The sequence below is a fragment of the Salvelinus alpinus genome, chromosome 31 (genome assembly GCF_045679555.1).
Source record: "Salvelinus alpinus chromosome 31, SLU_Salpinus.1, whole genome shotgun sequence".
Taxonomy (NCBI): Eukaryota; Metazoa; Chordata; class Actinopteri; order Salmoniformes; family Salmonidae; genus Salvelinus; species Salvelinus alpinus.
The window spans coordinates 11,595,812-11,739,990 of NC_092116.1; the positions used below are offsets into that span (position 1 = coordinate 11,595,812).

At 42.5% G+C, this 144,179-nt stretch overlaps 1 protein-coding gene across 3 annotated transcripts; it reads left to right on the top strand.

The window, feature by feature from the left end:
- The first annotated feature begins 18,882 nt into the window (after positions 1-18,882).
- Positions 18,883-83,292, top strand: LOC139561080 (inactive ubiquitin carboxyl-terminal hydrolase 53-like). 3 transcript variants are annotated; one of them, XM_071377921.1, is made up of 17 exons: positions 18,883-19,445; positions 37,415-38,100; positions 39,192-39,284; positions 39,673-39,807; positions 43,459-43,569; positions 44,800-44,882; positions 45,026-45,110; positions 45,388-45,534; positions 54,479-54,628; positions 58,317-58,485; positions 60,382-60,546; positions 61,611-61,757; positions 69,038-69,845; positions 71,002-71,069; positions 78,342-78,408; positions 78,601-79,382; positions 79,624-83,292. In XM_071377921.1, the coding sequence occupies exons 2-17, from the start codon at positions 37,957-37,959 to the stop codon at positions 79,698-79,700; spliced, it is 3,231 nt and encodes a 1,076-aa protein (XP_071234022.1). In that variant the 5' UTR covers positions 18,883-19,445; positions 37,415-37,956; the 3' UTR covers positions 79,701-83,292. The 3 variants fall into 3 exon arrangements, with proteins under 3 accessions (XP_071234022.1, XP_071234025.1, XP_071234023.1); XM_071377924.1 differs by lacking the exon at positions 18,883-19,445 and adding an exon at positions 36,578-36,780; XM_071377922.1 differs by lacking the exon at positions 18,883-19,445 and having other exon boundaries at positions 36,813-38,100.
- The last annotated feature ends 60,887 nt before the right edge of the window (positions 83,293-144,179 follow it).

Sequence of the window (144,179 nt, forward strand, 5' to 3'; positions counted from 1 at the left end):
TTAGAATATGTGGACAACTACAAATACCTAGATGTCTGGTTAGACTGTAAACTCTCCTTCCAGACTCACATTAAGCATCTCGAATCCAAAATTAAATCTAGAATCAGCTTCCTATTTCGCAACAAAGCATCCTTCACTCATGCTGCCAAACATACCTCGTAAAACTGACTATCCTGCCGATCCTTGACTTCGGCGATGTCATTTACAAAATAGCCTCCAACACTACTCAGCAAATTGGATGCAGTCTATCACAGAGCCATCCATTTTGTCACCAAAGCCCCATATACTACCCACCACTGCGACCTGTATGCTCTCGTTGGCTGGCACTCGCTTCATATTTGTCGCCAAACCCACTGGCTCCAGGTCATCTATAAGTCTTTGCTAGGTAAAGCCCCGCCTTATCTCAGCTCACTGGTCACCATAGCAGCAGCCACCCGTAGCACGCGCTCCAGGAGGTATATTTCACTGGTCACCCCCCAAAGCCAATTCTTCCTTTGGCCGCCTTTTCTTCCAGTTCTCTGCTGCCAATGACTGGAACGAATTGCAAAAATCACTGAAGCTGGAGACTCATAACTCCCTCACTAACTTTAAGCACCAGCTGTCAGAGCAGCTCACAGATCACTGCACCTGTACATAGCCCATCCAACTACCTCATCCCCATACTGTTATTTTTTTTTGCTCCTTTGCACCCCAGTATCTCTACTTGCACATTCATCTTCTGCACATCTATCACACCAGTGTTTAATTGCTAAATTGTAATTATTTCGCCACTATGGCCTATTTATTGCCTTGCCTCCCTTATCTTACCTCATTTGCACACACTGTATATAGACTTTTTCTATTGTGTTATTGACTGTATGTTTGTTTATTCCATGGTTAACTCTGTGTTGTTGTTTGTGTCGCACTGCTTTAATTTATCTTGGCCAGGTCGCAGTTGTAAATGAGAACTTGTTCTCAACTAGCCTACCTGGTTAAATAAAGGTGAAAAAATATGTTGCCACCACGCTCTCCAGGGACATTGATGATGGCGCGGTGTCCTATGAGGTTTCTTCCCCTGCGACTTGTTTTGGCTAGTTTAAAGCCGACCTCATCAACATAGAGAAAATCATGATGCTCTGCAGCAGCATCTAGTTCCATAACTCTCTGAAACAGACAAGACAAAACATTATTGTATATCAGTATGAATAGACATAGAGCAGTCAATATGTAGTACAATACACTGGAATACAGTACCAATGACAGGATAGTATAGCTTACTTGTACATATTCATAGCGCAGTTGTTTCACTCTGTCAGAATTTTGCTCAAATAGTACTCCGTAGAGCTGCTTCATACGAATCTGATGGCGTTTCAGGAGACGGCCAAGTGCGGATAAACTCACCCTATTTATGTTACTGAATGTTGTGTTGTCAGTGATGATGTGGTGTTGCAGTTGTCGTGAACATATGCTGTTGTTTGAAATGACCGTATTCACTATGTGTTGTTCCTGCTCTTCCTCCATTGAAGGGTCGTCGTCTAGCAATTCTGCAAAAACATGATGTGAATGGTTAGGGTGCAAGATTTCTTTCAGTATGAAATGACATGTTACTGTAGTGCTGTAAGTACTCTGAGTACAGTAGCATGGTATAGAGGGTAGGTTAACTTACCTGTTCTCATTTCAAAATGTCCGGATGACACTTGCTGCAGTGTAGCGGCTCATGTTAGGCCTCCCTGAAACTCAAACCATGATTGACCAAAGTGGCCCAGATCTCATCTGTGATTGTTCTCCTTCCTTCTCTTTATTGTCCCACTCCTCATCCTCATCCTCTTCCCCGTCCTCCTCCTCTTCCTCCTCCTCGTCCCCCTCTTACTTTCACTCCTCTTCCTCTAACTCTCTCTCTAAAATTGGCCTCCATTGTTGTCCAAACCAAGAAAGCCAACTTATAGTGCTCAAGCTCTGATTTCTAAGTGAAGAAATTAGCTATAAGTGTTTTCACACGTGAGCACTGGGTGTATGTAATCGGTAAATGAGTGTGGCATTTTGAATGGGAGTGTTTTCCAAACGAAACACAAGACCTGTTAGTTTTGAATGATGTGTTGAATGTAGAGAACTGTGTTTAGTGTTTAGCAAAAAGTGTTTTACAATTACAAACTGAGTGTAAAGCAGATAATGTGCTTGCAGTTTTGCAGAATTGGTCTGAATAGGCACATGAGTTAATGGTTTCACTGAGTGTGCCTCAAGTACTGTAATACCAACATTTTTAAGCAGACCACCATAGTGCCTGTGCCCAAGAACACTAAGGTAACCTGCCTAAATGACTACCGACCCGTAGCACTGACGTCTGTAGCCATGAAGTGCTTTGAAAGGATGGTCATGGCTCACATCAGCGCCATTATCCCAGAAACCCCAGACCCACTCCAATTTGCATACCGCCCCAACAGATCCACAGATGATGCAATCTCTATTGCACTCCACCCTGCCCTTTCCCACCTGGACAAAAGGAACACCTATGTGAGAATGCTATTCATTGACTACAGCTCAGCGTTCAACACCGTAGTGCCCTCAAAGATCATCAATAAGCTAAGGACCCTGGGACTAAACACCTCCCTCTGCAACTGGATCCTGGACTTCCTGACGGGCCACCCCAGGTGGTAAGGGTAGGTAACAACACATCCGCCACACTGATCCTCAACACAGCCCCTCAAGAGTGCGTGCTCAGTCCCCTCCTGTACTCCTTGTTCACTCATGACTGCACGGCCAGGCACGACTCCAACACCATCATTGAGTTTGCCGATGACACAACAGTGGTAGGCCCGATCACTGACAACGATGAGACAGACAGCCTATAGAGAGGAGGTCAGAAACCTGGCCGTGTGGTGCCAGGACAACAACCTCTCCCTCAACGTGATCAAGACAAAGGAGATGATTGTGGACTACAGGAAAAAGAGGACCGAGCACGCCCCCATTCTCATCGACGGGGCTGCAGTGGAGCAGGTTGAGAGTTTCAAGTTCCTTGGTGTCCACATCACCAACAAACTAACATGGTCCAAGCACACCAAGACAGTCGGGAAGAGGGTACGACAAAACCTATTCCCCCCAGGAGACTGAAAAGATTTGGCATGGGTCCCCAGATCCTCAAAAGGTTCTACAACTGCACCATCGAGGCAGTTAACCCACTGTTCCTAGGCCGTCATTTAAAATAAGAATTTGTTTTTAACTGACTTGCCTAGTTAAATAAAGTTAAAATAAAATTTAAAAATCATTTAAAAAATCCTGACTGGTTGCATAACTGCGTGGTTTGGCAACTGCTCGGCCTCCGACTGCAAGGCACTACAGAGGGTAGTGCGAACGGCCCAGTACATCACTGGGGCCAAGCTTCCTGCCATCCAGGACCTCTGTACCTGGTCAGAGGAAGGCCCTAAAAATTGTCAAAGACTCCAGCCACCCTAGTCATAGACTGTTCTTTCTGCTACCGCACGGCAAGCGGTAACGGGGTGCCAAGTCTAGGTCAAAGAGGCTTCTAAACAGCTTCTACCCCCAAGCCATAAGACTCCTGAACACCTAATCAAATGGCACGCCAGAATATTTGCATTGCCCCCCCTCTTTTACACCGCTGCTACTCTCTGTTGTTATCGTCTATGCATATTCACTTTAATAACTCTACCTACATGTACATATTATCTCAACTAACTGGTGTTCCCGCACATTGACTCTGTACCGATACCCACCAGTATATAGTTTCGCTATTGTAAATTTACTGCTGCTTTTAATTACTTGTTGCTTTTATTTCTTATTCTAATCCATATTTTTTGGTTAGGCGCTCATAAGTAAGTATGACACTGTTAGGTCTACACCTGTTGTATTTGGCACATGTGACTAATAAAATTTGAAGTACAACTTTTAGTTCGTAAGTGATTGTAAAAAACTAACTGTGCATACTATGCTTCAACTGCAGTTCTTACTTTCACCACTAGGGTAGTTGATTTCTTGGGGGTCTGTACTCCCAAAGTTACTGACGTGCTTGCAAGTTATCTAGCAGTTCCCAGCTGTTAGCAGTTTATACTGGCGATTTAAAGTCCTTACTGAATGATTTAATGAAACAAATCAAACATTAAAACACAGTTATAGAAGGTAAAGATATTGCATCTGTCTTTACTGGAGTTAGTACAGCTTGAGTTATAGATTAGGCAATGCAAGCCATTCAAAGGATAATGTGCACCCTCTATTGGGCATAAGAAATAGCAACACGCGCAAGGCATCTTCAGAGGGATTTCTGTTTTTGGTAATGCAAACGTAATGTAACAAGTTACTTTCCACAGTAACAACTAACATTCAATGGAAGTAACATTGCAACGAGTTACTTTTAAAAGTAACTTTCCCCAACACTGGAAGTGACTTACAAGTGTGGTGAGTCTTCCCGCCACTTATGTTGGAAAGTGTGTTGAGCACTTGGGAAAGTATACTCCATAAATACAAAATATTACATAGTTGCGTTTTTTCACTTAAGTTGTTTCTAGTACATATAGCTATCACTGGATGTATACCAACACCGATTCAAGCTCAGTGATAAAAATGACACATTCACTGTGACATATTTTTCAGGTACTTAAAAAAAATCCTTCTTATCTACAAAATGTCACATACAACTTAATTCAAATGTAAAATGAGATTCTTTCATAGTTTCATGAATAATAATTACCATGTGGAGTCATTATTTTTCACTTTTTTCTCCATTGCCCATCAAGCATGGCTTCAAGCACTTGTTTTAGCTGCCCATCATCACAAGAGCAGTGTGTGGTAGGTCAGAGACCATGTGGTGTAAATTTACTGTCTTGTCACTGGTGGATATGAAAAATGGGGCCTCAGCAAGCGCCAGCTTTCGGAGACTGTTTTTGGTCCTTGTTCTCTCCTTACATGTGGCTATAAAATCTACTGAACAGCTGAGAATATAGTCCGAAAATAAATACTGGATGAACACCTGGATGAATAACAGATGAATTATTTCAGCCTTACTTCATTTCTCAAGATGAAAGGAACAATGTACATCAGCTACCACAAAGAGAGAACTTTGGAATGTGTTGTGTTTTATGAGCCACATGCCAAAGACAAAAGGTCCATCATGTAAATCGGATGGACAATAAAGCTTTATGAATTTGAATACTAGACAGACGCTGCAAACCCACTCCCTATTGCTCCATAACGACTTGGGCCCAGTGGCTGCATGCATTCCTAGCCTCTGTTTTGCACTCTTTGGAATGCACTGGAACACATGAACCCCGCCTTTAGCTGTCCTATTGATTTTCTCTCCATCAGTCTCCTCCGCGCTCGGTGTACACCCAGCATGTCAGCATTGCCAAGACTGTTACGCTATATCCAGCCTGTTTATCAAGAACGGCCTGGACTCTCTTTGAACTTCGATTGTGCACAGTATCAAAACTCGGAAAGGAAATATTATTGGCTGGTGGTGGGGTTGGGGGGGGGTCATTCAGTCTTTAATCTCCCCCAGTTTCCCCCAGGGGTGTATTATTTGGCACGGGATAGCACAGTGGGAGATGGGCTGAGCAAATCGAGGGGCTTTGGTTGGCAGACCAAGACGTCCAGGAACGTATTGGTCTGCTGCACCAGCAGCACCAGAAGGTCCAAGACCAGGCCTTCCCAATCACTGTACACACTGTGCTCTGGGAGTACTGTAGCTGAGATGATATTCAGCAACTCTTGGCAGGGCAATGGAAGTTCAAAAATACCTATTTCGTTGTCAAAACCGCCACGTTTCTGGATGTACTGTAAAATCTAACAAAAACCTGACCGATAGACATCTAGGGACTATTACACATGTTCTCTGGGGCATTGCAGATAAGACGAGAGCACTTTTGCCTTTCAATCATGTGATTGCCTGTGATTGTAGAATGCAGGACAAGCATACACAACAATCACAATTGTTGTTGGTTTTTGTAACTTCATAACTACTACATAAACATGACAATGGTGTTTTTCTTGGTGTTGCAGTACTTCAAAAGTGTTTCATATCATGTTACCCTGGCATCTGAATATATATATATATATATATATATATATATATAGCACTCTCAATGTCTTTGCGAAGCTACTAACATTTGGTGCTGTTGCTACTGCACCCAGTCCATCAGTCCCCAGAGAATTCTTCTGCACACACAGCAACAAAAGCCAATGTTTGATGCAGAGTCTGACACACAGACAGACCCAAAAAGGGTGAGACTTATCTCCAAAAGGGTTTCCTCAAGCATTTCAATGTCTCATGGAAAGAGCTAGCTTGAAACACAGCAATATCAGTGTGGATTCCAGGCTACTAGTAGGATATTGTATAGGCTAAACTGCAAGGTATCACAAGCACAGCTAGAGGGAGGTGTTTTGAAAGCGAACGCTTTACATTTGCTCTCATAGGCACCTGTTTCTGTCTGAGAATTTGCTTCATCAGAGGACCAAGGGACATATTTGGAGGGTTTGACTGGAAATATTTTATACCCCTTTCCTAACTATACAGACAATGATCTCTAACATATAACGTTGGATTTGGGACATTGGATAAATAGTCATTGATATTTGACCTCCACACATGTTCTTAAATAATTGATATCCAACCATTGGGATTGTGTGGTGACCATGTGTTTTCATACTCTATGGGTTGGTTTTCCAGACCCAGAGAAAGCATAAGTTGTACTTTAACAAAAAGAGAATCTCCATTAAGTGATTTTTGGTCCAGGAGCAGGCCTAATCTGTCTGGGAAACAGTTCCTTTCTTCAGTATATAGTCTACATTATTATTGTTATTATGATTATTATTAACAATACTGTAGATATGTAAATAATATAGTGTACTGTAAATTTACTGTACTGTAGACTTTGGCCCGGTGCTAGTAAATGGACACAGCAGGTGGTCTATCTCGCAGCGGGTGACCTCGGGAAAATATCCCGAGGTCAATGGGTTGGTATAGGGTTACTAATGAGGTGGGGTGAAAGGGTGAGAGGGAATAGGCTTCACGGGTGGTGTGACTCAAAATGTCATAAAGGGCGGACCTGTATTTGACTGTCAATACGTTTTCGACCAATCATTGTAGTCATTTTTTGGGAGAGATGTCATGGGGTCAAACAGTGATTGACAGGATGACACGTATAAAAGCTTCAGTCCCCCATCATTAATGATTAGCTTACTACAAACAAAATAAACACAAAGATAGATGGGGGAAATTGACACGCCCTGACCTTAGTATTCTTTGTTTTCTTTATTATTGTTGGTTATGTCAGGGTGTGACAAGGGTGATATATGTTTTTTGTCCTGTCTAGGGTTTATGGGGTTGTTACTAGTCTAGGTGTTTTGTATGTCTATGGTTGCCTAGATTGGTTCTCAATTAGAGGCAGCTGTTTATCGTTGTCTCTGATTGGGAACCATATTTAGGCAGCCATATTCCTTGAGTATTTCGTGGGTGATTGTCTATGGTTAGTTGCCTGTGTCAACACTATTATATTATAGCTTCACGTTTGTTTTGTTGTTTTTGTATAGTTCGTTCTGTATTCTTTCTTCATTAAAGAAGATGTATTCAAATCACGCTGTGCTTTGGTCTCATCGCTATAACGAACGTGACAGAAATGAGGGAGGGAGGGGGAATAAAAGAGAGAACAAATCCAAAACTGGTAGGAGCGGAAGTAGGAAGATGAGGAAGCTTGGTCGGTAAGGAAAAACAAAACATATGGATAAAAAAAATGGCTTTGGCAAGACCTTAACCCCAAGCACACATCACAATCCACAAAGAAATGGTTAATTGACCCCAAAAATCTTAGTCTCCATTGAAAATGTGTGGTTTGAATTGAAGAGGGCAGTCCATAAGCACAGACGAAGGAAATCAAGGTTCCGGAAGGTTTCTGTATGGAGGAATGGTCAAGATCCCTCCCAATGTGTTCTCCAAATATTTTTGAAACAGGCTGAGATTTGTTTTTATTACTTGTTAACAAAATCTCTTTCTCTGAGCAATTGTATTAGTATAACATAATATAACGTACACATTTTTTTGAGCATACATTATAGCTCAATATTTGAATTATTTATTTTATACAGTCATTTTTGCTCATCTTTATCAAGGGTGTCAATCATTTCAGACCCCACTGTATATTAACCTCTCATTGGTTAATGGCCTGGAAATAGTGATGGACCTACTAGCGACTGACATGCTTTCTAGGCAAACAAACGTATGGCTTGGAATTAAGACAACAGCTTCCCCTTGGACAATCGAATGCCCTTTCCTGGTTCAAGAGCAGAAATTTGAGGATAAAAAAATCCTGTGGAATTCCAGGAGCTTTTGTCCATACAAAGCAACATGAATGGGAATGAGGAACCGCCCCTGATTTCTGAAGACGTCTCAGTGGAAAGAATAATAAATGTCGTTACTCATAAATGGCCTCCGCCAACCATGATGGCGGAGGCCATTTATTTCCTTAACAGACCGTACTGAGGAGACGGCATCACTTCCACGACTAGTGCCGGAGCCCGGGCTGCCACGGATACAGCAAACACAGCAGCAAAATATATCACAGTCACCCCTTGGCTGCGAGCCAAAGTTAACATTTTTTTTGCTTACGTCACCCCCTTTACTCCCCTCCCTGCAGCAGTTAACAGCTAACGGCAGCGGTGCAAGTCTACTCAACGGTGAGAGAGCAGGCGAATAATGTGAATCTGTGCTTTTTCTAAAAAGGCAGATAAAGATGTTGGAGATGAATGATTAAAGTAAATGAATATAGCTACTGTATGTCTACACTGTTCGCAGTCGTCCCTGTTGACTTAACACTTGTTATCAAGATACTTCACCTGCACCAGCGGTTTCTTTGTACTAATTTCTTTGATTTCATACTGCTGTCATGCTACATGCAAATTCATGGTGATGCATGTTGAACTGATATACATTCCACTATGTTAAGCAATATCTATGCCTACCTTGTTCTTGCTTATTAAAGATGCACTACGGGATCTTAAGCACAACAAATTCATATATCACACGAAATGGATGACATGGTACACAATTGGATAACATAGTACACAAACAACGGGACTCGTTTCGGCTCGTGAGCCCGCCCTTTCAAAACTACTGGCTGAAATTAGACAAAAGTTTGAGTGCCTCTTCAAGATCCTCAACACACTTGGACTACTTGTCCTGTGCATGATATGATACATTCATACTAGAGGTCGACCGATTACGATTTTTCAACGCCGATACCGATTATTGGAGGACCAAAATTTTTTACAAATGTATTTATTTGTAATAATGACATTTACAACAATAATGAATTAACACTTTTATTTTAACTTAATATAATACATCAATAAAATCTATTTAGCCTCAAATAAATAATGAAACATGTTCAATTTGGTTTAAATAATGCAAAAACAAAGTGCTGGAGAAGAAAGTAAAAGTGCAATATGTGCCATGTAAAAAAGCTAATGTTTAAGTTCCTTGCTCAGAACATGAGAACATATAAAAGCTGGTGGTTCCTTTTAACATAAGTCTTCAATATTCCCAGGTAAGAAGTTTTAGGTTGTAGTTATTATAGGAATTATAGGACTATTTCTCTCTATACCATTTGTATTTCATATACCTTTGACTATTGTATGTTCTTATAGGCACTTTAGTATTGCCAGTGCAACAGTATAGCTTCCGTCCCTCTCCTCGCCCCAGGAACACATCGACAACAGTCACCCTCGAAGCATCGTTACCCATCGCTCCACAAAAGCCGCGGCCCTTGCAGAGCAAGGGGAACAACTACTTCAAGGTCTCAGAGCGAGTGACGGCACCGATTGAAACGCTATTAGCGCGCACCCCGCTAACTAGCTAGCCATTCCACATCGGTTACACCAGCCTAATCTCTGGAGTTGATAGGCTTGAAGACATAAACAGTGCAATGCTTGAAGCACAGCGAAGAGCTGCTGGCAAACGCACGAAAGTGGTGTTTGAATGAATGCTTACGAGCATGCTGCTGCCTACCACCGCTCAGTCAGACTGCTCTATCAAATCATAGACTTAATTATAACATAATAACACAAAGAAATACAAGCCTTAGGTCATTAATATGGTCATATCCAGAAACTATAATTTCGAAAACAAAACGTTTATTCTTTCAGTGAAATACGGAACTGTTCCGTATTTTATCTAACGGGTGGCATCCATAAGTCTAAATATTCCTGTTACATTGCACAACCTTCAATGTTATGTCATAATTACGTAAAATTCTGGCAAATTAGTTCGCAACGAGCCAGGCGGCCCAAACTGTTGCATATACCCTGACTCTGCGTGCAATGAATGCAAGAGAAGTGACACAATTTCCCTAGTTTAATATTGCCTGCTAACCTGGATTTCTTTTAACGAAATATGCAGGTTTAAAAAAATATACTTCTGTGTATTGATTTTAAGAAAGGCATTGATGTTTATGGTTAGGGACATTCGTGCAACGATTGCACCTTACCTTGGCTCCTTGCTGCACTCGCATAACAGGTAGTCAGCCTGCCACGCAGTCTCCTCGTGGAATGCAATGTAATCAGCCATGATCAGTGTCCAAAAATGGCAATTACCGATTGTTATGAAAACTTGAAATCGTCCCTAATTAATCGGCCATTCCGATTAATCGGTCGACCTCTAATTCATACTTCCAAATTATGTTATTTGATGGATCAATGTGTTCCAGGGACAAAACCAGTCAAGAGAACGTACAATCCCCCCCCAAAAATGTATCTATTCTTCTTTTCTATGAGAAAGCTGACGAGAGGTTTTGTTTCAAAACCATCATCATTACCAGATTATAATTCCTGGATAAATATAGGCCTAGCAGTTTCCCAGTCAATAGCCGCATTACCTCCCATGGCCTCGATTGTGGCAATGAACCATCTCTAATCTCTCTCTTATGTAACTAGGGGTATTCACATTGTATGAGCTGCTAGTTAGTGGTAATTCAATAATAGCACTACCCATAGTGTTTTAGAGGAAACAACATGTTCTGATGCTTTGGTTTGGACATTGGTGGGTACATTGTGAATAAGAAGGGCGTTTTGGAGAATACGTTCGGAGTCCTGTCATGAATTAGTTTGGTCGATGTCAATCATGATTACAAACAGCCAATGGTCTCTGGATGGTTCCTTGGTGAATGGGCAGAGCTGGTTAACCGGGTTGATACGGACACACCCTCACACAGATGTACTGTACACACATTAGTACAGTACACACATTAGTACAGTACACACATTAGTACAGTACACACATTAGTACAGTACACACATTAGTACAGTACACACATTAGTACAGTACACACATTAGTACAGTACATGTCTCATTTGCAGCATCTGCATTTTCTGTGAGTACCGGCAATCCCACAAAGGGGCACTTCTGTGTTTGCTAACTAGGCAGAGGTTGTAGAAGGAGTGCACCTCAATGTGATGGCTATTTTCCTAAAACCTGACAGTAACTCATGGACATGTATATTTTATTGTAGCTTTTATACTTTGTACCTATAATCATATGTACAGTAGAAAGGAGAGTCAAGTAATATAATTTGAAAAGCAAAATGCATTCTCCAGTCAATAGGTTCAGTAGGCCACAACATCTGGTTTATATGCCACAACATCAACAGCCTGTATTACGTCTTTTCTTGTACGTTTTAACAGTTCTGAAAGGAGCAAGCCCGACAATGTGGCCCTGTTTTTTAACGCTAGCGGTTGTCCCCGTTTCCAAACAACATCTGCCCATTACCAATAATAGAAACAAGTATGGGTTTGAAAAACCAGACAGTGATGCTGAAAATATCCCAGCTGTCCATCAAATGGCTGCATTTGGGGTGAAACAGCATTTAGCCGCATGGTGACCAGCCCAACTAATCCAAAAATAAACATGAGCTGATTTCTCTCCACCAAGGGGATTGGTCAATATGTTTGTTAGGCACATTGGGTCATGCTAACCTAAATGGCTAGCTGTGAGAGAAACATCAACAGTTCAAACTAAGTGAATGAAAACATAGCATTTGGATCTGAGAGGTGTCAGATGCCATTTTCCTGATAACTCCAAATGATTGAATGCAGCTTATTGATTCTATCTACAGTGTTGGGAATTGTGGGAAAATGGCTTTGGTTGGTGAGGCGCCAGAGGAGATGGGTTTGTCATTTGAGCCTCTGGGCAAGGCACTGTGTTCAGCAAATCACTAGCTGTTCACTGGGGGATTTTCTCAAGGTGAGAAGTCAGGGCAAGCAGAGGCAGAAATTCTCAGCGGGCCATTTACTATATACTGTACAGTCAGTGTCTCCTTGCAGAGCTGGCAAAGTCTAAGTAATTAATTTTCTATTAAAATGCTCCTCACAACCCAGCCAAAGCAGGGTAGTATTGACTATCAGTGGCTTGGTTTGCTGTTAGATTTGCATTCACTAACTGTTTGGTCTCTAATTCAGAAAGCTATACTTTGCATGGGTGGGTTGTGTGTGTGGGTAGAAAAACTCACTCATTCGGAGCTTAACAAAATTGAAAAGTATGTAAAGGCAAATAAAATTGGCTGCTTTCACGGCAGTTTAATGCCTATCCTCATTGTTATGAAATATGGCATAGATCTAATGAAAAAGCTCCTGAAATTATATCAACACATCTACTGTGCTACACATAGAGACCACGCTTGACCATTGTTACTCTCCCTTCCGGGATGGCTACAAGGCCCTCGCTTCAGCAAATCATGCCACGCCTCCATCTGCTCCTCCCCGCCTATAGGCAGAAACGTATGCATGAAGCAACCGTGGTAAGGACTGTTCAATGTTGGTCTGACCAATCGGAATCTATGCTTCAAGACTGTTTTGATCACGTAGACTGGGAAATGTTCCGGGTTACCTCTGAGAATAGTATCGATGTATACACATACTCGGTGACTGGGTTTATCAGGAAGTGCATAGAAGATGTTGTTCCTACCGTGATGATTAGAACTTATGCAAACCAAAAACTGTGGATAGATAGCAGCATTTGCGCAAAAACTGAATTTAACCACAGCAAGGTGACTGGGAATATGGACATGTACAAACAGACCAGCTATGACCTCAGTAAGGCAATCAAAGAGGCAAAACATCAGTACAGGGACAGACACAAGACGCATGTGGCAGGGACTCCACATAATCATGGATTGTAAAGGGAAAGGTAGCCTGATGCCTCGCTCCCGGACAAGCTAAAACACCTGTTCTCCTTCAAGAAAAACAACACGTGGACCCCAGCCGCTCATGACGACTGTGTGCTCCCGATCTCTGTGGCCCACGTGAGTAAAACATTCAAGCATGTTAACCCTCGCAAGCCTGCCCAGACCAGACGGCATTCCAAGTCATGTCCTCAGAGCATGTGCAGACCAGCTGGCTTGAGTGTTACCTGACATATTCAATCTCTACCTATCCCAGTCTGATAGAAGCTAGTTAAGGATCATATCACCTCGACCTTACCTGACACCCTAGACCCACTACAATTTGCATAGTGCCCCAACAGACGACACAATCGCCACGGAGTGAGGGAATAACGTCCACTCCCACGCTGTAAAAAGCCAGTGTCCTTTGCATGGTTTTGAATTGGTGATTATAGATAAGGGCTCAGTGGCGTGGGCTCTTAGCTCATATCGCTTAAAATGATTAACACACTGCTAAACTTGTTCCCTGGTCTGAGAGGAAGCACTATGTGTCTCCCAGGGAAACGTTGGCTGAGGGACAAGACATTGCCTCATCTATGGCTCACAAGTATTTCCTGGGGAAAGCCTGGGCCACTCAGATACGCTATGACCCCCTTTAATCGCACAGTCAAATCAAATCAATTGATCACCACGTCCAATTTCCTTGACCACTCTTTGCCATTGGACAGCATTGTTTGAAAGACATTGTCTATCAAGCACGAGCTTGTGAGACCTTTGGCCCACCTGAAAATAATTAGCCCATATTGGATTGTACAACCAATTGTATCTAGAGTGGGATCTTCACTGCATTAAAGTGGATCGATAGAACCTGAGCCCAAAGCAGCAAAAATTACATTTCATCTCTTTAAACTGTTCCAAATTCAGGTAGCTGATAACACTTATAACACTTCTTCAGAACCTTCAAGATTATCAACAAAATTAATTGCACCCTAAAAAAACTGTTAAGCAGTATATGGAAGCCATTCAAAGAGCTTCCGAATCTGGGAATTAAGAAGAAACAGATGGTGGAAAGCTGTGGTTAGATTAACTTTGCAAGTCTGTGGCCATTTATAAAAAGAGTGCCTAAATGTATTTTTCCTGTCATGAGATAATAAAGCCACAGCCAAATTGTGTTTCTGAGTGACAATCATGTAGTATTCGTGTTTGGTCAACAATTCAAAGAATGACCCGTAAAAGTTGTATTTGATTTTAATTACGAGATCTTTAAATGACCTCACGGTTTGTCTCTGGGATGGATGTGACCTTGTTTAACCCCTCTTTCTCCAAGCGCTATGGGTTAATGAGTTACATTTTCTATTTCCATGAAGGAAATAAGAATGGCATCAACACAGAGGAACTTCTAACAGACGTGCACACATACCCTCTCACACACAAAAGAGACACACAGACAGACAGACACATCTGCATAGTGTGAACAAGCACTGTTAAAGGCTACTAGTAAAATACAGACGTGTGGCAAAGTAGCATATACTAAAGAATATAATACAAGAATTGAATGCACAATATTTGCGCTCAACAAAAACATGCTTTAATTGTATTCCATTGCTTTCTTTATATAACAGGATTGGGCAGATGGTGTTTGGGTAACAGGAGTCCTATATCACATTGTTGTACAACTGATTTCAGTTCTTCATAATCTTCAAGCAGTGTTGTAGGCCTAATAGTCGCCACATTGCTGGCGTCCGTAGGCTGTGTGTAGCTTATAAGCAGTAGGCAACCTGTATAAATAATATAAAAATGCATATGACTCTTTTCCACACCTGAAACCAGTATGGTAACCGACTTGAAACCACATTAGTAAAGGCATATCCCAGTGGGCATACAATGTGATGAAGACATATTTTTTTGGTTAGTATCTGGTCGAGGCGCCTTATAACCAGATCACAAACAGATTAAGACATATTTTTCATGACACCAATTAATAGACACCAACCTACATAAAACACGTGCATAGTGTTTGTGGGCCATGCACCCAGTGGATATAAGACACTATAACCATTATAATGATTCAAATGAGAGTGTTTTTTTCCAGCAGGGTTTGCATGACTCAGTTTAGCACAGTTGGCAAACAACAGCTGGCAGAGCACATCAAAGTGGGTAAGGGTCTCAAGGCATACGGTACCCAATGAACACGGTGTGCTCAGGCCTATTCCGTTTGAGACTCGGCACTACATTTTAGTCATTTAGCAGACACTCTTATCCAGAGTGACTTACAGTTAGTGCATTCATCTTACGATAGCTAGGTGGGACAACACCATATCACAGTCACATTTTTCCTCAATAAAGTAGCTATCAACAAAGTCAGAGCTAGTAAGGGGGAAAAAGTGTGAGTTAATTCACGAAAGGAAAAACATATATACAGTTGAAGTCGGAAGTTTACATACACTTAGGTTGGAGACATTAAAACTCGTTTTTCAACCACTCAATTTCCAAACGCCTTCATCTGTACAAACAATAGTACGCAAGTATAAACACCATGGGACCACACAGCCGACATACCGCTCAGGAAGGAGAAGCGTTCTGTCTCCTAGAGATGAACGTACTTTGGTGCGAAAAGTGCAAATCAATGCCAGAACAACAGCAAAGGACCTTGTGAAGAAGCTGGAGGAAACAGGTACAAAAGTATCTATATCCACAGTAAAACTAGTCCTATATCGACATAACCTGAAAGGCTGCTCAGAAAGGAAGAAGCCACTGCTCCAAAACCTCCATAAAAAAAGCCAGACTACGATTTGCAACTGCACATGTGGACAAAGATCGTACGTGTTGGAGAAATGTCCTCTGGTCTGATGAAACAAAAATAGAACTGTTTGGCCATAATGACCATCGTTATGTTTGGAGGAAAAAGGGTCAGGCTTGCAAGCCGAAGCACACCATCCCAACCGTGAAGCATGGGGGTGGCAGCATCATGTTGTGGGGGTGCTTTGCTGCAGGAGGGTCTGGTGCACTTCACAAAATAGATGGCTTCATGAGGGAGGAAAATAATGTGGATGTATTGAAGCAACATCTCAAGACATCAGTCAGGAAGTTAAAGCTTGGTCGCAAATGGGTCTTCCAAATGGACAATGACCCCAAGCATACTTCCAAAGTTGTGGCAAAATGGCTTAAGGACAACAAAGTCAAGATATTGGAGTGGCCACCACAAAGCCCTGGCCTGAATCCTATCGAAAATTTGTGGGCAGAACTGAAAAAGCGTGTGCGAGCAAGGAGGCCTACAAACCTGACTCAGTTACACCAGCTCTGTCAGGAGGAATGGGCCAAAATTCACCCAACTTATTGTGGGAAGCTTGTGGAAGGCTACCCGAAACGTTTGACCCAAGTTAAACAATTTAAAGGCAATGCTAACAAATACTAATTGAGTGTATGTAAACTTCTGACCCACTGGGAATGTGATGAAAGAAATAAAAGCTGAAATAAATAATTCTCTCTCCTATTATTCTGAGATTTCACATTCATAAAATAAAGTGGTGATACTAACTGACCTCAGACAGGGAATTTGTACTCTGATTAAATGTCAGGAATTGTGAAAAACTGAGTTTAAATGTATTTGGCTAAGGTGTATGTAAACTTCCGACTTCAACTGTATATATATATTTAGCTGTTGTAGCCATTGGTTGTAGCTAGCTAGCTTTTTGATATAGGTTTAGTTAATGACGGTAAATGTGTGTGTGTGTGTGTGTGGGAGGTAGGAAGAAAGAGAGATGATCACAATAACTTTAGAAAACATTGTTATGTCAACATTGTGTGTGTGTGTGAGAGAGAGAGAGATGGTTGATAAATACACATATAGGAAACATTGATTTTGTGTGTGTACCCCAATATGGATGTGAAGATTTTCTTGATTCATCAGGGTCTCTTGTATTTTTGTGTATTTTGTTTTTGACAATAGGATATATTTTAAGATACTATCCCTGTCCCCCAACACTCATTCTAACTTTACACCTCTCAACTGCCTTTTTCCATTCATGATTCTCTTTTGTTGCAGGAATCTTCTATCGTGGATGGAAGGATGGAACAAAGGGAAGAAGTACAGAAGTTATTCAGCCTGCTGACAAAGTAATGTAAATAGACAGTAAAACATAGGCTCTCTTTCTATATGTCTGTCTGTCTGCCAGATTGCTGAGGGGCAACATAGTCAATGTACTTGCTAGACTAGGTGAAGACTTTAGGTAATGGCTACTCATGATCCATCTCCATCTTTACAGTTCCTAAAACATGTCAATGACCTGATGCATGGCCTCTACAGCAGTCATTGGCTACCCTCTCAGTTATTAGTGACCTATTCTATTCCTATTCTAATATACGTTTGTAAAGCAAATAAAATCCAGCAATGATATGAAAGACAACTTGTGAAAAATATAATATTTTATTGTATCTATATTTTCTCTTTAAACATAAAAATGATCATTATCCAACTAGGCTAATTTTGATATCCTCTTTCTTAAAATGTTTCAGATTGATGATCAATTAATTAATGTCCCACTTCAATACAAAGGCACAGAGGACCAAACATGCCGTTGCTACCATTCCTCCATTCCATTGCAGTTGGTAAGTTAATGTGGGGGGCTGCGACCTTACATTTTTTTGTAGAATCTGTTACAAATATTTGACTGTGCGTTACTGTTCTGTCATGTCCTGCATGCCCACATTATGCCAATTGTTTATTTATTTTATTGCTTACTGTAAGTGTCATTGATTGGTTGATGTGTTGCGGGCCTCTGACCGCCATGGTGGAGGAGAATGCAAAGTATGTATATGAGCAAGTTGCTCTTTTTTGAAGACATATCTAAGCTATAACTGCCACAAACTTCTTTAACTGGTACCATGGAAATACTTTTAGCCAGCTAAGTCCAAAGTTTTGTCAAGAATGTCATTTTCTAGTTATTTTACAATCTCAAATTGATGACGTTGTAATGCGCTGATTCGCTTCACTGCAGATCTGACCCATCACACCTCTCTTCAAGAGGGCCACTATGCTCCAGATCGCCTTCTGTGCTCAGAGGTCCTTGATGAGGATCTACTCAATCACACCATTCTAATTAGTATAACAAAACAAAATGGCTTTATATAGTCTCGTTATTGTTATTTTATTGTGTTATTACTAAATATTTTCTTAAAACTGCATTGTTGGTTAAGGGCTTGTAAGTAAGCATTTCACTGTAAGGTCTACACATGTTGTATTCAGCGCATGTGACAGAAACATTTTGATTTTATTTGATTATATATATATATATATATATTCTGTCTCAGTCTCTCTACACATGTAATGTCTGTGGGTGAATTATGAAACAACTACTGTATGCAGATGTGCAAAAAAATGGTGATGTAGATTTGTTTTTGCCATTGCTTGATCTATATCTAAATGTAAGAAGATGTTGCAGATTTAAACTTGAATTGATGCCTATGGTAACACATAGAAATTTAATTATCAATGTTTTCAATATCAAACTTTGTCCTCTGCAATACTTTTTACAGTAGGTAATAAACTGTAGTCAGGTGGTGGTCATTACGTGCATAATATAGCACATAATATAGTGGTAAAAATGATGACCAGCTGGTCATATGGTGGTCAGAAAAAAAGTCACATAACATTATATATTTTTTTCAACTAGTTTGCGACCAGAAAAAGACGTTAAACTAACATATTCTGAACCCCGGTTTTGCCTACTGGGTATTACCTGCTTGATTGACGGTGAAAAGTACCGTGAAACTCCTCCCTTCGCTCGCAGGCAGTTGGAATTGCTTCCTATGCAAACGTGTCTCAGTAGAGTACAGCACAGTACAGACGGTTGCAGTAAATACAGTGCTCCAGAGGCGGGGTTTGACCTCGCAGCTCTGAAAACATCACTAATCCAATATTTCAGGTGCGGAAGCCGACCATTGCTCAAACTGCAACAGAAACACACACGACTCTTAAAACCGGTATACTGCAAGTGAATGGGAGGGCTAGTGACAAAAACTGGAATTCTGATTGAAGAAAGAGTCCGTAACCGTAAAGACGAGTACAGCTAAATTGTTACACGTGCTATTCTTTTAGTTATTTGGTTTAATTTATAACGCGACATCTAAGAATTGTAACCACGCGCAACGACTGCTGGAATTGGGACACTAGGCTACGTCAATTTCCACTCTGGTTTCACTGAAACTCCAGCCGTTCCCAGTTCAAGAATTAACAAAAAATGCATTTGGAAGATCCTGCCGATTAACTACCTTGGATATACCTACTCCTGGAGATATTGGTCATTATTTTAAAAGGTGAGTGTTGGGGTGTTCTTTTGGTTTAGGTTGGGTTGTTCTTCAAACTTTCCCCTGGCCATTTTCCTGCATCAAATGTGTTTTCAAAACAACTGGAAACCCGGAAAAAACGATGTCAAATCATGACGTCAATGGTCTTGAGGTCGGGTTTCCGAGTTCCTAGTTGTTTTGACTGTGGCACAACGCGCATGAGGCGGAAATGTACCTGCATTACAGGTAAACTCTTCTGAAACGTATGATATCGCTGATTAACTTCCGACGTTATTCAAAACAAAAACGTCAACAATATGCATTAGTGCGGTATCGGTAGTGCGTGAAACTGCGCGAAATGAAAGCCTGCATTTTATTTCTATATTGTGAAAGTGCCCGGCTTGACAACAGTATTTCATTATTGCCCTTGGGACATTGTAGCAACATAACATATGAACAAAGACTAGTCTAGCTTGTCACATAGCCGGTTGACACTGACAACAATTCCGCAAATTTACTTAGGTTATTGAAATTGAGCCTCAAACTCAAGTCCCTCATAGGCTATGCGATATTTTGTGAGCCTGGTCAATCGTGTTACGTTTTAAAATCCGCTACAAGTAGGCCAAAATACTGTTGTAATTGAAACAAAATGAAACTAATAAATGTGACAGGTTATTAAAAATAATCATGCAGATCTACGCTTAAGCATTTCCATTAATTTGCACAAGTTGCATCAGACTGTCAGTTCAAGTAGGCCCGCAGTGTTTCCCAACTCCAGTCCGAGTACCCACCAACAGCGCACATTTTTTGTTGTAGCCTAGATAAACTCACCTGATTCAACTGAGGGCTTGATAATTAGTTGAGTCAGGTGTGCTGGTGATGGGTACTCGAGGACTAGAGTTGGGGTAACAGCAACATTGACTCCAGCAACATTGACTAAGTAACCTGTCAAATTCAATAGTTTCATTTTGTTGAAACTATTGCATTTGTTGGGGGCACTCAAGGACTGGATTTGCGAAACACTGTTCTGTATCAACCATTTAATTATAGATTTGTGCCATTATCTGATAGAGAAATGTGCTTGTAATAATCCGGAATGAATTGGAGAAGACTTTCCTACTTCCAAACTGATTTGACTGTACCCAATTAAAGTAACTGTCCAGTGAAAATCTCACTTTTTAAAGTTCATATTATGATAGCTCATACCTAAATAATGTTGTTGACTCGTCCTATACTTGTATGTGACCAAAGCATAAATTGGAGAAAAAAACACTTGCATCTCAAACAGACTTTCAAAAATGGTTGCTATTTCCTCATAGAGTAAGATGTCATACTCCTGAGAAGGAGAAGCGGCCCAAGCAGCGGTCTACTTACATTCATATTTTTAATGACCGGTATACGCCCATACCATTCTGTAGTTTGGTAAACGCTCACACTATTCCAACCCAGAAACCACATAGGTCTTCTTAATGACCATTTTTTTGGAAGGATAACTATTTCACTCATATTATTAATTAATTCTAGGTCATATAGAAATCTGGAAACACAAGACAGTTACTTTAGCATACCTTTTTATATTTGTCATGATGACCAGCACTAGTTTCTCAACACTGCCAATAACAAAGTTGTTTTAACATGATTATATCATGATTCACTTTTACAGAACATTCAGCAAACGTCTGAGTGATAAGCAGACAGTCAATTAGTCATTTTTCCACATAGTGCCGTGCTTTTGAAATACTGTATCTTTTGTATGACCAGTGAGTACAATTTGTACTCAACTCCCGAGTCCCCAGTGAGTTTCAGTGATATGCATTGTTCTACGACACCTTCTTTTCCCCCGAAAGCCTTGCTAGCAAATGAACACCTCATCCTGTCATCAAACATCAGACACCTCAAGAATATTCCCTTGATTGTGTGATTTTTGCCATTATTAGATAGCTATCTTTTTATATTCCTCACAGGCATAAAGCTCATTCAAACCTTGAGTGGTGTGTAAGGTATTACAAACTGAATGAAAATCATCTTATCAGAAACTAATGGTTTAGAATTGAGTATATTAAATTGTACTTAATATACATTGTGGGTTTGTCTGATTGTTTGAATTATTCAGATGTGAGAAAGGGTGGTGTTCACGTTAAGAATTAAACTCAATTGGAAGGTGTTACGATTAGCCTACTTATCTATTGTGGGACAAAAATAAGCCTAGAGGGTGGCAGGGCTGGATTTTCACATTTTACGATGCTCCAATTTCAGTTTAATTGATAGGAAAGATACTTTATTTCAGAACAAGGTAGCAAATGTCTTTCCATCACAATGCATATATTGGAAAGAAGACTTCATTCAGAAATGATGGATTACTCGTTCTCTATTTTACATCACACATACACACTCCTCGATATAACACATCAACATTTGTATTATCCTGCTGTGACATAATTACCTTTATTGCACACCGCTAGATAATGCTGTGCTGTTTTTAGCCCACAATGTATTTTCATCATACCAAACTTTACTGTGGGATATTTTCATTGGAACCAGTAAGGTAGATTAGAAGATAATGGCATGCTGAAAAAACAGCTAATGTTTGTAGCAGCATGGCCCATGTTACATAATGCATTTCCCAGAGTTGTTTCAGAGGACTATGTCAGTTCACTGTTGTTGTCTATGGAAGTTTGGGGGTGTGATATTTGTTATGTTCTTCACTGGGATAGTCAAATCAAGTACCAATCGGACAAGAGAAAGTGCTAACTCTCAATGGAGTGCAGTTCACTAGCTAGTTCCCATAGATAATCAGCACTATTGGAGGTTTGATTGCAGGGTACCTGGCATGGATGATAACTTGTGTCCCATCTGTTGGTCTATGTCAGCAGCTGCATCATCCATTCATTAAAGCCTCACTCTGTAGGATGTAGGACCACCAACTAAACTGAAAATCCATTAACTTTTTCACTGTAGTGCTAAAAAATGCCATTCCATGAGAGCAACATTACTTTTTAAAACATGTTTTGAAGCTATACATATTTTGCTTATAAATGACTGAAATCTTAGACTGTGGCATTTAACAAGGGCTGTTCCAGAGTGCACTTAAACCACCTGACCTCCGCATGCAGCATTTCATTTAGCTGCTGGAACAGAATAAACTCATTAATCTGTTTTAAAAAGGGAAAGAAAGTTTTTGGCCAACGCTGTCGCACTGACATTTATTGGCAAGTCATGGGAAGCAGTGAGACATTTAGGAAGTAGTCTGAACAGTCCAAGGGAGGATGTTATATTTCAATCAGAGCCTTAAAAAAATGCAGGGTCCGGTTTTGGGAACATGTACTTTTGTTCTCTCCCTTTTCCATTGTCGCTGTGACAGAAGGGGGTCGTTCATTGAGTGACTCAGCGAGGTGTGGGTGACCTGTTCAGTTTCACAGGGTTCAAAGTGGCGACCGGGTGCTGGAATGCAGCGAGCTTTTGGCAGGAAGGCCGCTCGAGAGACGTCCGCTTGCATTGTTTCCCTCGTCTCCAGTCCTCAGGGAATTCTGAGTTCTGTTATTTCATGATTTTCAACAGAATATTGTTTTATTTCCCCATAGCTGAGCAAGGTTTCCTAGTAGTCAGCTTTCATTATTACATGGTCTAAAATGTTTGAGGATTTCTTTGTTTCATCAGCAACATCTAGGGATTGTGATATACACAAGCGTTTTCGACCGAAACCAATGGAAGCCAACATTTGTGTATGAAGCAAAATGAGGCAGATGCTGACTGAGTGTGAGGGACAATGTCAATAAATGTCGGTTTTCTCTTCACTTTCTCACCTCGCTGCTTTTTAGCACCACAGTTACGCCTGGTGGCAGCTTTAAATTAATTATTTAGTGAAGTATTGAGTGCACGTTGGAAATGGTCAGCACAGAGAAGGTCAGCTTGACTGACCGGTGTCAAGTTGCTGAGACAAGTCTCTTACTAAGTGCTTTCATGCTAAATGTAGACCTATGTCACTCCATTTGGGAATATCCATCCATCTTTCCATTGATGAAGACAACACAAACAAACCTTGATGACAATGTGCAACTGTCAGCCACACATGGGAGAAATCTCTCTTGTCAACCTTAGAAAAACCGAAGCTATTGTCTGTAGGCTTGGGTGGCTTACCGCATACTGGGGTATTTGGAGAACACCACGCAATGATTTTATTTGAATTTTTTAAATAATATTTTTTTATTTTACTCCCTTTTCTCCCCAATTTCAATCTTGTCTCATCGCTTCAACTCTCCAACGGGCTCAGGAGGCGACGGTTGAGTCACGCGTCCTCCGAAACATGACCCGCCAAAACGCTCTTCTTTACACCCGTCTGCTTAATCTGGAAGCCAGCCACACCAATCAATCAAACAAATTTATTTATAATGCCCTTCTTACATCAGCTGATGTCACAAAGTGCTGTACAGAAATCCAGCCTAAAACCCCAAACAGCAAGCAGTGCAGGTGTAGAAGCAAGGTGGCTAGGCTTTTTCAAGAGCGGCTTTATTACTGCCCATTTTGTGAGTTTGGTACACATCTGGTGGATGCAGAGCTGTTTATTATGTTCAATATAGGAGGGCCAAGCACAGGATGCAGCTCTTTCAGTAGTTTAGTTGGAATAAGGTCCAGTATGCAGCTTGAAGGTTTAGAGGCCATGACTATTTTCATTAATGTGTCTAGAGATATAGTATTAAAAAACTTGAGTGTCTCCCTTGATCCTAGGTCCTGGCAGTGTTGTGCAGACTCAGGACAACTGAGCTTTGGAGGAATACGCAGATTTAAAGAGGAGTCCGTAATTTGCTTTCTAATGATCATGATCTTTTCATCAAAGAATGAATGAATGTATCACTGCTGAAGCGAAAGCCATCCTCTCTTGGGGAATGCTGCTTTTTAGTTAGTTTTGCGACAGTATCAAAAATAAATTTTGGATTGTTCTTATTTTCCTCAACTTGGAAAAGTAGGATGATCGAGCAGCAGTGAGGGCTCTTCGATACGGCACGATACTGTCTTTCCAAGCTAGTCGGAAGACTTCCAGTTTGGTGTAGCGCCATTTCCGTTCCAATTTTCTGGAAGCTTGCTTCAGGGCTCGGGTATTTTCTGTATTCCAGGGAGCTAGTTTCTTATGACAAATGTTTTTAGAAGTGCAACTGCATCTAGGGTATTGCGCAAGGTTAAATTGAGTTCCTCCGTTTGGTGGTTAACTGATTATTGTATTCTGACGTTGTTGGGTAGGTGGAGGGAGTCTGGAAGGGCATCTAGGAATCTTTGGGTTGTCCGAGAATGTATAGCACAGCTTTTGATGATCCTTGGTTGGGGTCTGAGTAGATTATTTGTTGTGATTGCAAACTTATTTAAATGGTGGTCCGATTAGTCCAAGATTATGAGGAAAAACATTTTGATCTACAACATTTATTCCATGGGACAAAACTAGGTCCAGAGTATGACTGTGGCATTGAGTAGGTCCGGAGACATGTTGGACAAAACCCACTGAGTCGATGATGGCTCCGAAAGCCTTTTGGAGTGGGTCTGTGGACTTTTCCATGTGAATATTAAAGTCACCAATAATTTGAATATTATCTGCCATGAATACAAGATCCGATAGGAATTAAAGGAACTCAGTGAGGAACGCTGTATACGGCCCAGGAGGCCTGTAAACAGTAGCTATAAAAAGTGATTGAGTAGGCTGCATAGATTTCATGACTAGAAGCAGTCTTTTTTTTTTGTAAATTGAAATTTGCTATCATAAATGTTAGCAACACCTCCGCATTTGCGGGATGCGTGGGGGATATGGTCACTAGTGTAACCAGGAGGTGAGGCCTCATTTAACACAGTAAATTCATCAGGCTTCAGCTATGTTTCAGTCAGGTCAATCACATCAAGATTATGATCAGTGATTAGTTAATTGACTATAACTGCCTTGGAAGTGAGGGATCTAACATTAAGTAGCCTTTTTTTGAGATGGGAGATATCACAATCTCTTTCAGGAATGGAGGATGTCTTTATTCCAGTGAGATTGCCATGGCGAACACCTCCATGTTTAGTTTTGCCCAACCTAGATCGAGGCACATACACGGTCTCAATGAGGATCGCTGAGCTGACTACACTGACTGTGCTAGTGGCAGACTCCACTAAGATGGCAGGCTGGCTAACCGACTGCTGCCTGGCCTGAACCCTATCTCATTGTGGATCTATGGGAGTTAAGAGGCCTGTCTATGTTTGTAGATAAGATGAGAGCACCCCTCCAGCTAGGATGGAGTCCCTCACTCCTCAGCAGGCCAGGCTTGGTCATGTTTGTGGGTGAGTCCCAGAAAGCGGGCCAATTATCTACAAATTCTATCTTTTGGGAGGGGCAGAAAACAGTTTTCAACCAGCGATTGAGTTGTGACACTGCTGTAGAGCTCATCACTCCCCCTAACTGGGAGGGGGCCAGAGACAATTACTCGATGCCAACACATCTTTCTAGCTGATTTACACGCTGAAGCTATGTTGCGCTTGGTGATCTCTGACTGTTTCAGCCTAACATCGTTGGTACCAACGTGGATAACAATATCCCTATACTCTCTACACTCGCCAGTTTTAGCCTTAGCCAGCACCATCTTCAGATTAGCCTTAACGTCGGTAGCCCTGCCCCCTGGTAAACAGTGTATGATCGCTGGATGATTTGTTTTAAGTCTAATACTGCGGGGTAATGGAGTCACCAATGATTAGGGTTTTCAATTTGTCAGAGCTAATGGTGGGAGCCTTCAGCGTCTCAGACCCCGTAGCGGGAAGATGAGAGACCAGAGAAGGCTCGGCCTCTGACTCCGACCCATTGCTTAATGGGTTTAAAGTTTCTGTCAGCTGAATGAGCGATACCGGTTGAGCATTCCTACAGCATTTCCTTCCAGAAGCCATTAGAAAATTGTCTGGCTGTGGGGACTGTGCGAGGGGATTTATACTACTATCTGTACTTATTGTTGGCACAGACGCTGTTTCATCCTTTCCTACACTTAAATTACCCTTGCCTAACGATTATGTCTGAAGCTGGGCTTGAAGCTGGGCTTGCAGCACGGCAATCCTCGCCATAAGGCGATCGATCTCCTGTATATTATGAGTACAGCGACTACAATTAGAAGGTTTCCTCTGACCAATGTGTTGGAGGAAACACTGTTCACCTGATGACCAAGGTCAGCCTGCAGGCGCCCGGCCCGCCACAAGGAGGCACTAGTGCGATGAGCCAAGGAAAGCCCTCCAGCCAAACACTCCCCTTTACCGGACGACGCGGTGCCAATTGTGCCCCGCTCTTTGGGTTTCCAGATCACGGCCAGTTGTGATACAGCCCGGGATTGAACCAGGGTCTGTAGTGACACCTCTAGCACTGCAATGCCGTGCCTTAGACCGCTGCGCCACTCGGGAGCCCTGTAGCTACTTTGTAAGTAAATACCTGGAGTCAACTTGTGCAATACTTTAGGAGATAAAGAAGATTGCGTTCTGCCTTACACCTGTCACATAATTTGTCATTATGAAGCTTACCAGTAGTTCCCAGTCACGTGGTGTTTGTTTACAAGCACGATGAGAGACCGAAGCCTTGTGAGTCACTCACTGTGGTGCAGCATGCGCACCAGGTGATCTAGTTACAGTATGGAATTCACAACTAAATGTTTGCCGGCTAGATATCGTATAACTATTTAAGTTAACTGTCTAAAATGTGCTAAATGCTCTGCAGTTGTGCATTTGGTTTGCTAATTTAGTAGCTAGTTAGCTATCTCGCTTCATCCAAAATCAAGCTTTGCTTGGTAACAGCAGAGAATCCCCTCCTGGATCAAGAGCCTTGCTGTTTAATATTTGTTTTGCGTGTGCAGCAAACTGTGAGTAGCATTTTTTTAGTTACTTGTATAGTTTAGGTCAGACTGTATAACATTTAGTTAGTATTCTCTGAGATTTTACATGTATTTGTTAGCATTGCTAACCTTCGGATTAGTGGGATTTGAAAACAGCACACCTTGTGTTCAGTGCAGGAATTACCGAATATCCCGTTATGGAAATGTTTTAAATAACCTTTGACAGCTTTCCTTTTTTATTTTTAGTGTTGTTTTTGAATACGTCGTGTTGATCACAAAATCGAAATTGAAAACCGATTGGTCTGACTAGTTTCTTCTCTGCAGCGAGTCTGGTTCTGAGTACCTCCCTGACCATTTCTATAACGCAAACACATTCTAATCGTTCTGATTGGTCCCAGAAACTGATGGGTTGGGCCCGAGGCAGAGCCAGAACATACGTGGGCTGGCCTCTCGAATATGCAAAATGTTTTTTATGCTGTGCGATAAGTACTTTTATTTTGGGTGCACCATGCCACTAAAACATTTGCCAATAAAACACAATGCGTGACAATATTTTTCCACAACACTCTTCTCTTCACTACTCCAACAAGACAGGATGATATATCGTTTACAAATCATAATTTGTTTACAAATCATAATGCTACAAGTCTTTAAATGTAGCTAATTAATCTAGTCACACCCCATGCACGCAACTAACCCCTTTTCGCAAAAACTTTCCCTCAGAACTGTCAGCTAAGTAATGGCATTAGCTAGCAAGCTAACTAGCAAGAACAAAAACTATGAAATGCGGTGGAATTTACGCATTATTTGACAAAAACAAACAAATTATGAAAATTATCAACCACAGCCAGAAGATGATGATGATGATGATGATGCTACCGATCCTCAGACAAAAAGGGGTGGCTTCGCGAATTCAAGTGGCTAAGTAGGGACAAAACTAGCAGCACAATGTTCTGTGAGTACTGTTGAAAGTCTGGAGTAATAGTAGTAGGGAAGGACTTATTTTGCACCTGGGTCGAGCAACCTAAAACACGAGTCTTCACTAACACATAATTTAATCCAAAAGTGCATCGGGGCAGGGGTGGTAGCAACATCACTACGTCTACTAGTTACCAGCCGTAATTGACGGTTTCCACTATAGTTACCATAGCCGTGGCTATATCGTAAAAATGCATGAAGACCAAAATGTGCCTTTTGATCTTAATTTAAGGTTTGGGTTAGGTATAAGGTTAGCAGTGTGGTTACATTTAGGATTAGGTTTAAAATCATATTTTTAAGAAGAGAAATATAAGAAATAGGCAGGGTTTATGACTTTGTGGCTGTGGTCACTGGTGACGATTGTATTTGACAGGCAACAGGTGGCAGCCCAAGCTGGTCAACGGGCAGAGCTAAAGATGAAACGTAACACTGCTTACTGATTTGCCAAAGAGGAGATGGCTTTTACCAAATTCAGATCCATGTTACTCACCATAAAAAAATTGTATGGATTACAGTTTGAAGTGGGAGCTTTAGCAGTAGCTGCCCATACATTCTGCAATAACAACAAATGTAATATCGCTAAAAGACTAAATGAATGCTGGCACTGTTAGTATGATTTTATAGATTTTCATAACAGAGCAATACAGTTGTTGCATTCTATGTCATAAACATACATGACCAGGTGATCATGTTTCTTTGTAATCTGAATTGTATTTATACTTTTAAGCATAATTAAATTAAAATGTCTCTTACAAGCAGTCATCTTTTCTAAATGGAATATTTGTGTATGATTAAACAGGGTAGACCAATAGTTATGTTTCTACAACCACTGAATGAGTTTCACAGGATTTCATAATTGCAAACTATAGCAAAGAAATTAAAGCTTATGTGATATGACAACCAAAGTACACTCTTTAAAACCATTTTGATTTTAAATCATACATGCATACATACATGCATACATACATAACATCATGCATAACTGTTTAGCCACAATGAATTTCAGGTTTGTAATTAAACAAATGGCAAACAGGTGTAGGAGTCGTAAGGACTGTGTAACATAGAGGTACACTGTAATTACTCACTTAGCTACCTACAGTAATCCTATGCATTAGGCAGTCTGACAGCTGTAATACTGAAGCCAATGTACTTTCACAAAGTACAACAAATGTGATCAAAAGTTAAACCGTTCATTGCAGCAATAAAGTATTTATAACGTTTAAAGTATAGATACAGTATATACGACTGTTGTGGTGTAGCCTACTCATATGTTAAGTAATTTCTTTGACACTTTTTTAAGTATTACTTTAGTGCCTTATTGCAAATAAGATGCATGTTTGGGATTTTTTTTAAATTCTGTACAGGCTTCCTTCTTTTCATTCAGGTTAGTATTCTGGAGTAACTACAATGTTGTTGATGCATCCTCAGTTTTCTCCTATCACAGCCGTTAAACTCAAACTTTTTTTAAATCACCATTGGCCTCATGGAGAAATCCCTGAGCGGTTCCCTTCCTCTCTGGCAACTGAGTTCGGAAGGACGCCTGTATCTTTGTAGTGACTGGGTGTATTGATACACCATTCAAAATGTAATGAATAACTTCTCCATGCTCAAAGGAATATTCAATGTCTGTTTTTTTTACCAATAGGTGCCCTTTGCGAGGCATTGGAACACCTCCCCGGTCTTTGTGGTTGAATCTGCGTTTGAAATTCACCGCTCGACTGAGGGACATTACAATTGTCTGTATGTGTGGGGTACAGAGATGAGGTAGTTATTCAAAAATCATGTTAAACACTGTTATTGCACACAGAGTAAGTCCATGCAACTTATTATGTGACTGTTAAGCAGATTTTTACTACTGAACTTATTTGGGCTTGCCATAACAAAGTGGTTGAATACTTATTGACTCAATACATTTCAGCTTTTTATTTTTAAGTAACAAGATTTCTAAAAACATAATTCTAGTTTGACATTATGGGGTATTGTGTATAGATCAGTGACACAAAAAACTAAATGTAATCAAAATGTGGAAAAAGTAAAGGAGTGTGAATACTTTCTGAAGGCACTGTAGCTAGATTCTAGATCAAGGAAATTGATGAGTTATTGTGAGAGAAGATAAACATTTATTTAATTATCCAAGTATCAGTTCATAGTCAGAATGTTGCCTTGTTCCAACATTAATATTATTACATATTTTATATTTTTTATTATTATCTGTTCGTTGAATGCAGTAATGGATAACAGTTTGCAGTTGCATTTTTAAATACAATGGTTATATTTTAATCACGTATATAAATATGTTTGCTGTTGCACTTTTGAATACAATTAATGTTCTGTATTGTATATTACATTTGTTATATTACCTATGTATACTTAAAAAAAGTATATAAACGCAACATGTAAAGTGTTGGTCACATGTTTCATGTGCTGAAATAAAATATCCCAGAAATTCGCACAAATTTGTAAACATTAGTGAGCATTTCTCCTTTGCCAAGATATTCCATCCACCTGACAGGTGTGGCATATTATAAAGCTGATTAAACAGCATGATCATTATACAGGTGCACCTTGTGCTGGTGAAAATAAAAGGCCACTCTAAAATGTGCAGTTTTGTCACACCACGACACAATGCCACAGATGTTTCACGTTTTTAGGGAGCATTGCAATTGGCATGCTGACTGCAGGAATGTCCACCAGAGCTGTTGGCAGATAATTTAATGTTAATTTCTCTAACATAAGCCGCCTTCGACATCGTTTTAAAGAAGTTGGCAGTACGTCCAACCGGTCTCACAACCGCAGACCACGTGTAACCACGCCAGCCCAGGACCTCCACATCTAGCTTCTTCACCTGCGGGATCATATGAGACCAGCCACCCGGACAGCTGATGAAACTGAGGGTTTGCACAACCAAATAATTTCTGCACAAACTGTCAGAAACCATCTCCGAACCTGACTGCAGTTCAGCGTCGTAACCGACTTCAGTGGCCAATTGCTCACCTTCGATGGCCACTGACACGCTGGAGAAGTATGCTTTTCAAGGATGAAATGTGGTTTCAACCATACCGGGCGAGCAGTTTGCTGATGTCAACGTTGTGCCCCATGGTGGGACTATGGTATGGGCTGGCATAAACTAAGGACAACCAATAAAATCACAGTATCGAATCGCAAGACATATCGTGTCGACACCAAGGTCCCTGGCAATTCCCAGCCTTATTCCACACTGAATGTTGTCTCCTTTTGGGAAAGTCATCCATCAAGGTTGAGTCAGAGTCGGCGGGTTGCGGGGAGGGACACACTTTAGCCGTCACACAGGTGTGTAATGTGCCAGCTAGATGGGATGATGTATGGATCTGCATTGAGCAAAGGCACACTGCACCACTGTCCAACATCAAGCGTTCAGTAGAGAAAGTAGGCCAACCAAGGTTTTCAAGCTTTGCCTTTGCGTATCTGTACAATTAGGTAAATGACAACACGTTTTCTTCCGTCGGCCGCTTCTTTAACGGCAGTCTTTTGTTGTGATCATTCGCCTGACACGTTAAATGACGACAGATCGACTATTCGAAGGATCTTGCCATTACCATATAAAAGTTAAACTCCTCTTAATGAGGCCATCCATCAACACATCTCTAAAAGATACAACACCAGATTACTTCAATATCCCACACTGTAGCCCAGGTCACGTTTTGCTGTGTTCAAGTCTAACGGACAGCCTTGTCCTGTCAAAGATGCTGATTTACAAGAGACACTCTAGCTGATTGCTCAAAGGTGCTAGCCTTAGCATTTTCGCTATGTCAAGAAAACATCATGAGTTTGTGCTTGGAATTTGCAAGACACCAGCTAAGCAAGCCTCTCTCTTTACACAGAGAGTCTCATAACTCCTTCCTGTGCTTTGGTCTATTCTCAAAATCCAGACCAGTGAAATGCCTTTGCTTGGCTACTCATCAAAAGTGTAGTTTATCCTTACCAGATTTACAAAACACACCTGGAAAGGGTGGCTTGTCATTTTTGTTTTGTTTTTCTCATTAATAATTCCATACGGTAAAAGTGTCGAGGGCAGCATGGCCACACTTTCAGAAAGGCCTCCTTTTGTTGAGTGTCTGGGATACAAATGACTGAGATGTTGTTGAACAAAGATATGGAAAAGGAACTCAATGAATAGAAATGAAAAGTGATTCATAGGCCCCTTGAAAGGCCTGCCCACTCAGGTGAATGTGCTTTTGAACTGAGATCAGATGATGCCTATGTTTGTGATAAGTTGGTGGATTTCACGTCTGTATATTGACACACTTTCTGTTAGACACAAGGACATGTGTTAATGATGGTGTTAATGAAGGACATGACCATAACGAGTCTCTTTTAAATTAGCAAATTTCTGTTTGTCTGTGCAAGCCTGTGACTTTGCGACATGGAATTCCATCCTCTAGTCTAAACCGATCAAATTCATAATAAACACAGCTTGAGGAAATGTCACCCATGCCTCAGAACTCTAAAGGAAGGGTGTGTCTCTCGGGTTACGCAAGGACCCATGCCATGACATCACTCAGCTCGATTGCAGAAGAGTGGCAAATTGGAGAGCAGGCTTTCTCCAGACAGGACTGAAAGCAGGAAGCCGAGATATTTCAACACAACCGCACTCTACTCACACTCAAATCACCGGGTATTTAAAGCACCAACATCCATTTGTCTGATTAATATAACATTTTACCTTAAAAGCACAGTGGCTATTGACATGTTCTGCGGTTTTACCTTAGCTACCTGTGACCCTGACCCTGTACACTCACTCTGTATTATTCCACCCTCGCATCTCTATCCCAGTTCTCACCTAGCAGGTTCGGTTTGGAATGAAAGACCATGCCTGTCTCCCTGGTGTGAAAGTATTCAGCCAATCCAGGTCACAACAATGTCTGTCACTCATCAAATCAAATGTATTTATATAGCCCTTCGTACATCAGCTGATATCTCAAAGTGCTGTACAGAAACCCAGCCTAAAACCCCAAACAGCAAGCGATGCAGGTGTAGAAGCACGCGTTGCGTTGCATTGTCATGTCCTTAAGGAATGCTGTCACCTGCCCTGATCACATGTGCCATATAGTAATTAACATTGACCGTAGGTCACACAGAAATGTTAATTGGTTTATTTTCGAAACCAATGAGAATGTAATGACTGCCAGACTGTAATGACTAAGAAAATTAGATGACACTGGTAATAACGTGATGATTGTTAATGGTGATAAATCAGTGGCTGCACGTGATAGTGTTGTTTGAAGGCACCGCTGAGCACAGGACTGTTTTCAATGTTGAACGAGGGTAGCATAGAGAGAGACCTTTGTCATTCTGTAAGGTTGTTGAGACACACGTATATTGGTTCCATATTGTGCTCTAGTTGCAGTCTGTCATACCAGTGCCAATTTACATCAGACTTTGAGATACTAGAAGATAAGAGAGGTTGGCGGATTGGCAGATTGAGTACAGTAATGTATTATCTGTGCTGTGATAAGGTAAGCATACATTAGTCATCTTTACTGTTGTTGCCGTGGATGTACTTCTTATGGAAGGGGAGTATGTCTTATGCACTGAACTGAAACCTTAATTAATTAATTTTGTCAGAGTTGGTAGTTGACCTCTAAACATGTGGTCACGATGACATGGACTTATTTTACAAGCACTTGACTGTGTGCCATTTTCTTTATAGGGATTATTTTGTTCATGGTCATTATCTATGGATGCATACTGGCTTGACTTGAAGGGCCAACAATATGGAAGAGATTCAGTTAATTTATATTGAGGTTTATGCTATACGTAAGATTCCAGGGAATCACTTTCTCTAATGGTGGAAATCAAGGATTTATCTTGGTCTTGAGTATTGTTTCAGGGCCGAATGTGTGATTGAATTGTGATGCCGGCCTCCTTGATTTGACCTGGAGGGATGGATACATCAGGGTAATGTTTGTGAGAATGCGGCATTAAAAATGAAGACAATTTATCGTGGCCCCTTACAGCTGACTTGATCAATCATTCCCCGGGCGTATTGGACATGGTGAGTAATAATTTTGTTTTTGCAAGTCACTTCCTTAAATGGATGGGCACATTTGGTCAAATGTGCATTGAGAACATAGGATCCAAATGGATGGATGATGTGATATATCGGTGTCTGCAGGAAGCTTTCGTTCCGGTATAGACAGACATGACAAACATGCATGGTTGAATGGAGTCACTCTAGAAGGTTAAGTAGAGTACAGTTTTCCACTTGCCCCTACAGCGTTGCATCTAATCACAAAGACACGAGCTCTTTAGCAACGCCAGGCTTAAGTGATTCCTTTGGAATGCTGTTGCTATGGAGGGTAGTTGCAAATGAGAGCCACAGGGCCTAAGCCTGTTGTTTTCTGTGGAGAGACTTTTTTAAAGAATTTAGTCAGAAACTATTGTGAATGAATGGTCAAATTCTGGTTCCACCATAAACATACTCTACTGTAGTTGTGTGGTCACATTTCAGGACATGTTGAAAATAGTTTGAATACCAGAGAAGACATATTGCTCGACTGGTTTTGGATGACACTTTGTGCCGTCCCACAGTCTGCTCTGCTACATTCTCAAGAGTTTAAGCTCGAGCTGAAAAAGCTGTGAAAACAACCAAATTATAAACTGAAGGAGATAATATTTTGAAAAACAAAATCTTCAAACCTTCGCTATCTCCTAGTCAAGAAAACAGAATGGTTCCCAACTTCCTAGCTATAACAATTTCAGTTCTGCATACAATCATCATCTTCTCATATAGAGAGGTCTCCAGTCTTACAACTTTACCCCTTTATTATAGATAATGCTATTGGAGCAGATGCACATTCATCATACTGTATGTGGAAAGGTTCACCACCAGAGGGAACCAAGTCTCAGTGTACATTTCACTCTATTGATTATTGACAGTGAATAGACACTGTGTACAATTATGAACAGCTTGAAAAACCCAGCACTTAAATAGTTTGTCTTGCCCATTCACCCTCAGAATGGCACACATACACAATCCATGTTTCAATTTTCTCAAGGCTTAGAAAATCCTTCTGTAACCTGTCTTATCTCCTTCATCTACACTGATTTGGAGTGGATTTAACAGGTGGCATCCAATAAGGGTTCAGAGCTTTCACCTGGTTAAAATATGTCCTGGAAAAAGCAGGTGTTCCTAATGTTTTGTACACTCCCGAACTCTGTACTGCCACCCCTTTCAATTAGGACCTAGACAACCAGGTGAGGGGAGATAAGACCTAGACAACCAGGTGAGGGGAGATAAGACCTAGACAACCAGGTGAGGGGTGATAAGACCTAGACAACCAGGTGAGGGGAGATAAGACCTAGACAACCAGGTGAGGGGAGATAAGACCTAGACACTCGGCCTTCCGTGGAATGAGTTTGACATGTGCTCTAGAGAGATTGTAAAAACAGGATATATTCAATACCTGAGATGTATTGCAATGCATACATCATGCAGAAATTGACTGGGACCAGAAATTGGGCAATCCCCCCCCCCTCAAGGCACCAACTCTAGCCCAAACTTTTTTTCTTTAAGGTCCTCAGTATTGGCCAAATATTTACAATTCTTGCAAAAAAAAATGTACAATTTAGATGGGCTGGTTCTTGCCCGGTGGGCCGATCTGGCATTTGCCAGAACTGCCCTGTAGCCAGTCAGTATCTGACTGCATGACTTGATATGTCAACCAGGCACAGTACATTACTCATGGAGTGGATCTATTTGTTGATTGTCAAGTTATGGGTTGCACTTCAATGTTCTAAATTGGAGCTTTTGAGCTAGGGAATAAAATATTTGCATCATCATGTACTCAGAGGTGCCTAACTTAAAGCAGAAGTCTGAATTGGATGTGAGTTGACAGTGGAAACTGCTGCTCAGTGTCAAATTCTACCATGTATAGCTTCTAGATAAGTGGGATGCTCACAGGAAATTATCTGATAACTTCGCCTAACCACATTCTTTGCAGTATGGTAGCACTAATATGAATAGTAATACAGAAGGGTTCCCCCATTTTATTATGTGCAAAAGACTAGGCATAGAGTCCTTTGTTCCTCAGCCAACATTTTTAGAAGATACAAACAGACTGACATGAACAACAAAGAAACACTTGGTTTATGAAGCTCATAAACTAACTCTTTACCATACGTATGCACATTCAATTCACTAAAACAACCCTACACCAGCATGTCCAAAGGAACACATGACACATTGCAGACAACACTGTCAGCATTCTGGGAAAAATCTCTGTTCTCTCTGTCGTGGATCAATTGTTGCGTCCGAAGTTCACTGTGTCGGTATGACCTGGAGCATTAGGGCTGCGCTGGTTCCAGGAATCTCAAATGTTTAACAACACACTGGTGTCCTGGTTATGTTTTCGAGTGGCTATTGCAAGCAGCAGGTCAGGCCGGGCCGGGTCGGGTCATGCATTGTCTGCCATGTTAGCCTAATGCTAAGTCCGCTCAGGCTAACACTCATCAGTTGATAGGCTATGAGAACTACTACATGACTGAAAGACTGGCCGTTGGACCTGAAGGAAGGCGTGCTGCAAGTAGATCATTCGCACTACATTGTTCACTGGGCTGATGATATTACTGTGTAACTTGGCATAGCTCCCTTTCTTGTTTAGCCTTCAACTCGGTAGCTGGGGCACGACTATTATAAGTGACAAGATGACGAACGGCTTTGACTTTAAATCACGTAATATGCACAGTCGGCTGTAATGTCTTAGTTTGGTGGACTTTCGAATTTGTGACCTGATTTTTCTAAGACCTAAACAATGTGATATTTGGCAATCTGTAAATGATCAATAATTACTTTGTTTCCCATTCTCCATTAAATGTGTTTAGAAAGAGGGGATAGATTAAATGTATATAATCTTTCAAATGTTTTATTTAGAAACATTGGGTACAGAGGACAGTCATAAAAGTTAATGGATAAACTTTGTTGATATATATTGTAAAGAGGGTGGGGTCAACTACTGACCTTGAAATAGGTGAAGCCTGCTGTTTTACTATTGCCCGAAAAAATAATTTACTAAGTGGGAAGATCCAAGCATCAATCCTTGTCCTGACGAAATGTTTTTCCATTTACGATACGTAGAATGTTAATCCTGGATGTTCGTTTGTTTTCAGTGAAATTTATTATGTTGTGGTGTCAAGTCTTTTTCACTCTTTCTTTTACAGATCAGACCCCATTGACATACAATGGCAAGCGCTGCCTGGATAGATCTTCGCTATGGATGAAGCTTGGAAAGGCCGATCAATTCCAATTGACTGCCCTATAACGTCCTGGCAATGTGGAGAGCCCCCAGAGGCACTGAATCCCCAGTGCAGAATGATCCAGGCTGGAGAATGCCTAACACCCCTACTTCAGGAGTTAAACAGTTACGCATAAGAACAATCGGACGAGCGATCTGTGACGAAATAATTTGTCTGGATTCCAGACTTCCTAGCTAGGGACTTTCTAAAACATTTCTCCTGGTTTCTGTGACATTTAAGACCTTTCAAAGTTTTGGACAAGGTAAAATCACCTTCCTCTCAAGCTGCGGAGAGGTGGGAGTAGTCGCCCATGTGTAGCAGGACAGTAACTGCTGCTAGCGGAATAACGTAGCCTCAGACTGTCTGGGGTTCCTCTCGACGGGACGAGGGATCCCACCGCTACCACCAAGCCCCAGTCTGCCTCACCGAGTGACTCCACTCACGTCAAAAGGCAGGCCCTCTATCCAATGGCATGGGTCAAGTTCTTCAGGAAGCCGGGGGGCAATCTCGCCAAGTCCTACCAGCCTGGGAGCATGCTGTCTCTAGCCCCCACCAAAGGCCTGCTGAACGAGCCGGGGCAGAACAGCTGCTTTCTCAACAGTGCGGTGCAGGTGAGTCATATCTAAACAATGAATAGTAAATGATTACTGCATGCTTTCAGATAATTGCAATAAATGCTTTGTTTTTCAATGACTATATATCCAGAACAATAGGATGGAAGTAGAGACACTGTTAATATCTGATAAGGCACATGTGTATTAATGCAAATTGCAACAATGCCCAATCCCTTGATTTGAAATACCTGGTAAACCAATACAAAACATGATCTCATTTCCAGGAGGCTACATTCCTCATGTTAGCTTTGCTTATTCATAATAAAGGACTAGACAGCATCTCCCTCCAGACAAAAAATATTTACCACCACCAACATTACTTTACAACCTCAAAGCCAATAGCTTAGTCACTCTCTAAATGCTTCAGTACTTCCCGGCAAGTTACTGGAAGGTTGTTTTTGCCTCGTGGGAAGGCATTTGGCGGACTCTTCCAGGCCGTGACTCAGAGGGCGAGACATGGCTGAGCTGGATGAAGACGTCCGCCACCCAGGGCTTTGTTTCCAAGGAACAGAACCCCCCCTCTTTCTTTCCTCTCCCTTTCTCCTCTGTTTAAAAAAAATCCCTTTTATTTAACTAGGCAAGTCAGTTAAGAACAAATTCTTATTTTCAATGATGGCCTAGAAACAGTGGGTTAACTGCCTTGTTCAGGAGCAGAACGACAGATTTTTACCTTGTCAGCTCATGGATTCGATCTTGAAACCTTTCGGTTACTAGTCCAACGCTCTAACCACTAGGCTACCTGCCGCCCCAGGCCATGTTGTCCTCATGGCCTGACACAACCACCCAGCCCCTCTAAGCACCATCTACCAAGGAAGGACATCACTGGCCTTAAATCCACAGTCGACAATGTTTGAGGTCAGGTCGCAACGTGAAGTTATTATTGTTCAAATTATTAACCAGCCCTCAAATCTCCCCTTTATAACTGAAAGTGTTTTCTAAAATAAATCATATTAAAACCTGTCTTTCATCAAAGGAAAGATTAGCTGGGAAAGTTGGGGTCATAATGTAAGTTCGGTGTGGAATATGAGGATCTTCATGAACATGACAATACTTTCACAATAATATGTTTTCTTCAATCCCCTGTTCAGGTACTGTGGCATCTGGACATCTTCAGACGCAGTCTGAGGCAGCTTCCTGGACACTTCTGTCTCGGAGACTCATGTATCTTCTGTGCGTTGAAGGTATGCGCCCTTCATCAAGTCTTAGTTGTTGCAAGCAATCCCAAATGTAAAAAAAAAGAAGATATTTGTAGGGCTTTATCGGTGCTGATACATTACCGCTAGTTTGATAGCATTACCAATAATTTGATTTGGCATTTTGTTGATAACACACATTCAGACTGGGGATATTGAGCTTTGAGGGAGTAGTTAGTTGTCCCTTGAGAACTGCTATAAATAATTATTTGTAAATGTTTTCATTTGCAGAATTTAATGAATGAACTTCTTTCGATTAAGGCAGCCCCCCGCACCTCTCTGATTCAGAGGGGTTGGGTTAAATGTGGAAGACACATTTCAGCTGAAGACATTCAGTTGTACAACTGACTAGGTATCCCCCTTTCCTGTTCCGCAGGGCATCTTCTCCCAGTTCCAGCATAGTCGGGAGCGCGCCCTGCCCTCAGACAACCTGCGTCACGCCCTGGCCGAGACTTTTAAGGATGAGCACCGCTTTCAGCTGGGCTTCATGGACGATGCTGCCGAGTGCTTCGTAAGTTCCTTTGGTGACTGACCAGACTTTCTGGCAGATCCCTGGTATCCAGGGGGCCTTTGAGCAGAGGCGAATAGAGTGGGATGTGTGTGTATGTTTGTTTGTGTGAGTGTTGGGGACACTTGAGGGAGGGGGGGTTGCGTTGTAACAAACATTTAAGCGAGGTCATCGTCTGAAAGAGGTATGTCCCTTCTCCCATCAATCCCCTTGACACAGCCTCTAATATATCATGGTGGTGGGTTACGTAAGCCGAAACACGATCTTTGGGCCTTAACTGTTTCCTCACTGTATTATGCAACACCACTGAGTGGTTTAAAGTGGTCTTTGAGCTCTCTGACTGAGTCATTTTGACCATAGCTATTCAGTACACTTGTGTTTAGTTTGCTAACTTCCAAACATTTATCCTACTGTAATAACAGTGGTGGACAAATTACCCAATTGTCATACTTGAGTAAAAGTAAAGATACCTTAATAGAAAATGACTCAAGTAAATGTAAAAGTCACCCAGTAAAATACTACTTGAGTAAAAGTATAAAATTATTTTTACAATTATTTTAAATATACTTAAGTATCAAAAGTAAATGTAATTGCTAAAATATACTTAAATATCAAAAGTATAAATCTTTTCAAATTCCTTTATATATTTAGCAAACCAGACGGCATCATTATTTTATTTATAATTTTTTTAGGATACCTGGGGCATACAACAAAACTCAGACCTCATTTACAAATGAAGCCCCCGTGTTTAGTGAGTCAGGCAGATCAGAGGCAGTAGGGAGGACCAGGGATGTTCTCTAGATAAGTGTGTGAATCGAACCATTTTCCTGTCCTGCTAAGCATTCAAAATGGAGTACTTTTGGGTGTCAGGGAAAATGTATGGAGTAAAAAGTACATCATTTTCTTCAGGATTGTAGTGAAGTAAAAGTTGTCAAAAATATAAATAGTAAAGTACAGATACCCAAAAAACAACTTAAGTAGTACTTAAAATACTTTAAACTTAAGGACTTTACACCACTATGTAATAGTACTGCTTTGTTACCCTGTTCTTTTTAACACTTATTCTAGACCCAACAGAGAAAAGGGCATTACCATCTGAGAGCACGATGTTCAGATGCTTCAACACCAACTAAGAAAGATCCAGGAATTTTACTGTACATTACATCTAGTTTTAGACTTCATCGAAAGCTAATGAATTAGTTCCTCTTTAGCCCTTTAGCTATAGGGCTTAGGTGAGGCTACACTACAGTACATTATGTTCTCTGTCTGCCTGCGTCAGGTTTGTCACTGTAGCGTAATTGCTCTAAACCGAGTCAGCACAGACATATAATCATTTCCTGTTTAGCGCAGCAGGTCTTGAGTGGGGAGGACATTAACTCAGGAGAGCTCATTATACAGTGGAGGATAAACAGCAGAGAAAATGAAGTCTCTTTCTCTCAAGAACAGGAGGTGATGAGAAAACGAGCGGCCAGCCAAACCGATAAACCAATATGCCCACTCTCCGAGCTTCCCGGCAACACAGGGAACCAGTCACACGAGCCGTTTAGTCAAATTTACCTCAGATTCCCTACCCAAGTCTGTTATGAATAAGCAATGATTTTCAAAGAACCACGATCCAATGAAATCCAAAGTGGTGGTTGAAAGTTCAGGTGCCAAACAAAACAAAAAACTCGATGTTTGAATTCTTGTTCTGTAAACAATGCCCCTTTTTCAGTGGCAACAGTGCTGTTTCAATTACATAGCTAGAATAAAAATGTTCGAACACCTGAGGTGACGTGATATCAGGTAGAATGGTTAAAGGAGCTTCTGCATACTGTGTACAACATCTTTTTTAATTTTTTTAATTTTTATGTGCAGTTTGTTCAGATAGTCCTTTGTCAGGCATGCCATCTTAACCATTCTAACAGTGTAACAACTGACTTCATTCTGTGTTTATTTCTCCGTGGGCGTGAAGTTGCATGATCGTTTTGCTGTGTGTATGTTAAGACTTGGCAAGGTTCTACGGGGACTCTCTCTTTATGGAGATTTTCCCATGGGAATCTTGGGTTTACATGCGTAAAGTAAAGACCGAGTCAAGGCTCTGTAATGAATGCTTTAGCAGTACGACTTGGATTTATTTATTAGCAGAATTAGCCAGTGTCCGAATAAATGGCTGTGTGGTTATGGAGGTCTTAAAGCAGCCTGAATGTTTCATAAACCTAGGGGGATTCCATAGCAACAGGAGCGAGTTTCAAGTGCTTGCATACAGTTCCTTAACTACAGTAGTGAGGCACAGCATAACTCCCTAGCTGTTAAATGTCACTAAACAATACAGGCTCATACCGATGTATCAGGGGGGAAAGTATTTCTTCTCTGTACTGGTACATTGGGGAGAGAAGCTGATAGCTGAGGGTAAGTTGAGGGTAATACATGCTGGGGATAAAGAATAAGCTGGTGATTCGTAATATTGTAATCGAGGGGGATGATTACTAGTTTCAATTTGGAAATTAGAATGTTCCCATGGATAAGATCGAGCAAACTTTGCTAATGGAATATATTGTGATTTGTTGACAACTATTGTCTCAATCTCTCGTGGAAAGATCTATGTAAACCTAACTGGTACTGTCACCATCCTATGGCAGTGGTTCTCCCATTTTTGTTTTTGCCTTAGCACTACGCAGCTGATTCAAATGATCAACTCATCATCAAGCTTTGATTATTTGAATCGGGTGTGTAGTGCTCAGGCAAAAAGCCAAAATTAGCACCCCCTTGGGCCCACTGGGCCAGAATTGAGAACCACTGTCCTATGGGATACGTAAGATAACAAGCAGCATTTGTTCCGGATCTTGGGTTTTTGTTTTTATTTAGATGTATAAGGATTGGGCGAGGGCGGTGCTAAAACTGGTGTGCCCACACGAATGATAAACACAAGTGAAAGTATCGTAAGGGGTAGCTTCAGCTAAGAGTTTCCTTTTTCGAGGGTGGGGGACTTCGCAAACCAGAAATGTTCATTTCTAACACGCTTAGCCCCATAACCTAATCAAGCATCTGACCAAATTACGCAATATTTTAGTTCTGAGTTAACCGAGATTACTATTCCCTATACACGGAGTATACAGAACATTAAGAACATAGACTGACCAGGTTGAAGCTATGATCCCTTATTAATGTCACTTGTTATATCCACTTCAATCAGTGTAGATGAAGAGCAGGAGACAGGTTAAAGGAGACAGGTTAAAGAAGGATTTTTAAGCCTTGAGACAATTGAGACATGGATTGTGTATGTGTGCCATTCAGAGGATGATTAGGCAAGATAAATAATTTAAGTGCCTTTGAACAAGGTATGGTTCTAGGTACCAGGCGTACCAGTTTGTTTCAATAACTACAACGCTGCTGGGTTATTCGCGCTCAACTATTTCCACCACCAAAAGGACATTCAGCCAACTTGACACAACTGTGGGACACAACTGTGGGACACAACTGTGGGCATTGGAGTCAACATGGACCAGCATCCCTGTTGAATGCTTTCAACTTAGAATCCATGCCCTGACTAATTGAGGCTGTTCTGAGTGCAGAAGGGAGGAGGTGCAACTCAGTACTAGGTAGGTGTTCCTAATGTTTGTTATACTCAGTGTGTGTATTCTCATTTCTTATCGGCATACTATATTCCCACAGGAGAATATTCTGGAGAGGATCCACCTGCATATTGTGCCTGAGGAGACAGATGCCTGCACCTCCAAGTCCTGCATCACACACCAGAAGTTTGCCATGACACTCTATGAACAGGTTAGAGAAAACCACTAGCATCTGGCAGCACCCCCCACACACGCAGGTCCATATCCAGCTGCAGGCACGTGGATTACGCACACACTCCATCTATTTGTGGGTGGCAGTTAGCCTAGTGGTTAGAGTAACCGAGTAACCGAAAGGTTGCGGGATCGAATCCCCGAGCTGACAAGGTAAAAATCTGTCGTTCTGCCCCTGAACAAGGCAGTTAACCCGTTGTTCCCTGGTAGGATGTCATTGTAAATAAGAATTTGTTCTTAAGTGACTTGCCTAGTTAAATAAAGATAAAATAAAAAAAACCATCAGGGGTGCAGCAGCAGGCACATGGATCATTGTCTGAGATGGGAGCTACCCAATCCGTCACACTCCAGAGTGGGGCTACTCCTCTGGAATGCAGAGGGTGGTTTTCCTCAGATCTCTGTGAGCGGTAGCAGTACAAGACCAATAATGTCACATAGGATCTCCATGTATTTCCCCCCACACACACACCCTCCCAACCCTGCCGGTATGATGTTCATCTCTGCTGCCATGTCCCTAAACCCCAGAGCTGTCCTGTCATCATTGTTTCAGACAGCTCTGATGGTGATACAGTGGTGGCCAACTCTCCTCCCTGAGAGCAAGTAGGTTTGCAGACATTTTTTCCTGCCCTGCTTTAACTCACCTGACTCCGTTAATCAGCTGCTCAACAGGACCTTGATTAGTGAAATCAGGTGTTTTACAGTAGGGTTGGAACAAACGCCTTTACAGCCAGTAGCTCTCTAGCTGGAAGGTTGCTTTGATGGGTAAAAAACAACATGGTCTGCAATACATGATAGATCAGAGGAACTCATATCTGACCCTTGAGGTCACGTGTACTGCAGGTTTTGTTTTCTTCTTGGTAGTTTATTAATTGATTCATAACTAGTGGAAACTTCACCCCGAAGCTGAAAACCAGCAATGCTTTGGACCTCAAGGCCCGAAGTTAAGGGGGCAATAGATTAAGTCTGAAGACCGGACACAAGCCACAACCCACCCGACACTTTTCCTCTCAACTCTGACAAACACTCCACTCTCTCCCATCACAGTTTTCACAAACAGCCCACAGTAGTAATTTCCCCATAACCATCCCCAAACTACTACCCCTCGCGAAATGACACGCTGACTTGATAATTAGTGCTTGGCAGTGGCTAAGCGGCGCCTAGCTAACGGCCATGTGTCTGTATTGTGTTCCTGTTCCCCTCTCCTCTACAGTCTGTCTGCCGTAGCTGTGGGGCATCCTCCGACCCCCTGCCCTTCACTGAGCTAGTGCATTATGTCTCCACCACTGCCCTCTGGTAAGACATGCTTATTGTTTTCAAACTGACGTCACACAGAACACATTTCTCTGTTCCTCATAGGATTACTGAGGGACTTTTGTACTTTCTAGCTTTGTCTCTCTCTACCTTTCTTTCCTTGTCTCACACTCTTTCATTCTCAGTCAACAGGTGTATCAGAGGCGGGATGAGTCATTTGGAGAGCTGCTGCAAGCGGCCAGTACCATCGGGGATTCCCGTAACTGTCCGGTAAGTGGCTGCCCCATCAAGCATTAAGAAAGTCATGCATGTCAATGGAAAACTCAAGTCAGGATGCGCCTCCATCTCCATCACACTAAACAACTACTAAGAAGGGGAAATTCGGACAATCACTAGCAAGACAACAGAACTAAGATCAACTGTGAAATTGTATTCATGGTTCTTGTCACTTAGTTAGTTGGCTAGGTACTTTGCTTAGTTTAGTTAGTTAAGCTGGTTAGTTAGCTCTGCTCCCCTAGTTAAGTCTCTTCCCTCTCTCTGTCATCAGAGTAACTGTGGCCAGAGGATCAAGATCCGCCGCGTCCTCATGAACTCTCCAGAGATAGTCACCATCGGTTTCGTGTGGGACTCGGACCAGTCGGACCTCACAGAGGACGTCATTCGCTCGCTGGGGCCACACCTCAACCTTTCCGGGGTAAGGACAGCAAGCCAGCAGGGACATAAAGCAAATTACTATGAAGCTCAGTTCAGTAGGGTAGCGCTATGTCAGTCGGTCTACTCTTGTGTTTCGTTCAATGAAAGTACAGCTACTACCATACCCCGTTCAAAGGCACTTCAATTGTCTCAAGGCTTAAACATCCTTCTTTAACCTGTCTCCCCTTCATCTACACTGATTGAAGTGGATTTAACCGGTGGCATCAATAAATGATCATAGCTTTCACCTGGATTCACCTTGTCAGTCTAGGTCATGGAAAGAGCCGGTGTTCTTAATGTTTTGCACTCTCAGTGTATGTGAAGTTGGGTGGCGCTTTATAATAACTCCATGTAACAAAGCATTTATAATGGATTAGTAAATCGTTTATTCATGTATTATTCATTACCCCATTAATTGCTCCATTTAACACTCAGAGTACTGGAATTACATAACTACTAGAATGGCCATGATTGTCTTTCTGACGATGATATTTCCATTGTATAAATAATACATAATAACTTGCCGATTGCATTTATTATGTTCAAATATAATCAGTCAGAAAATGTATTGATTGATCCAGAAGCAATAGTCTTGCCTACCAAGCTGGCCCTTCCACTCTACATCAAACTACATTTAAAATAATTTCACACACAAAATAATACATTTTGCCTAAAGACAAGATTAAATTGACAATAGTCTGGTGGGTGACAATATTATCAATTGTCAAATCGAGAATGAAGAGACTGATGACCTGCACTTCTTCCATATCATCCTATAGAGTCCATGCAGGCCAGACATTATGATTGCAATACCCTATCAGAAAGAGCAGATTCCAAGGTTTCTAATGAACCTATTCATGCCAAACAACTCTACAAATTCCGCCGATGGTCTCCAAGAATAACCGTGGCTCCGTGCATTCCTCATGTGAGTAGGTTACTGGTGACAATCAGCAATAGCCATTTGGAAAACAATCCTTTATTTTCTTCTGTTATATTCCATTGTTATATATATTCCATATTTTTACTGTAAAATATGTTTGTTGACTATGGTAGTGCAGGGCCTGGGATGTCTGCTAAATTAACAAGTTGATTTCATTGGCATGGCACAGCTATAGACTGGCATGGCACAGCCATAGCCTTGGCTTCTAAGCAGAGATAATACAACTCAAAGCATGTTATTCTGTTATTTTTAAATAAATTGCTTTGTATCATGTTTTTCATGACCTTCCTAAACGGAATATGAATGGATTTCTTTGTGATTGTGTACACTGAGTATACAAAACATTAACAACACCTGCTCTTTCCATGACAGACTGACCAGGTGAATCCAGGTGAAAGCTATGATCCCTTATTGATGTCACTTGTTAAATCCACTTCAATCAGGGTAGATGAAGGGGAGGAGACAGGTTAAAGAAGGAATTTTAAGCCTTGAGACAATTGAGACATGGATTGCGGATGTGTGCCATTCCGATGGTGAAAGTACCTTTGAACAGGGCATGGTAGTAGGTGCCAAGAACTGCAACACAGCTGGGTTTTTCACGCTCAACAGTATCAAGAATGGTCCACCACCCAAAGGACATCCAGCCAACTTGACACAACTGTGGAAAGCATTGGAGTCAACATGGGCCAGCATTCCTGTGGAATGCTTTTGACACCTTGTAGAGTCCATGCCCCGACGAGTTGAGGCTGTTCTGAGGGAAAAGGGGGGCGGTGCAACTCAATATTAGGAAGGTGTTCCTAATGTTTGATATACTCAGTGTACATTAAAACTAGCAAGGCAGAGAGCATCAGAATGACTCAAAATAAATGTAAATGTTTAAATACTCTGCCATTTTTAAAGTCATGTCCCCCTCGTCCTTGCCTTTTCTAAATAAGTATATATAACACTGTATTTGGATTTATTATTGATCCCTATTAAAAAATGCAGCATTGGTCCAGAAAAATTAAGGCAGTTATATACAATTAAAAACATTTACATTACATTTCATAACAGATTTCACAACACATGAAGTGTGTGCCCTTATTCCACTACTCTAATACCACATATCTACAACACAGTCCATGTGTGTATACTGCGTATGTTATTGTGTGTATACGTGCCTGTGTGTGTGTGTGTGTGTGTGTGTCTTCACAGTCCCTGCTATTCCATAAGGTGTAGTTTTATCTGGAGTTATAACCAGTTTTAGGAAGGAATGTAATTTTTGGAATGGTTTTCCATCGGCCGGTTCCCGCTCCTTCTCCGATAGTTGAATGTGCCGTGCTCAGTTGATAATCATCCCGATAATTGCCTCGAAACTGAACCTAACCTATACCGAAACTAATTTCACACATATAACATCAGATTAAATAATAGTAAGTATAGTATGATTGGGGAAAATGGGTGAGTTGATGAACGAGGTGAAACAACTATGCATAATTGTGTAGACCTAATGAAGAACAAGGCGGTCTATTGTATTGATGTATTGTAATTATAAACTGAAAACGGTGTACCCTATATCAGTCCACTGGAATCCAAGCGGTTTCATCAGTTTACTCTACTTCTACTTGGAGTAGGCTACACAGTGAGAGTGTGCCTCATTTACAATGGTAGGACCAAGATAGGACCAAGGATGCACATGCTGCGTTAGCGTTGCTACAAGATCTGAATGAAAACGACTCTGATGGCAGTGAAGAAATGGTTCATGACATTCTGATGATTATTATTCTGATTCATGCTGAATAGCTTTCCATATCTGAGAAAGGATCCATATCGGGCAGCAGGTGAGCGAGTTACGGATAATGTTTCGGATAAGATTGCACAGCTGTGCTAGGTGAAAGGAGGAACTCGCCGCTGGCCTGTTGCGGTGTTCTACAACATGCTTGACTTAGCTGCTATCATCACACGTGTTGTTCAAGCTGTGCATGAACACCATGAGCAGGAAAGACTTCATCATCAGTCTGGCACACGGGCTACGTGAGTGACATTTCGGGCCAAGGTAGCAGCAAAGATTCAACGGGAGCCATTGCCCAAGCCAAATTTCGCACAGCTCCCGGGGAGGAGAAATTGCAAGGTGGGCAGATGCACTCGGAACAGAACCCACAACACCTGTTTCAACTGCAGCTCCTGCAAGCGACTTATTTGTGGGAAGTGTTGCAATCAAGTGAAAGTGATGAAGATTTGTGCTGACTGTTACAATGGCTTGTGAAAGTATTCACCCCCTTGGCATTTTTCCTATTTTGTTGCCTTACAACCTGGAATGAAAATAGATTTTTGGGGCGGTTTGTATCATTTTGATTTGCACAACATTCCTACCACTTTGAAGATGTAAAATATTTTTTTGAGTGAAACAAACAAGAAATAAGACAAAAAAACAGAACTTGAGTGTGCATAACTATTCACCCACCCAAAGTCAATACTTTGTAGAGCCACCTTTTGCAGAAATTACAGCTGAAAGTCTCTTGGGGTATGTCTCTATAAACTTGGCACATCTAGCCACTGGGATTTTTGCCCATTCTTCAAGGCAAAACTGCTCCAGCGCCTTCAAGTTGGATGGGTTCCGCTGGTGTACATCAATCTTTAAGTCGTACCACAGATTCTCAATTGGATTGAGGTCTGGGCTTTGACTAGGCCATTACAAGATATTTAAATGTTTCCCCTTAAACCACTCAGGTGTTGCTTTAGCAGTATGCTTGTGGTCATTGTCCTGCTGGAAGGTGAACCTCAGTCCCAGTCTCAAATCTCTGGAAGGCTGAAACCGGTTCCCCTTAAGATTTTCCCTGTATTTAGTGCCATCCATCATTCCTTCAATTCTGATCAGTTTCCCAGTCCCTGCCGATGGAACAACATCCCCACAGCATGATGCTGACACCACCATGCTTTACTGTGGGGATAGTGTTCTTTGGGTGATGAGAGGTGTTGGGTTTGTGGCAGAATTGGTGTTTTCCTTGATGGCTTTGCAGCTCCTTCAGGGTTATCTTTGGTCTCTTTGTTGCCTCTCTGATTAATGCCCTCCTTGCCTGGTCTGTTAGTTTTGGTGGGCGGCCCTCTCTTAGCAGGTTTGTTGTGGTGCCATATTCTTTCAAATTTTTAATAATGGGTTTAATGGTACACTGTGGGATGTTCAAAGTTTCAGATATATATTTATGACCCAGCCCTGAACTGTACTTCTACACAACATTGTCCCTGGCCTGTTTGGAGAGCTCCTTGGTCTTCATGGTGCCGCTTGCTTGGTGGTGCCTCTTGCTTAGTGGTGTTGCAGACTCTGGTGCCTTTCAGAACAGGTGTGTGTGTATATATATACTGAGATCATGTGACTTTAGTTAACTAATTATGTGACTTCTGAAGGTAATTGTTTGCACCAGATCTTATTTAGGGAATTCATAGCAAAGGGCGTGAATACAAAAGCTTTTCCACTTTTTATTTTTTAGAATGTTTTGAAACAATTTATTTTTTTGATTTCACTTCAGCAATTTTTACTATTTTGTGTATGTCCATTACATGAAATCCAAATAAAAATCTATTTAAATTACAGGTTGTAATGCAACAAAATAGGAAAAATGTTAAATGGGGATGAATACTTTTGCAAGGCACTGTAGGACAAGGGATAACAGCTAAATGAGATCCAATGGTTGCGTGAAGACCATACTGTAAGCACGAGTGAGGCCACATAATTTGTCCAATAACTGACAATAGACTATTTCTGACGCCTGTCATATCAACACTTACAGTTGAAGTCAGAAGTTTACATACACCTTAGCCAAATACATTTAAACTCAGTTTTTCACAATTCCTAACATTTAATCCTAGTAGAAATTCCCTGTCTTAGGTCAGTTAGGATCACCACTTTATTTTATGAATGTGAATTGTCAGAATAATAGTAGAGAGAATGATTTATTTTAGCTTTTATTTCTTTCATCACATTCCCAGTGGTTCAGAAGTTTACATACACTGAATTAGTATTTGTTACTATTGCCTTTAAATTGTTTAACTAAGGTCAAATGTTTTGGGTAGCCTTCCACAGGCTTCCCACAATAAGTTGGGTGAATTTTGGCCCATTCCTCCTGACAGAGCTGGTGTAACTGAGTCAGGTTTGTAGGCCTCCTTGCTCCCACACGCTTTTTCAGTTCTGCCCACAAATTTTATAGGATTGAGGTCAGGGCTTTGTGATGGCCACTCCAATACCTTGACTTTGTTGTCCTTAAGCCATTTTGCCACAACGTTGGAAGTATGCTTGGGGTCATTGTCCATTTGGAAGACCCATTTGCGACCAAGCTTTAACTTCCTGACTGATGTCTTGAGATGTTGCTTCAGTATATCCACATCAGTTTCCTGCCTCATGATGCCATCTATTTTGTGAAGTGCACCAGTCCCTCCTGCAGCAAAGCACCGCCACAACATGATGCTGCCACCCCTGTGCTTCATGGTTGGGATGGTGTTCTTCGGCTTCCAAGCCTCCCCCTTTTTCCTCCAAACATAACGATGGTCATTATGGCAAACAGTTCTATTTTTGTTTCATCAGACCAGAGAAACATTTCTCCAAAAAGTATAATCTTTGTCCCCATATGCTGTTGTAAACCACAGTCTGGCTTTTTATGGCAGTTTTGGAGCAGTGGCTTCTTCCTTGCTGAGTGGCCTTTCAGGTTATGTCGACATAAGACTCGTTTTACTGTGCGTACAGATACTTTTGTACCTGTTTCCTTCAGCATCTTCTCAAGGTCCTTTGCTGTTGTTCTGGGATTGATTTTCACTTTTCGCACCAAAGTACGTTCATCTCTAGGAGACAGAATGCGTCTCCTTCCTGAGCGGTATGATGGCTGCGTGGTCCCATGGTGTTTATACTTGCGTACTATTGTTTGTACAGATGAACGTGGTACCTTCAGGCGTTTGGAAATTGCTCCCAAGGATGAACCTGACAGTCTACAATTTTTCTTCTGGGGTCTTGGCTGATTTCTTTTGATTGTCCCATGATGTCAAGCAAAGGGGCATTGAGTTTGAAGGTAGGCCTTGAAATACATCCACAGGTACACCTCCAATTGACTCAAATGATGTCAATTAGCCTATCAGAAGCTTCTAAAGCAAGGACATAATTTTCTGTAATTTTCCAAGCTGTTTAAAGGCACAGTCAACTTAGTGTATGTAAACTTCTGACCCACTGGAATTGTGATACAGTGAATTATATGTGAAATAATCTGTCTGTAAACAATTGTTGGAAAAATGACTTGTGTCATGCACAAAGTAGATGTCTTAACCGACTTGCCTAAACTATAGTTTGTTATCAAGAAATGTATGGAGTGGTTAAGTGAATGTAAATGTAACCTAAGTGAATGTAAACTTCCGACTTCAACTGTATATTCATTATAATTCAATTATTTGTGCTGATTTTCTCTATTCACAAACACGCTTGGCGCTTATACCGATGTTTAGGCTACTGATATTTTCTTCATTGACTGAGTGATTTATTAGACTGGTGGCTATTGGTACTCCTCGAGGTCCGGCTATTGTACTGTTAAATATGCATATGGTCATTTTGACCGCTTTGAGGATGAAATGTTCAAAAGTTTTAGTCTTCTTCTATGATATCTTTCTGAAACAGGTTGGTTCCAGGTTTTTATTGAAATTAAGTTATTGAAATTACAAAATGTAAAACGGTCATATTGACCGTGTTGGTGGTTCTAGTGTTAATATAGGTCATTATAAACCATTTACTAATCATTAGTTCTGTCTTTTTATATGGCCTCATCTAAAGTGTGGGCTATTTATACAGTACTTTATAAATACTTTTATAAATGTTTTTGTCACGTTCCTGACCTTATTTCCTTTGTTTAGTCTTTGTTTAGTTGGTCAGGACGTGAGCTGGGTGGGCATTCTATGTTTTGTGTTTCTATGTTGGGTTTGTTGTTTGGCCTAATATGGTTCTCAATCAGAGGCAGGTGTTTGTCATTGTCTCTGATTGGGAACCATATTAAGGTAGCCTGTTTTCACTGTTTGTTTGTGGGTGATTGTTCCTGTTCGTGCGTTCATGTTTTCCATGTTCTCTAGTTCAGGACTGTAGCTTCGTTGGTTTTCGTCTGTTTATTGTTTTGTTCGTCTTGAAGAAGTATTCTAATAAATATGGATACATACCACGCTGCGTTTTGGTCCTCCTCTCCTTCTACCGACGGAAGCCGTTACAGAATCACCCACCAAACTCGGACCAAGCAGCGTGGTAACGGGCAGCAGCGGCAGCAGCAGCAGCAGAAGCGATGTCCGGAGGAATGGACTTGGGAAGACGTGTTGGACGGAAAGGGTTGCTACACATGGGAGGAGATCCTGGCTGGAAGGGATCGTCTTCCATGGGAACAGGTGGAGGCAGCTAGGAGAGCGGAGGCAGCTGCGAAAGGGAACCGGTGTTACGATTAAAAAACGTCTTATTCCAAGAATCACAATAATCTTCGACTGTCAGCCCGTACTAAAACAGATTAGTCAAGTAGTCTGATTAAATTGGCCAAGGCACTGATTGTATCAAAACAAAATGTCTGCCTCCGCTCCAAAATTACGTGAACACTGGAATAGGAAAAACAACAAAAACAATACACTGTTGTGACTTTGTTTGGAATCACTGCATTTTGGTTTTACTCAATTTGCTTTCTGTCTTGTGTTTTTGTGTGTATGTTTGTATGTTGGAGCCTCCACAGCTGCCATTCCTTGCCCTGATTTTGTTGTTCTGTTAATTTTGGTGCCGTGGAGCATATGTGGGAAATAAAGTGGGTCTTTATCCCTCTGTAAGTCGGAGCGTTGCGTAAGCAGTGCGCGATACGATGCCCAGTTGGCCCACGTCGCAGATCAAAAAGCCTCTGCTGCACAGGCCAGCTCGTGTCCACGCTTCCTCCGTGCCACGATGGAAAGGCACTGTGTGTGTGTGTGTGTGTGAGAGAGCGAGTCAGAGAAAGGTTGTGTGTGTAGTATGTGTAAGAGAACAGAGCGTGTGTGGAAGATGTGGCGTGTGTTTTCTGTACATGTGTGAGTTGGGACTGTGTTGGAGTACAGAGTGTCCTTGGTGTGGGCATGCAGGAGGTTTAATTTGTAACACTCTACTCTGGCTGACACTTCCTGTTCCTTCAAGATGTTTATTTTTTTCAGAAACGAAATGAGTTTCGGTTAAACCTACTACAGACTTAGAACAAACTCTTATAGGCCTGGCCCAACATATTGCGCAACTCCATCTCCCTTGAAGACTATAGGCACAGAATGAGCTTCTGTGAAACCTGTGTCAAACCTAAGACAAACTCTCACAGTACAGGCCCAACATATTACACAACAGCCCCCTTAAAGACCACAGGCACAGATTCCTCTTTGCCCCTCTCGTTGTTTTGAGTGCATTCCAGAACTGGATTAGTCTAGCAGAAGCCCCACCAAGTACCACAAAGGTCTTGATTCATACTCGTACTGTTCATGTGACTGTGCTGGGTGTCGGAGAAAACCTCCCCCCTTCCTAGGAATCCATTGTCTCCCATAGCCAAAGAGAACTGGCCATTCAGGAAATACGGGTGGGGAAAAACAAAAACATTTCACAAACTCTTCATCCAGCGGTCTATTCAAACTGGTGGGAGGCTGTGGTTACGCTGATAATTGCCTGAACTAGCTTGATGGAAACAGCTCGATTTGTGGAAATGTACAATGCAAACGAGACCCTCAACAGTCCAAGTTGAAGGGCAATTAAACTGTCCAAATGCTAACGTGTGGATGGCAAACATGATAGTTTTGGCCAAAGGGCTGTATACGTGACTAAGAATGTTCGAACCCGGGTCTGCTGCATAATGCAAGACTGTTAGTTCATTAAGCTAAAGCCTAGGCATTAGTTTGGGCAGCTAACGTAAGTCATCAGGCAAGGTTACTCGTGGGCAGCATGGGATTGTTTTTGTGTATTTTGGTCATTTCTATCATTTGATCCAAATAAAGTAATTGAAATGTGTGTATGTGTCCGCAGCTCTTCTACCGGGTGACAGACGAGCACGCCAAAAAGGGAGAGTTGCTCTTGGTTGGGATGATCTGTTACTCCAGCCGCCACTACTGTGCCTTCGCCTTCCACACCAAATCCGCCAAATGGGTCTTCTTCGACGACGCCACCGTCAAAGAGGTGAGAGTACGCTGATGCGTCTTGAACACCAAAATACACGCTCACCAAGCAAGTAAGCAAACACACACCTCACCCAATGCCCTCACAGCCTAAGTCTAAGTCTTTTGCTGTGGTGAGATATGAAGCTCGGACCACTAACACACATGCACTAGCGCGCACATATGTTTTATAACAAGACTAACTAAAATAATGTTAGGTTGGTACCTGGCTTGAATAGTTCTTTGACTATTTAAATTAAACTATAATCACAATCTGATATCAATGGAACGGTTTCCATAAAATTATTTAGATACTATCGGCTACCTGCAGTCCACAGGGAGCTTAACTGTCCCCAGGCAGCAACTCAAAGCGCAGTGCATAAATGTACTTGTCTGAACCGATTAAAGCAGGCAGTTTTAAGAGAGAGCAAGGAGCGCCCCGCTCCATCTTTTATCTCCATCGCCACAGTCTTTATTGTCTAAGGGCCCCATCGACCGCCCTTTACCACCCCCGGGGTTGAAAAGTCTGCTATAATCACCACCACCACCACCCACACAGACACGTACACAAGCAAGCACGCGCACATACACGCATGAATGCAAGGAGGCTCGCTCGCTGACACACACACCCACTGGGCAAAAACTGGTTGAATCAACCCCCCAAAAAATCAAGGCGATGACGTTGAATCAACATGGGAAACGAATTGGTGTTGCAAAAAGTATTCAACGTAAGGGTATTTTGTCTTTTTTTCCCACCAAACTCAACCAAATGTATACTGAACAAAAATATAAACCCAACATGCACCAATTTAATTGATTTTACTGAGTTACAGTTCATATGAGGAAATCAGTCAATTGAAATACATTTAACTAGGCCCTAATCTATGGATTTCAAATGACTGGGAATACAGATTTTTTTTAAATGTATTTATTAGGATCCCATTAGCCGACGCCAATATGCATCTGTTGGTCACAGATACCTTAAAAAAAAGGTTATGCTTATGCCTGCCCATACCATTTAACATTTTTTTTGTTTACCTTTATTTAACTAGGCAAGTCAGTTAAGAACAAATTCTTATTTTCATTGACAGCCTAGGAACAGTGGGTTAACTGCCTTGTTCAGGGGCAGAACGACAGATTTTCACCTTGTCAGCTCGGGGATTCAATCTTGCAACCTTTTGGTTACTAGTGCAGCGCTCTAACCACTAGGCTACCTGCCGCCCCATAACCCTGGCGACACCATGGAGCACTCTGTTCACAATGTTGATTTCAGCAAACTGCTCACCCACACAACGCCATACACGTTGTCTGCGTTTGTGAGGCCGGTTGGACATACTGCCAAATGCTCAAAAACAACGTTGGAAGAGGCTTATGGTAGAGAAATTAACATTAAATGATCTGGCAACAGCTCTGGTCGACATTCCTGCTGTCAGAATGCCAATTGCACGCTCCCTTAACTTGAGACATCTGTGGCATTGTGTTGTGTCACAAAACTAAAGTGGCCTTTAATTGTCCCCAGCACAAGGTGCATCTGTGTAATGATCATGCTGTTTATGCCACACCTGTCAGGTGCCACACCTGCCACGTGAATGGATTATCTTGGCAAAGGAGAAATGCTCACAATCAGGGATGTAAACAAATTTGTGCACAACATTTTTGAAAAATAATATTTTTGTGCGTATGGAATATTTCTGGGTTATTTTTATTTCAGTTCATGAAACATGGGACCAACACTTTATATGTTGTGTTTATATTTTTGTTCAGTGTAAATCAAAACTAGACGTTGAAATGACGTCTGTGCCCAGTGGGACACCTTTTCCCCCCTTCATTTTAGTCGTTTAGCAGACACTTACAAATAGTGCATTGATCTTAAGATAGCTAGGTGAGACAACCACACATCACAGTCGTAGTTAGTACATTGTTCCTCAAAGTAGCTATAAACAAAGTCAGAGCTCGTAAGAAAGGACAAGTATTAGTTCAAGAAAGGCAAGGGTGTTAGTTTTAATAATTATGTTTGTGCGGGGGAGAGACACACACGTTCACAAATACACACGCATTCACAAGTACACACACACACTCACAAGTGTACACACACACTCAAGTGTACGCGTGCACACAGCAGCAGCACTTGTACAGTAGTAGTGTACTAGGGTTTCCTAATGGAAACTATTAAAGCAGTTAATTGCATCCTCAGTCATCCACAGTTGAGATACACTGTTTAGTGGACTTTTTGGATATATTGAAATGACTCGTGGTTGGAATTGGTCTTTTGCGTGCGCATGACTGTGTGTGTGCGCGTGCATAAGTGAGTGTGCTAATGAACTGCAAGGTGTGTGTCCGGTGCATTTGACTGGACTGCGGTGCAGGAGCTGGCTGGCTCCGAGTCAATCCATCAGCAGCTTATGCAGTGTGTGCACTTCAGCCCTACTGGGACGGAGGGCTACAGTACAGCACTCTTAGCCAGCTAAATAACACTCCATATACCTGCTGTATTGCTCCTCATTCTCTCACTGCCTCACACCAAGTAACGAGCAGACTATATTTATATTTTACAAGTTGTGTTTTGTTGACTATCATTCTTGTCATTCATTCTTTTTTTTAATGTATTGTTGCAGTAGTGGTTCAGTTTCTCCTATATATATATATATATATATATATATATATATATATATAATTTTTTATATATATATATATACTTTTTTTTTTTTTTTTTTTTGAGTTTTGTCCCAGGCAAGGATAAGTGTTCACCATCAAAATGTCAACTCAAAGCAACCTCTTCCAACCTTTGTTTCTCCTTCCTTTTTTCTTTTCCCTCATTTTGCTTTCCTTTCTTGTTCTCTCTCTTCCTCTTTCACTCTCTTACCTTCTGCTCCTGTCTCCTCCTTCGTTCATTTGGTTAATTAGGGAGCACACTAGCATCTGTTAGCCTCCAGTCTGCCTCTGGCATTTTCTAGCGAGGCACACACCTAGCCCAGCTCAGCTAATGTGATTGTGAGACTCCGTTTCAGTGCATATTTTTCACTTAAGATCCAGGACAAAGGGAAAATGTGCATTCGCAGTGTACAACAATGCCTCCTTGGCTAATCAGAGTTTTGTGTGGAATTAGAAAAGTAAAATTAATCCATGAACAGTTGGTGAACAGCTTGGATCCAATTGCGCTTCTTCTGGTCTATGGTCACTACATGTTTTGGGGGTAGCGGTACAAAGAACGTCACAGAAAGCATTGTGTCAAAATCATCCCTCCAAGGTTTTTGTTTGTGTACTATCCATGCGTCTCATTTTTAACAATGCATTTGACATTACTTGCAGCAGAGTATTCCTTAGAGCCCAACCGCTTGAATTGTGTCAACCATTTTGAACGAGTCAGTGTTTTCTGAAAGGTGTACACAGATCAGAGCTAGGGTTTGGGGACCTTCAGTTTTAAATGTTTTTGGCAACTGGTGCTCATCAAATACTGTAAATACAGGAGCTTCAAAAGTAGTAATGTATATTGTCACTAAAGAACACATCTTCTGAAAAGAACTCTCAGGGTAATGAGATGAGGAAACTGGTTGCTGCCAGTAAGACAAAGGCAACTTCTTGTCACATTGGGAAAATACCAGTTTGTGCGTGGTACGCAGACAAACAGCCTTCCAGACGTGCACACAAACACACATACACACACACACACACACACTATTGACCTCTATATCTCATCTCCTCTATCCTAGATTGGGACCCGGTGGAAAGACGTGGCCACCAAATGCATCAAAGGCCACTTCCAGCCCCTCCTCCTATTCTACTCCAACCCAGACGGCAGCGCCATCTCCGTAGACGACGCCTCGCGCCAGAACTGCGATCACTCCCGCTACAAGGCCCCCGTCAACGGAGACGTCCAAGGTATACAAGACATCGGACAAAGGGACATTCTCTTTTCGTTCCTTTTATGGGAAGAACTACACAACTAACCCTAGAGTCATGGGAACTTTCCAGCACGTTGAGGGGAATAACTTCTTTCAATTTACAAATCAAAATCATGCAGAAAATGTTTTTTTCCAGAATGCCAAGTCAAAATCATTTTTTATGTTGTCATCAAACCAAGATGTGTTTTTGCGATGCAGTCTATCTAATGATCTTTGACTTGAGACAACTTGAGACCAAAATGTGGTCTAGGTCTTTTGGAGACCAGATTGAAACTGTCCTCCTTTCCAAACTGGTTAAACCACCGTTCCTCAGCTTCACCTGTGCCAATTCCAAGGAACCACATACCACATTTATAAGTCATAGTTTCTTTTAATTCATGCTTAACAAGGGGGTGATATATTTAAGTCATGCAGTAAATTCGCAGCCAATACGTTCTTCCAAGAGTAGAGTTCTGCAGCACCAGCCATTTGGAAGTAATGTCAGCAAGTGTTGCCAATGGTGTGACTGTGGTTAACTTTTTTTTTGACGGCGTGTGCTGAAATGCACACTTAACCAAATGACTGCCACTGCCACAGAGCAGTGGTTCTTCAAGTTTTGACCAGAACTTTCTTTAAATATTTTGGTCAAACCGTGAGCCCCCTGCCAGACACACTGGAATAGCTTTTTATTAATTGTCAGCCCCACCACATTCAGTCTGAGCGAGAATCGTTTAAAAAAAAGTCGAGCTACAATACACGTTGCAGTGTGGACAAAAAAGTGATGGGGTCAATTGGGTCTATTCGGGATGCAATTTTGGTGTCTTTTGAAGTCTCACCATTCATTTGACATTTATGTCAAGTGTCTAGACTGTGGATGACCAGAAAAGACGTGCTATTAAGCGAAGTGTCTAACTCTACAAATACGTGCTGCCCTTTAAAACAAGTTTGTGTGCCATCACTTCAGTTGGATTTAGGGTTGCAAAATGTTCTGCTTATTGCCTCCTGATTACAGGAATATTCCACTGGCATTTCTGGAAAAGTTGTGAATTTTGGGATAGCTGTCGGAATTGAGCAATTCTTGTTGGATTAATGTTTAAGTGTATTAGCTAACGGTGTTCCAACCGATCAATACTTGATTTGAAACCGAATGACGAAAGTTCATGAGCCGAAGGCCTTTTTTTATTTAGTAAAAAAATGGTTAACCTTTATTTAACTAGGCAAGTCAGTTAAGAACAAATTCTTATTTACAATGACCAAACCCGGGCCAATTGTGCGCCGCCCTATGGGACTCCCAATCACGGCCGGTTGTGATACAGCCTGGATTCGAACCAGGGTGTCTGTAGTGAAGCCTCTAGCACTGAGATGCAGTGCCTTAGACCGCTGCGCCACTCGGGAGCCCCCTTCTTTTTTCGTATGATTTATTTATTTCTGACGTCAACCTCAACCATAATACTCACTGCTGTTGGCAATGGCAGGAAGTTGTTGATGACAACAGCTGAACATTTCTTTGTGGGGATTAAAAACCTTTGGATATGTTTGGGGTGGGGTTTATCCCCCTTAATGATCCTCCCTCTAACTCGATGAGCTGGCCTCGCCCCAGGTCGTCATGTTGCCATGTTGCATTTAGAGGCAGCGCAGTGTTACAGACGAGCTTAAGAAGAAAGTGCGACCATTTTATTTATTTTTTTGTCATCCATTTCAGTTATCACACATTTTGTTAACTGGGTAGCGCTCCACTTTTTGTATTTATTTTTAATTATTGTGGATATTTTGGGAATTTACTGAAAAGCTAATGACATTGAACTACAAAATACCTAAGAATTGCTTTATGGGATTGATAAAATTGATCCCAACCCTGATTTTTCTCATCCTCTTCTCCTTTCCGACCACCCAGCGCCTGAGTCTACAGTTCCAGGCCCCAAGAAGCTGGACCTGACCAGGGAGAACCTGAATGCCCTGCTGGGCCTTGGCGGCTTGAAACAGAAGAGCCAGAACCCCTCTATCCATAGTTCCACCTTTACCAGGGGCAGCGGCCAGACTAGCGGGGGCCGAGGACCAGGTACGACACTTGGGGTTGTGGGGTGGGAGAGAGAGAGGGAGGGATGGGTATTTTTACAGACAGGCTCTGGTCAAAAGTAGAGCACAATATAGGAAATAGGGTGCCATTTGCGATTCAGCCTTAGTCATTATTGCACATTCCTTTGTTATTGTGGAGCATGGCGTAATGTCTGCCCTTGTTTTGGTTCCCCTTTGTTGTTACTCCCTGCTTAAAGCCAGCAGCTCAACTGTACAATGTGTTTTGACTGTTTTCTATCCCCCAGCAATGGAAAATGTTACCAGTAGCTCAGGGCTTTTGAGAACAGCAAATCCACTCTGAATGACTAACAACAATAGCAGTCAAGTACCTTGTGGGAAAAGCGATGAATTGTCCTCACAACACTTAATTCAGGCAATGGAGTGACTGCAATGTGCATGCCGTAAAACCAAATTCTCTTATCATGATTTCAATTGGAGGCCTATATCTCGGAGAGCTGGGAGTGATCATAGCTCATATTCACAGAGAATCTGTTCTAGCACATTCTTTGTGCTACAGAGGGTGGGTCTGACATGACCGCAGTGGATAGTTCTAATCCGTCGTCTCTGACTTTCTCCTACATGGCGAGAGATTTCACTCAGAAGGAGAGGGAAAGGGTTTCCGCAGCTCCACGGGTTCCACCTCGGTGCATTTCCCCTCACCCAGCAGACAAGCCCGCCGTATACATTAGCACATTGGTCGGCCCTAAAGTTCCCCCCACTCTCTCTCCTTTACACACTCCGCACTGTTCAATGCGTCCAGGGGTCTCGTCGGGATAGAGGGGAGTTGGGTAGAGGAGGGATGGAGGGTGTGGAAGATGGAGAGGGAGTTGGTGTGGCCTAGGTTACTGTAGTTTTGTCTCTCTTCTTGTATTGGGCTGTAGAAGGTGAAAGAAAGTTCCCACTTGCGTGTTTGACTTGCTACACATTCTTTTTGCTCTGTTTCTGCCCCTTGTATTGTCTATTGGAATTTAAGTCCCTCTGTATCAGTTTCTCAAAATGACTGAAATGGAATGTCTTACATAATGTTTCTTTCTCCCCATCTTGCAGTGACACTGGGCACCAGTGATCCTAAGAGCCGTCTGAAGGACATCTCCAGAGAAGTGGCCCAGAAGGCAGGGGAAATCCAGGGGATGCACCCCTCCAGGAGATACCAGGACAAGATAGAGAGGAGGAGACAGGATGCCCACTACAGAGGTGTGGAACTACACACAGGCACACGCTCTCACACACACACACACACACACACAGACCAATGAAAAGACAAGATAACCCTTGACACAAAGGTGTACAAAATGCACACGCAACCCACCATTATCAACATACATAACATCAAATCACCTGACCAACACAAACGACTAGCATTTCACTGTACTGGCCCTTACATAATCAACCAGGCAGGGTGGTTTGGGAGCATTGTGTCAGGATAAGGATTAGAACTCTGACATCTGTTGAAGCCTGCCCTCATCACCCCCCCCCCCCCCCCCCCCCAATTTTAAACTCTAACCCTCTGTCATATTTCTCTCACCTATCCTGTCATTTAATTTCTCTGAACACCAAAGGGGTAGAAACTAGGGGCAAGGTGCTAGGAACTGAAAATGAACTAGCCCCCAAATCCACCATGCAACCACAAGCGGCCCTGTTAGCACCAGGCTCACGTCCCTTTATGATTGAATGCACCAGGCTAACAGAGGCTAGCGTCATGCCCGTGATGAATGGCGAGACTGGAAGTGACACTATAGTTGATGTAAGTGGAATAAATCCATCTCTAGTGCTGCTCGTGCCCAGGCTAGCGCTCCACTAAAAAGCTGACCTCAAAGCTACTGGACATACTTGGAAAAAGAGAAGCATAAGAAAGTTAGCACTCGGGTCAGATAGGAAGTGTTGATGTCAATTACAGACATTGGCTTCATCATAAATGGCACCCTATTCTCGATATAGTGTACTATTTATGAACACAGGTTTTTGTTCAAATGTAGTGCCCTATGTAGGAAATATAGGAGTTAGGGTTACCAGAACACATTACCCAGTTTTCATCTAGCATAGTGTAACTGTGTTGACTTTTAGCTTCCAACCCTAAAAGACAAACGTGCTGTGTTGTCATCACAGGCATAGTTAAACCATCTCTGTCGCCACACACACACAAGTCTCACACACACGCCATGTGAACAGTTATGTTCGAGGTGATTTAACTCTCGCACGCCCCGTCAGCAGAATCCATCTCTGTAGCGACTCTATCTCTCAGGAGAGGTTACATCTAAGGCGTTGTGGAATATAACCTCCCATAACTTTCTCTGTACATCTGAGACTCAGTGCAGGCCTCAATCCTAGATCACACACCCTGTCATGTTATTAATGAATATTAATATGGTGATTTAGGAGACACTTTTATCCAAAGGGATTTCCAGTTATAAACATACACCTAGACCAGTACGTGTGTGTGTGTGTGTGTGTGTGTGTGTGGGGGGGGGATCAAACCCACCCACTGATGTTGAAAGAACAATGCTCTATCCAACAGAGCCATTGGAATCATGAGAAGGCCAGTTGCTAGTCAAAATCATCCAAATGTTATATACTGGTCCCTTAGTGCATCTCCTATTACTCTTTGTTCAAGCGCTCCATCAGTTAATAGAGTTGGACGGTAATTAGAAGAGCATATTTTTCATAAGTAAAGCTTTAACAGTGGCCCTTTTTCTCATTTGACATATGTGGCCCAAAATGTGTTACATGGACCCAGCTGGTCCACGATTACACCAATTATACCACGGGCTATTGCATACTGCACACCTTGTTTTGTGGTACAAACACTTTTTGTCCCCTGTAATGGTTTTAGGGCTTAAAAATGTTTCATCCTCTTCCATTAAAAAGTGCTAGTCAATTGTTTCTATTTAGATTTTATTTTTATATTCCCAAGCGAAAGAAAGTTTGATAGAGGTAGTACTGTATGTATAGTAGCTTCAGGTTCTATTAGTTGTGGATACAGCGAGGGTACAAGTGTCATCCAGTATAGAAATAAGCGGGCTTGTGTGTGCCCCCCCGGTCATATCTTTCGAAAGTGGCGGGCATGACTCAGTGTCCTTGAAAGACAACCACACACGCATACAAACATTTTGTCCTCTCAATCATGCACATCTCCAGGCCACAGACTCATCAGTTCAAGGAGTCATGGACAGCCAGCAGGGAATACACACACACACACACCATTCATCAATAATATCTTCACAGACGTCACAACGTCAGGTCACTTCCCCTACTGCTACACCACAGAGACACATACGGCCTCCCGACATCCATTATTTACGCCTTCCTCTTGTCTACAGACGTACAGTACCAGTCAAAAGTTTGGACAGACCTACTCATTCAAGGGTTTTTCTTTATTTTCACTATTTTATACATTGTAGAATAATAGTAAAGACATCAAAACTATAAAATAACACATGGAATCATGTAGTAACCCAAAAAGTTTTAAACAAATCAAAATATATTTTATATTTGAGAATCTTCAAAGTAGCCACCCTTTGCCTTGATGACAGCTTTGCACACACTTGGCATTCTCTCAACCAGCTTCACCTGGAATGGTTTTCCAACAGTCTGGACGGAGGTTCCAAATATGCTGAGCACTTGGTGGCTGCTTTTCCTTCACTCTGCGGTCCAACTCATCACAAACCATCTTAATTGGGTTGAGGTCAGGTGATTGTGTAGGCCAGGGCATCTGATGCAGCACTCCATCAAATCAAACTTTATTTGTCACATGCGCCGAATATTTCAAGTGTAGACCTTACCGTGAAATGCTTACTTACAAGCCCTTAACCAACAGTGCAGTTCAAGAAGAGTTAAGAAAATATTTCCCAAATAAACTAAAGTAAAAAATAATAAAAAGTAACACAATAACATAACAATAACGAGGCTATATACAGGGGGTACAGGTACCGAGGTAGGTACAGGTTAGATGGTACAGGTACAGGTTAGATGTACAAATTACATGTAGGTAGGGGTGAAGTGACTATGCAGAGATAATAAACCGCAAGTAGCAGCAGTGTACAAAACAAATGGAGGGGGGTCAATGTAATAGTCCGGTGGCCATTTGATTAGTTGTTCATCAGTCTTATGGCTTGGGGGTAGAAGCTGTTAAGGAGCTTTTTGGTCCTAGTCTTGGCGCTCCGGTACCGCTTGCCGTGCGGTAGCAGAGAACATTCTGTGACTTGGGTGAGTCTCTGATAATTTTATTGGCCTTCCTCTGACACTGCCTATTATATAGGTCCTGGATTGCAGGAAGCTTGGCCCCAGTGATGTACTGGGCCTTACGCACTACCCTCTGTAGTGCATTATGGTCAGATGCCGAGCACTTGCCATACCAGGCGGTGATGCAACTGATCAGGATGCTCTCGATGGTGTAGCTATATAACTTGTTGAGGATCTGGGGAACCATGCCAAGTCTTTTCAGTCTCCTGAGGGGGAAAAGGTGTTGTCGTGCCCTCTTCATGACTGTCTTGGTGTTTTTGGACCATGATAGATTGTTGGTGATGTGGACACCAAGGAACTTAACTCTTGACCCGCTCCACTACAGCCTCGTTGATGTTAATGGGGGCCTGTTCGGCCTGCCTTTTCCTGTAGTCCACGATCAGCTCCTTTTATCTTGCTCACATTGAGGGAGAGGTTGTTGTCCTTGCACCACACTGCCAGATCTCTGACCTCCCTATAGGCTGTCTCATCGTTGCAAACGTAATGATTTTGTTGGAGTCATGTTTGGCCATGCAGACGTGGGTGAACAGGGAGTACAGGAGGGAACTAAGTACACACCCCTGAGGGGCCCCAGTGTTGAGGATCAGCGCGGCAGACGTGTTGCGGCCTACCCTTACTACCTGGGGGCGGCCCGTCTGGAAGTACAGGATCCAGTTGCAGAGGTAGGTGTTTAGTCCCAGGATCCTTAGCTTAGTGATGAGCTTCGTGGGCACTATGGTGTTGAACACTGAGCTGTAGTCAATGAACAGCATTCTCACATAGGTATTCTTTCCTTTTGTCCAGGTGGGAAAGGGTAGTGTGGAGGGCGATTGAGATTGCGTCATCTGTGGATCTGTTGGGGCGGTATGCGAATTGGAGTGGGTCTAGGGTATCCGGGAGCATTATCACAAAGTCATCCAGAACAGCTGGTGCTCTCGTGCATGCTTCAGTGTTGCTTGCCTCGAAGTGAGCATAAAAGGCATTTAGCTTGTCTGGTAGGCTCCCGTCACTGAGCAGCTCGCGTCTGTGTTTCCCTTTGTAGTCCGTAATAGTTTTCAAGCCCTGACACATCCGACAAGCGTCAGAGGTCAATTTTGATCCTGTATTGACGCTTTCCTTGTTTGATGGTTCGTCTGAGGGCATAGCGGGATTTCTTATAGGCGTCCGGATTAGTGTCCCGCTACTTAAAGGCGGCAGCTCTAGCCTTTAGCTCGATGCAGATGTTGCCTGTAATCCATGGCTTATGGTTGGGATATGTACGTACGGTCACTGTGGGGATGAAATCGTTGATGCACTTGACTGAGGTGGAATACTGCTCAATGCCGTTGGATGAATCCCGGAACATATTCCAGTCTGTACTAGCAAAACAGTCCTGTAGCGTAGCATCCGCGTCATCTGACCACTTTCATATTGAGCGAGTCACTGGTACTTCCTGCTTTTAGTTTTTGCTTGTAAGAAGGAATCCGGAGAATATAATCATTGTCAGATTTTCCAAATGGAGGGCGGGGGAGAGCTTTGTATGCATCTTTGTGTGTGGAGTAAAGGTGGTCTACAGTTTTTTTCCCTCTGGTTGCACGTGACATGCTGGTAAAAATGTAGCAAAACTGATTTATGTCCCCGGCCACTAGGAGCGCCACTTCTGGGTGAGCTTTTTCTTGTTTGCTTATGGCCTTACAGAGTTAGTTGAGTGTGGTCTTAATATAGATGAGAACTCTCTTGGTAGATAGTGTGGTCTACAGCTTATCATAAGATACTCTACCTCAGGCTAGCAATACCTCGAGACTTCTTTCATTTTAGACATTACGCACCAGCTGTTATTTACAAAAAGACGCACACCCCCACCCCTCGTCTTGCCAGACGTAGCTTCTCTGTTCTGCCGGTGCATTGAAAATCCCTCCAGCTCTGTTATCCGTGTCGTTGCTCATCCACGTCTCGGTGAAACCTAAGATATTACAGTTTTTAATGTCCCGTTGGTAGGATAATCTTAGATCATCAATTTAATTTTCCAATGATTGCATGTTAGCAAGTAGAATTGATGGCAGTGGGAGTTTACTCGCTCGTCTACGGATTCTCAAAAGGTAGCCTGATCTGCGTCCTCTTTTAATCCATATTTTCTTCACGCAAATTAATCTGGACCTGTTCGTGGGAGAGCAGTATTTCTTTCTCGTCGGACTCGTTAAAGGAAAAAGCTTCTTCCAGTTCGTGGTGAGTAATCCCAGTTCAGAAGTTATTTTCGGTCATAAGAGACGGAAGCAGCAACATTATGTACAAAATAAGTTAAAAAAAATAAGTTACAAACAATGCAAAAAAACAATCAAAATAGCACAATTGGTTACGGGCATGTAAAACGTCAGCCATCCTCTTCGGCGCCATCTTACTAAACCATCACTCCCCTTCTTGGTCAAATAGCCCTTACACAGCCTGCAGGTGTGTTGGGTCATTGTCCTGTTGAATAACAAATGATAGTCCCACTAAGTGCAAACCAGGTGGGATGGCGTATCGCTGCAGAATGCTGTGGTAGCCATGCTAGTTAAGTGTGCTTGAATTCTAAATAAATTGCTGACAGTATCACCAGCGAAGCACCATCACACCACCTCCATGCTTCACGGTGGGAACCACACATGCGGAGATCATCCGTTCGTCTACTCTATGTCTCACAAAGACACGGCGGTTGAAACCAAAAATCTCAAATTTGGACTCATCAGACCAAAGGACAGATTTCCAGCGGTCTAATGTCCATTGCTCATGTTTCTTGGCCCAAGCAAGTCTCTTCTTCTTGTTTGTGTTCTTTAGTAGTGGTTTCTTTTCAGCAATTCCATCATGAAGGCCTGATTCACGCAGTCTCCTCTGAACAGTTGATGTTGTGTCTGTTACTTGAACTCTGAAGCATTTATTTGGGCTGCAATCTGAGGCTGGCAACTCTAATGAACTTGTCCTCTGCGGCAGAGGTAACTCAGGGTCTTCCTTTCCTGATGCGGTCCTAATTAGAGCCAGTTTCATCATAGCGCTTGATGGTTTTTGCGACTGCACTTGAATAAACGTTTTTATAGTTCTTGACATTTTCACATTGACTGACCTTCATGTCTCAAAGTAATGATGGACTGTCATTTCTCTTTGCTTGTTTGAGCTGTTATTGCCATAATATGGACTTGGCCTTTTACCAAATAGGGCTGTATTCTACCCCTACCTTGTCACAACACAACTGATATGCTCAAAGGCATTAAGGAAAGACATTCCAATAATTTACTTTTTACAAGGTACTCCTGTTAATTGAAATGCATTCCAGGTGACTACCTCATGAAGCTGGTTGAGAGAATGCCAAGAGTGTGCAAAGCTATCATCAAGGCAAAGGGTGGCTACTTTGAAGAATCTCAAATATAAAGAAAATTTGGATTTGTTTAACACTTTCAAAAAAAAGTTTTTTGTTTTTTGATGTGTTCACTATTATTCTACAATGTAGAAAATAGTAAAAATAAAGAAAACCCATTGAATGAGTAAGTGTGTCCAAACTTTTGACTGGTACTGTATGTCCCTACAGTAAACTTCACCACAAGCCCATTGTTCACATCCCACACTACGCCCCTGCTGTCTTCCTTAGCAAACCCTGTGTCTTGGGTTGGAATGGCATTGAAAGTCAGTTGCTGCACTTGGCAACGTGTCACAATCTACTGGCATTTGGCATTACAGGCGGCAGTTTGGATACTACGCCAGCTCGAGTGCAATGTTGGAATCAGAATTAGCCCTGCAAAAAAAGTGACTTTCCTAGCGACCTCAACCAGAAAAGGTTATTTAGACCATTAAACCACCCACTTCTCTCCTCCCACCCTACTTTGGCCTCAGATTAATTGATGGGGTTCTGTTTGCATCATCTTTTCCGTCAAGCCTTGGCGTAATGTCACCCAACGTGTTTATTCTTTCCCAGTGTTTATTTTTTCCCATTTTGTAAGAAAAACACGATAATTTAATGTCATATAGAATAATAACTTCTTGCAATGAAGCTCCAAATAGGTTTTGCTAGATGCTTTCTACCTCATTCTAGCCTACAAGCAAGAACAGCAGTTTAAGCTCTAGGGTAAATTATCTTGATTGTTTTTTCCTTCATATATGTACAGCAAAACCTGTAGAAAAAGCTTTTCCACATCCTCTTAAGTAGCAGACCTACCTCTAGGACAATGTCCTTACAAAACATGTACCCACACACTGCACATATCCTCCTAAACCACTTGAACAAATTCTCATGAAATCCTTTCATTCAGATCCAATCCCAGAGAGGTACTCACGTTCCGCCTCCCCACCGGAGAATGGCTTCAAGCAGTACCTGGATACGCACCTGTACGCCAGCCAGGGCAAAGGGCCCACCAAGACAGAGAGGACCCCCCACTTTGGCGGCAGGTCCTCCTCACACGAGGGGCCTCCTCGCTCCCACTCCAGGGTCCAGGTACAACCAGCCCCTCCCAGCAGTAGGGGCTTCGGTGGCGGCCATTACAGCCGGAGACTGGAGCAGCTCTCCAACGGCTATGACACAGACAGCAGCCGGGAGGGCAGCCGTAATGACAACTCCAGCTCCAGCAGCAGCAGTAGTAGCAGCAGGCCCAGTCGGCCATGGAAGCCCATGCGTGAGGTGCTAAACGTGGATAGTGTGATAAGCGGTGGTGGTGGTGGAGGGGGTCACGAGCGCCGGCAGCACAGCCCCCACCAGAGACCTTCCAGCCAGGAGAGGACGTCACACCCCAACGAAAAAGACAGGGACCGGGACTTCACATGGGGTGGGCGTGAAGAGCACAAGCCCAAGAGCCTGATGACCATCTATGAGGACGAGCAGCGTCCTGAAACGGGCGGCAGCCGCAGTTCGGTGGAGTCGGAGGGCAAGGACAGGTCAAAGGGCACCACTGTGATGGCAGACACACTAAAGGTGCGCAGCGACAACTGGAAGATCCAGCGCACAGAGTCAGGATACGAGAGCAGCGAGCGGCTTAGCAACGGCTCGGCCAACCTGGACTCACCCGTGGTGGAGAACTTTATGTCCAAAGAGCTGAGGCCCATACCTGAGGTACACCTGACAAGGTAAACAGGAGTGTTATTTTTTGTCTCAAACAGTTCCAAGTCAAACGCTGTCGCTGCCTTCCTCCAGCTATAATCTCTTTGTCACTCGTGTTATGATTCGACTGAGAGTCAAAATCGCTGCCATTTCTGAATAATTAAACGGTGAAAACAACTAATTCTAAAAATAGAGTAAGAGATTTTTTACGTAAGTACACATGGAGCAGAATCTGCCAACGTTATTGTACTAGGGTCGTCATTTGTCGTCTCGGCAGGGTGTCTTGTTTGGCGATGATCCCAACTAGCTGACGACTGCTCTCCTCCCAAGAGGGACAGCCAGTCAATGGCCGAAACAGGTCTAACCAGTGCAAGCCAATGTCTCCTGACAGTGGTGTTTCCATTATAACAACATAGTTAAATATGTTAATTCATCCCAATGTATATAACAAACATTAATATACAATATAAATACATTGCTCAATATGTTGGGAGTGAATAATTATCTGTTTTTTAATGAGTCAGTATTAAGACTATGGGTCTTAATGACTAGTATTAATTTCTATTTAACATTCTATTGAACTGTTGGAGCTAGTAACATAACCATTTTTCTGCACTTGCTATAACAAATGCAAATATGTGTACACCACCAATAAACTTTGATTTGATAATGACTATATAGAAATCCATGTACAAATCTGTAAGTGAAATCTCACTAAGGCTTTAATATAGATCCTCTCTTTAGATCTCTGAACTTCATTGCTAGTTGATTTTAAGAGGTGATAGTGAAACTGTATCTAAACACTGTAGCTATTGTATTGGCATCCTACGATTCAGTGCTCCACTGCTGGGCACAATAAGTATTGACTTTTCTCAGTCTCCCGAATTCATCAATGCACCAGCCGAGAAGAGAAATGGATGTGAGCCATACATTTACCAAAAGAAAAAAGCTGTTTTTGGTGGATTAGTATCGTATAACTCCACAATAAATCATATACAGAACAAAGTAGTATGGAGTAAAGTGGATTTCCGTGTTTACGCTAGCAGTTTAGATCCAACTTAATCTCTTTAAAAGGTCAGTTGGGGGGAAAACCTGCATGCGGAGAGACACCATACAAAGGGACATGCATAGAAAGGCCGTTGTCATGTGGCGTCAGCGTTTGACTCAATTTGTATATTTCAGGGACCCTTTCTCTCACCGGAGAGGTGACGACTCCAAGGCCCACATCTTGCACTCCTCCTTCTCCTATGGTAAGTACTACAGGGTAAAGTTTCCCCTAGGTACAGATCTAGAATCAGCTTCACCTCCCCCAATCCAAACCTTAACTATTAGTGGAGAAAATGCAACACACTCCCAATATCATTATCTAGGGGCAACTTCATCCCACTCCATGGTGGTAAGTAACTTATGCTGCTTTTTGACTGACACCGATGTTCGACTGGTGTATACACACTGATGTTATTCTAAGGAAATTGTGTTAAACATTGGGGTTAATCCTTTGTGGAAATTCGCCGCTAGTTGTCCTGCCTCCCATGATGTTTTGTGCCAGTTACCTTTCGGCCCTCACTCCTTATTTGTTTTGCTTGTTTGTAAGTTGTCAGAAAAGCCAAAGCATCTGGCAAAATCCTCACTTTACACCCCATCTTGTCGTATTGTCCTTTGCCCAAAGCATAAACACTCAAAAAATATGAAATGAGGCAGCTGTGCTAATTTTGGGTCAATATTTTGGCTACCTGGATGAGATCTCATCTAGACTAAATGTATTATTGTGTAGACGTTGGGGGGAAAAATAGGCAGCTGAAACTTTCCGATGGTAGGAAATATACTTCTCTGTCAGTCGCTTAACCCAATGTGTCTGATATGGAGGGAAAATAGACTCTGGTGCGGTCATTATCAGAGAATGATAATCTTTGTCATTATGTGCTTCAGAAGTTAAATAGTTTTGCCCCCCGAGATGTTTATTGTGCAGTATAAAGTCTAGAGATATTAAGAAACACCACTCTGTAATTTCCTTGATTTATGGTCCCATCAGTTGTGCTAAGGTTAGAGCCCAATGGTGGCGATTTGTTATGGAAGTACACGTGGGATTGGTTTCTCATTTACTGGACCGGTCCTTTTCCAGAGCAAAGTTCATGTGTGCTTTGCAGTGCACAGAGAGTAATATGATGTGTTCTGCCCTGAACAATGCATGTATGAGCCTGAAAAGTGGTAAGGAGAGGGGTGAATATCAATGTATCCGGTATTTTAACACTTAACCCTTAATTTGCAAGGTCATTTTTAACACTTAACACCTAGGCACCCAGTTTCAAAGAGAAGTGGAACAAATCTTACAAACTAATCAATAACTCCTGTGTCTGATTGAAGGCAACAAGCTTTGAGTACAAAAAACAAATAAATACAAGTCAGGTTTACAACTAGCTATTTTACCACCCAGACAAGATAGAGGGAGATTAGTTGATATGAATAGCAGCAGGAGGGCTCTCCGCTCGGCCACCCCTCACATACTGTATCTGTTTTTCATCACGTTCCCACTGTCTGAACCATCCATTCCAAGAGAGAAAAATAGATTTGTTTTGTAATGCTCCAATCTACGGCAGCCCTTTTAAACACCCGTCACCGATTCTCAGAATTGTCTGTGGAGTTTGTCCTTACAGAGCAGGAATGATGAGCGAGCTCATGGGTGCCTCCCAGCTGTGCCCAGCCGGGCAGAAAATGCCATGACCCGGCCTGTCAGAAGGTGGCATTCACACACACATAAATAAAATGCCATTTTCTGTGGCACCACACTTTTCCCCCTCCCCTCCTTTTATTTTGTCCTTTCTTCTCAATAACAACAAATGGGGTGAATGCGAGGTCTCAAACATCAGTGTTTAGAACAGCGGGACGGTGGGTTGGTTTTACGTAAGTCTGGTGAGCTGACTAATCGAAGCGGAAAAGGGTTGTGTTTTATGTCTGGCCTGTGAGCGTCTGTGTGTGCAGAGCAGAGCAATCCATGTGGAAACACTCCCTGGCAAGGAAACAAACACTTTTGAAGCCTTGATGTATTTATGACTGCTGCGATTTCTGATCCCCCTTAGGTAATTTTTTTCTGGATCTGTCATTTTGAGCAGTTTGATTTAAAACAGTGGGGATCAATTAAATCGTATTTTAATGCCTTCACAATTGTATTAGCTTATTGCACACACAGTAGGTCTACAAGAGAATCAATTTATTTCATTGTTCGGGCACCACTTTGATTGATTGCTGTGTTCTTGGCTTCCGGTGATATATAATCTGTAACAAAATGTCAGATCTTTCCAATTTTCCAACTATTTATATGATAACTTTTTAGGAAGGCTGACTTGTTGATAACCTGAGTGTTCGATATTTGAGTCACCCTATTTGAGCCAGGGCTGTTGCCTCTACTCCCCGCCATTTGCAAATTGTATTGACAAGCTCCAGCAAATGTTTTTGAATTCAATTTGGCAGGAGTTCAGCTGTGAGCCCGGGCTGCGCTGCAGATTCCAGAGGTCCATTAGAGGCTAAAATACTTTTTAAGATCAAAGCTGGCCAGGATTCAGTACAGACGTAAATAGTAAACACCATTTTATAAACAACAAACCTTTGTTTTGTCTGGATATAGTGTTACGTCTACAAACAACAGTCATAAAAGTAGAGAATATGGATGTTATGTCTAGATCTCTTCTGGAACAGCCGTCCAGACTTTGCCCAGCTAAATGACAGCGTTACATTGTGTTTTTGTTGCCGAGATGCCAGCCTAACCACAGGGTGCTAAAATGGATAGAATGCCTTTAGAGAAGGCATTCTGTCTGTGTGAGGGCTTCGAAAGGTCAAGGCTGCTGGGAGATGGGTGGAAAGTCCAACCGCTTCAAATGGCTGTATCCAAGCAGTAAATCATGCTATCGCTTGATTTACTCCGATTGGCTCCCGTGGTTCCCCAGACACTCGACTGGAGGCATAGACCCACACTCTGCCGTGCTAATTCCTTGTTTTGCTATCGTGTTAGCACAACATCGCTAACACTTACTGAATATGACCCCCCCTTCTCCTTCCTCAGAATATCAACCTGTTTCATTCACAATGAAAGCCATATTGTGCAGTGTCAAACTACATCAAATGAACACCTACATGCACCAACCTCTGTCACCAAGACACAAACTGTCTCTATTTATCAAGGCTGACAAATTATTGCTATATAGGTGTTAATTTGTCTGTGAAAGACAGAATGTTTTGAGCAAACAACAATTTTATAATATTAAAGGGGGATACCTAGTCAGTTGTACAACTGAATGCCTTCAGCTGAAATGTGTCTTCCGCGTTTAACCCAACCCCTCAATGAAGTTAACGTCGTTGTGTTCAAGCATTTGTGGTGGCGTGTATTAGTGTGTCTAAGACTTAAGGCATGCCTTTGTGTGTGTGCGCCCACTGCTTTTGAGAGCACGCCTTGGCTCTGCTGCCTCAGCCTGTTTAGATGGAAAGAGTGCCTTTGGCTCCCAATGGGTAACCAAGCACAACCAAAGCATTTCCATGTTCTCAAAAGCTTAATAGGACTCTTCTGCATATTAATTTCAAACAATTATCCAGTCATGTAAGCTACCAAATCTCTCACATTTTAATGAAGATAGTAAATAGATAAACCTATATTAAATTCATGGAAATTATTGACATAAAGCAGATTCCGAGAAGGATTTCTTTCTCAGTCCTGTGTTATGTTACTGTACTTTGGTCTAAAGCGCATCCAAAATGACACCCTGTTCCCTATACAGTGCACTTCTTTTGACCAGAGCTCTATGGGCCCCGTTCAAAAGTAGTGGAATATTTAGGGAATAGGGTGGCATTTGGGACGAAACCTATGACTCAGCGAGTTGGGAGCTGGGTTCTAATGCTCCCACGCTCCCAGGCTTAGAAAGCCCATTGACACCACTTAACAAGCCTGTGACTGATGTGTTAAACTTCGTGTTAATGCCCTGGGATAGAGTCCAAATTTATATAGCACCTTTCGGCTTGATGTTCTCAAACTGGGGTCCTATCAGCACTCCCATAAACCATACCGAGTGGGTGGATTATGTTGAGTGATGAGACGATTTAATAAAAAAAGTGTCAATATTTTCAATATTCAACAATATGAACAGGCATTGGGGTTAATAACTATTGTATTTATGAAATTCGTAATGACTTTGAAATGAATAATTGGTTAGATTGTCAGTATTTTAACAAACTGTCTGCCTAAGTAAATGTGGAGTTGACACCCCAGAGAACTGATCGATTAATTTAAAAGTGTGAATTTGTGCAACGTGAAAGTTCATTCGCTTGTGAGATCTGATATCTTTGGATCCCTGCCATCCACACCAGCTTGAGTTACATCCCTCTGATCAGTGTCTTATCCAGTTTCAAGCTGGAAAAGGAACTATCTTTAGATGTCAATAAATACTCTCGACAGATTTTGGGTCCTCTGATTACTCAGATGTACCATCAGATCGAATTTAAACTTGTCAAAAGGCTCTACGTTTTTTGCCATGGTTCTCTTTTTCTCCTCCCCATAATTGATTCGCACGAAAACTGAATAGGTAGTGTGAATGCAAGTATGATTGATGTCAAGGAATTTGAAGGACTGCAGATCAGCAGAAAACCCTGAGCTCTACAAATCTTGACTCGGCAATCTTGAAATTGAAACGTCTGAAGTTGTTTCATTTAGTTGCTTCAACACAGCTATTTAAGACGTTCAAAAAGCTCTTAAATTCTGCTTTTATAATTTTTCTTAACTGGGAGAGGTTGGAGTTTGTGACACCACGTGAGATATTTGGTAAGTAACCTGAAGCTCCTATATAGATGCTGAGCTATGATCATAGAGTTTTGAAACAATGTGATTAGTAAGATGTTGATTTGATTGACAGGTGTCCTTTTGACTGCTCAGGATAGTCCCATTCACTGAAATGGGATCAGTGGCATCAGTGATTTTTGTCCACAGAAACAGTATCTTCGTATTAAAATCACCACTGGAACACTAAATATTATGTACACAAACACCAGAGGCCATATTCTATCAAAGACAGTAAAGCTGGGTGTACACTACATGATTTTGGCCCCGATTTGGCTGTCCCAAACAGGTTTTTGAGATCGGAGACAATGTCGTTGCCCACTCTCGAGCAGAAGCGACGACTACTACTAGTATGCGTTCACAAGCAATGTTATTCAGTTCAAAATGTTCGCTAGATATTTAAACTCTGTATGGCAAGCGTGAATGTCTGACTGAAAACATTTATGAGGCTGCTTTTGAGCCACAGCTCGTTTTTTTATTTAAAAAATTTATAGAATTACAATTATTATTCATAATACAAAAATCAACTTACATTGCTACATCAAAAATGTCTAACAAAACAAAACACAGGTATTAACAAGAAAATACTCAAACATACAAAAAATATCAATAAAATAATACAAAAAATAAACAATTTTAGTGCAATTGTATTCACGCTGAAAAAATCTAATTATAATGATTCAGGAAGATGTTATTCTTGTTATTGTTCACTAGGGCCACAGCTCGTTCTAGCTACGTTAACAATCTAATGACATCATCACATTGTTTTTGCAAGAGAGCATGGTATGGAGAATCCTCACGACCACGTGAAGAATCTTGGAGTGTGTGACACCCATTTGTACCAGATCGTTTAGTGTGCGCACCACTACGTTGGCAAGACAACAAAAAAACAACAGGAAAGACGGTCGTTAAATGTGAGCGGCTCAGCGATGTTAGGATTTTGAAAGTAGTGTACACCTGGCATAACTGGGTTTCAAAGTGTGTGCTCTTTTGGATTCATCCAGTAAAACACATTTATTTTTTACAGTGTTGAACCAAAGAAGCATTTTCAAAATATGCTTTCTCGTTGTGCGGAAATGTGTATTTTTCTTACTGCAGAAACCGTATTATCGGTTTTGATTCATTGGGACACAAGCTTATCCATGTTGTTTCTTATGGCAGCATTAGCAACTTAACGCCACTGTTAGCAACACAGTTTCTGAACTATACTGTTGAACTTGTTGTGCCCCTAAGTGCGAAGAGATGGAACAATAACACATTACTTTGTTAATGCACCGTATTACAGAGGTATACATCAATTAAGTTGTTGGTCTCTAATGCTTATAGTTGTAAAACTATCAGAGTGACCCCAACTCTGCCGTTAACCACTTAAGAGATTATTCAACCATCGATTTGATGGTAATCGGATTGCTGGTGTCTGAACCATTTTGGGATCTGGTTAGAGGCATTTCTCTAACCGGAGAGCCGCAGCTGCCTTGCTCTTTGTTACACAACAGCAATGCTCCCCAGTCCCTCTGGTTCTCTCGGCAACAGCCGACACGACTGTAAAGAAGAGAGGATTTGCTACGGTAAGAAGAAATGTAGTGGAGGGCTGTAAACTGCAACCCACTTTGTTTTCGTATTGATATTGTTATGGTTGCGTGCCAAAATTGAAAATGAATAGCATCAAATTGAGAATCGCCACACGGACTTAGCGACATAAAAGCACGCAGCGTTGAGAGGGAGAGAAAAAAAGTCAGATCCCAGCGTAATAAATGCATGCCAGCTGAAGGGTTTTAGCCGGCAATGCTCCTGCGGAGAGCACAAAAAAAAGGAAAAGGTGAGAGGGTGAAAGCCGAGTATGCTTACACATCACAGACAGCCTAAGCCGTATAAAATGATGCACATTTTTCAACCATAAACTTTTAGCCACACTTCCTGTGAGAGCCCAAGGGCCTTAGAGGTTATATTGACACACGTCTCTTTGCAATGACATGAAAGGTAAACATGACATGGCCCGACTTTCTTGCCCTAGTTTCTTTTAATCGTGGTCATGCCCTTCTCTGCAACTGTCCCACTACCACTGATGGCTCCCTATTTAATCTGCTTGTCACTTGCTTTGTTGACATAGCTCACTGGGTCAGGCTCTGCCACTGGGGCCTAAATCTGCAAGGTGCAGAAAGTTCAGATGCTGGGCACCCTCTGCCTGTCACACCACCACCCCCCTCGGTTCAGGGTACGACCCTTGCCCCCTATCCCCCTCTCCCCACTGGGTTGAAGTCCTCACTTTGCATTAGCAAGAATTAGCATAATTAGCCTAAAGGCTAGCAGATTGGCCTGGGCTTTGGACTTTAGCTTTCTCTGAGGGGCCTTGGCCTCACTCATGCCGGATCAGACAGTGGTACATGGGGCCCGAAGGCACTCTACCAGACTGCCTCTCTACTTTGATGCATCCTCCCCCAGCACCGGGCTAGGCCCACAACCAAGTTAGATAACATGTCTGTGCTAGAGACAGGCAGGAAAATACTGTGAGTCTGTTCAAACATGGAATCAGAGCAGAGTCACATAATTTTTTGTGGTTGTGTGTCAGTGAGGTTAAGGGTTGAAAATGTATTTTAAAAAGTCATTTTGAGTACTTGATTCGGAATAGGGCAGTCTTGTTTGTGTAGCTGTAGAAAAGTAGTAGCAATCTACAAAATCAAATGAACTTATTCTTATTTTCCAGGTGAACACCCAACAAAGTCTCCAGACCTGCAAGATGCACATCTCAAGTTGAGTCCAAGATTACAAAGGTAAAGCATGGTTATTGTACTACGTACAGTTTGATTATTTGATCTGTAAACTGGATATAGAGTAAAGATTCCAAAGATTGGTCTCTGCTATTCACCCAAGTACCAGTACTGATGCTAGTGATAAAGTATGCAATCTTATTCTGGATAGACTGTTTCATTGATGTCTATTTTTTTTCTTTCTCCCTGCAACAGAAGACGAGCCTTCCGATATACGCCTGGAATTCTGGAGAGGAGGGACGGTATGGATGATGAGCAGGAGGATAACGTCGATGGCAGCCCCAGCCCGGTCAGCCCCTTTCCCCCATACCTGGCCAAGACCAGCAGCTCTGAGTGGAACAGCTCCGACAACCTCACCGGGCCCTTCTCCGAACAGGAAGAGACCAGGCCACTGGTCCCCAGAGAACCCTCCCCCCAACCTCATTACCATAACCTAGCCCCGCCTCTCCCCCCAAAGACTTACGCCCACCGATCGACAGACCAGTCAGGCTTCCGCACTCACCAGCTCCAAGAGCCCTCCCGGACGAGCCCCCGGAACGAGAGCAAAAATGGTCCGATCCCGTCCCTCTCCCACACCACCCTCCACAGGTGGATCGAGACGCCCCCCGAGCACAAGCTCTCGTCTGATGCAAGCTCCAAGTCAGGCTCGTCGGACCAGGACCGGAACGATCTGTCGGCCAGTGAGAGTGGAGAGGAGAGGTTCCCCAGCCCAAGGCCAGGGGACGACATGGATGACCTAGACTCCCCGATCGCACGGGGGATGGTTCTCCCCATGGTCCTCCCCACCACATACTTCTCTGTGGACAACTGTATGACGGACACATACCGGGCCAAGTACCACCAGAGGTCCACCCTATACACGGACACTAAAGGTGGGGAACAACATGCGTCGTCTGGTGAGAGCGACCTGGGAGATGGGTGGCTCCCCATCCCTGAGGCCCAACCTGCAGAGCCCCCCAAGAGCCGGCCTGAATTAGGTAAATGGAATTGTCTGTAGATAATTTGCCACAGGACGTGGGAAACACTTGGAGCCCTAATTGTTTGTGGTCATACCCACTTCACCATTTGTGAATGGCCAAAGTAAAAGCATGTTCCTGCTATAGATTTGTTTGTCATCAATAAATGTTACAAAAGGACCAGAACTTTCATTAAAGTCTATTACAGTGGTGGATAGTGTTTTCTTTGTGTGTTCTAATCTATGTCTCTGGTCTTTTGCAGGTTACTCCACCAGTAAACATACTGCAAAATGGAATCCTGTAACACCCAAAGGACTTGATGAACATGGGTTTCTATGATAGAAACTCCTGTTGAAGGGCCTGGTACGAAAGCCACAGTTAAAACAATCATCTCCTCCTACAAGTTTTGAGACCTTCTTACGGTGATGCTTATTTGTACAGATCTCATATCAGAAGTCAAACATGAATCTGGAATGCCAAAGAGATTGGTAACTCCCAAAGGCAGTAACAACTAGTCTGAAGAGTACTTTTCAGTTCAGCAGTAGTCACAGGAGTCTTGCGCCACCCCTGCAGAACAGTCTTTCTGCAGAGCAATCTTAGTACCATTGTGATTGTGGCCACTAGATGGCAGCTGCAGTAATTGTGGATTTGCACAGTAGAAAGCCCCAAAAACTACCGAAAGAGGATCTAAACCTAGGATGGTTATTGGTCAACGCAGGGACCTCCTCGAACTTACTTCCAAGGTCATCCACTGAGTTGAATCACAGAATGCCTCCCACAAAGCCACTTTTTCCCCTTAAGAGATTATCAAATACAATACCCGTAACAATGACAATAACCCGTCTCTAACCCATTTACAATTTACGCAGATAATCATTGGAATGCTTGTATTTCTTTCTGGAATTATGCTAATTTAAGTGTTATACGGTTACTGTGCTACTTCTGCCTATGTAACAATGCACAGGGTGAGGTAAATAAGCCTTGAGCAGGTTTTTAGTTTTTGGCTTCAGTATGGATTCATTCATGGAATAAGATTTTTCAGTTTGTGGACACTAGGGCTGGCACAATTACCGTTTAACTATGTGACCAACGGTTATGGATTAAGACTGTCATGATAATAAAATAACCTTCATAACTGTAAAAAAAAATATATATACATTTGCAAACGAACAGAAGATGGGACGGCTGGGCATTGGTGCAGTTGAGTCCCTTTCTATGGTAATATGGACTCTTAACAACGTGATGAAACTTGGTTGCTCCTTGCTGAAACAAGTAAGGTGGTGCCTATGCAACGCAGCACACATAGAAATAGAATGAATAGACCAGGCTTGGAACCTCTAATCCTGGCAATTTGACTGGTAAGCTCATGGGTACACTCAATGGCTGCCTGGTATTGTGATGCAATATTTTCAATGGTTATGTAGATTGTTCATTCAAATGTGACTCATGCAATGAAATTTATTTTTTGTAATGTCAAGTTGAGTTGAATCAACAAATCACAACACATATTGATAGGTACTCTAGGTTGAAGATATATAATACATATATTTTTACTTCCTACTTTGCTCCTATGGGCAAAGATTGTGGATGAATGAAGGTGGTTCACTCATGCCATTTATCATAGATTCTTTTTTTATCAGTTCCTGTCTACTTAAGGGGGTGGCTCTCCCATAGACACCAATGCAATAGCACCTGGGTCTGGTCTACTTAGTTCCTTGACTTCCATTTAAAACAAATGTGAAAGTGGGATTTCTCACTTCCTCTTCCTTCTCTGCTATGCGTACACTCGCCCCCAGTCCACCCATTATGCAATAATTGACTTGAATGGGGACACCTGTTCTATTCATTCTATTTATATGGCAGCACATGCAGTCAGGAGCAGAGAAAATGTGCATCTAAAAAATATATATGATTTTTTTGGCTGTTCTAATGTTATTACAGAGACTTATTTGGCTGGCCAATTGCCGTCATTGAAAATTCCATGACCGTCACAGCCCTAGTGTACGCTCGTCCATTGTTTTCGTAAGAGCCAGATGGGGAAGATTTATAAAATGATGTATTATTTTATATTTTAGAAATTAGTATAAATTATATTTTCTATAATTTAAATGATATTCTGATTTCATCTCTTCAGTTTGTGCTGGAAAGGGAACGTTTAACAATGAAGAGAAAAAAATACTAAATACTAAATCTGGATTTTTCTTTGGTGGTCTCTGAGGAGAAATATTTTGCTAGCTAAGCCAGCCATGGTTAGGCCCTCAGAAACTAGACATCTGCCATTCAACAGTGACAGGGAAATCAACTAATCACATTTTGACTGGGTAGGACCGTTTTTACAGTATTGTTTTAAACTTCCGTTTTCTCAAAGGCCTAGGACACTTCACTCCTGATAGTATGAGCAGTAGCCTGGTTTTCCCACGGTCTAGCCAGCTTTTGTTGCCGTGTGCAGTGGCTGCAGCCACAAGTTATCGAGGAGGATGTTTTTTCTGGGTTAACATCACCCTTCAAGAATTTTTTTTTAACAAGAAGTTAAGTTTCACATTTTCATAGTTTGTTGAGTGTCACTTTTTTTTGCAGCTCGCGTGTTGCTAGCTATCACTTTGAAAATATGCGTGTGAAACATTGTTGCATTTAAACTTTAGATCACTGGTTACTTTGTGTGCTTAACGTGATAAAATGTTTGCAATGGGAAGTAATAGTTATACATTTTAATGGTTGTGTTTTTGGTTATGATTGGCGGCCTACTGACACCTTTTGATGTGTCACTTATCGCTAGGCTATTGCTGATAGTGATGCTGTTAGGCCATAGATTGTTTAAACTGTTGTTGTTGGTTGCATTATTCCGTGCCGGGCGTGACAGCCTGATGTGTGGCTCAGGTCTGTTTGATTAATTAATGACGTCATCAAAAACCATTGCTACTCTTGCATTAGAGCTAGTGTAAATTAAGTGTAAATGTTAACTTTTTTGGGGGGGAAGATGTTTTAACTTCAATAAAGTCCAATAGTCCCGGTTCGTAGCACTACTTTAAAATGGATCCCAAGGGTCCCCTCATGTGGCCACAGAGGCACCGGGTGTTGGGTGAATCTGTTCTGGTCCGAGGTTGAATGCGAGTAGTGATTGTTAGGAGAGAAGCGTCTCAATTCATTGGCATTGGCACTGGCACAGTATGTTATCTGCCTTTTTAACTGTGTATTCACTAGGAAGCAAACGGCCGAAGTGGGGAGGGACTAACCAGACTTGTCCAATAAGAATCGCTAATTTTCGTAAACATTTGTTTTCTATCCCTAGTTCGGATCGCAGTACATTGTGTCTCACACTCCTTTCCAGATATAAGCTTCTTCGTCTGCTCTTTTTAATGTTGCTCCTGTCCATACTGGGTAGTATGTTAAAGGTATGTTAGGTCAAACCATGTTTCTATATATTTGTCTTCTACTCCTGGGTCAAATACATGTGTCAAATACTTTAGGTGTGTTTCATTTCGTTTTCCCCATACAATGGAACCAATAGAATTTGTTCCAAAAGTCCAAACTCCAAGCTAAATCAAGCCCATCTCAAACTGGTAAGTATTTGACATATGAATTTGACTGATGTCTGTTGGTTTAACTCTTAAGCCTAAACCTCAAGAATGGATTGAGTAATGGATTATGAGGTAGAAAAGGCCTGCTTTTCCACAGGTATTGTTCTAGCTTCACCCCCAGAGATGATCACATTGGCTAGTGATGCTGTAAAAAGTTATGTTTATTATTATTTCTGTTGTCAAATATGTTTTATATATTGCTCGGCAGACTTCACTGCACAGTGCCTTTTCTATTTTTCTATGTCGAGAGGAGTTGAAATAGGAGCCATTATTTGTACAAAACTGCTTTTATAACATTTGATTTCATTTTTATTGATTAAAAATGGTTTAATAAACCATTTTATTTAACCATAGCATTGTCTACACATTTTATTTTAAACCATGAAATGTTCACTATTTTAAGTTATTCTCATGACATTAATGTAAATAAAAAGCCTACTTGGGGTAAATGTAATCTCTGCAAAACAAAATCTTATGTAAAGTACTATATTTTATGGATATGTCTGTCCGTGAGAGATTAGGGTAAATGCAATTGAACACCCTATATGAAGTTATACATTGTATTGTAAGAGTAAACGGGAAGCTGAGTTGTGATATATGGAGCACAAAAGGTTTAGCCATGGAGGCTTGGAAACCTGAAGCTCTGCTGCCATCTACTGCATGGAGGAGGTTATGGTACGCCACCGGATGTGGACAACATATATACAAAGGGTGTGTACCAATAATGTCTCCTTTCTCCAGAGGGGTATACTACGAAGAAAGTTAGATCTATTCAGGGTTTTCTAAAGCTAGCCAGCTTCAGTTAGCTTCCCATTCCAGCTCAGGCTTCATCTGTTCTACGAAGGTGATAATGCTCGTCTGCCTTCCACTAACTCCAGCAGGCTTGTAAATGCACAGGCATGTCGCACGTGGCTAGTCGAACGCCGAACTCTTCATTGAGATAATGAAGCATCAATCAATGGGCAAGTCAGTGCCACATTTTAATTTGTGCTGAAATCAAAATGAAAGAAAAGTTATCTTGCAAATTCAGCAGGCTATTACGGAAGTCCAGAGAAGAGAAGTATTCAGACCCCTTGACTTTTTCCACATTTTGTTACGTTACAGCATTGTTATAAAATTTATTAAATTGTTCCCCATTCCCTTCAATGTACACACGTTTTTTATACATTTTTGCAAATGTATAAAAAAAAGGAAATATTACATTTTACATTTTCTCAACCCCATAGAAAATCTTTGGAGGGAGTTGAAAGTCCGTGTTGCCCAGCAACAGCCCCAAAACATCACTGCTCTAGAGGAGATCTGCATGGAGGAATGGGCCAAAATACCAGCAACAGTGTGGAAAACCTTGTGAAGACTTACAGAAAACGTTTGACCTCTGTCATTGCCAACAAAGGGTATATAACAAAGTATTGAGATAAACTTTTGTTATTGACCAAATACTTATTTTCCACCATAATTTGCAAATAAATTCATTAAAAATCCTACAATGTGATTATCTGGATTTTGTTTTCTCATTTTGTCTGTCATAGTTGAAGTGTACCTATGATGAAAATTACAGGCCTCTCTCATCTTTTTAAAGTGGGAGAACTTGCACAATTGGTGGCTGACTAAATACTTTTTTGCCCCACTGTACATAAGTATTCAGACCCTTTCCTCAGTACTTTGTTGAAGCACCTTTGGCAGCGATTTACAGCCTCAAGTCTTGAGTATGACACTACAAGCTTGGTCCACCTGTATTTGAGAAGATTCTCCCATTCTCTGCAGATCCTCTCAAGCTTTGTCAGGTTGGGTGGGGAGTGTCACTGCACAGCTATTTTCAGGTCTCTTCAGAGATGTTTGATCGTGTTCAAGTCCCTGTTCTGGCTGGGCCACTCAAGGACATTGAGACTTGTCCCGAAGTCACTCCTGCATTGTCTTGACTGTGTGCTTAGGGTCGTTGTCCTGTTGGAAGGTGAACCTTCGCCCCCAGTCTGAGGTCCTGAGTGCTCTGGAGCAGGTTTTCATCAAGGATCTCTCAGAATATCTTTCCCTCGATCCTGACTACTCTCCCAGTCCCTGCCGCTGAAAAACATCCCCACAGCATGATACTGCCACAACTATGCTTCACCGTAGGGATAGTGCCATGTTTCTTCCAGACGTGAAGCTTGGCATTCAGGCCAAAGAGTTCAATCTTGGTTTCATCAGACCAGAGAATCTAGGTTTTCATGGTCTTGAGTCTTTAGGTGCCTTTTGGCAAACTCCAAGCGGGCTTGAGGAGTGGCTTCCGTCTGGCCACTCTACCATAAAGGCCTGATTGTTGGGGTGCTGCAGAGATGGTTGTCCTTCTGGAAGGTTCTCCCATCTCCACAGAGGAACTCTGGAGCTCTGTCAGAGTGACCATCGGGTTCTTGTTCACCTCCCTGACCAAGGCCCTTCTCCCCCGATTGCGGATTTTGGCCGGGCAGCCAGCTCTAGGAAGAGTCTTGGTGGTTCCAAACTTCTTCCATTTAAGAATGATGGAGGCCACTGTGTTCTTGGGGACCTTCAATGCTGCAGAAATGCTTGGTACCCTTCCCCAGATCTGTGCCTCAACACAATCCTGTCTCGGAGCTCTACAGACAATTCCTTTGACCTCATGGCTTGGTTTTTGCTCTGACATGCACTGTCAACTTTGGGACCTTAAATAGACAGGTGTGTGTGCTTTTCCAAATCATGTCCAATCAATTGAATTTACCACAGGTGGACTCCAAGTTGTAGAAACATCTCAAGGATGATCAATGGAAACAGGATGCACCTGAGCTCAATTTCAAGTATCATAGCAAAGAGTCCGAATACTTATGTAAATAATGTATTTAAGTTGTCTATGCTGGTTGTTAGCTTGCAAAACTAATGTGTATAATTGTAAGGGATGCTTAATATTTTACATTTACAGAGTGTATGAGCTCCATTCTTGACAGGCTGATCAGATGCAGTAGCAGCCTCAGAGGCTGATAAGTCCGGATCCTGCTATTGTAGGCTGTCTTCAAGGAGCCGTACATATGAAACAGCCTACAAGGCAGCACCTTGACACCTTGACACCTTGATTCTGATCAGCCTGTCAGGAATGGACCTCACCCACTGTAAATGTAAATATCCACAAAACATGAAGTGTTCTTAATAATTATACACATCAGTTATGCAAGCTAACAACCAGCATAGCTAGCTATCTCACAAGACTAACCAAGTTAGCAGCGTCATTCCTTGCAGGTTGTGGCAGCCTGGGAGACAGAACTGCATGTCAAGCATCGTTCAGGGATTAAATGCCTCACGAGTGCATTGCGATCAAAACAACTTTTGTTATGTCGCGATCACAAGACTTATCTTGTGATCTCAACGAAACAACTTTTGTTATGTAGTGATCATGAGATACATGAGTTGTGATCTCGATATAATGAGAATTCTTTGTTTTATTCATACAGTTGAAGTCAGAAGTTTACATACACCTTAGCCAAATACATTTAAACTCATTTTTTCACAATTCCTGACATTTAATCCTAGTAAAAATTACCTGTCTTAGGTCAGTTAGGATCACCACTTTATTTTAAGAATGTGAAATGTCAGAATAATAGTAGCGAGAATGATTTATTTCAGTTTTTATTTCTTTGATCACATTCCCAGTGGGTCAGAAGTTTACAAACACTCAATTAGTATTTGGTAGCATTGCCGTTAAATTGTTTAACTTGGGTCAAACGTTTCGGTTAGCCTTCCACAAGCTTCCCACAGTAAGTTGGGTGAATTTTGGCACATTCCTCTTGACAGAGCTGGTGTAACTGAGTCAGATTTGTAGGCCTCCTTGCTCACACACTCTTTTTCAGTTCTGCCCACAAATTTTCTATAGGATTGAGTTCAGGGCTTTGCGGTCCTTAGGCCATTTTGCCACAACTTTGGAAGTATGCTTGGGGTCAATGTCCATTTGTTAGACCCATTAGCGTCCAACATTTAACTTCCTGACTGTTGTCTTGAGATGTTGCTTAAATATATCCACATAATTTTCCTCCCTCATGATGCCATCTATTTTGTGAAGTGCAACAGTCTATGCTGCAGCAAAGAACCCCCACAACATGATTCTGCCACCCCCGTGCTTCATGGTTGGGATGGTATTGGCTTGCAAGCAAACATAACGATGGTCATGAAAAAAGTACGATCTTTGTCCCCATGTGCAGTTGCAAACCGTAGTCTGGCTTTTTTATGACGGTTTTGGAGCAGTGGCTTCTTCCTTGCTGAGCGGCCTTTCAGGTTATGTCGATATAGGACTCATTTTACTGTGGATATAGATACGTTTGTAGCTGTTTCCTCCAGCATCTTCACAAGGTCCTTTGCTGTTGTTCTGGGATTGATTTGCACTTTTCGCACCGAAGTACGTTCATCTCTAGGAGACAGAACGCGTCTCCTTCCTGAGAGATATGACGGCTGCATGCTCCCATAGTATTTATACATGCGTACTATTGTTTGTACAGATGAACGTGGTACCTTCAGGCATTTGGAAACTGCAGGTCTACAAGGTTTTTTCTGAAGTCTTGGCTGATTTCTTTTGGTTTTCCCATGATGTCAAGCAGAGGCACTGAGTTTGAAGGTAGGCCTTGAAATACATCCACAGGTACACCTCCAATTGACTCAAATGATGTCAATAAGCCTATCAGAAGCTTCTAAAGCCATGACATAATTTTATGGAATTTTCCAAGCTGTTTAAAGGCACAGAAAAATAACTTGTGTCATGCACAAAGTAGATTTCCTAACCGACTTGCCAAAACTATAGTTTGTTAACAAGACATTTTTGGAGTGGTTGAAAACAAGTTTTAATGACTCCAACCTAAGTGTATGTAAACTTCCGAATTTAACTGTATGTCCTCTCTGGACTTCCATAGGCTATTAATATACAGTACCAGTCAAACGTTTGGATACACCTACTCATTCAAAGGTTTTTCTTTATTTTTACTGTTTTCTACATTGCAGAATAATAGTGAAGACATCAACACTATGAAGTAACACATATGGAATCACGTAGTAACCAAAAAAGTGTTTAACAAATCAACATATTTAATATTTGAGATTCTTCAAAGTAGACACCCTTTGCCTTGATGACAGCTTTGCACATTATTGGCATTCTGTCATCCAGCTTCATGAGGTAGTCACCTGGAATGCATTTCAATTAACAGTTGTGCCTTGTTAAAAGTTCATTTGTGGAATTTCTTTCCTCCGTAATGCGTTTGAGCCAATCAGTTGTGTTGTGACAATGTAGGGGTGGTACACAGAAGATAGCTCTATTTGGTAAAAGACCAAGTCCATATTATGGCAAGAACCGCGGAGATCATCCGTTCACCTACTCTGCATCGCCCAAAGACCCGGAGGTTGGAACCAAAAATCAAAAATTTGGACTAATAAGAGAAAAGGACAGATTTCCACTGGTCTAATGCCCATTGCTCGTGTTTATTGGCCCAAGCAAGTCTCTTCTTTTTATTGGTGTCCTTTGGTAGTGGTTTCTTTGCAGCAATTCCACCATGAAGGCCTGATTCATGCAGTCTCTGAACAGTTGATGTTGATGTCTGTTACTTGAACTCTGTGAAGAATTTATTTGGGCTGCATTTTCTAAGGCTGGTAACTCTAATGAACTTATCCTCTGCAGCAGAGGTAACTCTGGGTCTTCCTTTCCTGTGGCGGTCCTCATGAGAGCCAGTTTCATCATAATGCTTCAGGGTTTTTGTGACTGCACTTGAAGAAACTTTCAAAGTTGTTGAAATTTCCGGATTGACTGACCTTCATGTCTTAAAGTAACGATGGACTGTCGTTTCTCTTTGCTTATTTGAGCTGTTCTTGCCATAATATAGACTTGGTCTTTTACCAAATAGGGCTATCTTCTGTATACCACCCCTACCTTGTCACAACACAACTGATTGGCTGAAACGCATTAAGAAGGAAAGAAATTCCACAAATGAAGGCACACCTGTTAATTAAAATGCATTGCAGGTGACTACCTCATGAAGCTGGTAGAGAGAATGCCAAGAGTATGCAAAGCTGTCATCAAGGCAAAGAGTGGCTACTTTAACGAATCTCAAATATTAAATATATTTAGATTTGTTTAACACTTTTTGGGTTACTACATAATTCCATGTGTATTTTTTGTTGTTGTTCATGTCTTCACTATTATTCTACAATGTAGAAAATAGTAAAAAATTAAGAAAAACTCTTGAATGAGTAGGTGTGTCCAAACATTTGACTGGTACTGCACATTTGAGAAGCGCTGCACTCCTCTGCTACTGCATTTCCTTTGACTAATACAGATGAAACAAGATAACTAGGCTACATAAAGCAAATGCAAGCTTGTAACGTCATCATTATCAGCTAGCAATATGTGAATCATAATAATCCAGCTCACCAGCTAGTTTTACAACCTAAAACTAATGTTATGAAAATTGGATGGCAAACGTCAGCTATAAATTATTTGTGGTTAGCTAGCTAGCTATCAATTTTTTGTCAGTTAGCTTGTGGTTTATGCACACTACAATAGATATTCTAGGCACTTAAACATGCCAAAATGAACACTGTATCTATTTATTAACGTATCATGATAAAATATTGTAGTCAGGCAACATATGAGATGTGCGTGGCGAACTTTTCATTCCAAAGTCGGAGCTCTCGCTTTAGCTCAAAACAAGTCGCCGTTGTTTTCTAGAAATGTTGTCGTTTATGTGGTTGGGTCATATTACGTCAACAATCCTGGAAATATTTCAGTTAAATCGTGCATGAGACCGGCCCTCCATGCTCCGTTTCCCATACTTTGATTTGGACTGTTCCGGGCTCCAATTTGCGGTAGTATGGATGTTGTGAATTACCCAGAGTTTATCAAAGTTACCTCGCTAACTCCTCAAGCTACATTCGTAGTATAAGGCTCTGAAGTGTGCACTCCTTCATTAGTCCACACATCTAAAAGCATTGGATTAGTTTATGCATGGGCTTGTGGGAGTTCCCCAAAATGTATTATACTAGTAATTTCCTTTCAATTCAGAAAAGGGAAGTGAACTAGTGCACACTTGGGGAGGGAGGAGAGAGAACTGGGACATAGCCAAGGTTGTTTCAGTATGATATGTTAGATAAAGGAATAAAGACAGACACCAATGTCAAGTTCAATAGCCTTGTTAAGCATTGTACAAACCCCTACACGTGGAGTCCGGGGAACAGTCCGGCTAGTCGAATACCTATCAACTAGACTCCGTAACATCATCCTTCTCAATAGAAAGTGCAAACATAACGGCATGACATTAAGTTCTTAACAGTCAAGTCATAACAATTGAAAAAGCATGACATTTTCTTTTTACTTCAGTTGTCATCTTTCTTTAAAAAAATGTTTTAATTAACAGAGGACAAGTTAACAGTCTCTTGCATACAGCGTAAGCCTGTCCGGTGGCTTGCACAGCCGACCCACCCGTGAGTAAGTATTGGCTCTGACAGGGGTAGGATTAGGGCCACGAGCTGGAGAGCTTGGTGGGGTAGAAGCCTCACCTTCAGTTGGCTCATGTCTCAATTCTGCGCCCCTTACCCTTAGGCCTGGACTGTGATCCAGCTCATCTAGGTGAGTGTATGGCGTGTTCTGGTTTGTCTGCTCTGCTACGCGCAGACTACCCGATTGCGACGATAGAGGGAGCCACCAACATCCACCAGGTAAGAACGTGGTGCAACTCTGTAGGCATGTGCCCAGCCTCCAAAGTCCTGTGTATTTTCCCGGCAACCGGGTATTCCCGGCAACCGGGTGGGTATTTTCCCCACCTCCAGCTCTGGTAGGTCTCGAGCAGTCCGGTCGTAGAAGCACTTAGCGAGCTGCTTTCTGTGACGCAGTTTGTCCGTGACGCCAACCATGACGCAGGGCTCAAGTAGCTTGTTAGCTACGGGGATGGTAGTCTTCAGACGTCTGGACAGAAGGCGTTGTGCTGGGCTGCTGTCCATGTTTTTGGTGGGTGTGGTCCTCAACTGTAAGATCGCTTTCCATGGGTCGTTGCTGTCGCGCAAGGCCCTGCTTAACAGGTTTTTTGCAATCTTGACAGCTGACTGCCTTGCCATTTGCTTTTGGGTGTCTTGGAGAGGAGGTCACGTGGTCAAACTCCCATTCTGAGGCGAAACGCTTGAACTGTGCAGTGAATTGTGGGCCATTGTCCGTGATTACCTTGTCAGGCTGACCTTGCCTTGCAAACTGCGCCTTGCAGCGCTTTATGACCGTCTCTGCAGATAAGTCAGGGAGCAGTTCAATTTCCCAAAAGTCAGAGTAGTGATCAACGATGAGAAGATAGTCCTTTTGTCTGTGGCTGAATGAGTCCATGCTGACGATTTGCCAGGCCCTTGTGGGCAGTTCGTGTGACATCATGGTTTCCTTTTGCTGTTCATGAGCGTACTCGTTGCATGTGGTACAGTTGCTGACAAAGTCTTTAATTTCTGCTTGCATGTTTGGCCAGTATAATGTTTCACGAGCCTGGCGGTAGCATGCGTCACCTCCAACGTGACTGGAGTGTATGCCGGTAAGCATCTCTGGACGTAGTGATTTGGGAATAATGACCTTCTGACCTCTGAACAAGACACCATTTTTCTGATCTCATCTCGAAAGGTCCAGTATTCTCTCACTGTGAAAGGTGTCTCCTCTTTCAGGTATGGCCAACCTGCGAGAGCCATGGACTTCAGTGACTGTAGGTGTTCGTCCTTGTCATTGTGTGGCCTGATCTGGGCTAGGCGGTGATCTGTGACGTTTAAGTAGTCTGCCTGATTGATCTGTTGAACATCTTGTTGTTCCTGCTGTAGCAAACAGATGGCCTGCCGCTGATAGACAGTGCCTCTGCCTGTAGATTGTGCTGTTGCCCTGCTCAGTGTGTCGCTGATGTACATCTCTGGTCCTGGCTTGTAAATGACCTTCAGGCTGTAGTTTTGCAGAGTCAGGAGCATGCTTTGAAGCCTCTTGGGCGCGTTGAGGAGAGGTTTACTGAATATGGCAATGAGTGGTTTGTGGTCAGTTTCAGCGGTGACCAGCTCTCGACCATATAAGTAGTGATGGAATCGCTGGCAGGAGAAGACGATGCTGAGGCACTCTTTCTCAATTTGTGCATAGTTTTGTTCGGTGGGGGTGAGCGCTCTCGAGGCAAACGCAACGGGCTGGCCTTCCTGCATAAGGCAGCATCCAAGTCCCCTTTGGCTGGAGTCGCTCTGGATTGTGTCAGGCTCCGTGACGTCGTAGTAGCGCAACACTGGCATGGATGAAGCCAGAGATTTCATCTCCTGCACTGCGGCCTCGTGTTTGGGTAGCCAGTGCCATGGTGTGTCTTTGTCCAGCAACCGGCGCAGAGGCTCACAGACTGCTGATAGGTGTGGCATGAACTTTGCAAGATAGTTTGCAAAATCGATGAGACGCTGTACTCCTTTTGCATCAGACGGGTTTGGCATGTCGAGGATCGCTCGGACCTTGTCTGGGTCCGGCTTCAGGCCTTTTGCCGAGAGAATGTGGCCATGGAAGTGGACGTCTTTCACCTTGAACTGCAGCTTCTTCAGGCCAAGACGAAGCTTAACTGATTGGCAGCGCTCCATCAGTGCCAGGAGTGTCACATCGTGGTCGCGTTCTGCTTCTTCGTCTGTGTCACCACAGCATACGATCAGAACATAATCGGCGATGGGTTCAATGCCCTTGAGCCCAGCCAGTAACTCGTGCTGCTTGCGTTGGTATACCTCACTGAGACACCAAACGGGAGCTTGAGCCAGCGTTTCCGACCCCAGGGGGTCCAGAAGGTAGTCATGAAGCTGCTTTCTTCGTACAGCTTGCATTGAAGGAATGCATCTCGGGCATCCACCAGGGTGAAAATCCTGGCCTTGGGAAGCTTATAGAGGACATCCTCTAGTGTCGGCATGATGTAGTGGGATCGTTTCAGTGCTTGGTTCAGATGCTTTGGGTCAATGCAGACCCTCAGCTTCTCTGTTTTTTTCACTATGACCATATTGCTGATCCAGTCAGTTGGTTCAGTCACAGATGTCATGTGGCCATCGGCCTCATACTTGTCCAGCTTGGCCTTCACAGCCACTTTCATTGCAATGGGCACATTGCGAGGAGCACACTGGACTGGAGTGATGCTCTCATCCAATTCAACGTGTACCTCCCCAGGCACTGATTCAACAGGCATGTTGAATACATCGTCATATCTGCTGAGAAGTTGTTCTTTGGACAGGGTTCCATGCTGGACATGATCCACAATGTGCAGGTCATTTGGTACAGTGAACTGCATCAGTCCCAAGCGTTCGCATGTAGAGCCTGAGAGGAGAGGATGTTGACTGGTTTTCACAATGTCAAACTCTAGCTTGTGTTTGTGTCCCCGAATAACACATTCGGTCTCAAAGGTGCCCATAGAGCTCATTAGTTCTCCTGAGTACAGCTTTAGTCTAGTATCGCTAGGCAATAGATGTGTGTCAGGTACCAGATTGATTTTGTCTTTGTAGCTCATTACGTTGCATGTAGCACCGGAATCCAGTTGACATTGTTGTTGCTTGTTGTGTAATCGTAGTGTCACAAACCATTTCTTCCCTCTTGAGTGTACAGCCCCAATGGATTCATGCATGTAAATGTCACTTTCACTGTTCCGCTCTGGACATTAAGTGACATCATCAACACAGTGAATCTTGCCCTCACTCACCCTTCTTTTGCTTTTGAGACACACTTTTGCAAAGTGATTATTAGTTCCACAAGCTCTGCATGGTTTTCCGTAGGCAGGGCAGTGCTCTTTGCCACGTGTCTGTGTATTCCCACAGTATGTACATGCTACAGGGCTCTCTGTGTTCACCGTTCGTGGTGAATTACTCTGCCTCGATTGGTTTTGTCTGAATGTCAGCCTAGCAACAGCGTGAACAGTATCAACGTCAGAGCGTGGGGTTTTGATTTCCATTGCTCTCATTCATTCTCGGCACATTTCGATGGCAGTTACTAATGTTAAGCCTCTCTCTCTCAGTAGACGCCGGCGCGTATCCTCATTTGCAATTCCCAGTACTATTTTGTCACGAATCAATTCATCTTTCAATCCCCCGTATTCACAAGTGGTGGATTTCTCTCTCAAACGGGTTATAAAGTTGTGTACTGACTCACCCTCTTCCTGTTTGCAGCTTCCGAAAACGAACCGCTCGTAAATGACGTTTCTGGCGGGTTTGAAGTAATTCTCCAATGCATCCAATATAGCCTTTGCATCACACTGTTGTTGTGCCGTGAGGGTGAGATTGTGCCGGTAGATATGCCTGCATTCGCTGCCCATTAAACTCCTCAGAGTTGCCGCTTGTACCTCGTTGGGTTTCTCATGTAGACCGGTCGCCAGCGCATAGTCCTCGAATTCATCCCTGAAGTTGTCCCAATTAGTATTCCAGTCCCCTGTGAGAACCATGGGATTTGGTGGTGGAATGTTCGCTGCCATAGCAATGGAATAGGAGATTTCTTTGCCTTCAGTCATCGAGGTAGGTAGTGATGCCAGCTAGCAACGAGTTGATCAGTGTTGTGAGTAGGAAACGGCGTGTGTTCGCATATGGAACGTAACTGCGCCTATAATGTACTTAGCTACAAAAATAACATGTGTGTTTTCCGAGCCACTTCTGATACCATGTTTCAGTATGATATGTTAGATAAAGGAATAAAGACAGGCACCAATGTCAAGTTCAATAGCCTTGTTAAGCATTGTACAAATCCCTACACGTGGAGTCCGGGGAACAGTCCGGCTAGTCGAATACCTATCAACTACACTCCGTAACAAAGGTCTTTAAAAATACAAAACGACTGAACTGGAGTTCCCTCACAACTGAACTTTAAAAAAAATCTTATAGTTCTACAGTTCTATTTAAGTCATGGATTTAAAATTTTAACTGAAGTTAAATATATGGTCACCGTTGTCTGAAGCAAGGCCCACAACAACACAATACATTCCTGTACAGTTCTAAATGACATGTTCATTCAATTAACTGTACAGTGTGCAAAATATTGTAGGTAAATTATATTTTTGGAGAAATTATTGCACTGTATCAACTTTTTTTATCAGACAGAACCCTAAAGTGATATGGATCTCAATGTGCATCTCACATTGTTTGTCACACCATTGGATGTGTAGTGATGTAGCCCCACACCATGGCCAAGCACACACTCAAGTTGTACAACTGATGTGCAACACATTTGATACAACTGCTATTTTTGTGATAGAATGGAGAGTTTGTCCACACATAAATGTTAACACAACCATTGTGCTGTGTCTCCTACATACTTGTGCTATTATTTATGTGGATAAAAACTGTTTTAGCACGTGTTATACATCACAGGGCCGATGAGAGATGAAAACGGATTAATACACACAACAACTTTGTTTAGACAGTCGTGGTGACATGTATAGTACAGCAAATTTTGCCAGTGTGCACTCTCGACTTCTACTGACACTGCACCATCTTGTGGTCTTACTGGGGCTGACCGTGTTTTCTGAGTTCAGCAGTCAGAATGAATCTAAACTGTTAACTGCAGCTGCACGTTTTCCAATGAAACCTGCCCATCAAGCCATTGTTATTAGGTTCATGATTCACAACTAAGCACTACTTGGAGGAATCGTGCCAGGATTAAAGATCCATGTACTGAGATACTTTGTTTGGCTGACCCTACTGTAACATTTTAACCTCCTGTACCATATTACTAATTCCATCCAACTCTTTCAGATGGATGAGGGATTATCAAACATGTAAAGGAATAAAGGGTATTTCTGTCTATATTTCAATTGCATACACTATTCAACCAGCGTTGTGGTTTTTAGCATGACCTTGACAGTTGACTACAAAGCAACTATAACATTTGATTAATACCCATATTTCTGGAGTCCTACATAAATTCTCTTGGAAGATGTTGCATGTTCCAACACAGGTGCTAGTGTCATGCTCACCAATTACACTATCTAAAAGTCACTGTGTTGGCCCCAAACCCCTGCAGGGAAACAGGCAGGCAAATGATATGCTTATTGGTTACCAGATGGACTGGTCCCTCAGGTAATTAACTGACTAAACACTTGACAAAGGAAGGTCCACACTGATGAAGAGCTCACTCAAGGCTTTGTTCATTTATGGCCAGAGATGGACTCCCCAGGCGGTGCGCTACCGAGACGGGACGTGGTCTGGAGAGCAAGCGGGCCACCACTCGTTTAGCAGGTATGACAGCTCCCCTGACCCCCAGGCTTGCACTAACTTGATGCTTGGCATCCCCAAAGAGAGTTGGCTGAATAGTGTCTCACTTCAGATATTTTTAAGTTTTCTGCTTATAGGTAGACCCAGTAAGATGACATCATTATCATCAAGGTAGACCCAGCAAGATGGCATCATCATCGTACACAAAGTTTCCCAGTGCAACTTCCTGTTTACAGACATCAATAGAATTAAAATCAGACAAGACTGATATTATTGGCGCAAATTGGTGAATATTAATAAATTAAATTCAAGATGTGTTTGGTGTCCATTTTGGTAATGGACACCAACAAACTATCTGATACTGTACTTCACAATGTCCTGTGCTATATACCATTGTGTTATAGTTTCTTGATGAAAAATACCCTTATTTTTGGCCTCTCACATAAGAAATACATACAGTACAGTGTATATTGTGGTCTATCTATAGCCTGGGGCTGGATTCAATCCATATTGCTGAAGATCCGAGTTCAAATTTAAAGGTAATTTCCGATTGAGCAGACATGCAGCATTTACAGTGAATGCATTCTCTGCGAACATGGGAACATTGCTTTTCAATTTCAATTGAGCTATAGATCTTCCACGCCACTTCTGCATTACGGATTGAATCCAGCCCTCGGTTCCCCACACATAACCTTAAAAATAATACCCTTTTTGACCAACAACATTGCATAGAGACAGCCAACACTGTGTGGCATATCCCCAGTCCGTCTTATTGACTAACTAAAAGGCGGCGGAGGCAGAGATGTCACAGGAACTGCGCAGCTCTTGACGCTCTGTCACAGATAAGCATCACCTTTTCCCCTCAAATGCCCCTGGAATATTGAACACCTGGAAACGAATGGTGAAAGCATTTAAACTCCTTTCTAGCCAAGCTAGAAAAACCCATGCTAAGCCGCGAATGCCTTAATGTGATTCTGGGGCAGTATAAGCCCATATGTAATATTATTGGCACCATGGAACAAAATCCAGATTAAAGGAATAATCCACTCAAAAACAATCTTTTGTTATTTTTTTTTCATTAGTCCACTGTCCCAAAATGTTTTGCATGTCAACAATCATCTTTTCAAGATTTAGACTTTCAAAAGGCAAATTGTAATTTGCCACAAGATGATACATTTTGCATCATCATGATGATGGGACAAGTTACAATTAGCTTTTTCAAAGTCCTAAATCTTGAAAACGTGATTCCTGACATACAAAACATTTTGGGACTGTATCAACAGTGGACTAATGAAAAAAATACCAAAATATGGTTTTGAGTGAATTATTCCTTTAAGGGCACTGCTTATTATTAAATATTGTCCGGATTATCAGATTGGGAGGCGTAGTTATTGAGTTTCACAAGCATGCTTTTGAACTGTTCCAGCCGATATGCATCACATCCTTTCTCGAAGCCAATCTAGCATTCTTTGCTTTGTCTTTCCTCTTGTATTCCTCTTTCTATCTTCCATCCCTCCATCCATCTCTACATCCTACATCAGGGAAGATAATCAAGGACAACAACCATCCGAGCCACTGCCTGTTCAGCCCGCTATCATCCAGAAGGCGAGGTCAGTACATGTGCATCAAAGCTGGGACCGAGAGACTGAAAAACAGCTTCTATCTCAAGGCCATCAGACTGCTAAATAGCCATCACTAGCACATTAGAGGCTGCTGCCGTATATACAGTAAACTACCGTTCAAAAGTTTGGGGCCACTTAGAAATGTCCTTGTTTTTGAAAGAAAAGCAAATTTTTGGCCATTAAAATGACATCAAATTGTTCAGAAATACAGTGTAGACATTGTTAATGTTTTAAATGACTATTGTAGCTGGAAACGGAAAATCTACATAGGCGTACAGAGGCCCATTATCAGCAATCATCACTCCTGTGTTCCAATGGCACGTTGTGTTAGCTAATCCAAGTTTATCATTTGAAAGGCTAATTGATCATTAGAAAACCCTTTTGCAATTATGTTAGCACAGCTGAAAACTGTTGTTCTGATTAAAGAAGCAATAAAACTGGCCTTCTTTAGACTAGTTGAGTATCTGGAGCATCAGCATTTGTGGGTTTGATGCCTAGAAGGCCAGCATCCCGGAGTCGCCTCTTCACTGTTGACATTGAGACTGGTGTTTTGCGGGTACTATTTAATGAAGCTGCCAGTTGAGGACTTGTGAGGTGTCTGTTTCTCAAACTAGACACTCTAATGTACTTGTCATCTTGCTCAATTGTGCACCGGGGCCTCCCACTCCTCTTTCTATTCTGGTTAGAGCCAGTTTGAGCTGTTCTGTGAAGGGAGTAGTACACAGCGTTGTACGAGTTCTTTAGTTTCTTGGCAATTTCTCGCATGGAATAGCCTTCATTTCTCAGAACAAGAATAGACTGACAAGTTTCAGACGAAAGGTGTTTGTTTCTGGCCATTTTGAGCCTGTAATCAATTTGTTTTATTGCTTCTTTAATCAGGACAACAGTTTTCAGCTGTGCTAACGTAATTGCAAAAGGGTTTTCTAATGATCAATTAACCTTTTAAAATTATAAACTTAGATTAGCTAACACAACGTGCCATTGGAACACAGGAGTGATGTTTGCTGACAATGGGCCTCTGTACGCCTATGTAGCTATTCCATTAACAATCAGCCGTTTCCAGCTACAATAGTCATTTACAACATTAACAATGTCTACACTGTATTTCCGATGAATTTGATGTTATTTTAATGGACAAAAAATTTGCTTTTCTTTCAAAAACAAGTACATTTCTAAGTGCCCCCAAACTTTTGAACGGTAGTGTACATAGACTTGAAATCACTGGCCACTTTAATAATGGAACACTAGTCACTTTAATAATGTTTACATATTTTGCATTTCTCATCTCACACATATATACTGTATTCTATCCTATTCTACTGTATCTTAGTCTATGCTGCTCTGACATTGCTCATCCCAATATGTATATATTCTTAATTTCATTCCATTACTTTAGATTGTGTGTATTGTTAGATATTACTTGTTAGATATTACCACACTGTTGGAGCTAGAAACACAAGCATTTCGCTACACCCGCAATACCATCCGCTAAACATGTGTATGTGACAAATATAATTGGATTTGATTTGATTTAGAAGAAACGACTTTATTCACCTACTTGTCCCCTAGAGGGCAGCAGAGGACAATGAAAACTAACGCCCTTGCACGTCTCTTAAACAGTCGCCTGTCTCTCCAAAATTATAACAGAATCCATAATAAGCAGGTTAAAGATATTTCTCACAAAAATACATTTAATCTACAAGATAAGGACCCCTAATCTCAATAATCCCTGCATGCAATCAGCCTAGAAATGTATTTATAGTTTGTTATTTGTTGTAGTAATTGCGATGTCTCAACCGTAGCCCATTTAGCTAATCATAGCTAATTGGCCTACCCTCCCTGCACAATTTCTATGCACAAATAGTGTATTGATCTCAGGACTGTCTCCATTCGCGTCTAGGAGAGAACCAGACTGAATGGAAATTGCACAGCTCACGTCTTCTCCAATCTATGTTCCTATTTTCAGGTTGATGTTGCGAGGTAGTTGACCGTGTTTTGACTAAAAACAAACTGACGTGCCAGCTGACTACTTTTCATTTGAGAAGGAGAAGAGGGGAAGGAAATAATGAAAGACTGATAGAGATGTGATGATGCCTTTGTAAAGTTCCTATGAGACTAGTGATTCGCTGTCATCAATTATATCAAGTCTGTCAATGGTACGGTTGCAATCGAGGTAGACGAGTGTACTAGACGCCACAATTCATTGATTAGGTGTCAGGCTTGTGATTAATTGAGGGGTTACTATTTTCTTTAACTCCAAGGGTGAGTAAACTCCCCTAGATGATCACAAAACCCCTATTGATGAGACGTAACATAGAAAACTAAAAGGAAGTAAGGTGTCCATCTCTGTCTTTCCTGCCATTTGGGTAGAAGTCTCCTCCTGATTGCATGGGTTGTCTGTCAAAGACAGAGTTTGGGTGTTTGAGTCTTGGCTGACTCAGAGAGTTGTGTATGTGTGTGTTTCCTCTTCTGACTCGGTGCCTGTCAGGCGGCTCCTCCTCTGCAGCTGACTTACTTCATTAGGAGCCATCAGCCAGGCTGAGCACACTGTCAGAGGCAGGCTTCTGCTTTTTCACTTCCCCCTCTCTCTCACTTCTCTCTCTCTTTTCCCCTCTCCCTCTCGCTACACTCCATCTCCATGTGATTTTTTACTCTGTCAACCTCCCTCAATCTCTTTCCCCTTGCTAAATTTACCCCTTCCCTCGCTCTGCCTCCTTCTCCCTCCTCTGCTCATCCTTCCATCACATCCTCCTCCTCTAGATCATCTCTCATCTTTTTTTTTTAACTTCCTTTCCAACCTTGTTGTTTCTCCTGGTGTTATTCCTCCTCTTTCTGTGTCTCAATTTCTCTTCCCCTCCAGACCTCTCTTTCTGAACCATATCCGTTTCTGTCTATATCCTTTCCATTCCATCCCTTTCTGTATTTCTCTCCGTTTTTTTGTCTTTTCCTTAATCTGTTAAACCCATAGACTGTAAAAAAGATGGACGAAGCCATCGATGACGGCAACCCGTTATTTCCTATGAGAATGCTCAGTGGTGCATTTGGTGATCAGGAAGTGTCATTTCAGCGTGTTGCCATCTTGGTACATGTAGGAGTTTTTGGAAACACTGCATGCGCAGTTTGAGCTATTCTACGAAGTGAAGTTGCAGGCTAGCAGAGTGCTGCCCACCCTCATGGAGTATCTCAAGTTGCCATTAGCAACTAAATTATCGGGATAACTTTGCCTGTGTGTGATTTTAAAGTATCGGTTTAATGACATTCATCTGGTGAAATAAAAGCAATTATTGGTACCATGACTGTGTTGGGAAATGTTTTTGTTATCCAAGAATATTGAACACGAAGATGGCCATTTCCCCATTCACTATAATGGGGGATCCTGTTTTCTGGAAACAATACCTGCAGTAGCGCAGACAGCTTTCAACTTGAAATCCTCAATGCGAGGGGGAAGTCGTTCTCCCCTGGTTAGACCACCCTCCCCCATATGAACACTCAAACCCCCAGGCCTCTGTTCACCTTCATCCTGACAAGTTGTAGGAACCGGATTATAAGAAAAAGTATCTAACTTGGGCTAGTAGATTATAAGAAGAAGCCACTAATTTGGGTCAGTAGAAAGTGTGAAATCTGATTGCTTTGGAAGATTTAAAAAACTGGGAGCCTGAGAGTTGTGTGGAAACCTAAATACGAGCTGGCTGGGGAAGTAAAGCGGTAGGGGTGTAGTTCGTTCTGGGTATTTGCCAAATGTTGAGATTTGACAGGGTGGCTTAATGAAGTACCCAGAGAGAGCAGACTGGAGGCTAGGCTAAAGATATGATACCACACTGAAAAAGCTCTCGCCAGCAACCTTCCCCAGGTTGTATGATGAGATGCTGTAGATTCTGATACATGTTTGTTTTATTTGTTGTTTATATCTGACTTGGGTCAGATCTTTATCTTGTTACTTGCCCTCTGAAATTTGAGTTGGCTGATATTGTACCATATTACGATATGGAATAAGATCAGTATTTATTTTACCATAGGAAATCACTTTCAAGTCTCATAATAAAGAGGACGCTCCCTGTATTATGTTAGGACATGTTAGGGCATGTCAAGACAAAGTCCTTGGTGTAGTTCAACACTAGGGGGCAGTGAGATTTCACATGTCCCTTCTATCCTAAGGCTATCTGGCAGAGAAGACACAAGTACCTCTCCCACTTGCTGCATGAAACGAGACCAATGTAATGACTATGTGACACAGACACATTGGCAAGTAAAAGTGTCTCCGAGGGAGAGAGAAGAAAATTACAATCATGGTGGCAACATGTTGGCTTTTCCCATAAAGCCAAGCTGCCAGGTCCACTTTCAGATTAGTCGCAGTAAAACACTAATGCCTTGCAGTGAAGCTTCCTGAAGGTGATGGCAAACCTCCGGTCAGGCCACCCCGATTTCCATTGGCAGGTTAATTGACATTTTGCAGGGCAAAAGAAGTTCAAAGCTCAGACGCTAGCGGACCTTTAGAGAAAATACGCAGATTAGAGAGAGAAAGGAAGGAAGCAAGAGAGAAGACAAAACAAGCAAATCTTGCTTTTAAAGGAATATTCCACCCAAAACCACAAATTCCTATAATTTACAGTGTTAGTTATTTTTTGTGAACCAATGTTTCACTTTGTCTTTATAGTACGGTTGGTAACATGAAAGTCGTGGAAATCGGTTGCAGTTTAATTAAAATCGACTACAAAACCCACAATGTAATGCTCTCTCTATGGGCTGGCTGGCTAGCAAGCAAACATAACTACACACACCATAATACCAAATTCAATATCAGCATGTTAAGTACCTATTTAGCTTTAAAATCGTCTAAACAAACTGCACTATCAATTTAGGAGTCTTCAATCTCAGCGTGTTTAACTTGCAGATCAATGTGCCTCGCAGAGTGGACTCTGACATGCGCAACGGCCATGCAATGCACCTTGGACTGAAGAGGCAGACAAATCGGATAAATTTGTTGGACCCTCTGATAAATTACACATTTCTTGAGTTAGAAATATTGCAAAAATATGATCAATAGCTCATTCGAGAGAAGGCAACCTCTGACTTTGATATCGGCCAGTATTCAAATCTGACATGTATGATAGACATTTTTGCGTGCTAAAAGTTGTATTCCTATTAACTTCTAGTGTAGGAGAGTGGCTTTATCGCAATGCTGCGTCATATGGATGAATTTCTGCCTGCTTGAACAACAATAGCTCAGATACACAACATTAAACCCGGGAATCGATAGAACGTCGCTCAGAGATGCACAAAAACAATATAACACTCAAAATGGGTGAATCTTTCCTATAACTTTTTCTCTCTGGGACTGGTGGAGCAATGTTTGATTCTCTCTCGACCGTTAATCATTTCCCTCCTTTTCTCTCAAAGAGGTCAGACAGTGTTTGCGTATTAGCACTTTGACCCTGTAGACAGTCTTTTGAAAAACCACTTGCAAAAATGTTCACGACTGAGCTCTGTTGACATTGCTCAGCCCAGCACTCTGATAATTCACGCTTTAACCTACATAGCTCTGTATCTTTGAGTCCCAATAGAAGGGACATTGACTGCCCCACCCTTATCCACCATTCATCTAAAAGAGAGGAACACATTTGAAATATATTTCTAGATGCAAAGTGTCAGATTAGCTGGATATTGCACAGACTATATTCCTGCCACTGTACCACAGGTTGTCCTTAAAGTACATTCTGTGTTGTGCTATTCCAAGGTTCTATCTTATTTGGTGTGGCTTCAGCTTTAATTGTGCTTATCATCTACCCTGTCCTTGTAGTCAAGGCTTGAATTTCTATTTACTTGCTTCCTCTAGCTTATCTGATTGTAAAAGAGAAGCAGGTGCAGGTGAAACTTTTCATAAAACAACAAACCAGAAACGAGACAGTATAACAGTGGCAATAAGGCATGGACAATACCAACTGAGGAAGGAACCGACGGGAGTGACAGGTAAAGGGGAGGTAATCAGGATGGTAATGGAGTACAGGTGAGTATCCTAATGACCATGCAGGTGTGCGTAATGATGAGTCCCAGGATCGGTGGTTAGTATACTGGTGACATCGAACGCCGGAGGGGAGTAGACTGAAGGTAACCCCCTCTGACCTGCGGCTCCCGCCGCATGACGACACCAGCCGAAGGGACAACCCCAAGGATGAGGAGCGGGCCGGTCCTCGAAGGTGGAAATCACGGATGATGTTAGGATCCAGAATGTCCTCCACTGGAACCCAACACCGCTCCTCTGGGCCATACCCCTCCCAGGCCACCAGGTACTGGAGCTGACCACCACAATGCTGGGAGTCCAGTAGGGATCTGACAGCATATGCCGGACTCCCCTCGATATCCGGGGGGCTGTTGTAGGGGACAGCATCAGCTAGGGGACCAGGAACCACCGGCCTGAGAAGGGAGACATGAAAAGAAGGTGAGATACGATAGTGACTAGGAAGCTGCAACCTACATCACCTCATTGACCCTCCGGAGAACCTTGAACGGCTCCACAAATGGGGGCTCAGTTTCTTGCAGGGCAGGCGGAGAGGGAGGTTCCTGGTAGAAAGCCAGATACGATCCCCGGGTGGAACACGGGGTCGCACTGCAGTGGCGGTTTGCCTGCTCATTTTGCCGGTGGATGGCGTACTGGAGTCTCACGTGAGCGTTGCTCCACACCTCTTCTGCTCGCCGGAACCACTTATCCACCGCAGGAGCTTCAGTCTGGCCCGGAGTCCACAGGGCCAGGGCCGCCTGAAAACCTTAAAATAAGGAGATCAGAAAGAGGGATTAATCGACATGACTTTGAAAATCTATCCACAACCACCAAAATGGTGGTGAAACCATCAGAGGAGGGGAGATCAGTTATAAAGTAAATGGATAGATGTAACTAGAGTCGCTGAAGCACGGGAATGGGGAGGAGCTTCCCTGCTGGAGCATTCTGGGGGGGATTTGGTTTGGGTACATACGGAACAGGAGTTGACGTAGCGAGTGACATCCTGCGCTAAGGTGGGCCACCAGTATTTCCCAGAGATGGATTGGGTAGTGTGAGAACTACCTGGATGTCCAGCGATGACAGCTGTGTGCAACCAGGTCAGCAGCCGGTCCCTTATCCCTGTGGGAACATAAATGCACTCGGGAGGACAGTGGGTGCGGCCTCCCTCTCTAGAGCCTGGCAGATGTCCGCATCTACGTTCCAGACCACAGGAGCTACAGCTCAGCAGGATGGGATTATAGACGCATTCTGGACAGGACCTTCTCCTGAATCTTAGAGACGGGACATCGGCCTTGGTGTTCTTTGAATCTGGGCGATAGGTGAGTGTGAAGTCAAACCTTGTGAAGAAAAGGGACCACCTCGCTTGGCGCGGATTTAGCCTCCTCGCTGTCCGTATGTACTCCAGATTCCGATGGTCGTGAGAATGACAAATGGCTCCTTGGCGCCCTCCCGCCAGTGTCTCCACTACTCTAATGCCAACCTCACCGCCAGGAGCTCTGTAATTCCTCTCTGAAGGGGACAGTTTTAGAGTAAAAAGCACAGGGGTACAATTTCTGCGGATTACCCTGTCGTTGAGACAAACTGCCCCCACGCCTACCTCTGAAGCGTCCACCTCCACCACAAAGTATGTTGTGGGATCTGGATGTTTGAGCGATGGGGCGGAGGTGAAACGTCCCTTAACCTTTCTAGCGCAGGCGTTCCGCTAGCGGAACCCCTCGACAACATTCCGCTGAAAAGGCAGCGTGGGAAATTCAAAAATATATTTTTTTAAATATGTAACTTTCACACATTAACAAGTCCAGTACAGCAAATGAAAGAAAAACATCTTGTTAACTTCTACTTGGTCACCATCCCGGATCCGGGAGCATCCTCATCAGTAAAAAAGCTGACTAGCATAGCCTAGCATAGCGCCACAAGTAAATACTAGCATATAAATATCATGAAATCACAAGTCCAAGACACCAAATGAAAGATACACATCTTGTGAATCCAGCCATCATTTCCGATTTTTAAAATGTTTTACAGCGAAAACACTATGTATTTCTATTAGCTAACCACAATAGCAAAAGACTCAACCGCATATTTTCACAATTTTTTTACCGCATAGGTATCTATCACAAAACCGACCAAATAGAGATATAATTAGTCACTAACCAAGAAACAACTTCATCAGATGACAGTCTTATAACATATTATACAATAAATCTATGTTTTGTTCGAAAATGTGCATATTTGAGGTATAAATCATAGTTTTACATTGCAGCTACCATAAAAAATATCACCAAAGCAGCCGGAATAATTAGAGAGCAACGTGAAATACCTAAATACTCATCATAAAACATTTATGAAAAATACATGGTGTACAGCAAATGAAAGATAAACATCTTGTGAATCCAGCCAATATTTCAGATTTTTTAAGTGTTTTACAGCGAAAACACAATATAGCATTATATTAGCTTACCACAATAGCCAACCACACAAACGCATTTATCAGCAGCAAAATGTAGCGATTGCAAAAACCAGCAAAAGATATTAAATTATTCACTAACCTTGACAAACTTCATCAGATGACAGTCCTATAACATCATGTTACACAATACATATATGTTTTGTTCGAAAATGTGCATATTTAGAGCTACAAATCCTGGTTTTACAATGTGAATACGTAGCCAAACTGCACAAAATTCTCCGGAGATATTTTGGACAGTCACCTAATCTAATCAAAGAACTCATCATAAACTTTACTAAAAATACCCCTTTGTCCACAGTACAGACAGAGCCCCAGCTGTATCCGTCTGTGACGCTCTGCCACGGGGAGGCATGACCCCTACCTCTACGTTTCAGGCTCTGATTCCGAGTGTTCACTGAGGGAAGGAGAGAAGCGCTGAGAGTACCGGCGCTCCCAAACTAGGTTATCGGGAAGGATGGCCATCGCATGAGTGCGTCCAAGGTGAGTTTGTTGGTGTGTAAAGTAGAGGGACCACTGAAGTAGGAAGCCATGGCATTTGGATGGAGTACCGTCATATTTATCCGGGAGGGATAAACGGGTATCGCTGACCTGAGCGGGTTGCTGAATGGGCTGTTGTGCTGGCTCGAATGGTTGTAGGGTATTCTCCGCTGGTTGAAGGCAATGCCTCCCGGGTGTGTTCGAGATGTTGCAATCTGCGAAGAACCTCCTCCATAGCCGTCCCCAGTTGTGCCAGCTGGTCATGGTGTTGACGCAGAAGCTAACCCTGTTCATTGTCCGTCAAAGATATTCAAATTTCCTGCTGCTTCCATAGTTTGAGTTGGTATTCTGTAGTCGAGAAGCAGGTGAAACGTTTAATAAAACAACAAAAATGAAATGAGACAGCATAACAGTGGCGATAAGGCATGAATACAGGAACAAAACCAACTGAGGAAGGAACCTAAGGGAGTGATAGATAAAAGGGAGGTAATCAGGAAGGTAATGGAGTCCAGGTGAGTATCCTAATGATCTGCAGGTGTGCGTAATGATGGATGCCAGGTGTGCGTAATGACGGAGCCCAGGACCGGTGGTTATTATACCGGCGACGTCAAACGGCGGAGGGGAGGAGCGGGAGTAGACGTGCACTGACCTAACAGTTACAGTAAATATCATATCCATATCAAAATCATCTGGCCACTAGGATTCACTTTGAGAATTTCACAACTCTTCAGGAAAATATAGCTTCGTTCAGACTTCCACCACACAATATTGTTGACTAGTGAGTTAGATGGGATTCAATGAGATCTGATGATATTTTCCGTTGAACTGCAGTCTACCAGAAAAGGAGTCTGATGATATCTCAGACTAGCTTACGTGTGTATTAATTTCCCTATAGAGTCATCATTACTCAGTAATTGGGGATCTTGTGGTAACAAGTGCTGGACGATTACCACATTTCCTTGCAAGGCACAAGTCAAAATTTTACATCAAACTCTTTACATTTCCATGCTAGAATGCCATTTAAATCATTACAGTGTGTTACACTGTCATCATGCAGTCGACATAGAGCTGAGCTGAGAAGTCGGTGGCTGACACTTCAGTGTAGAAATGGGGCATAACGCATTGAACCACTAGTACATCCAGAAGTGCTGCTTTCGCCATCTCCTAGGAAACCATTCCCCGGCTGCTGCCACTTGCAGCCTCTCTGTCATGGTTGTAGGTAAAACACAGGGGTACATGAGTGAAAAGTAACATATAAAGAAAAAATAAAGAACGAGTTTTTGCAAATGGCTCTGAAGGCTGCAAGCTTTAAAGACTTAATAACCAGGGATGAACTTTTCCAGTCTTCCCCCTCAAGTAACTTTGCTTTGTGTGTGGTCTGTGAGTGTGTTTGTCTCTGTATCTGTGTGTCCATGTGCACACACATGTGAGACGTGCATGTGCATGCATGTGAGTCGTGTGTGTGTGTGTGTGTGTGTGTGTGTGTTTGTTTTAAGCATGAGCAAGTGACTATGAGGGAAAAGTGCAATGACACACAGCTCTCCTTCTGCGTCCTCCTTCATTCAACATTCATTTGCACAATTTGCATAATTTGCAGCAGCACCACAACAAAAGGAGCTTATCCTCTGGAACACAACCGTCACTCTAATAATCTACCCTTCAATCATCCTTCAGTGGGTTCAACTTTTTCCAGCGCTGACATTTGATACGCGTGCAAAGAATGTAACCTTATCTTTGACACTTGTATAAAAAGACCATGGCAGTGAGCTTGTATGTTAGGGGCTGGCGTAATCCCCCCACACACTGCCTGCTTGCGTGTAAACAGCTTCTAGCAGCTTCCTCCATTCTTTCGATAGATGACTGTTGAGTGAAGTGTTGTGAGCAGTAGAGAGGCAAGGAGGCTTCTTAACTGGACAGTTGTGAGTATGCTACTGTTTCCCTCCAAAATGTAGGTTATTGTATTCTCCTCTGGAATGGTAACAAAAAGAATGATTAACGTTTGTGATTATTTTACATTTGATTACGAGTAGCCATGACTTGTTTCTTAGTCAATTGATCAGGCTTACATCACACTAATCTTTCCAAACAGTGTCTTTCAGACATTGTGATAGTCTTTAAAAATGTCTAATATACTAGCCACAAAGTGGGATTAAAATAGATTTAATTGTGATTTTTTTGGTGAACAATGTGCAAACATTTCTATATGTTTTCTTTTATTAATAAAAATTAAATAACTCAAATACTGTATAAGTATATTCAGCTCCCTGAGTCAATACATGTTAGAAACACCTTTGGCATCGATTACAGCTGTGCGTCTTCTTGGGTATGTCTGTAAGAGTTTTGCACACCTGGATTGTGCAATATTTGCCCATTTATCTTTTCTAAATTCTTCAAGCTCTTGCCATAGATTTTCAAGCTAATTTAAGTTGCAACTAACTTGGCCACTCAGGAACATTCACTGTCTTCTTGGTAAGCAACTCCAGCGTAGATTTGGCCTTGTATTGTAGGTTATTGTGCTACTGAAAGGTGAATTCCTCTCACAGTCTCTGGTGTAAAGCACACTGAAGCAGGTTCTCCTCTAGGATTTTGACTGTGCTTAGCTCCATCCCGTTTCTTTTCATCCTGAAAACCACAGAATTTGCCAATGTCAAGCATACCCATACCATGATGCAGCCACCACCATGCTTGAAAATAAAGAGACAGTCACTCAGTGAGAGGCAGTGACGTGTTGTGTTGGATTTGCCCTAAACACAAGGCTTTGCATTTAGACCAAAAAGTATATTCCTTTACTGTGTTTTGTTTGCAGTATTACTTCAGTGCCTTGTTGCATCCAAGATGCACGTTTTTTTTGTTTGTATTCTTCTTTTCACTCTGTCATTTCAGTCATTATTGTGGAGTAACTACAATGTTGTTGATCCATCCTCAATTTTCTACCATCGCAGACATTGAACTGTTAGCTGTTTTAAAATCCCCAATGGTTCAGAAGGACGGCTGAATCTTTGATGTGTCTGGGTGGTTTTATATTTACTCCACAGCATCATTGTTAACTTGACCATGCTTAAAGAGATATTCAATGTCTGATTTGCTATTGTTACCCATCAACCAATCACTGCCCTTCTTTATGAGGCTTTCGAAAAGGTCTTTGTAGTTAAATATGTGCTTGAAATTCAATACTTGACTGAGGGACCTTATAGATGTACACTGCCGTTCAAAAGTTTGGGGTCACATTTTTTGTCCATTAAAATGACATCAAATTGATCAGATATACAGTGTAGACATTGTTAATGTTGTAAATGACTATTGTAGCTGGAAACGGCTGATTTTTTAATGGAATATCTACATAGGCGTGCAGAGGACTATTATCAGCAACCATCACTCCTGTGTTCCAATGGCACGTTGTTTTCGCTAATCCAAGTTTATCATTTTAAAAGGCAAATTAATCATTAGAAAACCCTTTTGCAATTATGTTAGCACAGTTGAAAACCGTTGTTCTGATAAAATTGGCCTTCTTTAGACTAGTTGAGTATCTGGAGCATCAGCATTTGTGGGTTTGATTACAGGCTCAAAATGGCCATACACAAAGACCTTTCTTCTGAAACTCGTCAGTCTATTCTTGTTCTGAGAAATGAAGGCTATTCCACGCAAGAAATTGCCAAGAAACTGAAGATCTCATACAACGCTGTGTACTATTCCCTTCACAGAGCAGCGCAAACTGGCTCTAACCAGAATAGAAAGAGGAGTGGGAGGACCCGGTGCACAACTGAGCAAGAGTGTCTAGTTTGAGAAACAGACGCCTTACAAATCCTCAACTGGCAGCTTCATTAAATAGTACCCGCAAACCACCAGTCTCAACGTCAACAGTGAAGAGGCAACTCCGGGATGCTGACCTTCTAGTCAGAGTTGCAAAGAAAAAGCCATATCTCAGACTGATCAATCAAAAGAAAAGATTAAGTTGGGCAAAAGAACACAGACACTGGACAGAGGAACTCTGCCTAGAAGGTTGAGCTCCGATACTTATTATACCAAAAGGGGTAGGCAAAAGGCAGGTCGGGGACAGACGAGAGTTCATAAACCAGGTCAGAGTCCAAACAGTACCAGGGGATAGGCAGGCTCGAGGTCAGAACAGGCAGGCGGATTTGGCGTCAGGATAGGCAGGGCTAGGAAAAACAGAGACTGGGAAAAATAGGAGCAAGGAGAAACGCAGGAGCCTCTTGTGTCTGTATTTGGGTCTCGCCTTGTGCCCTTATAGTACGAACAGGCCATGACAGACCCAGCAGACCGGGACCAGCTCCGTCACGCTGTCTACCTACAGGGAGCCACCATTGGGAGGCATGAGGAGCTACTGCTAGACCTTTTGGAAGGGCTTCGTTCCCTGACGGAACACCACGACCAAGGGTTCAAAGCTATAATTGAGCAAATCAGTGAGTTAGCTCATAGGCAGCCCGCCACCTCTGAGACCTCCCAACCACCCAGTAACCTTTCTACTACTAGTGGATTTGTTCAACCTACCCCGGCTCCTCGAGAACCCCGCTTATCTCCTCTGGAGCGTTATGCAGGCAATCCTGGTACATGCCGGGCGTTCCTTTCCCAGTGCTCCCTCATTTTCAAACTCCAGCCCTCTTTGTTCCCGTCGGACCGATCGAAGATAGAGTATTTAATCACGCTAATGTCCGGAAGGGCGCTCTCCTGGGCAACAGCTGTGTGGGAGCAGCAGTCTGCTGTGTGCCATAGCCTGGAGGAATTCATGGCAGAAGTGAGGGGCTACAGCACCCTGTCGGCCCCCCTCTCTGCACTCACCTCTCCCAAGGTACCGTTCACATGGTCTCCAGCGGCCGACAGAGCCTTCGTGGACCTGAAGCATCGGTTCACCACAGCACCTATCCTCGTCCATCCAGATCCGTCCCGTCAATTTGTGGTAGAGGTTGATGCTTCTGATGTTGGAGTGGGGGCCATCCTGTCCCAGCGATCTGCCCAGGACCAGAAGTTCCATCCCTGTGCCTTCCTGTCCCATCATCTCAATCCTGCAGAGAGGAACTACGACATAGGCAACCAAGAACTCCTGGCGGTCAAGATGGCGCTGAAAGAGTGGAGGCACTTGCTGGAAGCAGCAGAACAGCCATTCTTGGTTTGGACCGACCATAAACATTTGGAATATCTCCGTACAGCCAAGCGCATAAACTCCAGGCAGGCCCTGTGGACTTTCTTGTTTACAAGATTTAACTTCACCATTTCCTACCGCCCAGGGTCCAAAAATGTGAAGCCTGATACCCTCTCCCGCCTATACAATTCCTCTGCCACACCCTTGGTCTCCGAAACCATTCTCCCTACCTCATGCCTTGCGGCTTCAGTGGATTGGGGTATTGAAACATTGGTCCGCAAGGCACAACGTTTCCAGCCTGAACCTGAAAGGGGCCCGGCTAACCGTTTTTTTTGTCCCTAACTCAGTCCGGTCCCACGTCCTGGAATAGGCTCATTCCTCCAAGCAGACCTGTCATCCAGGTTCCTGTCGTACCCTAGCCTTCCTCCGACAGTGTTTCTGGTGGCCCACAATGGTTTCTGACATCTCTGCCTTCGTCGCCACGTGCACAGTGTGTGCTCAGAACAAGACTCCACGGCAAGCTCCTTCTGGCCTCCTTCAGCCACTACCTGTCCCTCATCGTCCCTGTTCCCATATCTCTCTGGACTTTGTCACTGGGCTACCTACGTTTGATGGCAACACTGTCATTCTGATGGTAGTGGACCGGTTCTCCAAGGCCGCCTATTTCATCCCTCTCCCCAAACTACCCTCTGCCAAGGAGACGGCCCAGCTTATGGTCCAGCACGTCAGCATGGACTCCCGGTGGACATGGTCTCCGACCGAGGTCTACAGTTCTCGTCTCAGTTCTGGAAGGCGTTCTGCACCCTTATTGGGTCATTGGCCAGCCTGTCCTCCAGATTCCATCCCCAATCCAACGGCCAGTCGGAGCGAGCTAACCAGGACCTAGAAACCACCCTAAGATGCCTGGTCTCAACCAACCCCAATACCTGGAGCCGACAAGTGGTCTGGGTGGAGCATGCCCGGAACACCCTTCCCTGTTCAGCCATGGGACTCTCCCCTTTTGAGTGCTCTATGGGGTATCAACCTCCACTGTTCCCAGAACAAGAGCAGGAGGTCAACGTACCCTCAGCCCAGATATTTGTCCGTCGATGTACCTGGAGAAGAGCTCGGCCAGCACTTCTCAAGACCAACTCCAAGTATCGTTGTCAAGCGGACCGCCACCGGACTCCAGCTCCTCGCTACCGCATTGGGCAGAGGGTATGGCTTTCCACTCGGGACCTGCCCTTTTGGGTGGAGTCCCGCAAACTGTTCCCCCATTCCATTGGTCCTTTTTCCATCTCTAGGGTCCTTAGTTCCACTGCTGTCCGTCTTGTGTTACCCCGTACCATCCGTATTCACCCGACTTTCCATGTGTCTAGGATTAAGCCCGTGTCTCACAGGCCTTTGTCTTCTGTCTCCAGGCCCATCCCTATAATAAATATCGGAGCTCAACCATCTGCCTCCTGTGTGCATTTGGGTCTCGCCTTGTGCCCTTATAGAAATTGTGCAAGTTGAGATTACTAAACTACTTGGAGTAACCCTAGATTGTAAACTGTCATGGTCAAAAAATATTGATGCAGTAAGATGGGGAGAATAAATAAATCGATGCTATAATAAATTGATGCTCTGCCTTCTTAACAACACTATCAACAAGGCAGGTCCTACAGGCCCTAGTTTTGTTGCACCTTGACTACTCTTCAGTCGTGTGGTCAGGTGCCACAAAAAAGGACTTAGGGAAATTGCAATTGGCTCAGAACAGGGCGGCACAGAGAGCTAATATTAATAATATGCATGTCGATCTCTCCTGGCTGAAAGTGGAGGAGAGATTGACTTCATCACTACTTTTATTTATGAGAGGTATTGACATGTTGAATGCACTGAGCTGTCTGTCTAAACTACAGGCACACAGCACGGACACCCATGCATACCCCGCAAGACATGCCACAAGAGGTCTCTTCACAGTCCCCAAGTCCAGAACAGACTATGGGAGGCACACAGTACTACATAGAGCCATGACTACATGGAACTCTATTCCACATCAAGTAACTCATGCCAGCAGTAAAATTTGATTTAAACAACAGATAAAAAAACACCTTATGGAACAGCGGGGACTGTGAAGCAACACAAAGATTAGCACAGACACATGCATACACACAAACACACATGTATTTAGTACTGTAGATAGGTGGTAGTGGTGGAGTAGGGGCCTGAGGACACACAGTGTGTTGTGAAATCTGTGAATGTATTGTAATGCTTTTAAAATTGTATAAACTGCCTTAATTTTGCTGGACCCCAGGAAGAGTAGCTGCTGCTTTGGCATAATAAATACAAATACACTGTATTTCTGATCAATTTGATGTTATTTTAATGGACAAAAATGTGCTTTTCTTTCAAAAACATGGACATTTCTAAGTAACCCCAAACTTTGGAACTTAAGTGTATGTATGTGGGACAAAGGAAGGGTTAACCCCTATTATTTCACACAAAGTGAGTCCATGTAACTTATGTGGTTTGTTAAGACACATTTTACTCCTGAACAAATTTCGGCTGGCCAAAACAAAGTGGCTGCATACTTATGCAACGTCTATTTTAGTTATATATTTTTTATCAAATTTTACCTCCACTGACATATTATTTTGTGTACATTATTGACCCAAAAAATCTATTAAATCCATTTTAATTCCACTTTATAACACAATAAAATGTGAAGAAATCCAAGGGGTCTGAATACTTTTGCAAGGCACATTATACGCTATATATACAAAAGTATGTTGACAACCCCTTCAAATGAGTCGATTCGGATATTTCAGCCACACACGTTGTTGACAGGTGTATAGACAATCTCCATAGACAAACATTGGCAGTAGAATGGCTTCACTGAAGAGCTCAGTGATTTCAAAGTGGTACCGTCATAGAATAACACCTTTCCAACAAGTCAGTTCGTCAAATTTCTGCCCAGCTAGAGCTGCGAGGATTTTTGCGAGGATCAGGTGACGAGTGGCTAATCTGCCCTTGCCTTCCGTCCTGCTAGCTAATGTTCAATCGCTGGAAAATAAATGGGACTAGCTGAAAGCGCGTATATCCTACCAACGGGACATTAAAAGCTGCAATATCTTATGTTTCACAGAGTCTTTGCTGAACAACGACATTAACTAGGGTACGTGGGATGCTACCGTCCCACCTGACCAACATCCAGTGGAAGTACAGGGCTCCAAATTCAAACAACAGAAATCTCATAATTAAAATTCCTCAAACATACAAGTATTATACACCATTTTAAAGATAAACTTATTTTTAATCGAGCCACAGTGTCTGATTTCAAAAAGGCTTTACGGCAAAAGCACACCATGCGATTATGTTAGGTCAGCGCCTAGACACAGTAAACCATACAGCCATTTTCCAAAGAAGGAGAGGTGTTACAAAAGACAGAAATAGCGTTAAAAGTAATCACTAACCTTTGATGATCTTCACCGGATGGCACTCCCAGGACTCCATGTTAGACAATAAATGTGTGTTTTGTTCAATAAAGTTAATCTTTATGTCCAAAAACCTCATTTGAAATTGGCGCGTTATGTTCAGAAATGCATTGTCTCAAACAAACATCCGGTGAAAGTGCAGAGAGCCACATCAAATTACAGAAATACTCATCATAAACATTGATCTAAGATACAAGTGTTATACATACGATTAAAGATACACTTCTCCTTAATGCAACCGCTGTGTCAGATTTCAAAAAGGCTTTACGGCAAAAGCACACCATGCTATTATGTTAGGTCAGCGCCTAGCCACAGAAAACCATAAAGCCATTTTCCAACCAAGGAGAGGTGTCACAAAAGTCAGAAATAGCGTTAAAATGTATCACTTACCTTTGATGATCTTCATCTGATGGCACTCCCAGGTCTCCATGTTTGACAATAAATGTTTGTTTTGTTCGATAAAGTTCATCTTTATGTCCAAATACCTCCTTTTTGTTTGCATGTTTAGTCCAGTAATCCAAATGCACATGGCGCGGGCACTAAGTCCAGACGAAAAGTCAAAAAAGTTCCATGACAGTTTGTAGAAACATGTCAAACAATGTATAGAATCAATATTTATGATATTTTTATCATAAATCTTCAATCATATTCCAACCGGACAATTCCTTTGTCATTAGAAATGAAAGGGAACGGAGCTCGCGCTCATGACCGCGCACGATCAACAACTCAAGGCTTTCAGCAAAGCCCCTGGATGAAACAGCTCTTATTCGCTCCCCTTTCACAATAGAAGCCTGAAACAACGTTCAAAGTCTGTTGACATCTAGTGGAAGCCGTAGGAAGTGCAATCTGACCCCATTTACACTGTTTTTCAAGGCAATCACTTGAAAAACTACAAACCTCAGATTTCCCACTTCCTGGTTGGATTTGTCTGTTATACTCACAGACATCATTCAAACAGTTTTAGAAACTTCAGTGTTTTCTATCCAAATCTACTAATAAGATTCATATCCTAGCCACTGGGCCTGAGTAGCAGGCAGTTTACTCTGGGCACGCTTTTCATCCGGACGTGAAAATACTGCCCCGTACCCCAAAGAAGTTAAGAACATACAGCTGGCGGGTTATACACTCCATCGGCAGGACAGAACACCAGGCTCTGGTAAGACACGGGGCGGGGGCCTATGCATGTACAGTATGTGAACAACAGCTGATGCACAATATCTTAGGAAGTCTCGAGGTTTTGCTCGCCTGAGGTAGAGTATCTCATGATAAGCTGTAGACCACACTATCTACCTAGAGAGTTTTCATCTGTATTTTTCGTAGCTGTCTACATACCAACACAGATAGATGCTGGCACTAAAACCACGCTCAATGAGCTGTATATCGCCATAAGCAAAAAGGAAAACGCTCATCCAGAGGTGGCGCTCCTAGTGGCGGGGGACTTTAATGTAGGGAAACTGTGCAACCAGAGGAAAATCAAGACCACCTTTACTCCACACACAGACACGTGTACAAAGCTCTCTCTTGCCCCCCATTTGGCAAATCTGATCATAATTCTATCCTCCCGATTCCTGCTTACCAGCAAACAATTTAGGCAGGAAGCACCAGTGACTCGGTTTATAAAAAAATAGTCAGATGAAGCAGATGCTAAACTACAGGACAGCTTTGCTAGCACAGACTGGAATATGTTCCGGGATTCTTCCGAGGGCATTGAGGAGTACACCACATCAGTCACTGGCTTTATCAATAATTGCATTGAGGACGTCATCCTCACAGTGACTGTGCGTACATACCCCAACCAGAAGCCATGGATTACAGGCAACATTTGCACTGAGCTAAAGGGTAGAGCTCCCGCTTTCAAGGAGCGGGACTCCAACCCGGAAGCTTATAAGAAAAACTGTTATGCCCTCCAACGAACCATCAAACAGGCAAAGCATCAATACAGGACTAAGATCGAATCATACTACACCGGCACCGACTCTTGTCAGATGCGGCAGGGCTTGCAAACTATTACAGACTACAAAGGGAAGCACAGCCGAGTGGTGCCCAGTGACACAAGCGTACCAGACGAGCTAAATAACTTCTAGGCTCGCTTTGAGGCAAATAACACTGAAACATGCATGAGAGCATCAGCTGTTCTGGACGACTGTGTGATCACGCTCTCCACAGCCGGTGTGAGTAAGACCTTCAAACAGGTCAACATTCACAAGGCCACAGGGCCAGATGGATTACCAGGACGTGTACTCTGATCATGCGCTGACCAACTTGCAAGTGTCTTCACTGACATTTTCAACCTCTCACTGTCTGAGTCTGTAATACCAACATGTTTCAAGCAGACCACCATAGTCCCTGTGCCCAAGAATACTAAGGTAACCTGCCTAAATGACTAACGACCGGTAGCGCTCACGTCTGTAACCATGAAATGCATTGAAAGGCTGGTCATGGCTCACATCAAAACCATTATCCCAGAAACCCTAGACCCACTCCAATTTGCATACCGCACCAACAGATCCACAGATGATGCAATCTCTATTGCACTCCACACTGTCCTTTCACACCTGGACAAAATGAACACCTATGTGGGAATGCTATTCATTGACTACAGCTCAGCATTCAACACCATAGTGCCCTCGAAGCTCATCACTAAACTAAGGACCCTGGGACTGAACACATCCCTCTGCAACTGGAACCTGGACTTCCTGACGGTGGTAAGGGTAGGTAACAACACATCCTGAACACGGGGGTCCCTCAGGGGTGTGTGCTCAGCCCCATCCTGTACTCCCTGTTCAGTCATGACTGCATGGCCAGGCACGACTCCAACACCATCATTAAGTTTGCTGATGACATAACAGTGGTAGGCCTGATCACTGACAACGATGAGACAGCCTATAGGGAGGAGGTCAGAGACCTGACCGCGTGGTGCAAGGACAACAGCCTCTCCCTCAACGTGATCAAGACAAACAAGATTATTGTGGACTACAGGAAAAGGAGGACCGAGCACGCCCCCATTCTCATCGACGGGGCTGTAGTGGAGCAGGTTGAGAGCTTCAAGTTTCTTGGCATCCACATCACCAACAAACTAATATGGTCCAAGCACACCAAGACCGTCGTGAAGAGGGCACAACGAAACCTATTCCCCCTCAGGAGACTGAAAAGATTTGGCATGGGTCCTCAGATCCTCAAAAGGTTTTACAGCTGCACCATCGAGAGCATCCTGATGGGTTACATCACTGCCTGGTATCGCAACTGCTTGGCTTCCGACCGCAAGGCACTACAGAGGGTAGTGCGTACGGCCCTGTACATCACCGGGGCAAAGCTTCCTGCCATCCAGCACCGGGCGGTGCCAGGCGGTGTCAGAGGAAGGTCCTAAAAATTGTCTAAGACTCCACTCCTCTTTCTATTCTGGTTAGAGCCGGTTTGTGCTGTTCTGTGAAGGGAGGCTCTTCTATGCTGTAATGTTAAGATTTCACTTCACTGGAACTAAGGGGCCTAGCCCGGACCATGAAAACAGCCCCAGACCATTATTCCTACTCCACCAAACTATACAGTTGGCACAGAGTCCAACGGCGGTGAGCTTTACACCACTCCAGCCGACGCTTTGCGCATGGTGATCGTTGGCATGTGTGCAGCTGCTTGGCCATAGAAACCCATTTCATGAAGCTTCCGACGAACAGTTATTGTGCTGACGTTGAGTCCAGTGGCCGTTTGGAACTTGATAGTGAGTGTTGCAACCAAGGACAGACCATTTTTACGCACTATGTGCTTCAGCACTTGGTGGTCCAGTTCTGTGAGTAGTACACAGTGTTGTAAGAGATCTATAGTTTCTTGGCAATTTCTCGCATAGAATAGCCTTCATTTCTCAGAATAAGAATAGACTGACGAGTTTCAGAAGAAAGTTATTTGTTTCTGGCCATTTTGAGCCTGTAATCAAACCCACAAATGCTGATGCTCCAGATATTCAACTAGTCTAAAGGAGGCCAGTTTTATCGCTTCTTTAAATCAGGACAACAGTTTTCAGCCATGCTAAGATAATTGCAAAAGGGTTAATGGGCTTCTGCACGCCTATGTAGATATTCCGTTTCCAGCTACAATAGTCATTTACAACATTAACAATTTTATGTTATTTTAATGGACAAAAAGAAGGACATTTCTAAGTGACCCCAATCTTTTGAACGGTAGTGTATATACTGTATCTATTTATCATTGGGGAATATGTTTCGTCCTGATCAAAATCAATATGCATAATATTGCTTGAGTGCTGTTTGGGCATCTGCGGTGTGTACGATTATGTGTGCTCATCTCAAGTATGTACATTAAACATTAAACCCTCGTAATCAAGCACTTCATGAACAACTTAATTTTCATTAAGCCCAATAACGACACATTTTCATTAGACTACACAGATAAATGCCCGCAGCTTGCTACACTTGAGAGGGATGCTGAGGATGATGGTTTTTCTTATTATTAAAGAACAGCTTGCACTTTATATTTCCACAACTCTAACAACGTAGATTGCTGATAGTCCATCAAACAGTCTGTATGCAAAAGTGTATTAAACAAATAAATATACACTTGTATTTTCGCAATTGGAATTACATTCATCAGAAACTCCTATACCAACAATACATTGCAGCTTTGACGCCAAGAGAGGAACGGCTTGGTGGTGGTGGTGGTGGCAGTGCACTGTTTACCGGCATGCATGTTTGGTCAAGATGTGAAAAAAGTTGTACCGTCTTCGGGCAGACTGGGTCTGGGGAGCCCCTGGCACTTCAGTCATATGCGGGCCTCACATTGTCCCAATCGATTCCGATGGCTCTAAAACAGTGGAAGAGTGGATAAGCCATAAAGCTGAAGCTACAACCAGTTCTGTAGGCTCCAAGTCAACTGACTTAAAAAATTAAGATCGCCAGCTATCTAAGTGCACCAGGCCATGCAAAACGAACTGGCTCACTCATACAGCTAGAGCTACAACAACTCCTACAGAATAATGCAAGTTTTGCAGAAATAAATGGGCAAATAAAAACCAATAGGATAAATGTAATTGTTTGGTATGTCTTTATTTTTGCTAAACTGCCTGATCTTTATTGGCCTACTATACTGAACAAAAATATAAACACAACATGTAAAGTGTTGGTCCCATGTTTCATGAGCTGAAATAAAAGATCCCAGAAATGTTCCATACGCACAAAAAGCTTATTTCTCTCAAATGTTGTGCACAAATTTGTTTACATCCCTGTTAGTGAGTATTTCTCCATTGCTAAGATAATCTATCCACCTGACAGGTGTGGCATATCAAGAAGCTGATTAAACAGCATGATCATTACATAGGTGCACCTTGTGCTGGGGACAATAAAAGGCCACTCTAAAATGTGCCATTTTGTCACACAACAGAATACCACAGAAGTTCTGAGGGAGCGTGCAATAGGCATGCTTACTGCAGGAATGTCCACCAGAGCTGTTGCCAGATAATGTAATGTCCCGAAGCCACTCCTGTGTTGTCTTGGCTGTGTGCTTAGGGTTGTTGTCCTGTTGGAAGGTGAACATTCACCCCAGTCTGAGGTCCAGAGCGCTCTGGAGCAGGTTTTCATCAAGGATATCTTTGTACTTTGCTCCGTTCATCTTTCCCTCAATCCTGACTAGTCTCCCAGTCCCTGTACCTGAAAAACATCCCCACAGCATGATGCTGCCACCACTATGCTTCACCGTAGGGATGGTGTCAGGTTTCCTCCAGATGTGACGCTTGGCATTCAGTCCAAAATCTTGTTTTAATCAGACCAGAGAATCTTGTTTCTCATAATCTGAGAGTTCTTTATGTTCCCTTTGGCAAACTCCAAGAGGGCTGTCGGACCTTTAACTGAGGAGTGGCTTCTCTCTGGCCACTACCATAAAGGCCTGATTGGTGGAGTGCTGCAGAGATGGTTGTCCTTCTGGAAGGTTCTCCCATCACCATAGAGAAATGCTGGAGCTCTGTCAGAGTGACCATCGGGTTCTTGGTCACCTCCCTGACCAAGGCCCTTCTCCCTTGATTTGTCTGTTTTGCCAGGTGACCAGCTCTAGGAAGAGTCTTGGTGGTTCCAAACTTATTCCACTTAAGAATGATGGAGGCCACTGTGTTCTTAAGGACCTTCAACGCTGCACTTTTTTTTGTTGGTACCCTTCCCCAGATCTGTGCCTCGACACAATCCTGTCTCGGACCTCTACAGACAATTCCTTCAACCTCATGGCTTAGTTTTTGCTCTAACAAACTGTCAACTGTGGGACTTTATATAGACAGGTGTGTGCCTTTGTAAATCAGGTCCAATATATTGAATTTACCACAGGTGGACTATATTCAAGTTGTAGAAACATCTGAAGGATGATCAATGGAAACACGATGCGCCTGAGCTAAATTTCGAGTCTCATATCATAGGCTCTGAATACTTATGTAAATATGTTTTTAATTAATTTTTTATACATTTACAACAATTTCTAAAAACTTGTTTTTGCTTTTTCATGATGGGGTATTGTGTAGATTGATGAGAAAAATGTTTTATTTAACCAATTTTAGAATAAGAATGTAACATAACAAAATGTGGAAAAAGTCAAGGGGTCTGAATACTTTCTGAATGCACTGTACATAATACACATAAGCTTGTGCGACACATGTTCTCACACATGCGCTCACAATCACACGTGTGCCGATACACGCAAACACACACATAAATGAACAAACACCCTCTCTCTCTCTCTACACACACACACACACACACACACACACACACACACACACACACACACACACACACACACACACACACACACACACACACACACACACACACACAACTACTGTCAAATTCATTCATTTTGGATTTCACAAATATTACCTGTGATTGCCTGTTGTCGGATGTCAGTCAGCAGTTAATACAGGAAATGGTTGGGAGAGCAAGACGCGTTCCCATTATCTTGTCCCTTGCATTGTAATTATCGCTCCTGCTCCTTCTGCGCCGCTGCTCTCGTCTCCCATCGCCATTGTAATTGTGATTGACTGGCGCAGCGGCCAAAACAGCACGTCTGAAAAGGCATCAGACACCCATCTCATAACTGCTCCGACGTCTGATCTCTTCCTTCACACAGACTGACTCTCCATCCGATCCTATCCTTCTACCTTCCTTTCTTTTCTCTCTTTGAGGTGAAATGGCAGCTAACATGTTTTGACCAGCACATACATTTGCTGCTCTAACAAGTTATTGTGATTAATACATACATTAACTGATTGTACAAAGTCAATAAGTAATGTGTTTATAAGAAATAACGTGAACATGTTGCAGTGTGTCCGCTACACTGAAAATCATCAAGAATCACTAACCCTTCTTCCCTCACTTTTGTTCTATGCAAAAGAATAATGGCAATACATTTGTTACGGGTGCTCGCTTTAGGGTATTATGAGGACCATATGTGCATGTGGCATCACCAACTTACAGACATCACCAAAAACCTCTCCACCTACATTCAAAAAAAAAAAGTGTTCCTAAAGGGTTCTTTAGCTGTCCCCATAGACTGGTTGGCTGACAATGTCATGAAAATGATGTGCAATCATCGATTAGGCAGAAGACAGTGTGGTGTTATGATTCTGAACGGTCAGATAGCCAGCAACAGTGTTAGGGAATCTACTCAGAAAATAAAGCTTACCAAGCTACCAATTACTTCACACTGAAAGAAGTTCAGCTACAGCAAGGCCACCCTTAAGAAAAGTATAGTTTACTGAACTAAAGTTACTTTGAAAAAATACTTCACTACATTTAAACTACTTAGTGAAAAATTATCCTCTGAAATGCCATGGACAACAAATTGAAAAAATGGATCACTTTGGCGTCATACACGTTAATAGAATGTGTAATTTAGCCTATTAAACACAAAAACAATGTTTCAAGTGAGAATTAGGCAGGTTGTATGCCCGAAAAAGAAAGAAAATGATTGCCTACTTCACCCATTTTTTTATTTTCTTTTTGAAAAAAAGAGTTGTGTAATTCCAGTTGTTAGCTACACCACTACATGGCAAACAAAGCAATTAATTACTGAAAACAGTAACATTTAATTGAATTAGTAGTTGAACTACTGTAAAACTTCAAGTAATAGCCTGGGCATTTATTTGCTGAAATCACTGAACACAAGAGATGCTTATTAGAAACAGGTTTCTATTTGAGCCAGGTGTCTATTTCCATCATGCACACCCATTTGCATAGTTAATTGTTTAATTCCAGCCTTAATTTACAGCATTTAAATACATTTATTCATTTCCTGCTTGAATGTGTTATCATTTACACACCGTGTCACGCTTCTTTTGTCTGGTATGTCTATTTTGGAGAAGAAAAAAAATTCCTTGACTGTTCTTACTATTCCTCTTTGACTGTTCTTACTTTCTCCACTAGAGGGTGATCGGCCAATTTCTGGGAGTCTGTACTAGACGTATTCACGGGTCCAAAAAGTTGGACCCGTTCTGAAATTGACCTGGGGCTTTCACACCCGGGCCAGATATGCATAAATATATTTTTCTTCTGAAACTCGTCAGTCTACTCTTGTTCTGAGAAATTAAGGCTATTCCATGCGAGAAATTGGCAAGAAACTGAAGATCTCGTACAATGCTGTCTACTACTCCCTTCGCAGAACAGCGCATACTGGCTCTAACCAGAATAGAAAGAGGAGTGGGTCTCAACTTCAACAGTGAAGAGGTGACTCCGGGATGCTGGCCTTCTAGGCAGAGTTTCTCTGTCCAGTATCTGTGTTCTTTTGCCCATCTTAATCTTTTCTTTTTATTGGCCAGTCTGAGATATGTCTTTTTCTTTTTCAACTCTGCCTTGAAGGCCAGCATCCCGGAGTCGCCTCTTCACTGTTGACGTTGATACTGTTGGTTTACGGGTACTATTTAATGAAGCTGCCAGTTGAGGACTTGTGAGGTGTCTGTTTCTCAAACTAGACACTCTAATGTACTTGTCCTCTTGCTCAGTTGTGCACCGGGGCCTCCCACTCCTCTTTCTATTCTGGTTATAGCCAGTTTGTGCTGTTCTGTGAAGGGAGTAGTACACAGCGTTGTATGAGGTCCCACCACCATCATATGTCCTGTCTCCTAAAATGTTTTACTTGGTTCTTCAATGATAGATGGAACAAATAAGGTTAACTTTGATTCTAAACAAGTAAAGACCAACAAAATCCAACTTATCACATGGAATGTGCACAGTCTCCATGATGGGGAAAAAAAGCATATGGTTCTCGAACACTTAAAGAGATTGTCAGCAGATGTGGTTTTCTTGCAAGAGTTACATAAAAAAAATGAGAAATTGAACAGAGAAGCTGGGTTGGAGAGGCCTATGCTGCCACCTACTTTAGTAACATCGGAGGTGTAGGCATCCAGAAAAGTACTTTTTTAAGCTACTATATTAACCAGAGCTGATAAAGCTTGAGTTAGAGGAGGGAGTGAGAGGTGACGCTCTAGGGGCCGTACTGTGAGTGAGTGACACATGAAGGAGGAAGGGGAGCAGGGAGGAGGGAGGATGGAGGGAAAGACGAGAGACAGAAACCAACCAAGGCGACTCGCGCTATAGTAGACTATTAGCTGTCGTACCTAGGTATATAAAATCAAATATGATTACGTAGTACTTGTCTTGACTGCATCAAACTGGGAGAAACTAGTTAAGCTAGCTAACGTTAGCTAGCTAGGCTAATTGAGGCTGCAGTGGTATTTTGGTATTTTATTAGGATCCCCATTAACTGTTGCAAAAGCAGCAGCTACTCTTCCTGTGGTCCACACAAAACATGAAACATAATACAGAATGACATAATACAGAACATCGATAGACAAGAACAGCTCAAGGAAAGAACTACATCCATTTTTAAAAAGGCACACGTAGCCTACATATCAATGCATACACACACACTATCTAGCTCAAATAGGGGAGAGGCATTGTGCCGTGAGGTGTTGCTTTATCTGTTTTTTGAAACCAGGTTTGCTGTTTATTTGAGCAATACGAGATGGAATGAAGTTCCATGCAATAAGGTCTCCATATAATACTGTAAGCTTTCTTGAATTTGTTCTGGATTTGGAGACTGAAAAGACCCCTGGTGGCATGTCTGGTGGATATGTGTGTGTGTCAGAGCTGTGTGTAAGTTGACTATGCAAACAATTTGGGATTTTCAACACATTATTTTTTCTTATAAAAAGAAGTGATGCAGTCAGTCTCTCCTCAACTCTTAGCCAAGAGAGACTGGCATTCATAGTATTTATATCAGCCCTCTGATTACAATTAAGAGCAAAATGTGCAGCTCTGTTCTGGGCCAGCTGCAGCTTAACTAGGTCTTTCCTTGCAGCACTGGAGCACACGACTGGACAATAATCAAGATTAGACAAAACTAGAGGCTGCAGAACTTGCTTTTTGGAGTGTGTAGGCATCTTATCCTACAGTCACAAATAACAGCAACTCCATTCAGAATATTAGCAGCCTACCTGGTGACTCTTGGTCGTTGTAGCCAATGCTTCTCCTTTAACTTTGAATTCCGCCATTTTAATTCCATCTTCCATTGATTACATAACTTCTAACCTTTGCCACAAACAGAGGCTCTATGACTGTAGCCTATGGCCGCTTTGATGACTTCTGATTGGCCAACAACAACAAGCTACACTCTCTACTCTCGTGAAAAGCAAGAGCAGCAGCATAAATTATAATATTTATTTCCCTCTATAGCAGCAATCACATTCAGATCTCTACAGGCCCTTACGGACAAGTCAGTTAAAATTACACATACCCGAAACCTGTGACAATCTTATCAGAACCGACCTAGACCCATGACATTATTTAGAATGCTGGATCCAGACACGCTCGGATCCCAGATCGGGTCTCGGGTATTCAGGTACAGGTGGATCCGTGAAGACTTTTAGTCTGTACTCCCGAAGTTGTTGACCATTTTTGTGCATGTCAGTTAGCTAGCAGTTCTCAGCTGTTAGCAGCCAATAGCTAGCAGCTTCTTACTGCCAATTAAAACGGATGATTGCCATAATTTTTTTTGATTCATTACTGAATTATTTCATGTAACAAATCAAACATTAAACCTCAAACAATTCATTGTAATTCATGGTAACCTCGTAAACAATTAATTTAGACGCACCGTTTATTTGAATCAGGCATTTATTTGCTGAAATGTGTGCCCTTGCCCAGTTAGGTTTTATGGTACATGTAGTTCACTACTCTCCAACACTGGCTAGCAACAATGACAAGAAGCTGCCATGTGGGGATTCGTAGGTGGCTCATTGTATGTGGCTCGTCAGCTTGTTGTATCTTGTTATTGATACCATGTCATGTTTTGAGGTGATTTGACTCATGTCATGTCTATGCTACTATGGCAAAAAATGGCTAGCTAGCTTACCAACAACTGTAACGATGTATGAGAGACAAGTGGTCATCGTGCAAATGTATTTATGATTTCAATAAACATTTGGAGACTAAATATAGTTTACATGTTGTCAACAATCTAAGCCAGGGTTTCCCAAACTCGGTCCTGGGGCCCCCCTGTGTGCACGTTTTGGTTTTTGCCCTTGCACTACACAGCTGATTCAAGTAACCAACTCATCATCAAGCTTTGATTATTTGAATCAGCTGTGTAGTGCTAGGGCAAAAACCAAAATGTGCACCCGGGGGGCAGGACCGAGTTTGGGAAACCCTGATCTAAGCCAACCCCGTCTGTTTTGCCCCATAGTTACACACGAGTTGGTTTTGTTGCTAAACAACCAAACCGTCTATAGGAGAACCCTTTTTGGTTCCAGGTAGAACCTGAAAGAGTTCTACCTGGAACCAAAAGGGTGCTTCAAAGGGCTATCCTATGGGGACAGCTGATGAACCCTTTTCAGTTCTAGAGAGCACCTTTTTTTCTAAGAGTGTAGTGTTCTTCAACCCTGTGGATGTACCATATTTTGTTCCAGTCCAGTACTGACACACGTCAACTAATCATCAAGCACTTGATTAAGTGATCTATCTTGTGTGTTGGTACTAGGCTGGATCAAAACCCTGAACATTCTATACGTCCCTACTCCTATAGGACCAGGATTGGAAAAGACACTGTCTGGTCCCATATGCTGGATATGTATTTTAAATGCAAGACAGAGCCCTGGTTGACGACAAGTCTGATTGATACACCTTTTCAGAGAGGGAAGTTCATCAGCAACAACGGAAAATGTCATCGATCGAGCTGCTCTGAGCCTCGCCAGGTAACCGATTGGATTTACCCTGCTCTTGGTAAGGCTCACTCCTTACTCTGACACACAGACACAAACACACATGCACAATCACACACGCTAAAAGGCAGACACGCACACAGAAAGGCAGACACGCACACAGAAAGGCAGACACGCACACAGAAAGGCAGACACGCATGCAATCACGCAAGCACACACACACACACACACACACACACACACACACACACACACACACACACACACACACACACACACACACACACACACACACACACACACACACACACACACACACACACCCCACTGTGACAGCCAGGCTGTCTGGAAATTTATGTGACATTTAGCAGACATTGGGGACAGTTGGGATTAAACGCACTGATGGATCGGCAGCAGATCCACAGACAAAAAACAAGGCTAGGTAATGGGCCTCCGATAGATATCGAAACATTTGTCATGCATCCGTCTAGGCTTATTTTAGCAGTGAGAGATGGGAAGCATGGAATCAATCTTTGGGGGGGAAAAACTCGAAGTGAGTGATGGAAGATGTCCTCAAAGTTGAGGGTGTCAATGTCAGCATGTGAGCTTGACTTCTTTCTTCAATGTTCCGTCGCCTATACCATTCTCATTTGGGTGAAAAACAAATATTTAGCAGGAGGACATCATTCATAACGTGTGGCAAGAGCCATTTCAGCATTTCAGCAACCATTATGGCAATGAGAGTAAACAGATCTGGAGATGGAAAACACTATTAAAGTGGCATTCCGCTTGCTACTCAAGCATCAAAGAGGCAATGCATCACAAATAATGTACAACCAAAGATGAGCATTGTTATAATTAGACGACTAATCTTTTAGCCAGGAGCTTTACCTATAATGGCTATAATCTATGGACTCTAATATGTTTGAGATGGTACTTAGTGGCAATTCATCTTCTGACACGCCTCAAGGCAATGGGAGAAAGACAAAAAACAGAAATGGAAAATCTCATAACAGATGCATCAGAGGCTTTTTTCCATTTGGCTCATCTCTCCATTTGGCTATTTGCAGTGCAATATTCTATGGATACCCTCCTCACTGAGCACTGACAATGGAGTGGCGTGAGATGATAAAACATGACATATTTTGGTAACACTAATAAGGCAGGTGGCGGGGCTGCTGTTTGGCAAAAATAATTTAAGAATCAAGGATTGTAGCTTTAATGCTGAAAATTGTATTCATTTTCAAACAAGCAAGATATATGGGATCAGTCCTCTGTGGGTCAGTCGTTAAGAGCATGATGCTGGCAAAGCCAATGTTATGGGTTCAAATACCTACGGGATCACATTCCACTGGGCACAAACTGATTGAATCAATGTTGTTTCCATGTCCTTTAAAAAACAAAACATTCAATGTGATGATGTTGAATCAACCTGGAAAAGGGATTGCATTGAAAAAAAATCATTAATGTTAAGGAATTTGGGGAATGTTTGTAACCTTAATCTAAATGATATGGTTAAATATTTTGTTGATTTCACATTCAATTCACATTAGTTGACAACTCAACCCAGCTAACAATTCTTGGGAGAGAGAACGTTTTTGTAATGTTACCTGTGATTTTCCCTAGTTTTTTGACTGTCCAGTTTTCCGTTAGTTAGGAACATTCTATGCATGTTTGCAAAACCTCCTGAGAACCTCTTTAGCATGTTTTGGTGTTAAATTTAGGTGAACACTCCCTAATGTCAAACACAACTTACCCAGAATGCGGTTGCCATGTTCTCAGAATATCCAATATTTCATTGGAACGCAAGAACATTCCTGTATCCAGTTTTCTGAGGGTTAGGACAATATTCCACCAACGTCCCACCAAACATATAAAGAACATGGTTGCCATGTTCTCAGAATATAAGATATTCATGTTCAATGGTTATATCACACATCTGTTCCAACTCATGGTGTCTTTACTCTGGTCCGCAACATAAAACATATTTTCACATGACCCTCCTCTTGTACTGTAAAATAAATTGAACACCCTCCTCCCTCATAGAATTAACTCAAAATATGGTTCATGACCATAAATAACAATAACTGTAGTGACCCTTTGCTTTGTGGCACAGTCGATGCCACGCAGGGCTACGGGCCAGAAGGTTGAGGGTTCGCCGACCACCACAGAGGAGCTCACTCTCCCTGCCTGTTTTATTACTTCACGATCAGAGCCGGTTGCAGACAATGATCAGCTAGGGGGAATCAGATTTTGATGCCATATATATAATTATATAAAATATATGCAACAAATTTTCCAACAACAGGTTTCTGTGCCAATGAACCAATAAACAGAACATACCATCATGGTTTGCGTTTTCAACACAAAAATAAATAGACTATGTCAATCTCGACAAACAGAAAACACACCTCTCCATACCTTGTAGGCTTACCCAGTATCGAAGGCTTGGCTTGACAATCTCTGAATGCCATTGAACTTTTTAATGTTTTGTAACAGATGTCTCTTTCCATTCATCAAATTGCTTCTGCACTGTTTGGATTGATTGATTGATTTTATTTGTCAGCTATTTAAAAAAAGACATATATACACAAATAATTGCAAAAGTGACTGGGATTGCACAATAAAGTCAGGGACTTGTTTCCATTGTGTCACTTATAATTCTGTAGCAAATGCTACTGCAAATGTAAGTACTGAATGCACAGCTCACTTACACATCTCTGTCTGGCTTTCGCGGGTCACCTTATTTTTTAACATAGCTACATCTATGATTTTTGTATGTTTTTCTGTTGTGCGTAATGTGCGGTAGCCTATATCATAGGCATATTGAATAATGGCATAATTGTTTGGTCTTTCTGGGCTTGGGCTCATATTTTTTTTTAAATGTATGGCTCATCAGGCTCAGGTAGCATCAGGGTTGGATTTTAATGCCGATTTATATTGTTAGATTATAGGAGTAACTCTGGTAGACCTGAAAAATTCTTCCTCACCTCAAGTTCAACTGTCTGAGTCAGTTGGAGTACCGGTGCTCACTACCTTCATATCATATGCTTTCAGTAGCTAAAGTTTAATAATAGCCATATCAAACCTTCACAAATGTTTCTAAACTTTATTAAGGTAATACCATATGCCTACCATACCCAACAAATTACAGAAATAGGTTCATGTTATTTATTTTACAACAGACCTACTTATAACCTATCTTAAACTAAATATGGAGCCCACAATTAAAAAGACAGATCAGATTTAAATTTAGCCAATGAAGATATCTCAACAGTATTAAACAAAAGTAAAAATTAGCACACAGAAAAGTGTAGCGCATAAGGGAAGTACCAAAACACCTTCAATATAGGTCAGGCGCATGCAAGCAGATGAGGAATTTGGCTAGGATGGAAGAAATGACATAGGAAAACCTGCAAAAGAGCAAATGTAAACCAGTGTTGAAAAAAAATCACTCATCTCCCATGTGCCCCCCCCCCAAAATCTAACAGCCCTCACAAATGCTAAAAAAGTTTGAAATCCCTCCCCTATTTTGGACCACCATTCCCCCCAGTAAATTGTGATCTGTCCCTTAAGGTTTGCTTCTGGACCGGGCGTAACTATACTGGCCCAATAAGCACATGTCCTAAGGATATCCCTTATTTGGGACAATGATTAGGGTGTTCATCATTGGTGCTGGTGACCTGGGTTTGAGACCAGGTAGGGGAGTCACACTACTCTCACATTCTTAGCAATACTATATATGTTAACGTCATTATTTGGCAACAGTTACAAGACCCCTTATTAATTCAAATTAATTTCTCATTGAAAGATGGGAATCTGTAGGATTACCCCTTGAGCACACATTATGACCACATTTCCACTACCTCTCAAATTCAGTATTTATTAATTCTACAGTCTTCTTGAAATCCTCACCACATTCTGTATACCACGAGTATACTGTACTGTAAGTTATTTTGGATAAATACTTCTGCTAAGTGTCATATAGCACAGAAAACAGTCAAATCAAAATGTGTATCGGACATTTGTGTTACCTTTGAAACATAATATTTGTATTTGTTTATTTCATTAATATGATATCACAAGCTCACTACAAAAACTAACGTTTGACAGAAAGAGAAGACTTTAGAAACACATTTCATATCATGTTTTTAAATATTTTTATTCAGAGAAAATCATCATTATGTATAAAACCAAATAGTAATAGTTTTGCCATGAGACTTCTGTTGTACAGTGCCTTCAGAACGTATTCATACCCCTTGACGTATTCCACATTTTATTGTGTTACAGCCTGAATACAAAATTGATAAAATATTTTTTTCCCTACACACAATACCCCATAATGACAAAGTGAAAACATGTTTTTAGACATTTTTGCAAATGTATTGAAAATGCAATACAGAAATCTAATTGACCTAAGTGTTCACACCCCTTTGCAATGACATTCCAAATTGAGCTCAGGTGCATCCAATTTCCTTTGATCATCCTTGCAATGTCACAACAACTTGATTGGAGTCATCCCGTGGCCAACTCAAATGTTTGAACATGATTTAGAAAGAAATACCGGTCTATACAAGGTCCCACAGTTGACAGTGCATGTCAGAGCAGAAACTATACCATGAAGTCCAAGGAACTGTCTGTAGATCTCCCAGATATAATTGTGATGAGGCACATATCTGGGGAAGGGCATAAAACAATTTCTAGAGTGTTCAAAGTTTCCAAGAGCACAGTGGTCTCCGTCATTGGGAAATTAAACAAATATGGAACTACCCAGACTCTGCCTAGAGCTGGCCATCCAAGCAAACTGAGCAACCGGGCAAGAAGGACCTTGGTCAAGGAGGTGATCAAAAACCCAAAGACCACTCTGACAGAAAAACATAGTTCCTTGGCTGAGCTGGGAGATCCTGCCAGAAGGACAACAGTCTCTACAGCACTTCACCAATCTGGGCTTCATGGGAGAGAGGCTAGATGGAAGATCCTCCTGAGAAAAAGGCACATGACAGCATGCCTGGAGCATGTGAAAGACCGAGCATAAAGCAAAAGATTCTGTGGGCTGATAAGACAATTTTTACTCTGAATGCAAAGTGCTATGTCTGTAGAAAACCAGTCATAGCTCATCACCCATCTAACACCATCCTTACTGTGAAGCATGGTGGTGGCAGCATCATACTATGGGGATGCTTTTCTTCGGCAGGGACTCTGAGACTGGTAAGGATCGAGGGAACAATGCATGGAACCAAATATATAGGCAAATCCTAGATAAGAAACTGCTTCAGAGTGCAAACAACCTTAGACTGGGCGAAGATTTTGTGTTCCAACAGGACAATGACCCTAAGCATAAAGCCAAAGCAATGCTGGAATGGCTTCAGAACAACAATATGAAACATTAGGAACACATGCTCTTTCCATGACGGACTGACCAGGTGAGTTCAGGTGAAAGCTATGATCCCTTATTGATGTCACTTGATGTTAAATCCACGTCAATCAGTGTAGGTGAAGGGGAGGAGACAGGTTAAAGAAGGATTTTTAAGCCTTGAGACCATTTCGACATGGCTTGTGTGCCATTCAGATGGTGAAAAGACAAAATAGTTAAGTGCCTGTGAATGGGGCATGGTAGTAGGTGCCAGGTGCACTGTGTCACTTTGTGTCAAGAACTGCAATGCTGCTGGATTTTTCATGCTCAACAATTTACCGTGTGTATCAAGAATGGTCCCCCGCCCAAAGGACATCCAGTCAATTTGACACAACTGTGGGAAGCATTGGAGTCAACATAGGCCAGCATCCCTGTGGAAAACTTGACACCTTGTGGAGTCCATGGCCCGAATAATTGAGGCTGTTCTGAGGGCAAAAGGGGTGCAACTCAATATTAGGAAGGTGTTCCTAATGTTTTGTACACTCAGTGTAGATGTTATCAATGAGTTATCTCTTGTGTAGGCTGCTATCTTACTTGAAATAAAATGGCCACATTAGTTATCACCAACAACACGACTGTGATACCCAGTAGGAAGTACCTCATGGCGGCAGGCACGTCGATACAACACCTGTGCACTGGTTGCTGGCTTATCGACTCGTCCTGCATCCCAATCAGCCACGCCAAACCGTCTTGAGTGGCAACAAATCTGCCTAATTAGTTGATTCGCTTTCCATACACCCACTCCTTTCGACACACCCACTCGCTCATACTCCGGTCGCCATATTGGGCTGTAACTACCCATATAATTGTTCAATTTAGATTTTGAAGGTCATTTTCAAGGGGTCAAAGGTCAAATCTGGTGAAAATGGAAATAGTGTATTATCAAACATAAACACTTAGACTATGAAATTGATGTATTAATAGTACATTTTCAGCTACAGTTGTGGTCTGTAACGCCACCCAGGAACATTGTCTGATGATGTAGACCCTCTGTGTTTGTTTCAATTCAAATGGTTAAAAATAAACAAAAATAGCTTCTTCACAAGAGCAATTTCTGAAGCAAGAATTTAGTTAGACTCAGTGTTCTGAGTGGGGAGGGGAAAACTGAAAACTAGCTGTTATTGGCAGAACGGTTTGGAACTCTTTCTTACTAATTTACCACCTGGTTATTTTACCAGGTAGGCCAAAACTCTGTCCCACCAAAACAGGCTGACATTTCAGGCAGCTCTTACACTAAAAGGGCATTAACATTTTCACAATTTCACAGTATTATTCCAACCTCAATGTGAAAATATATAAATATTAAACACAGGAAATCTAGTTTTTGACTAAAATGATCTGGTTTAAATGTACTTTAGTACAGTGTTGGAAAATATTCTCAATTGTCATACTTGAGTAAAAGTAAAGTAAATGCTATACATTAAATTCCTTGTATTACGCAAACCAGGCTGCACAATATTCTTGTTTTGATTTATTTATGGACAGCCAGGGGCATAATTTACAAACGCCGTAGTTGTGTTTAGTCAGTTCAACAAATCAGAGGCAGTAGGGATGACAACTCATTGTATTGATAGGTGCGTGAATTTTACCATATTGCTTTCCTGACTGAGAATTTTAAATGTAACATGTAGTTTTGGGTGTCAGGGAAGATATATGAGATTTTTTTTGGGGGGGGAATGTAGTGGAGTAAAAGTTGTCAAAATTATAACTAGTAAAGTAATGTACAGATACCCCAAACTACTTAAGTAGTATTTCAAACAATTTTTACTTAGTTACTTTACAATGCTGCACACCAGTGGTGGGTATTGCATTGAATTGAGAATGTATGAGCAGAAAATAACCCCATGTCTACTGTAAAATATGGTGGTGGATCTTTGATGTTATGGGGCTATTTTACTTTCACTGGTCCAGTGGCTCTCATAAATAACTAAGAATTTGAGAAAATCCTCAAGGTAATTTTGACCCCTACCTTTTTGATTAAAAACAATAGTTTTTGATAAACAGTCTCTTTATCTGAGCAATTTTATTAGTATAATATAATTTACCCATCTGTTTGAATTATTTTATACAGAAATTTTTGCTCAACTTTATCAAGGGTGTATGTATGTACAGTGGGGTCCGAAAATGGCAAATTTATTCATGTTTTAAAAACGTATGTACGGGATACACATGGTATACGCCATCCAATTAAATACTTACTTGCAGGTTCCTTCTCGACAATGCAACAACAATAATTATAATACAGGAAGGCTAAATTTATTGTCCAATATTTACATGTTTTGGAGAAGAAGGAAGTGTTTAAATTGTCCAGTATTTAGCAATCATAATAACAGTCTGGTAGCAGCAGTTGTGATGTGTGGATGTGTGCTAAGGTGTGGAGAAGAAGAACAGGTGGTCAGTCCAGTTCAAGTGTTCAGCAGTCTGATGGCTTGTAGATTGAAACTGTCTCTGAGCCTGTTGGTCTCAGATCTCATGCTCCGATACAGTCTGCCCGACAGTAAGGGGGTCAACAGCTCGTGGCTTGGGTGTGTGGTCCTTGATGACTGTGGGTCTTCCTCGAATAGATGTCCTCTTTGTGGGAGAGCCATTTTCACCACCCGCTGGAGGGTCTTGCCGTCGTGGACGGAGCAATTCCCGTACCAGGCTGTGATGCAACTGGTCAGGACGCTCTCAATGGTGCAGTGGTAGTATTTGGATAGGACCGGAGTGGCATGCCAAATTTCTTCTCTGCTTCCTGAAGTCAAAAATCAACTCCTTTGTTTTGTTGACATTGAGGGAGAGATTGTTGTCCTGAAACCACAATGCCAGTTCACTTACCTCCTCCCTATAGGCTGACTTGTTGTTGTTGGTTATCAGACCTACAACCGCGGTGTCGTCAGCAACCTTGATTATGGAGTTGGTGTCGTTCAAAGACACGCAGTCGTGGGTGAACAGGGAGTACAGCAGAGAGCGGAGGACACACCGCTGGGGAGCCCCTGTGTTATAAGTCAGTGTGGAGGAGGTGTTGTTGCCAATCCTCACAGCCTGTGGTCTGCCCGTCAGGAGGTCCAGGATCCAGTTGCAGAGGTGTCCAGACCCAGGGCTCTGAGCTTGGTGTCAAGCTTGGAAGGAAGAATATTGTTGAATGATGAGCTGTAGTCAATGAATAGCATTCTCACATAGGTGTTCCTCTTGTCCAGATGTGTTACGGACGTGTAAATAAAATGCACAGAATACAACAGGTGTAGTACTTACAGTGAAATGCTTACTTACAAGCCCTTGTCACGACTTGCCCTGTTGGGTGAGGATCATAGGGGTCAGATCCCCTCCCCCTTGCTCTCTCTCCACAGTGGGACTTATATGATTAACTATTTGTGAGAAGATTAAATGTGATGTTAGCCTTATAAATGAGAGAATAGTTTTTCATATGGTCTTAACCAGTCAGTAAGCACAGACATTATGTCGGCGTCATGGAACGCCCCCTTTTCCCTGAGTGCATAAAACCCACTTCTGACTAAATTAACATTAGTCCAGAAAACGTAAGGATGGGAGTTACACGTTGAAATGGCTACCACTCTATTGACCAATGAGACCGACAGCGTGAGCTGAAAGTTACGGAATGGCTAGAAACTCTGAAACATTCAACAGAGAAGAAAATCTCTACAAGACCGAGCAGGCGTATGGTGTGAACCGGACTTCATGAATGGTTAGACTCTCTAGACCAGCTATGTGCAGCGCCAGCTGAATATGTTACAAATGGTTAAGAAATCTACAAAACTAAAGACTACACATTTTTTAAATTTCACCTTTATTTAACCAGGTAGGCCAGTTGAGAACAAGTTCTCATTTGCAACTGCGACCTGGCCAAGACAAAGCATAGCAATTCGACACATACAACAACACAGAGTTACACATGGAATAAACAAAACATACAGTCAATAATACAGTAGAAAAATAAGTCTATATAAAATGTGAGCAAATGAGGTGAGATAAGGGAGGTAAAGGCAAAAAAAGGCCATGGTGGCGAGGTAAATACAATATAGCAAGTAAAACACTGGAATGGTAGATTTGCAGTGGAAGAATGTGCAAAGTAGAAATATAAATAATGGGGTGCAAAGGAGCAAAATCAATAAATAAATACAGTAGAGGAAGAGGTAGTTGTTTGGGCTAAATTATAGATAGGCTATGTACAGGTGCAGTACTTTGAGCTGCTCTGACAGCTGGTGCTTAAAGCTAGTGAGGGAGATAAGTGTTTCCAGCTTCAGAGATTTTTGCAGTTCGTTCCAGTCATTGGCAGCAGAGAACTGGAAGGAAAGACGACCAAAGGAGGAATTGGCTTTGGGGGTGACCAGAGAGATATACCTGCTGGAGCGCGTGCTACGAGTGGGTGCTGCAATGGTGACCAGTGAGCTGAGATAAGGCGGGGCTTTACCTAGCAGAGACTTGTAGATAACCTGTAGCCAGTGGGTTTGGCGACGAGTATGAAGCGAGGGCCAAACAAAGAGAGCGTACAGGTCTCAGTGGTGGGTAGTATATGGGGCTTTGGTGACAAAACAGATGGCACTGTGATAGACTGCATCCAGTTTGTTGAGTAGAGTGTTGGAGGCTATTTTATAGATGACATCACCGAAGTCGAGGATCGATAGGGTGGTCAGTTTTACGAGGGTATGTTTGGCAGCATGAGTGAAGGATGCTTTGTTGCAATATAGGAAGCCAATTCTAGATTTAACTTTGGATTGGAGATGCTTAATTGCATCTCCAACGCAGGTTGCGTTATACTGTATAATTAATTAAATTGACAATTGAATAGGAGTAAATATTGCAAATCATGCTTTTAAATGGCTCCCCCCAAAAAAGAAATTACAATCTCAAGTAATCAAGCAAATAAGAAATGAATTATAGGTGGCTATTGTTGACTCAAAACTGCATCCGATGACGAATTCAACACATTAAACAATGTGTATTATATCTACACCATCTTTCATAGTTAATCTTTCAGAATGACCAACATCCTAAATAGCTGACTACGGACAGAGAAAAGGAGGAGTGGGGTTCACTTGTGCCATGCAGGCCAGTGTGTTTAGTCAAATCAGAGAGTTATCAGATGGTTCACAAAGATTGCATAATGTTTTGATTTCCATAATGTTTACATTTTACTCAAATGAAAAATATACACGGTGTATACATGACTGTCACGTGCGGGTGGCACAAGAGAAGATAAAGGAGCCAATCACCATCAATGGCACCAGGGGACAGATGGGGGGCATAGGTTTAATGTGGAGGAAGAGATGGCCAGTTGTTAGTTGTTTCAAAAGAAAGCCACAATACTGATTTCATATTTCAGCAAAACAGTAGCCCTGCTACTTGATTTTCTATAGCCTGATGCTAAGGATGGGGCTGGAGAAGTGTAACCACTCAGGCTTAGGTGGGGCAAAAAATGTAAGGACTGAAAGTCCATGAAATTAATTAATAGTTGTAAGCATATCAGATGACAAAAAAATTGTGGTTAAGAAAACCTTTTACTTTAGATTCATGATGACATTGGAAAGGTATGATTATTCTTCATGAGTCAATGGATATACATTTTCATTAAAATACCATTGGATTTTGCTTTCAAATGGCTTGTGTTGCATTTCCACAGTTAGTCATATTTATCATTTCAGACTGACCAGAAAAGCATACAAGAGCCACACGTTCAGTTAACTAGAAAGGAGGTGGAGTGGAATTAACTCTACTTGTGCCACACTGCCTCTGTGTTTAGTCAAATAAAATGTTTTTAAGGCAGTTCACAAAGACTAAATAAAAAACCTGACATATTACACCCGACATGTTAGATCATTTCATTGCCAAGTCGGCATAGCACCTCAGATACTGACCAATTTTTACAGATGCACCATCGAGAGCATCTTGACTGGCTGCATCATCGCCCGGTATGGCAACTGCACCGCGGTTTGATGACCAGTCCATCACTGGGGGTGAACTCCTAATCATCCAGGACATCTATACCAGGTGACCCCAGCCACCCCAGTCATGGACTGTTCTCGCCACTACCGTCTGGCAGGCGGAATCGGAGCATCAGGGCTCGGACCAACAGGCTCAGAAACAGTTTCTACCTCCAGGTCATCCGAACAGCTAACCCCTGCACACCCATGTTTTTCGAAATCATGTTTTGAGACATTTTTACAAATTAATTAAAAATTAAAAGCTGAAATGTCTTCATTCAATTCAATTTGCTTTATTGGCATGATGTAACAATGTACATATTGCCAAAGCTTACTTTGGATATTTACAATATTAAAATAACAAGAATGAAAATTGTCAACGGGACAACAGTAACAACAATAACCAAGGGTCAAAATAACCATACATTGAACAATAACAATAAGCATAGAGGACATGTGCAGGTTAGTTGGCCTGTCATACACTGTCCCTCATCGTATGGCAGGCAGCAATGTAGTGCGCTGCCAACCCACAGCTCTCTGCGTCCTCCCCCAACAGGACAAGTAGCCTATCCTCATCAGAGAGTTCTTTGAAACCTCGAATAAGAGTTTCAAATTTGGGGAAATTACACTCTCTAATTGTTTTATATTTTCCACATTTTGTCAGGAAATGCAGCTCTGTCTCAGGTTCTGCTGTTGTGCAGTGGTTGCACAGCCTTTCCTCTACAGGGAGCCAGGTTTTCCTGTGTCTACCCTTCTCAATGACAAGGCTGTGCTCACTGAGCCTGTACTTTGTCAAGGTTTTTCTAAGGTTTTGATCAGTAACCATGGTCAAATAGTTAGCCACAGTGTGCTGTCGATTTAGGGCCAGATAGCACTACATTTTGCTTTGTGCTTGTGTTTCCCAATAAGCAATGTAGTTTTGTTTTGACTGTGTTGTAATTTGTTTTATTCTGATTTGATTGGATGTTCTGGTCCTGAGGCTTCAGTAAGGTTAGTAGAACAGGTTAGTGAAATCAGCCCCAGACCAGCTGTATGAGGGGACTTTTCTTTGCTCAACTCTTGGCATTGCAGGGCTTGGTAATGATATGAGAGGGCTTTACTGCATTTTAGATGTTTCAAAAACTTAATTGTTCTTTTTTTAAAGTTTTTATTATTAGTGGATATTGGCCTAATTCTGCCATGCATGCAGGGTTTCAATGGGGGTGTTTGTCCCATTTGGTGAAATTTTGTTTTGCATGTGGACCCCACACCTCATTGTGTTCAATGACACATTCAAATAGTTTTAACCAAATTTTAGGATTTTCAATTTGAATTAGTTTTTTAATGGCATAGAATGCCCTGTGTGCTTTCTCTCTCAGTTCATTCACTGCATCATTGTGTCCAGTTGAGCTTATTTTTAAACCTACGTAATTGTAGTGTGTGCATTACTCAGTCTAATTCCCTGAGATCTGGATCTTCTCTGGAAAATCATTATTTCAGTATTTTGGGGGTTTACTACCAGTGTTCAGGTCTGGCAATACTGCTCTAGCATGTTCATGCTCTGCTGTAGGCCATGCGCATGTGCAGGCATAGGTCATCTGTGAAGAGTAGACATTTAACCTCTGAATTGTGGAGACTAACACCAGGGGCTGAGGATTTTTCGAGAATAGTGGTGTAATATTGATGTAAATACTGAAGAGTGCAGGGCTCAGATTGCAAACCTGGCGAAGGCCCCTCCCATGGTAAGTTGTTTTTGACTTTCTTGACAATTTTGATGCTGCACTTATTGCTAGTATACATTCATTGAATTATGTCATATGTTTTACCCCCTACACCACTTTCAATAACTTTAGAACAGTCCTGTATGCCGAATAGAATCAAATGCATTTTGGAAGTCGATAAAGCAAGCGTACATTTTGGTATTATTTTGGTGGATATGTTTATCTATCAATGTGTATAGGGTGTAAATATAATCGGTTGTGCAATGTTTTGGTATAAATCCAATTTGGCTTTTAGTTTAGGACTCTAATACTACAGAAAACCTTTCCCAGGTTACTGTTCACACAAATGCCTCTAGTTGTTAGGGTCAAATTTGTCTCCGTTCTTAAAGATTGGGGTTATGAGTCCTTGATTCCAGATGTCAGGGAAATAACCTACACTCAGGATCAAATTAAAGTTTTAATTTTGCACTAGTGAGTTTGAGCATCTCATTTATGATGTCATCAGGTCCACATGCTTTTTAAAATTTGAGGGCCTGAAGTTTCTTATAGTGCTCCTGGTCAGTAATTGGGAAGTCCAATGGATTTTGATTGTCCTTTATAACTTTTTCTAATCCATTCAACTTCTCATAAATTTGCCATTATTCTGTGTTTGTGTCAATTTGAATGTTATTGTAGAGTGTTTTAAAATGGGTTGTCCACATGTCACCATTTTGTATCGCTAATTCCTCTTTTTATTTTTTATTTTCCCAATTTTGCCAGAAGCTGTTTGTTTATGCACTCCTCAATTAGTGTCAGCTGCTTGCTGTTGTACTGTGCTTTTTTGGTTCTGAGTGTACGTTTATAGAGTTTTAAAGTCTCCCAGTAATGAAGGTGTAATTCACCATTATTTGGGTCTCTATGCTTTTGGTTGGATAGTGTTGTAAGTTTTTTTCCTTATAATTTTACAATCTGCATCAAACCAGTTGTCATCTGTGGTCTTTTCTTTTTAAAATTGATTTCAGTTGTGCTTCTTTTGCCGTTTGCCTGAATATATCATTAGTTTTTTTACTGCTAGATTGATGCTGTCACGAATCCCGCCGAGGATGGTGCCTCTTCCTGTTCGGGCGGCGCTCGGCGGTCGTCGTCACCGGCCTACTAGCTGCCATCGATTCTTTTCTTTTTGTTTCTGTTAGTTTGGGCTGATTGGGTGCACCTGTTTTGAGTTTAGTTTGGTGGGTAGGCTATTTGAGGGTAGGTAGCCCGCTGGCTGTTGTGCGGGCTTGTTCTCTGTTATTTGGTGTTGGATTTTTAAGTGGATTCTATATTTTCCGGACAGTTTAGTCAGTGTGTGTTTGGACTGGTATTTTCATGCGCCCGTGTGTTTGGGCATGATCGGTTTTCCCTGTCTACAGGAAATAAAATCCACGTTCTTGAATACCTGCTCTCTGCGCTTGACTCCTCCACCCAGTACTCCTAGCAGCTCTGACAGAAGCCCGCACCACCATATGGAGTCAGCAGGAGCAGCGACCACCCCTCTCCCAACTATGGAGGAGCGTGTCCATCATCATACCGCTGTCCTTCATCGTATCGGGTCAGCGATGGACCAGATGATGGAGAGGATGGAACGATGGGAGAGGAGTGGTCTCCCGACGGCCCCTTCAGCTCCCCTGCAGACGACACAACCCACTCCTACAGGGTCATCGGCTGGGACCAGCACTTTGCGTCTCACCCCCCCGAGGGTGTACGATGGAGCAGCGGCTGGTTGCCAGGGATTTCTGCTCCAGCTTGAGCTTTATCTGGCTACCGTGCGTCCGACTCCCTCGGGTGAGGAGAGTGTAAGCCTCCTTGTCTCCTGTTTGTCGGGGAGGGCCCTGGACTGGGCCAACGCAGTCTGGAACAGCCCAGACTCGGCTCGGGACCATTACGCGGAGTTCACCCGCCGGTTTCGGGCTGTGTTCGACCACCCACCAGAGGGCCGAGCGGCGGGTGAGCGTCTGTTCCACCTCAGACAGGAGACGAGGAGCGCCCAGGAGTTCGCTTTAGAGTTCCGGACGTTGGCTGCTGGTGCGGGGTGGAATGACAGGGCCTTAATAGACCATTACCGTTGCAGCCTCCGGGAGGACGTCCGTCGGGAGCTAGCTTGTCGGGACACCACACTCTCCCTCGATGAACTGATAGACATGTCGATCCGACTGGATAACTTGCTAGCTGCCCGCGGGCGTTCAGAGGGGGTCCTGTCCATTCCACCTCCCAGCCCTCCCGCTCCAACTCCGATGGAGTTGGGAGGAGCTGCATCTAGGGGGACCAGAGGAGGTGGCTCCTCTTGCACCTACTGTGGCCGGAGAGGACACACTTCGGACCGGTGCTGGAGGAGTCCATCTGGGAGTCGAGATGGCAGGCGGAATACTCCTCGGCCACCCCAGGTGAGTAGGCACAAGACTCACCCAGAGCTCCCTGTTGGTCACATGTTTTTGGTTATTTTTTTCCCTGCATTTTTCCCCTCTCTTCAGCATAAGGCGCTAGTCGATTCAGGCGCAGCTGGGAGTTTTATGGATCGCGGACTCGCCCGTAAGTTGGGTATTCCGCTGGTGCAGATAGACCCACCTTTCCCGTGCACTCCCTAGATAGCCGACCGTTAGGATCAGGGTTGGTCAGGGAGGCCACGATTCCGCTGGACATGGTAACCCAGGGGGATCATAGGGAGCAGATCAGCTTTTACCTTATCGATTCACCTGGGTTTCCAGTGGTTTTGGGGGTTCCCTGGCTAGCCATTCACAATCCCCTCATTTCCTGGCGACAGGGAGCTCTTCAGGGGTGGTCAGATGAGTGTTCAGGTAGGTGTGTGGGAGTTTCCATCGGTGCCACATCGGTGGAGAGTCCAGACCAGGTTTCCACTGTGCGCATTCCCCCAGAATATGCCGATTTGGCTATCGCTTTTAGTAAGAAGGAAGCGACTAAATTACCACCTCATCGACGGTGGGATTGCGTGATAAACCTCCAGGAGAACGCTGCACTTCCCAGGAGTCACGTGTACCCATTGTCACAGGAGGAGACGTTGGCTATGGAGACATATGTCACGGAAGCTCTGGGACAAGGGTTCATTCGGCCCTCCATGTCACCCGTCTCCTCGAGTTTCTTTTTTGTGAGAAAAAAGGAGGGAGGTCTGCGTCCGTGCATTGATTATCGAGGTCTAAATTCAATCACAGTGGGATTTAGTTATCCACTACCTCTCATCGCTACGGCGATGGAATCATTCCACGGAGCACGTTTTTTCACAAAACTGGACCTCAGGAGCGCGTATAATCTGGTGCGTATTCGGGGAGGAGACGAGTGGAAAACAGCGTTTAGTACCACATCAGGCCACTATGAGTACCTCGTCATGCCGTATGGGTTGAAGAATGCTCCAGCCGTCTTCCAATCCTTTGTAGATGAGATTCTCAGGGACTTGCAGGGGCAGGGTGTGGTAGTATATATTGATGACATCTTGATTTATTCTGCCACACGCGCCGCGCATGTCTCCCTGGTGCGCAGGGTGCTTAGGCGACTGCTGGAGCATGACCTGTACGTCAAGGCTGAGAAATGTGTGTTCTCCAAACCAGCCGTTTCCTTCCTGGGTTATCGCATTTCCACCTCGGGGGTGATGATGGAGTGTGACCGCGTTAACGCCGTGCGTAATTGGCCGACTCCAACCACGGTAAAGGAGGTGCAGCGGTTTTTAGGGTTTGCCAATTACTACCGGAGGTT

Coding starts and splice junctions, on each gene's coding strand:
- LOC139561080 (XM_071377921.1), top strand. CDS start 37,957: ATGGCATGGGTCAAGTTCTTCAGGAAGCCGGGGGGCAATCTCGCCAAG. Junction 38,101..39,191: donor TTCTCAACAGTGCGGTGCAG/GTGAGTCATATC, acceptor TCCCCTGTTCAG/GTACTGTGGCATCTGGACAT. Junction 45,111..45,387: donor GGGATTCCCGTAACTGTCCG/GTAAGTGGCTGC, acceptor CTCTGTCATCAG/AGTAACTGTGGCCAGAGGAT.